At 45.9% G+C, this 109,481-nt stretch overlaps 3 protein-coding genes across 3 annotated transcripts; 2 read left to right on the top strand and 1 right to left on the bottom strand.

Annotated features, from left to right (window-relative positions):
* Positions 1–13,843: 13,843 nt before the first annotated feature.
* On the bottom strand, positions 13,844–95,166 carry LOC140420247 (uncharacterized). Its single transcript, XM_072504284.1, has 5 exons — positions 95,132–95,166; positions 89,101–89,978; positions 73,630–73,641; positions 38,436–38,791; positions 13,844–14,394 (listed from the first exon to the last, which is right to left on the bottom strand). The coding sequence occupies exons 2-5, from the start codon at positions 89,645–89,647 to the stop codon at positions 14,128–14,130; spliced, it is 1,182 nt and encodes a 393-aa protein (XP_072360385.1). The 5' UTR covers positions 89,648–89,978; positions 95,132–95,166; the 3' UTR covers positions 13,844–14,127.
* LOC140420230 (uncharacterized) lies at positions 61,386–72,562 on the top strand. Its single transcript, XM_072504262.1, has 2 exons — positions 61,386–61,465; positions 64,221–72,562. Exon 2 carries the CDS (start codon positions 64,574–64,576, stop codon positions 65,999–66,001), a length of 1,428 nt encoding a protein of 475 aa, XP_072360363.1. The 5' UTR covers positions 61,386–61,465; positions 64,221–64,573; the 3' UTR covers positions 66,002–72,562.
* A 191-nt stretch (positions 95,167–95,357) lies between the features above and the next one.
* LOC140420244 (uncharacterized) lies at positions 95,358–100,518 on the top strand. The gene is made up of 2 exons (XM_072504281.1): positions 95,358–95,477; positions 99,204–100,518. Exon 2 carries the CDS (start codon positions 99,787–99,789, stop codon positions 100,399–100,401), a length of 615 nt encoding a protein of 204 aa, XP_072360382.1. The 5' UTR covers positions 95,358–95,477; positions 99,204–99,786; the 3' UTR covers positions 100,402–100,518.
* The last annotated feature ends 8,963 nt before the right edge of the window (positions 100,519–109,481 follow it).

The raw sequence follows: 109,481 nt of genomic DNA on the forward strand, positions 1-109,481 counted from the left end.
TACATAGACAAAGGCATTGGGTGAAGCATACAGAAGTGCAGTACTACTCAGTAGAGAAAGGGAAAGGGGACGTATTAGGATCAAACATGTGTCTAAGACTGGGTGTCAGATGAAGGCTGTGTAGTATCTTCAACTGGGTCTCCTTCCTATTATTGCTGTTCAAAATTTCATCAGCCATAGTCCTATATGTTGCCCTGGATCTCCACATCAATATTGACTGCTAAGTCCCATGACTACGAAGATCTCAGCATTGAAATTCAGGTTATGGAATTTTGAGCATCATAGAACTGGCTCATCAATTGTTTAGGCTCCACAGAATTCACGGTTCTTTTCACTGGGGAAATTGAGGAATCAAGAGGCAAAGATGTCTTGTTACAGATAACGTCTCTAAGCTGTAAGTACTTAAAAAGGACAGTCTAGGGATGTCAAACTGTTGACAAAAGTATGCCCAAAGGATGACTAGGAAGCATCTCTGAACATGTCTTCCAGCCTCAAAATGCCTCTATCCAGGTATCAAATCCATGGTCAATGGGACCGGGTGAGAAGTCTGGACTGCCTTGGACAGGAGAGACAGTGGAAGTCAACTTAGATTTCCCTTCGAATTGGCGGACCAACCTCCACGCTCCTGAGAGTATTAATAATAACAGGATTATCACACTTAGCAGAACCTGTCTTAATGTCACCAGAAAACAACAAGACCTGTAAAAGGAAAACTGACTGGTCTGCTTCTATATCGAGCCAGATGGATCTTGTGTCTATCCTAACCCAACCCCTTACGAACTTAGATGAGAGGCCAATTGATATAACCTGATATTCAGGAGACCCAAACCTCCTTTAGCTCCTGGTAATTGGAGCTGCACAAACTTGAGGCAAGGCTTTTTTAAATTCCAGATAAATGTACTAATCATTCCATCAATTTCCTTAATGACTGGTTGACAGAAGTTTAGGCAGCATCTGCAGAGGGTACAACAGTCTGGGCAACACATTTCATTTTACATGAAATTGGAAGAGCCGACCACTGGGCAAGGTCCCACCTAATAGCCACCATCAGCTGTGGAACGTTGGCTGCATATAGCTGTCTGAAAGAGGGGGGGGGGGGGGGGGTCATTGACATTCCCAGATATTTAAATCCCAAGGGGGGTGCCATCTGAAGGGGAAGTTAGCAAGAGGAGGGGGCTTACCCCGCCCCACTAATTAAGGGGCAATTTAGCGTGGCCAATTCACCGACCCTGCAATCTTTGGGTTATGCGGGTGAGACCCACACAGACACAGGGAGAATGTGCAAACTCCATTCCAGACAGTGAACCTGAGCCGGGATCAAACCCAGGTCCTCAGCACCATGAGGCAGCAGTGCTAACCACAGCGCTGCCCATGTAAAATTGATCATATAACCAGAGAAGTCACTAAATCTATCCACTACTCCAATAATGGCCGGGACTGAAACACTGGGGATCGACACAAACAGCAGCCCGTCATCTGCACACAGAGTGATCCACCCTCCAGTCCTGATATCAGAGACTCCGATCTAATAGCTCCCGGCAAGGGTTCAATGACCAATGTAAACCACCAGGGGGACAGAGGGCAGCCCTGTCTAGTCCCTCTCTGAAGCTCAAAATTCAACGACCGTAAACCATTCTGGAGCACCGCTGCGGATGGTCTGTGATTTTTCACAAAAACTTAGAGTACCCAATTATTTTTTCCCCAATTAACGGGCAATTTATTGTGGCCAACCCAGTTACCCTGCACATCTTTTTGATGAGACCCACACAGACACGGGGAGAATGTGCAAACTCCACACGGACAGTGACCTGGAGCCAGGATCGAACCCGGGACCTCAACACCATGAGGCAGGACTGCTAACCACTGCGCCACCATGCCGCCAAGTGTGTGCTGTTTCAACATCAAGATTGCCACCCTGAACTTCTGCATGGTTTATATGCCACAACATTTTGTCTCGACCTAAGTTTAAAAACACAAATGCCAAATCTTCAGAAAAAGTATTTTATGGGGAATCTTGTGTGATGCAAGTTCTTCACGCAGAATGTACAGCACAGAACCAGGACATTCAGTCCCTGTCATTTATACTGTACACAGGGCTCCTCCCATTTTACTTCATCAAGCTTCAGCAACATTCGAACCGTTACTGGAAAATCTTCCCCGTATAAACCCAGTCTGGTCCTCCCGCACAATTGTCGGAAGGATGTCCTGCAGCCTTATCGCCAAAACTTTAGATAGCGGTTTCAAGTCAACGTTCAAAAGAGAGATTGGGTGATGAGAGACCCACTTCTCTGGGTCCTTGCCCACCTTCAGAATCAAAGAGATATTAGCCTCACGAAAAGTCGGTGCTGCATCACAGAGTCAAAAGAGTGACAATACATATCTACCAACGGGTCATCCAACAACAAATCCTCAAACCCCCGATAAACCTCACCCACAGCCATCTGGTCCCGGGGCTTTACCCAGCTGCAGCTCCTTCATGGCCTTTGACACCTCTTCCCTGGAAAGGGGAGCATTGAGAGCGTCACACTGGCTTTCTGAGGCCTCCGGAAGCTTCAGGGAAGAGAATAAATGCTCCACGCCCACCGACACATCACTAGAATGTCAGCACACTCGGTCTCTGGTCAATAACACGGAGAATGTCGGCAGTCATTTTCACAGCCTCCGAAAGAGCCCCGGAGAGCGCGGGGTCGGGAGACCTCCTGAGGGTCAGGCCGCCATGTTGAAAAGGCGACTCCAGCCCCGCTGAATCTGCCTGTGCTCTTTTATCGACTAATTCCTTGATGTTCTTCAGGATAATCTTAGCAAACTCAATCCCGAAGTCTTCCAGGGACGTGATAACAAATATTAATTCAAGGATTCGGTAGATGAGTGCCGGGCATTCAAGATAAATGATGCATTATGGGCGAGTGGCACCATAACCTGCAGAAAAACAGCTACTCCAGCGCCCGCACCACGTGGTTTCCACCCCCCAAACCCGGGACAGATTTATTTTTTTTAATTGTAAAGTAAATTATTTCATTTGCCCATTAAAGGGCAATTTAGCGTGGCCAATTCACGTAGCCTCACATCTTTGTGTTGTGGGGGTGAGACCCACGCAGACACGGAGAGAATGTGAAAACTCCACACAGTCAGTGACCCGGGACCGGGATCGATACCGGGTCCTCGGCACCGTGAGGCAGCAGTGCTAACCACTGCACCACTATGTCGCCCTCCACAGGACAGATTTCCGATTGACGAGGGAGTCGAGGGTTATGGGAAACCTGCAGGAAAATGGAAAGAAAGCGGAGATGAGGAGGGATTTCTTCACTCGAGGATCATAGATTATCATAGAATTTACAGTGCAGAAGGAGGCCATTCGGCCCATCGAGTCTGCACCGGCTCTTGGAAAGAGCACCCTACCCAAGGTCAACACCTCTACCCTATCCCTATAACCCAGCAACCCCACTCAACACTAAGGGCAATTTTGGACACTAAGGGCAATTTATCATGGCCAATCCACCTAACCTGCCCATCTTTGGACTGTGGGAGGAAACCGGAGCACCCGGAGGAAACCCACGCACACACTGGGAGGATGTGCAGACTCCGCACAGACAGTGACCCAAGCCGGAATCGAACCTGGGGCCCTGGAGCTGTGAAGCAATTGTGCTTTCCACAATGCTACCGTGCTGCCCCGATGTGGTGAAGCTTTAGAATTCTCTACCCTAGAGGATTGTGGGGCCTCAGTCATCAAGTATTTTCAAGTCAGTGAATGATCGGTTTCTCAATATTGAAGATATCAAGTGAGATGGGGGTAGTGTGGGGGAATGGTACTGAGGTAGATCGGTAAATGGTCTCATTGAATGGTTGAGCAGGCTCGATGGGCCCAATGGCCAACTGCAGGTTGGATAAGTGAGTGAATCCCTTCCCTATTTGTTATAATGTCTACATCCAGGACAGGAAGCAGTGAGCAGGGATCTGTCAATCAGCCTGAATCAGCACCTTCAGGAGAATTGGGAGGGTGAATAGTAGATACAGCAGAGTGAGAATGGAGGGAGAGTGTGTGGGATGGAGATTTACAGCTTTTGGGGAATGAGAGAGGAAAAGTGTACTATAGAAACTAGAATTATCTGTTCTGAGTTTCTATCCTGTGCTGACAGTGATGTCTTTTGTAAATTGTTTTTACAGGATATTAGAAGAGGAGGAATTACAGACAGAAATCTCAAAGATCACGTTGGCTTCAGAAGATTTTAACCATCCGTGTGACTGGAAAAGCACCGAGAGAGAGAGAGAGAGACATACCCGAGTGAGAGTGTTCTAGAGCAGTGACTGTGGAAAGAGCTTTAACCAGTTACGCAGTCTGTAAAAATATTGCACCTGCTGTGACACCCAGACACGAGTGATGACAGGGGTTGGATTCTGCTGTTTTTGCTGCTGTTAATCACATCCAGGACTGAATCATGTTCATTCTGACACTTGGTGAAGTGGGAGGGTCGAAGAGTTTCTTTCTGCTGGACTGGCCGGTCTCACAACTTTGCTTCCAGTGGGCTGACAGGACTTTTATCCTGCAGAGTAAATAGTCCTACCGCCTCGGGTAGAACGAAAAGAAACACATTTGTCTCTGTTCCATTGAGTCTACAACACAGGGCCAGGCCAGTCGGCTCAATTGTCTCTCTGTATTTATGCCCCACATGAGCCTACATCCAGCTCTCTTCATCTCCCCCATCAGCATATCCTTCTATTCCTTTCTCCCTCATGTATATATCTCGCTTCCCCTTCAATGTATTCAGGAGAGGCAGTGGCGTAGTGGCATCGTCCCTAGTATTCCAGAGGCCCTGTGTAATGTTCCAGGAGCCCGGTTCAAATCCCACAAGACAGATGGTGAAATTTCAATTAAATAAAAATCTGGAATTAAAAGTCTAAAGGTTAGACCATTGTTGATTGTCACATAAACCAGTGTGGTTCACCTTTAGGGCTGGAAATCTGCCGTCCTTGTCTACTTGGGCCTTGTGAAATGGCCTCAGTTCCAGGGCAATAAATGTTGGCCCAGCCAGCGACACCCACATCCCATGACTGAATTTTTAAAAATTCTGTTCACCTCAACCACTCGCTGTGGGAGTGAGTTCCACATTCTCACTCTCACTGGGTAAAGAGGTTTCTCATCAAATGCCTATTGGATTATTGAACCCCTTCATCATCTTAAAGACTTCCATCAGGTCACCCTTCAATCTTCTCTTTTCTAGAGAAAAGCAGCTCCAGCCTTTTCTGAGGGTGAAATGCCCTCAGTTCTGGTATTATTCTTGTCAATCTTTGTTGCACCTTCTCCAGTGCCTCTATTTCCTTTTTCTAAATGGAGATCACAAATGTTGACAGTGCTCCCAGTGTGCAGGCGGTGCTGATGGGGGTGGGAGGTGAGGAATATGCAGGAATAGTGATTTCGGACCACGCCCCGACTATTGAGATGTGAGAGTTCGTTCGGGATAGGCGCAGAGGTTGGGGTGGAGGCGGGATTCAGAGCTTTTGACCAACAAGGGAGTTCCGTGGGAAGGTAGCAATGGTGATTAAGAATTATGTTGCGCTTAATCAGAATGGGGAGGTATTGGCAGCCACGCTTTGGGAGGCCTTGAAGGCGGTGGTCCGGGAGGAAATTATTTTGTCCAAGGCCCATAAGGATAAGATGGGAGGGAGGAGCATCGGCGACTGTTGGACCAGATAGTCGAGGTGGATAGGAGGTATTCTGTGGCCCCCACGATGGGGTTGTTGGCGGAAAGGAGGAGGTTACAAGGGCAGTTTGATCGGTTGACAATGGGAAGGGCGGTGGGTCAGCTGCAGAGGGAGTGGGGGTGCAGAGTAGGGGGGGGGGGGGAAAGGTGAGTCGCACGCTGGCCCACCAACTGTGATGACTGACAGCGGTCAGGGAAATTCTTCAGGTGAAGCTGGAGTGGGGGGGAACATGGTGTCGGATCCGGAGAGTATAAATGAGGTGTTCCAGTCAGTTTTAGATGGGCTGGACTTCCCGGAGTTGGAGGAGGGGAAGAGGCAGGCACTGGATGAGCCGTTAGGACTAAAGGAGGTGATGGAATGCATTGGCACAATGCAGTCAGGTAAGGCGGCGGGGCTGGATGGCTTTCCGGTGGAATTTTATAAGCCGTTCCCGACGGAGAAGAGGGGGGGATTTCGGGCTATGGCGCAGGCGTCGTTTTCACTAATCTTGAAAAGGGGGAAGAATACATTGGACAGCGAGTCCTATAGACCCATCTCGCTGCTGCATACTGATGTGAAAGTCCTGGCAAAGGTATTGGTGAGAAGGTTGGAGGGGTGTGTGCCGGAGGTGGTCTCTGAGGATCAGACGGGGTTTGTGAAGGGGAGGCAGCTCCCTCCTGCAATAGTAGGAGGTTGTTAAACATAATTATGACCCTGTTGTGGCGAGGAAGTGGAGGGGGTGAGTGCCAGAGGTGGCTGTGCCAATGGACTAAGAGAAGGCCTTTGACTGGGTAGGGTGGAGGTATTTGTTTGAAATCCTGAGGAGGTTTGCGTTCGGGCCAAGGTTTGTGGCGTAGGTCGGTTGCTGTATGTGTCCCAAATGTGACCAAATTATCCTGTTACAACAGGCCCAACTCTGACGTGAGATAATGGTCACTTTGGGGATAAAAGTAGAGGTTCCGAACGTTTTTCTTGCTGGCCAAGTACTGAAGACTCCCGAGGCCGAGTTCCAAGGAAATTACTGTCAAAGAAGGAGCCAGACTCCCGAGGCTGAATTCCACAAGAATTACTGTCAAAGAAGGAGCCAGAGAGGGTTACGCTTCTACAGACTGATCACCCACATGAAGTTGGAAAAGTCAATGTCTTAAAGTTGTTCAGAAAACCTTTTTCATTTAATAAACTTATTTTAAAATTTACTATCCAGAGAATTCTGCCTTTGTCTTAATTGGTTAAAGTCTTGTCTGAACCAAAGTGAATTTATTAAATGGTAAGTTGGGGTGGCTGAAATCAATTAATTTCCAGATAATGAGATCAGATAACAAATCTTCAATTTAAAAACATGCATTACTCTAGCGCCTTCCACACCCACAGAACGTCCCAAAGTGCTTTACAGCCAATGAAGTACTTTTGAAGTGCAGTCACTGTTGTAATGTAGGAAACACAGCAAGATCCCACACACAGCAATGTGATAATGAGCAAATGTTTTTAGTGATGTTCATTGAGGGATATTGTGGAGGTGGCGATGGATATTGTGGAGGTGGCGATGGATATTGAGGAGGGTCTGATGGATATTTTGGAGGTGGTGATGGATCCTATGGAGTCTCCGTTTAAGAGCGCAGACTGATTCCCTCCTCAGTAACCAAATCGTGTTTGGTATTAAAATTGAAAAACGTTGTGAGCATTTGCTTAGGCAGCACAATGTATCGTTAAAAGATGCAATATGTTTGTGCCGAGTGAGTGAGCTTGCCGCGAGTCAGTCTGCAGATATACAGTCCTGGGAAAAAGGCGCGAAAGAAGACAACGTTGCTAATGCCATTACAGCTGTGGCGCAGTTTTAAAAATGACGCGCTGCAGCTGGCAGCCATTTTACAAATGACATCAGCAGCTTGGTGATGTGTGCACGCTGTGGCCACGCCCACCAAGGAATAAAATGCCCAGCCATTGGCAAACTTATCATTATGCTTCACAGTGCCGTTCAAGTACAAAAAAGCCTCCAATTAATACAAAAAACTTTTTTAACAAGGCCATGAAAATTCAAAGTATGCAAAACAAAGCAAAATGTTCTCATTTCGATGTTGAAGCACAACAATACGATTTAGAAGACACATTCTTTGTTGATGCAGTCAACAAGATTGATAATGCTGAAAAATGACAAAGCAGATATCATCTGTTCATATTAAGAAAGATTGGAACACATCATTGAAAGTAAATGGGTCCAAAATATTTTTCAAGTTGGATACTGGAGCTCATGCAAATTTGATCACTGTATCACACCTCTTTCCTCCAATTGAAGCTACTAAATGCCAATTGAGGGACTGCAGTGGCAACATCATCAGCACAAGAGGGTTGTGTTGTCTAACAGTAAGTAACAATGATATCCACCTGCCAGTGCGATTTGAAATAGTTGATGCCAATAAATCATCTCTACAAGGTGTTGATGCTAGGGGCTGGTTTAGCACAGTGGGCTGAACAGCTGGCTTGTAATCCAGAACAAGACCCAGCAGCGCGGGTTCAATTCCCGTACCAGCCTCCCCGAACAGGCGCCGGAATGTGGCGACTAGGGGCTTTTCACAGTAACTTCATTGAAACCTACTTGTGACAATAAGCGATTATTATTATTATTAACAACGCCAAATCTTGTGAAAAGGATTCACAGCGCCAATCAATCTGTTAGTTCACAGCAAGATAACATACAGGACATCCTAGCTACGTTTCCAAATGTGTTCACTGGTTTGGGTATGTTACCGTTTACCTATAAAATACAGCTTAAAAAAAATGCTACACCAGTAATACATCCTCCGAGAAGAGTACCAGCCCCTCTCAAAGAACGTCACAAGCAGGGACTTGACCGTATGCAGAAACTGAACATCATATAATCGAACCTACTGGTTGGGTTAGTTCCATGGTAAGCGTATGAAGGCCTAATAGAGATCTACGAAGATGTATAGACCTAAAGGATCTGAACTGGAATATCAGGCGAGAGCACTATCCAATTCCTAAGTGCGAAGAGATTACACGTAAAAAGTTGTTTAAAAGTTAGATGCCTCAAAAGGATTTTGGCAACTACAACTTGATAAGTCCAGCAGAAAGCTCTGTACTTTTAATACGCTGTACAGAAGAAATTGTGTCAATCGCATGCCCTTTGGAATCATCTCTGCATCAGAATATTTCCATAGAGCAACGGAAACCATTACAGAAGGTATTGGTGGGGTACGGGTGTACGTCGATGATATTATCTGGTCTGCAACACCAGAAGAGCACAATTCCAGACTACTACAAATGCTAAGACGCATGGATTTGAGCTTCAATCCATACAAATCAAAGTGTCAATTTGGGATTTCCAAACTGGGTTTTTGGGAGATCCCATATCTAAGGATGGTGTACAACCGGACAGTGCTAAAGTTAAAGCTATACACAAAATGCCTGTTATGACAGACAAAAAAGCAGTCTTGAGAATGCTTGGAATTGTCAACTTTCTTGGCAAATTTGTTCCGAACCATTCGTCTAGAACAACAGCTCGTCGGCAATTGACCAAGAAACATTTTTCTTGGACTTCACAACATGAAACGGAAAAGTCCAACCTCAAACCCGCACTGACCTCAGCCCCACTTCTCACATTTTACGATCCGACAAAGTAGACAAAGATCTCGACGGACGTGAGTCAAGTCAGGATGGGAGCTGTTCTTCTACAGAAGACTTCAAATGACCTGTGGAGACCGGTAGCATATGCTTCTCGAGCCATGATGCCCACTGAACAATGCCGCGCACAGATTGAGGAAGAATGTCTTGGGTCTGGTGAAGGGTGTTGAAATATTTCCCTGTGTTTATGGTCTACCTACATTTGTGATTGAGACTAATCATAGGCCGCGTGTGTAAATAATTCACAAGAGTCTTAATGATATTCGCCCAGATTACAGAGAATCCTAATGAGACCAAGAAGATATGATTTTTGTCCAGTATATACTCCAGGAAAAGTTCTGATCCTTGCAGATACATTATCACGTGCTACTGAAATGAAGATAAGATTCCAGATCTTGTGCAGGTGATAGAAGCTCAAGCTGACATGCTAGCTGACACACTACATGTTTCTGATTGCAAATTAAGATTAATTAAAGAAGAAACTGCAAAGGATGAAGTTTTGCAGTGAATGATTCATCACATGACTGATGGATGGCCAAATGCAAGCTGTTCTTGCTTCAGAAATGTTAAAAATGGCCTTTCTGTGGTAAATTGAGTTTTCCTCAAACTGGATAGAATAGTCATTCCTACAAAGTTGAGAAGACAGATTCTTACCCAGATCCATGAAGGACACCAGGGTATTGAGGAATGTAAATGACGCGCGAAGCAATCCGTATATTGCCCTGGTATAAATTCAGACATTTAAAATTATGTTTCTGATTGTGACATTTGTCAAAGAAACTAGTCTGCTTAACAAAAAGATAAATTCCCAATGATGAATATTGTACAATTCAATGTTCTAAAGTGGGAATAGATGTTTTCTACTTTCAAGGCAAAGATTACCTCGTCATTATTGACTATTACTCAAATTATCCAGAAGTGATTAAACTTACAAACTCAAGTTCAAAATCAGTCATCAAGTCAACTAAAAGATGTTTTTTCTAGACACGGGATAACATTGATCGGCAAAAGGGACAATGGACCTTGTTTCGACAGTTGGGAATGGACCCGGTCTAATGGGAATGCTGAGAAAGGTGTAGGTATCGTGAAGAAATTGTTGAAGAAAGCATACGAGGCGAGACTAGATTTTGTGCTAGCTTTATTAAGTTATAGAGCTGCTCCTTTATCGACAGGTCTTTCGTCAGTGCAACCTCTTATGAACAGACTGCTGCATACAACATTGCCAACCTAACTGTACCAAATCTTGATGATAAATCAATTGTAAACAAGATGAGACAGCAACAGCAAACTCAAAGCTTGTATTACAAGTCAGCCAAACAGCTGATTCCGCTAGTTCCAGGAGATTGTGGACGTGTACAAGATCCAACAGGTGGATCGTGTTTTAAGTCAGGCAGCTCCACATTCCTATCTTGCAAAAACATCTGAAGGTTCGATATTCAGGAGAAATCGTCGTGCATTGTTGAAGGTGAAGCAACCTCCAACTCCAATTCAACCTCAACAATTGTTTTCCAACAGTAGGTTTCCTGGACATTGGTTAAAACTCAGTACTTCATCATCTGATGCTCAACTTACTGATGCAAATATGAATCAAAAGAAGAAAAACTCTGACTCAATGACAGTTGGATTGAGAACATCAACGAGATGAAGGAAGAAACCTGATCGTCTCAATTTATGAACTATAAAACACTGATTTAACTCGTATAACTTTTACTGATGTTCATTACTGTACATTGCCATTACACTGCCTGTATGTAACTTTGAATGCAAGAATCAAATTTTTCAAAGAAAGGGGGCTATCACAATATGTGGATTTTATAAAGCACATAAAGGGTTAATGTAATGTTACTACTCTACTCACTAGATGGTGCCATAGAGCAACCATATAAATATCACTGGCCTCCTTGACTTCTGGGAGAGAGTGGAAGGGAACCAGACAGAGATAGTTTAACTGATAGAATAATTTAGTGTTGTAGAAGTGTAGTGTCATCTTGACTTGTCTAATTCCTTAGTAATATGTTTGAATCTAATTCAGTGTAGTATAATTAGCTTTGTTTGTTAAACGCTGCTTGCTGTTCTTTGTTAACACTACAACCTTCACCATCCTGAAGGACAAAAACAAAGAACACAACAATCTCTTACTCTGAGATGATGCTCTCTGGTCCTAGGCTCTCCCACAAGAGGAAACATCCTCTCAGTATCTATCGTGTCAAGCCCCCTGAGAATCCTGTCTCAATACGGTCGCCTCTCATCCTTCTAAACTCCAATTAGTACAGGCCCAACCTCTCCTCATCAGAAAATCCCTTCAAACCCTGGATCGAACTTGTGAGCATTCTCTGGACTGCCTCCAATGATAGTATATCTTTCCTTAGATAAAGGGACCAAAACTGCTCGCAGTATTTATGGTGTGGTCTAACTACTGCCTTGTATAGTTTTAGTAGAACATCCCTATTTTTATATTCCATTCCCTTTGAAATAAATGCCAACATTCAATGTATCTTGGCAATTACCTGCTGAACTTGCATGCCAACCTTGTGATTTATGCAGGAGGACCCCCAAATCCCTCTGTGCTGCAGTGTTCTGCCGTCTTTCTCCATTTAAATAATGCTCAGCCCCTTTAGTTCTCCTACCAAAATGCATAACTTTACATTTTCCTACATCTTCCATCTGCCAAACTTTTGGGCACTCACTTTAAAAAAAAACTATTTTTATTGAAAGATTTTCATTTTATGACAGACAGACTTATCATCCACACACTCCGACTGCGCAATTGTATCTGCCCAGAGAGAAAAAAACCACACAGGAGTAATAATAATAACAAAAACATAACACAGGATTCGCCATGGTAACAGAAACAAACATTTTGCATCTTTAACTCGTTCTAGACACAGTGCGGTTAGGCTGTACATTTGTGCTCTACATCTTGCCAGTGTGGTCTATGTTAGTGCATCATTAGACCACAGAATTTTCAGTGCAGAAGGAGGCCATTTGGTCCATCAAGTCTGCACCGGCCCTTGGAAAGAGCACCCTACTTAAGCCCACACCTCCACCCTATCCCCATAACCCAGTAAACCCACCTAACCCTTTGGACACTAAGGGGCAATTTAGTATGGCTAATTCACCTAACCTGCACATCTTTGGACTGTGGAGGAAACCGGAGCACCCAAAGGAAACCCACGCAGACACGGGGAGAAAGTGAAAACTCCACACAGACCAGTCACCCGAGGCTGGAATTGGACCCGGGTCCCTGGAGCTGTGAGGCAGCAGTGCTAACCACTGTGTCACCGTGCGTGCCCAGCATGGTAACTTCATGGCTTGAGAACCACCCCCCCCCCCCCCCCCCGTTGTCACCTGTGGGGGAGTGGATAGTCCCAGCGCTGTGAGGGTGGTGAGGCCTCACCAGGAGAACTTGACCTTCATTTGGTGCATGGTGCTCATGGGCCCTGCACCCTGTTGTATTATATATTTCCCCTGTGTTTTGGGTGCTGCCTCTTTCCCCCCCCCCCCTGCCCTATACCTGCACGTTTACTCTCAGCGACTGATGCATGAGGACACCAAAGTCTCACTGAGTCTCCACCTCTTTCAATTAACACCCATTGAAATAATAATCTGCCTTCCTATTTTTCTACCAAAGTGGCTAACCTAACATTTATCCAGGTTATACTGAAACTACCATTCATATGCCCACTCACTCAGCCTGTCTAAATCCTGCTGAATAATCTCTGCATCCTCCTCACAGATCATCTTCTCCCAACTTTGCATCATCTGCAAACTTATTTCCCTTGTCCAAATCATTAATATATAATGTGAATAGTTGGGGTTCCAGCACAGTACCTGTGGCACTTCACTAGTCACTGCCTGCCAATCGGAAAAAAACATTCATTCCAACTTTTTGCTTCCTGCCAGCGAACCAGCTTTCTATCCATCTCAAGACACTACCCGTAATCCTATGCCCTTTGATTTAGCAATCTGCTGTGTGAGACCCCTTGACATCCGTCTGCACAACGAATGCATCCATTTTATTTCAAATGCTCTGAGCATTCAAGTACAAAACCTTGGGTGGCACAGTGGTTAGCCCTGCTGCCTCACGGCGCTGAGGACCCGGGTTCGCTCCCAACCCTGGGTCAGCGTTCGTGTGGAGTTTGCACATTCTCCTTTGTCTGCGTGGGTTTCACCCCCACAACCCAAAGATGTGCAGGTTAGGTGGATTAACCACGCTAAATTCCCCTTTAATTGAAAAAAATAATTGGGTATCCTAAATTTATGGGGAAAAAAAGGATAGTCCTTTTAACATTCCTTGACCGGTCCCTACTATTTATTACAATGTCGTTATCTGATACAGGCCCTTGGTTTCTCTGCTTTTTTATTCTCTTTGCTGTATTTTTCTTGTGTTTCTGATTCCCCCTGCTCTTAATCCTGACATAGGTTCCCACCCCCTGACTATTTTAGTTTAAACCCCCCCCTCCTCCTCTTGATTCTGTAAAACTTCTAGACATACGCTCAAAAGAATCATTAATTCAAAGTCCCATTTCTTATGAACATATTTATTTTAGATCTACCTGTAGTGTTAGGAAAAACACTATTTATTATCCAGGATAAAATAAATGTCCTTCATCAGCTTTTGTGGATCATTTCAGTGGAAATGTGCTCTCCTCGGCTCAAAGAGCATCAGCCCACTGGAAGCAAAGTTGTGAGACCGGCCAGTCCAGCAGAAAGAAACCCTGCGACCCTCCCACTTCACCAAGTGTCAGAATGAACATGGTTCAGTCCTGGATGTGATTAACACCAGCAATAACAGCAGAATCCAGCCTGTCATCGCTTGTGAACTCGCTGGTGTCTTAGCAGACTTGACAAGTGAGTGAATCCCTTCCCACACTCAGAACAGATGAACGGCCTCTCCCCGGTGTGAACTCGCTGATGTGCCAGCAGGTTGGATAGATCAGTGAATCCCTTCTCACACCCAGAGCAACAGAATGGCCTCTCTCCAGTGTGAATTCTCTTGTGTGTTAGCAGGTTGGATAACTGAATGAATCCCTTTCCACACTCGGAGCAGGTGAATGGCCTCTCCCCAGTGTGAACCTGTCGGTGCTTCCGCAGATTGGATAACTGAGTGAATCTCTTCCTACACTCTGGACAGGTGAACGGTCTCTCCCCAGTGTGAACTCACTGGTGTGTTAGCAGGGTGGATGAATCACTGAATCCCTTCCCACATTCAGAGCAGATGAATGACCTTTCCCTGGTGTGAACCCGCTGGTGCACCAACAGGTTGGATGAATTAGTGAATCCCTTTCCACACTCTGAGCAGGTGAACGGCTTCTCTCCAGTGTGAACTCGCTGATGAGTCTGCAGGTGAGATAACTGAGTGAATCCCTTCCCACAAACAGAGCAAGTGAACGGCCTCTCTCCGGTGTGACCACGTCGATGAGTTTCCAGTGCAGATGGGGTACAAAATCCCTTCCCACAGTCCCCACATGTCCACGGTTTCCCCATGGCGTGGGTGCCCTTGTTTATCTCCACGTTGAACGATCAATTGAAGCCTCGACTTTACAGCGAACAAAGGTGCAATCTCTCCCTGCTGGGAACGTTGTGATTTTTTCAGACTGGATAACTGGTTAAAGCTCTTTCCACAGTCAGTGCACTGGAACACTCCCACTCAGGTGTGTGCGTCTCAGTGCTTTTCCAGTCACACTGAAATTTTAAATATCTTGAAGCCGACAAAAGAGACAAAAATTCACCCTTGAGATTCAGATCCTGATGAATTGAGTGAATGCCATATCTTGACATTTGGTTTGAGATTTCTGTCTGTAAATCGTCCTCTTCGAACATCCTGTAAAAGGTGTTTTCAAAAGTCATCACTGTCAGTACAGGACAGAAATTCAGAACAGACCATTTTATATTTGATTCAGTTGTTCTCCCATCTTGACTGTAATCCTCCCCATGCACCCTCACTTCCCCCGCTCCTTCTGTCGCCATTGTTTACTCCTGATAATTCTTATAACATTAGAACATGAGAAACTGGAACAGCAGGAGGCCATTCAGCCCCTCAAGACTATTCTGTCACTTCATCAGATAACGGCTGATCTTCACATCCCTGCGCTCACCCCAAGTCTGTTCATTCCTAAAATATCCAAAATTTCTCTATTCTCTGTCTTGAACAAACTCAGTGACTGAACATCCACAACACTCTGAATTTATTTATCCTTCTTAAGATAGCGGCATCACTGGCATGACCAATATTTGAATAGACATGATAAATTCGACTTTAAATAGCTGATACATCAAAAACAGGTTTCACAAAATCACAAACATTTCTCCTGTCAGTTACAGAATGGATTGCTTCGGTGACTCAATGACTCTGTGTCTGGAAATATAAAATGTAGCGACAATACAATATTACACAACTAGAAATAATAAATGTACTTTATTACAGAACCATAAATAATATATCTAATCTGCATAATATAACAATACTGGATATTTCTCTGTCTGATATTAATTTACTGTCAGCCACCTCCTCGGAAACCAGCCTTTTAACTGTGAACATCAGGAAAGAGACCATCCTTTTAGCCAGACAAATAAATGTGTCAAGCTGAGGGAGGAAAGGATGTCAATGTCTTAAGAGAGAGAGAGACCTGGGCCAAGCTTTGCAGAGTCTGCACCCTCCCTGGATTCACTTCCTTTCCCTTCAGTTGCTGCAAGTGACCAATTGAAGGTGAGAATGAGAAAAGAAATGGAAAGGGGGGAGGGCAGCACGGTAGCACAAGTGATTAGCACTGTGGCTTCACAGCGCCAGGGCCCCAGGTTCGATTCCCCGCTGGGTCACTGTCTGTGCGGAGTTTGCACGTTCTCCCCGTGTGTGCGTGGGTTTTCTCCGGGTGCTCCGGTTTCCTCCCACAGTCCAAAGACGTGCAGGTTAGGTGGATTGGCCATGCTAAATTACCCGTAGTGTCCATAAGGGTTGGGAGGGGTTATTGGGTTGCGGGGAAAAGGTGGAAGTGAGGGATTAATGTGGGTCGGTGCAGACTCGATGGGCCGAATGGCCTCCTTCTGCACTGTATGTTCTATGTAAATGAAAGTGTTTTACTCACAGATGTTGGAGACAGGAGGACATTTTAGTCTTTTACTCAATCTTCATCCTCAAGAAAGGCCGCACTCTGGCTGGAGGACCAGAGTCCTTCCGGTCCTCCAAGTTTCCCATTGGTCAACATCTCAGCCGAATTGGGGGGGGGGGGGTGAAACTTCCACACATGCGCAGTTTCCATCTCCCTTGGACATGCGCATCCCGAGATGCCTGCGCGGCGGATAGAGCAGTTTCCCGAGCGTGAGGGATTGTGGGAGTTATACCCGCCATTATTCATACGGAACCCAGTGTGGCTAACATATTGGGGAGGATAATAGGTGGGAGTGAAACTGAACCCGATAATCAGCACCTTCCGGGGATGAGAACTGGGGGCGAATAGTGGGATTAATTAGTCTTAAAATCAATAGGGAGAAAGGAGTGTGTGGCCGACAGCATTTTCTGTGACAACTGGAACTGTCAGTTTGGAATTTATATCCTGTGATCAGTCATGACTTGATGATGTCAACCCCATCACACCCATTAAAATCACTATCAGATCAGTCTTCAACCTTCTCTTTCCCAGAGAAAATATCCCCAGCCTGTTCAATCTATCCTGTAACTCAGTTCTGGTATCATCCTCGTGAATCTTTCTCTGTCAGATTTTAAGGGGTATATAATTAATATTTAGGCTCAGTTTAATTTGGTTACAGGTGCCAATTACTCAGTTCCAAATTGACCCTCTAAAATGCTTCAATTTGAAAGAAAGGCAAGACAGGACTCTGAAATAGTAAATATTTATCCGTATTTATTTTTTAAAGATAGTATGCTGATGAAAGACACAAGTGATTTTCATCTCCTGAATTTGCGACCATTCAATGTGGATCTGTGAATCTTCCTCCGATTCCTGAGCCAACAGTCATTTTGCAAAATTGCCCCAGGGACATTCAGTATCTCCAGGACTAGAATCCAACTTAGCTCAAGACCGTTCTGGAAACCCACTTTAAACACGTGAATGAGCATTACCCAATCTGGAATCAGACTTGTTTTAAGCAGACAATTGCTCATTGCTGTCACTGGGTTAATTTTATTGAATGTAAGCTTTTATGTAAATTGTTCCATGGGCAGAACAATGGGACTGTTCAGGACCTTTCTTTTAAATGAATTTGGACAAGATCATGACTGGTTTACCTCAAATAAATAAAGGAAACTGTTTCCACTGACAAAGGGATTGTTAACCAGAGGACACAGATTTAAGGTGATTGACATAAAAGCCAGAGGGGAAATGAGAAAGATAAATCTTTACACAATGAGGTGTTGTGATCCGGAATGCACTGTCTGAAAGGCTGGTGGAAGCAGATTCAGCAAAGGGAGTTGGATAAATACTGGAAGGGGATTAGTTTGCAGGGTTCATGGGGAAAGGACAGGATCATGGGACTAATTAAGTAGCTCTTTCAAAGAGCCAACAGAGGCACGATGGACCGAACTGCCTCTTTCTGTGAGGTGAGATTATGTGATCGCAGATAAATAAATATGTGGCTGCAATATAGACAGTGATGTCAATAATATCTGGAATTCCCATCGTGCCCCTGCTAGCCAAGATTTTATGGAGGTCCTTCCATTAGCTTTCGGATGAACAACCCTACAACTTTCCTTTAATACCTCAAAATTGTGGACCTCTCAGTCCAACGTGGGCTTCACTATCTTCTTACTAAAAGACTTAAACATTAGCAACACCCCTGGTTCCTCACGGCCCTCTTGACTTCTGGTCTCACAGCTCCTGGTCCCACAGCTGACTACTTCCAAGCGAACTGCAGATTGCCAGCTTTCCATGAGAAACACCCAGAATTCAAACCAAGGCTCCACCCTGAATCACTTATCCCCATGGCAACACAGACTCTTTGGGATGTCCAACAGATGTTTAAAGCGTTCAGCTTCAAAAACCATACCTTTCGACCCGGAGGTCTGCATGACGAATTCACCTCTGTGACAAAGACAGGGCAGTAATTGTCAGACCCGATGTCTCCAGGTCTCCAGGACTCCAGCAAAAAGAGCTCAGCTGCCCTTTTACAGATCTTACCCTTCCAGCTTTGACTTCTTAAGTCAACATGGGTGATTGCGAATTCCCTGAGGGCGTTCCTGTAAGATTCTCAACCCAGGTTTTCCATTTATCTTAAATTTTAAAAAATCCAATTCCCAAACTAAAAGTTATATTTCTTAAACATGAATCATGAAACTAGATCTTCACAACATCTTCCGCAGGAAGAAATGAAAATGTATCACCCTCGTAATACCCCATTTAGAATATTACAACTTACACCCTTCTGTATATTTTAACAACAGCCATGATCTTATTGAATGGTGGAGCAGGCTCGAGGGGCTGAATGGCCTACTCCTGTTCCTATGTTTTCCTGTGTTTAAATATCTGATAATCTGTTAAAGACATAATAATCCCTCCATTGTCCCCTTCACATTCACAAGTCCATCTTGCTAACAGCACACTGCTGAATTCCATGTCTAGGAATCACAGTTCACTTAAGATGGAAAACATTATTGCTCGCTATATTTTCTGAAAGTTTTCTTCTTACAATAATTATCGTCCAAAGTTCCTTTTGCGAGAGGAGAGTCCTCATTGCTGCTCAGATGTGAGTTTTCAAGTTCAGTTTCGAATAGTCTGTTCAAAGTTCAAGTTTTGAACTTTATTTTCTTCCATGTGTGTAGTTTCCCCATTGTTTCAATCCAAAGGGAATGTCCCGGTCAGTCCCACATTTAAACTCTATTCTTCTGGCTCAGTTGTAGGCGGAGCTTCATTTTTCAGTTAATTTCCCAGACTCCAACATTTTGGATTCTCTTTTGGAGACAGCAAGTTCAAAATGGTTTCGTTTTGTGTCAATAACTCGCTCATCCATTGGTCAAAATCTTCATTCGTCTGATGTTCTTTGAGCCTTGGAGCGCATCAGCACAATTGGTCTCTGTCAGTATTTATGTTCCACAAGAGCCTCCACCCACCCCTCTTCATCTCCCCCATCAGCATATCCTTCTATTCCTTTCTCCCCATGTATGTATCGAGCTTCCCCTTCAATGTATTCATGCTGCTCACCTCAACCACTCGCTGTGGTAGTGAGTTCCACATTCTCACCACTCACTGGGTAAAGAGGTTTCTCATCAAATCCCTATTGGATTATTGACCTCCTTCATCATCTGAAAGATTTCCATCACGTCATCCTTCAGTCTTCTCTTTTCTAGAGAAAAGCAGCCTCAATCTTTCCTGAGGGTGAAATGCTCTCAGTTCTGGTATTATTCTTATGAATTTTTGTTGAACTTTCTCCAGTGCCTCTAGTTCCTTTTTCTAAATGGAGATCACAAATGTTGACAGTCCTCCCAGTGTAGTCTAAGCCTGGTTCTAAACAAGTTGAACATAATCTCCCTGCTTTTCAATTCTATCCCTCTAGAATGGAACCCTATTTGTGGGCCCCACACTTTCAGAAAATATAAAGTTCTCAGAGAGAATGCAGAGGAGATTTATGAGAATGGCACCAGAGAAGAGTGATTTGGGGGGGTTAGAGAGAGTGGTACAGCTGAAATTTTTCTCTTTACATCACAATCATGGGGCTGTGAAGGAGGCTATTCAGCCCATCAAGACAATGCTGTGATAGAGATATAACTCTTCTGCAAAACCTGAAATCTGTGTCCCCTTATTTCTTGTACCATTAAGTTAAGGCAGGGTTTTTCAAACTCAGGGTCGAGACTGATGAAGAATGCCTTTGTGTTACTGTATTCTCCTATACAATTAACGAGGCAGAAATTTGCACTAGACTTCTCGGATGCAAAATGAAATTTTATTGGTATCTATTGATTATAAAGAGAGTAATCTTCTTGTGGTTACAAAATCAAAATGTTCTCAATTCAGGCCCCTGCTGAAAGCTTTACTTGGTTATACTTAGTAATTTACAAACGACTTGGAATTCAAAATACAGTAATGGTTTCTTTGCTCGAAGCAAACAGCTGTGCAGATTAGAAGTAGAATGAAAATATGAAATAAATATAGTAAATAGCTTGGCAAAAGTATAAGATGATTCTAGAATGAAATAATAGCCTAAAACTATTACCTTTAAGGAATTTGTTTTCAGCCTAAGTCAATCTATTCCTGCCCCTGTAACATGCTGATTGGTTTGGATGAGTCTTCAATACATTTGGTTCGATAATTGGGTTGTCAACCTTCAATATGCAACATTAACTTAGAATTAACAGCCATGTTGCATCTGTGAATTCTTTAGTGGGCATTGGTATGCAAAATCTGTTTTTATCATGGACTGGTATGCGCTTTATCCTGTAATTCCTTCTTTCCAACAATGGAAGGCTCATATGAACTCTAATGCCAACCTGACCTTCAGTAGAAATGTGGCATTTGCTTAGCTCGTTTGCAAACTGTTTCAAATGCTGTGCCTTCGCTTTACTTATTTCTGCAAGCTGTGTGCTTTGTAAACTGATGTTAAATTTGTACAGTTTTGCAGTGTCATGATGGAATCCATTTTAAAATGACTTTTGAACTGAGTTTTTAAAAATCTACAATCAAAGGATCATTAATTAACCTTTTTACCTATCAGAACCAGTTGGTTTCCTTCAGCGACCAACGCGACCCATGGGTGGGTCATGGGAAGGTGTCGGGAGGGTCGTGGAGCGATCGGTTGTGGCATTCCCGATCATAGGAAGATGACCCCAACAGCCGTGACCAGCTTATCGGAATGCTGCTGCGGGCAGTCTCCAATTGGTTGCAGTGTTGGGGGCATGGGGTTCGAGGCTGGGCTATGTGCTGGTCACCGCACGCAGGGGATGGGGACAGGGGCTAGCAGACATCCACATGGGTGCACAATGGTAACAGTGGTGGCCCCAGCTTGGCGCTCCGCTCTGGTGCTTGTCTTCTGCGCGCTGCTCAGTTCGTCCCCCTCCACCGATCGATAGTACACGACCTGCGGCTCTGTGGTCAAGCTGTTCAACAGCTGGCACAATGTCTGCTTGCACTCCCACAATGTGAAGTCCTGATCGGGCAGTGGTCAGCAGTCTGTGACTGGGGTGGATGCAGCTACTGGACAGTGAGAGCGAAGCCAGGCCAGATTTGTTGGCGAGGAATACCGATCAAATGAGGCCAGTCAGTACAGCCGACACATATTAACAGTCATCACTTACACAGAAACTTACACAGTCATCGCTTTGTGTCACCACTCTCTGGAAACCAGGGAGTAAGTGCTTTTGGTGAGAATGGAGAAGGAGATGACTTGGATGTTTGGATAGTGCAATGCAGTGGAAACGGTGAGAAATATTGTGACATTGTGTGTGTTTGACAAGTTATTTCATCTTGTCTAAAGTCATAATTTGGAAAGTAAAAACAAGATTGTACTTTTTTCTGTACTTGTTTAAATATCTGAATAAATGGGAATATATTTAAAACAAAGTTTGTGTGTAAATGTAAGGATGCACATGTTCAACTGAAAATGTTTTAATTTTCAGTAATTATAAAGTCATAAACTTGGAAAAATCAGGTATTGGAAATAAAGTTTAAAAAAATAAAAGAATGTCGACTGTGACTGGCCTTTAAATATGAACGATGGAGTCTTTCCGCCAGAGGGCGGTGAGAAGGTCACGCGTCCGGTACGTACACTGACGCCATGTGCCCTGTACGTTGATGCTTTGGGTGTGAAATCGTGGAGCAGAGATTCCTCCATTTTGTAGCTGCCAGCAAGCAAGCAACAGGACTGTGTGAAGAACTGAAGATGGATTATTTTGTAATAAGGAAGAGAGGGCAGAACACAAACAGACCAGGATCTCACAACTGAATCTACTGGAGAGAGCTTCGCAGGAGAGTCCATGGCAGGACAAAGCAGTGCTGGTGTGAGATAAATACAGAGCCTCAGGGCCTCATTAAGAAGAAACTGAAATTGGGAACAAAGCTGTATAAAGATGATTTCTTGAGATATGGCTTTAATTGTGTCAATGCACTTCAGGATGCAAAGCCCTTGTGCGTTATATAAAAAATAAATACAATAAAATCGCTTATTATCACAAGTAGGTTTCAAATGAAGTTACTGTGAAAAGCCCCTAGTCGCCACATTCTGGCGCCTGTTCGGGGAGGCTGTTACGGGAATTGAACTGTGCTGCTGGCCTGCCTTGGTCTGCTTGCAAAGCCAGCGATTTAGCCCTGTGCTAAACCAGCCCCTGGTTTCCCTATGCAGAGAAGTACTGGCAAATGAAAGATTAAACCGTCAAATCTTCAAATGCATGGCGAGTTCGAGGACAAACCTCTTGATTTTTTTCAAAAGATGCAGCGAGAACTTAAATCGTCAACTATCGTCCTTATCAAAATGTAACATTAAATAGCAAAGCAAGTCAGATCATGAGGACCAAACAGGCTCACCTGTCACATTAAAGGCAAGCAATAATGATCGTGAAGGTCAGCCGGCGTGTGTCCTAAAGATCAGTAATTTGGTAAAAGTGGGTTGCGGGAAAAAAAGTTTGAAATACACCGGTTTAAGCAACGGCAGTTTGAGGAGAACAAACCCAACTTCTTCAATGAAACTTGTGGTTAAAATCCCTTATCCCTGGAACCATTCTGGTAAATCTCCTCTCCCCTCTCTCAAGGCGCCTCACATCCTTCCTAAAGACCCAGAACTGGATTCAATACTCCAGTTGTGGCCTAACCAAAGCTATAGACAGCTTCAGCATAACGTCCCTGCTCTTGTTCTCAATCCTTCTATTTCTGATGCCCAAGATCCCAGTTGCTCCAAACAGGAAAATCAAACTTTGTCACTTGAACACAAAAAGCATTTGAATGACATTCTTCAAATGCCTAAAGGAGACGGATGCTCTTTGAGGCTGGGAGCAAGGTGAGACTGGGCAGTTCAGCAGAAAGAAACCATCCATCCCTCCCAATTCACCTACTGTCAGAATTAACATGGTTCAGTGTGGATGTCATTAATGGCAGCAATAACAGCAGAATCCAATCCCTGTGAAGACTTATGAAGTCGCTGGTGTTTCCGCAGGTTGTGTAATAGAGTGAATGTCTTCCCACAGTCAGAGCAGGTAAATGGCCTCTCCCCAGTGTGAACTTGCTGGTGTGTCTGCAATTTGGATAACTGAGTGAATCCCTTCCCACACAGTGAACAGCCTCTCCCAGGTGTGAACTCACTGGTGTATCAGCAGGGTAGATGACGTTTTAAACTTGTTTGCACAGTGAAAGTAGCCGAACGGCCTCTCCTCCTCAGTGTGAATGTGCTGGTGGAACATCAGTTCCACAGGTTTTTAAAACAACTGCAGCTGTTTTCACAGTCCCTATGCTTGTGTAAGATTAGCTACTTTTCCCATCATGCTTGGTAGAAGTTTAGCAGTTCGCCGTCCGGCTACAGTCCCCCTGTGATCCATGAAGCCTCAGTAAATTGGATCACAAAACGTTTCCTGATCATACCCCACCTCGCGGAAGCAGACATTCAAGTCCAGGCCATGTTACACTTTAGTTTTATCTCTCATTCATTCATGTTTTCACACATATAACTCCATTTCTATCTTCCCTTCCATCTCAACTTCCCAATGTTTAAACATGACTAAAGTAAACACCTGATACAACAAAATCAGAGTTATAACCATTAATCATGCGGTGTGAAGCAATTCTTATCCATGGGTGTATCTGTACATTTGTAACCCAGTTCCAAATATCATCCCACCAGTTGGTCACTTGAATCATTTTGGTCTGTTCCCCGGTTCCCTCAGCTTTCTGAATGACTTTGACAAATGTTTGATGAGCTATAACTTGTTGTTTTTTGATCCATTGCAAATCCTCGGGTTAAAGCTTAATGTTAGTTTCATTTATCCAAATTCTGTTTAATTTCTCCATGACATCATTGCAATATTTCTATTGGCATTTGAATGAAATGAAAATCACTTATTGTCACAAGTATCCTTCAAATGAAGTTACTGTGAAAAGCCCCTAGTCGCCACATTCTGGCGCCTGTTCGGGGAGGCTGGTACGGGAATTAAACTGTGCTGCTGGCTTGCCTTGGTCTGCTTTCAAAGCCAGCGATTTAGCCCATTGTGCTAAACCAGCCCCTATGTGCTAAACCAGCCCCTATGTGCTAAACCAGCCCCTTGATGCCCCTGAATGTAATACAAAGACAGAGCTCCACAGACAAAGAACAATACAAGAACAACGGTAATAATAGTTAATAATAAAAACAACAAAACACGAGTCCCGTGCTGTCACCATATCCGTGATTGAGGTCCCAGTGTCACATTACATTATTTAGTTATTGAGGGCGACTCCCTCCATTTTCCTGGTTTAGCCTGTGTGGGAGGGGTTTGTATTCCCTCCTGTGGGTGGCCCCCTCCCTGTTCCTTCTCTGCTATTCACAAGCTCCCATCCATCCAGTCAACATTCCCTGTCCACCTCGCCAACTCACATGCAGGAGGTGGAGTTGACCCTGTACAACGCCTCGATCCAGAGTCCTCCCCCTATCTCCATGCTGATTTCCTCCATCCATTTCCACATGGTCTCATCCAGTGGGGTCCTGACCTTTTCCATAAGTCATCAGCAGATGTCGCCACACTTGTCACCCCCTAACCCGTCCAGCCCTACCATTGTGTCCAGAAATGTATGTCTGGGTCTTTGTGGGAATGTTTTTGCCTCCTTACAGAGAAAGTCAGGCAGCTGCAGGTACCTGAGCTCATTCCCTTAAGGGAGTTGGAGCCTCTCTGTGAGTTCCCCATGGTTACCAGTCTGTTGTCCATGTCCTCTCCTGTCAGTGTCCCTCTGTCTGCCTTCCATGACCCAAATGTGGCGTCTACCTTCGCCAGTGTGAACCTGTGGTTGTTGCAGCTGGGTGTCTCTATGGACACCTCGCCCAGTTCGAAGAGGCGCCTGAACAGGTTCCATGTCCTTAGGGTGGCCACTACCACTGGGCACCTGAGGTGGGTGTGGCGGGGGTGGGGGGTGGGATGAAGGAGAGTGGTACGGTGGCCAGCGCTTGGAGAGATGTCCCCATGCAGTAGGCCTCCTCCATTCGGACCCAGCCTCCAGTTCACTTAGCCCCCTCACCTCTCCTCGTTTGCCGCCCAGTGGTAAAATAGGAGATTGGTAGGGCCAGGCCTCCCACATGCCGCCCCCGTTGTAAAATACTCTGACGCACCCTAGGATCTCTTTCCCCCCCCCCTCCCCCTTCCCCAAATTAAGATCATGATTAACTTATCGACCTGGTGAAGAAGCATTTGGGATGAAGATTGGGAGTGACCTGAACACAAAGTGGAACCTAGGCAGTACATTCATTTTGATTGTCTGTACCCTTCCCACCAGGGAAAGAGGGAGTGAGCCCCATCTTTACAGGTCCCTCTTCACCTCCTCCATGCTGGAGAGGTTCCATTTGAGGAGCCTCTTTCAGTTGTGGGTCACTTGGATCCCCAGGTACCTGAACTTGGTTTGGGCCACTTTATTAAGTAGCAATTCCTCCAGCTCTGTTCCTCCCCCTTGAGGGTTTACCAGGAAGGTTTTGCTCTTTCCCAGGTTGAGTTTGTAACCTGAGAAGACGCCGAACTCCCTGAGGAGTCCAGTTAGCTTTTGAATGCTGGCTAGGGGGTTCGACATGTAGAGGAGCAGGTCATCAACATCAAGTGAGACTCTGTGCTGTCTGCCCCCCCTCCCCCCCCCCCCACCCCCCCCCCCCCCCCCCAGCACGCTGCTATGGGGTCAACCACACGCACCTTGTGGTCCCGGCCTTGTCCGTTTGAGCCTGCCCTTGCTCACAGGCCATTCAAGATGGCCGTTGACTACGTCCCCTTTTTCACCATCTCCACGTGTTGTCTGTTGTAACCAGCCCTTTACCCGCCTCCATTCCCCCTTCTGTTTCTCCCTGTTCCCCCGCTCTTGTGCTCCCCCTCCTGGTCCCCCTCCCCCTTGGCTCTCCCTCTTCAATGCAACCCTGGAACACTGCTCTTTTTGCCCTTATTTCCCTGAATTTCTCTGTTTTCCCTTCCTCCTGCCAGACGCTCCCTCCCTCCTGGGTGGCATGCGGCAGCCTCTTCCTTCACTATGCTCCCATACACCAGCTTACTCGCTAGTGTAGTGGCAACCCCCTTAGCCAGGTTCCCCTATTTAACCCCCGTCTGCTTATCCCACTTTCTCCGCACCTTTGCTTGTGTTCGCCCCTGCCCCTCTCATCTTTTGCAGCCCGTGTTCTGGCCATTGCATTCTATCGCTGTTTGCCCAGTCCGTTCTTCTGTACTATTGTGTTGGCTTTCTCCGGGGCATCAAAATAATGTTCCTTCCCATGATATGTAACCCATAGCTTGGCAGGGTAGAGCATGCCAAACTGCACCTCATTTTTGTACAGGGCGGATATGGCGGTGTTAAATTCGGCCCGACTCTTGGCCAGGTCGGCACAATGTTTTGGTACAAGCAGATGGAATGTCCTTCCCACTTGCACCCTCTCACGCCTTTTGCCCACCTCCGCTCCTTGTCCTGGGACTTGTGCAGCCTCACGGTTATCACCTGCGGTGGCTCCCCAACTTTGGGGAGGTGGCCTGTAGGCGTGGTCTACTTCCGGGGCTTGGTGACGCCCTCCTCGCTGACCAGCTTCCCGAGCATCACCGCTACGCACTGCATTGGGTTCCTCCCCTCCGTTCCTTCCGGCGGCCCCAGAATTCTCAAGTTCTGTTGACGCGATCTGTTCTGGCCATCGACATTTCCTTTTAGCTCCTCCTGGGCCCTGATCAGGCTCGCCACCTTGGCCTCAAGTGCCACGACCCGGTCCCTTGATCCATGGCACCTTTCTTAAGGTCTCTTGCATTGTCTTCCGGACCTCAAGCTCCGTCTTGGCCATTGCTTCCCTCATGGGGGCCACAGCAGCTTCTGCTGCTGTTTCGACAGCTGGAGGTCTCTTCTCAACTCCTCCCTATGTCCCTGGAGCTCCAAGATGATGATGAATCCCATAAGCTGGTCCATCAGTGCCTGGGTCTGCACTGGGAGCTCTGTGGGATCAGCCCCACCTCATGTGGCTGCCGGCTCCCAGGCTGAGGTTACCCTCCCCTTGTCCTTGTTGGCTTTTCGACTGGGCGGCTGACTTTTTCCCATTCCTCTTGTCAGTGCGGTTGACGGGGGTCAGGCTGTGGGATTACAGTTACTTTTGGTGCCCGTTGCTGGGACTAAAGGTTCGTAGTCAAAGATTTTGTGTGAGCGCTCAGCTCATGGCCACCACTGGAAGTCCCTCCAATGACATTATTAACAGTTTCTTCCCCCTTATGTACGTCAACCAGCTCAATTTGGCTGGACCTGGCTGGTATCTGGGGTTTAAAACAGGATGATGGTCATCTATTAATATTATTTCCCAGAGTCCCTTGTATTGCGCCTAGCCACTTGACCGGCCCTCTAAGGTGTCAATTATTTGTGGGAATATCTCTCGCATTATGGGAAATAAAGTGACTCCTTTTAAACATCACAAGTTATGCAAATTCTCCCCGTGTCTGCATGGGTCTCACCCCCCCCCCCCCCCCCAACCCAAAGATGTGCAGGGTAAGTGGACTGACCACACTAAATTGTCCTGTAATTGGGGGAAAAAACACATTAGACGACACTAACTGAGGCTGGTTTAGCACAGGGCTAAAGAACTGGCTTTTAAAGCAGGCCAGCAGCGCGGGTTCAATTCCCGTACCAGCCTCCCCGAACAGGCGCCGGAATGTGGCGACGAGGGGCTTTTCACAGTAACTTCATTTGAAGCCTACTTGCCACAATAAGCGATTTTCATTCACTAATCCATTTTTAAAATTTAGAGTACCAAATTCTTGTTTTCCAGTTAAGAAGTAATTTAGTGTGGCCAATCCACCTACCCTACACATCTTTGGGTTGTGGGGGTGAGACCCACGCAGACACGGGGAGAATGTGCAAACTCCACACGGACATTGACCCAGAGCCGGGATGAATAGTAATTGTTCACCCTTTGACCTCTCACATAATGCTAAGACCAAATCATGTGATGAGCTTGTGTCCCACAATTCAGTATAAAATCCTGGAATAACTCTACTGCTCTGTTTTCTCCTATAAGTGTGGGGACCAGACTCCCGTGTACCTGACCACATTTAAGTATGATAGCTCTGTCTTTTTTTACTTCACCAGCATCACTCCTCTGGAGTGTCTCAAAAGTGTTTCTGGTTCCGAAAGGTGATCCATAAAAGAGCCGGATACAACATTCCAAATCTCACACATTCCTTATGCAGGACCGCCTTGACCCTGTTCGATCTGACTCGCCATTTGGCCAGTTCCGTGCCCCAATCAGGGGTGACTGAAAACGTTCTCACCTACCAGCTTCTGCAGCATCTGTGCGACATACTCCAAAGATAACTAGCCCTCTAACCCCTCTGGCAGACCCTCTATTCGGATATTTTGCCGAAGCTCTCGATTCTCCAACTTGTCAACCTTGTCACGTACTTTTCTGAAGCTATCAGCCACCAAGGAGAGCTCTGCTTCCACCCAGCCAGTCCTCGTGGTCGGCGACAGACTCCTCCATTTTCTGTAGAGATGCACCCTGAGCCTCTAGTCACTGCTCAACTCTCTCCACTTCCGCCTTAATTGGGTCAATGGCCCTTACTAGATCTTCAGAGATTTCAAACCTCTGTTTTTGGAAATGAGCTGTTAAAAAGTCCACCAGCTGAGCTGTGGACCATTGGGCCGGAGGTGCCGACCTAAGGGCGAGAGTCAGCGGCTCAATTGGCAGCATAAACAGGAGTGGGGATAGCGGGCACTCCCACCTCGTTCCCCTGTGCAGCCGGAAGTACTCAGAGCTGGTTGCATTCGTCTAAACACTCGCCATAGGAGTGCTGCACAGCAGCTTCACTCACAGGGTGAACCCTGCCCCAAACCCAAACTGTTCAAGCACCTCCAGGAGATACCTCCAGTCGACTCGATCAAAAGCTTTCTCAGCATCTAGGGAGACGATCACCTCTGGTGTCCTCTCCACTGATGGGGTCATTATAACGTTCAGCAGGTGTCTGATGTTTGTTGCAAGTTGTCTGCCCTGAACAACCCCTGTCTGATCTTCCGCAGGCAGCTCTCCAGTCGCCTCGCCAGTGCTTTCGCAAAGATTTTCACATCAGTATTTAAGAGAGAGATGGGTCTGTATGGTCCACACTCTATTAGGTCTTTGTCCTTCTTGGGGATTAAAGAGATCGAGGCTGGGCTAGCATGGGTGGCAGGGCCCCCTTTGACAATGAGTTATTGAACATCTCCCGCAAGTGTGGGGCCAGTGCTGCTGAGGATGTTTTTTAAAGTCTGCCGGGAACCCATCCGGTCCTGCTGCTTTCCCTGATTGCATGGTGTTGATACATTCCACGATTTTGCACAGCACTAGCAGTGCTTCCAGCACCCATTTCCCGTCCTCCCCCACCACCAGCATATCCAGTCTGTCAAGGAATTGTTCCATCCCGGAGACCCCTTCTGGGGTCTTGGAGGTGTATAGCCCTCGGTAAAAGGTTTTAAAGGATTTATTTATTAACCTTGTTTGCGTTCGCTACCGTCCGACCGTTACTGTCCCTAAGTTGAGCTATCTCTTTCCTGGCCGCCTATTTTCTCAACTGGTACATCAGCTTGCGGCTGGCTTTGTCTCCATGTTCATAAAAGGCCCACCGTGCCTGGTGGAGCTAGTGGGCTGCCTTCCGTGTGGAGAGCTGGGCCCACCGTGCCTGGTGGAGCTAGTGGGCTGCCTTCCGTGTGGAGAGCTGGGCCCACCGTGCCTGGTGGAGCTGGTGGGCTGCTTTCCGTGTGGAGAGCTGGGCCCACCGTGCCTGGCAGAGCTGGTGGGCTGCCTTCCGTGTGGAGAGCTGGGCCCACCGTGCCTGGTAGAGCTGGTGGGCTGCCTTCCGTGTGGAGAGCTGGGCCCACCGTGCCTGGTAGAGCTGGTGGGCTGCCTTCCGTGTGGAGAGCTGGGCCCACCGTGCCTGGTAGAGCTGGTGGGCTGCCTTCCGTGTGGAGAGCTGGTCAAATTCCATCTGCAGCTTATTCCTTTCTGCCAACAGTTCCACGGTTGGGGCTGTGGAGTTCTGTCGATCCACCTCCAGCATGGAGTCGATCAGCCGCTGCTCGACTTCCCTTTCGTTCCTGTCCCTAAGGGTCCTATAAGCTATGGTTTCCCCCTGATCACCACCTTCAGTGCCTCCCAGAATTTGGAGGGTGAGATCTCCCTGTTCTGGTTGCAGGAAACATAATGGTTGAGGGTTTGGGATATTTTAGTACTGAATTTCTCATTGGTGGGGAGGGCTGTGTCCAGCCTCCATGGCAGGGTGTTGGACCCATTCCTTCTCCAATCACATGTCGATGTAATGCATCGAGTGATCGGAGATTACAATCACGGAGTATTCCGCCTTTGTTACTCCTGGAAGTACTCGCTTCCCTACCACAAAAAGTCTATCCGTGAGTAGGCCTTATGCATGTGGGAGGAGAATTATTTTTTTCTCGGCTGGTGGAACCTCCACGGGTCTACCCCCAACCCATCCTCTCCCTCTCCATCTGCTCCATAAAGGTGTTCAATTTTCATGTCATGCCTGACATGTTACCTGTCCTGGGGTTTCATCTGTCCAATGTCAGGTCCTGTTAAAGTGGCCCCCATCATTAGTTGGTGTGTGTCCAAGTCCGGGATTTCGGCCATTGTTTTCTTGATGAACTCTGTGTCGTTCCAGTTCAGGGCATTTGTTTACCGGAACAACAGGGGCCCCTTCCAGGGTCCCGCTGACCATTATGTACCACCTCCTGGGTCCATCACTGTGCTTGTTGCTGTAAATGAGACTATGGCCATGCCCCCTTGTCCGAGTGTCGAAACATGAGTGTAACGTTTGTGCTGTCCAGCCCTTCCTTACCCGCTGTCGGTCCCTCTCTCCCAGGTTTGTTTCCTGTTGGAAGGCTACGCCCATCCTCAGACTCTTGAGATGGGCGAGGCATCCGGATCTATTCAACAGCCCGTTGATACACTCACGGTCTATTTAACAACCGGGTTGGAGGTGCTGGTGTGCTGCCCCCTCCTGTGGGGTTAACTGTACTCACCATGTGGGCCCGGCCCTGTCCGATCGGGCCTGCCCTCGCTCTCAGGCCGTTCAAACTGGCCGCAAACTGCTTCCTCTTTTTCGCCATCTCCACGTGTTGCCTGTTGCAGCCAGCTCTCTACCCCCTCCCCCGTCTCCTCTTACCCTTGTGCTTCCCCCTACCATTCCCTCCCTCCCCCCACAACCCCGGCACTGCCTTCTTTGCCCCTTTGTTTTCCCTGAATTTGTCTTGCCTCTCCCACCTGCCAGGCGTGCCTTCCCTCCCAGGAGATGCGCCGCAGCCTCCTGCTTCATTGTACTTCCATGCACCAGCTTATACGCTGGTGTAGTGGCTCCTCTCTTGGACAGGTTCCCTATTTAACCCCGTCTGCCTCTTCCCCGCTCCCTTGCCCCTGTCATCTCTGTCCACATTCGTTCCTGCCTCTCAGCTCTCGCATTCTAGCCCATGTGCACTCGCACTGCCTGTCCAGACCATTCTTCTGGATGTATTTGTTGGCCTCCTCCAGCGTGTCGAAATAGTACTCTTTCCCCTGGCATGTGACCCATAACTTGGCAGGGTAAAACATGCCAAACCGCACCTTGCTTTTGTATAGGGTGGTTTTAGGGCTGTTAAATTCGGCCTGGAACTTGGCCGGGTCTGCCCCAATGTCTTGATACAAGCAGATGAAATGTCCTTCCCACTTCACCCTCTCGCACATTTCGCCCACCTCAGGATCCATTCTTTGTCCTGATACTTGTGGAACTTTACAATTATCGGCTGCGGAGGTCTCCTGACTCTGGGCCACTGCCGAAGCGACCTGTGGGCGTGGTCCACCTTCGGGTGTTTGGCGAAGCCCTCCTCACCAACCGGTTTCCTGAGCTTCACCGATACATAATCCGTGGGGTTCCGCCCCTCCATACCTTCTGGTACCCCACAATTCTTAGGTTTTGGCATTGAGACCTGTTCTCCCGGTCGTCTATTTTTTCTAAGCCCTTCTGGGCCCTGATTAATCTTACCACGATCCCATTCCCTTGCTCCGTGGCAGCCTTCTCGAGGGCTCTCGCCATCGACCTTTGGGCCTCAAGCCGCCGCTCCATTTTGGACATAGCCTCCCTCATGGGGGCCGTTGCCGCCTCCACTGCTGTCTCGACGGCTGCCAAGAGGTCTGCAGCTCCTCCCTGTGGCTATGGGGCTTGGAGGTGATGAAGCCGATAAGTTTGTCCATCAGCTTGGGACTGCGCTGAGAACTCTGTGGCGTTGGTCCTTCTCGGTTCCGTTCCACCTCGTGTGGCTGCCGGCTCTGAAGCTGCGGTACCCCCCCCCCCCCTGCTCTGAAGCTGCGGTATCCCCCCCCCCCTTGCTCTGAAGCTGCGGTATCCCCCCCCCCCCCCCCCCCCACTTGCTCTGAAGCTGCGGTATCCTCCCCTTGTCCTTGCTGGCTTTTCCGCTGGGCGGTTGGCTGTCTTTTCTATTTCTCGTTGATGCGGTTTGCGGGGGTTAGGCGGTGTGTGCGAGGGATGGGAGTGGGGTCGTGAATAATTTTGGTGCCCAATTGATGGGGTTAAAATGTCATATTCAAGGTTTCACACCAGGGTCACCTTGCGTGCGACCGGTCAGCTCATGGCTGTCACCGAAGTGATCATGCAGAGTTACATCTCCGCCTTAAGGAAAGCCTTAGCCACAGGAAGAATCATGCTGCAGTCACCTTAGTTTAAACCATGTATTGCTTACTTCGTTCCAAACTTTCCCCACTCTTGTTATATTTAAAACTCACAAATTCCTTTACACCCAAGGGATTATGCTTTCCAAAATCTCAGGCAAGCCCCCAATTTGTTAAGAATCCACCTGATGTTAATGTGAGGGTATCCCAAAATCCAGAAGAGTAACTTGGAACACTGGTTCTTCACAGCATATATTTTTAATTTGGTATATTGTGAGAAAAATGTGAACCAGGGTGGAATATTCCAGACGTTGTGTGAACCATTAATAAAGAACATTTATTGAAAATAAACAACAGGAAGGTGATAATACACTACAACAGTTAAGTACACTGATGGCTATACACACACTGTGTTACAGGCAGTTACCACTTGGTTCCTAACTACCTATATCTCCTGAACTCTGAGATGCCTCCTTGTTCCCAACCAACATCCATTATATAACTCTGAGCCAAATTCAGCAGATAGTTACCATGTGCTGGTTATTTGCCAAGTTCAGGGAAACCGTACTCAGTTTCAGCAAATGCGAAATCTGCTACTTCTCTTCGGGAGACTTTTTCTGCAGCTGGGTGTGGCTGTGATGGTTTGTTTGCCTCTGTTCTTGTCACAATCATTATGTTATTGATATATCATTCTTTCCCTTTGATGTTATCCACCCTGTGGAGTCAGCTTTTAGCATATACATATCAAGTTCCTTATCTCTCTACTTTGAAGTTACCTCTTCTAAACCCCATTGTTATCCTCTAGTCACATGGGTAAACACTTGCTTTTCTCACTGATGTGCAAATCTGCATCTCAAAATCTCTTCAGATAGTTGTCCTTATCAACTCCCCGTTTATTTTATCCCCATTTCATTTTCCAAATCTTAGTTTTCCCCAATTATTAACATTTCTGACAAAAGTTTATTAATGAAACAGGACATGGTTAGAAAAACAGAAAATGACTTGAGGATCAAAGACAACCAGGGTAAAAGGATGTTCAAAATGTTCTGGACCCAAATGGTTTCTCTTTAATTCATCTGTAGCCTGTTCCCTGCCCTCTTTGTGGAAACCTCCGCTCAGTCCACAAGCATGACCCTAACCTTCCGCTTGCTGCCATTAGAATTCACCACCTTGCTCTCAGGCTCACATTTCTGTCCTCAGCCTGCTGCAATGTTCCGGAGAAGCCCAACACAAGCTGGACGAACAGCCCCTTATCTTCCCATGAGGCACTTTACAGCCTTCTGGACTCAACATCGAGTTCAGCAACTTCAGACCCAGAACTCTCTCCTCCATTTTGATTTGGGTTTTTTTTGCCAAGTGTCAATCTACATCTTGTTTTCCTGGGTTTTTTTTCCTTCCAGACGGAGCTGTCCTTTATTCTGCCATTAACACTTACTCTGGACAAATGTACAGCTCTAGTCACATAGTGTACGACCATGTCTAAATGATCTGTCTGGGCTGTCTACCCTTGGTACATGTGAACCAGGGTGGAATATTCACTGCACCTTGGTACATGTGACAATAAACAAATCCAATCCAATCCATTGCCTCCATCTGAAATGAAATGAAAATCGCTTATTGTCACAAGTAGGTTTCAAATGAAGTTACTGTGAAACGCCCCTCGTCGCAACATTCCGGCGCCTGTTCGGGGAGGCTGGTACAGGAATTGAACCGCACTGCTGGTCTGCTTTAAAAGCCGGAGATTTAGCCCAGTGTGCTAAACCAGCCTCTTTGCCTTTTGTTCCAGGACATTTTAGTCTTTTAATCTCACCCACCCTCCAACCAATCCCTGACTTTCTCTTTTGTTCTACCTGACCCTCCCCCTTTCTCACCAGCATCAAACCCATCACATTTCTCCCTCTCTTTAGTTCTGAAGCAGAGTTACATTGGACGTGGAACGTTAACTTTGCTTCTCTCTCCACAGATGCTGCCAGACCTGCTGTGTTTTTCCAGCCCTATCTGTATTTATTTTAGATTTGCCTGTACTGGGCTGATATCACACCCTGGGCGAGTGCACGGTCAATTCCAGCCCCACTTGACCCAGAGTCGCAACACAATTGAAATTAACAAATTAATTCAAAGAAAACATCCAAAATCTTTGATCTTTGGCTACCCAATAACTGCAGTCACCAAGTTTGTAAATTTAAACATGATTAATTTTGTTAATAACAATAACTATAATTAAATACAGTAAGAAGTCTTACAACACCAGGTTAAAGTCCAACAGGTTTGTTTCAAATCACTAGCTTTCAGAGCACTGCTCCTTCCTCAGGTGAATGAAGCGGTAGGTTCCAGAAACATATATATATATATATATATATATATATATATATATAGACAAAGTCAAAGATACAAGACAATGCTTGGAATACGAGCATTAGCAGGTGATTAAATCTTTACAGATCCGGACGGCGGGCGGGAGGCGGCCGCACAATGGAGGGCTCCCGGTCGGCAACGGCATTGTCGGGCTTTAAGCCCGGTCCCAGGGTCCGCGGAGGCGGCAGAAGAAGGGAGAAGGCACAGTGAAGACACAGGAGGAAAAAAGGAACAAAGAAAAAAGTCGAGGGTGAGCAAGAAAACGGACGGAAAAAAAACAGCTGGAGGTCCGTCGGGGAGTGGAAAGGTCACCGCGGGGTCACCAGGAAAAATGGAGGCTGGAGCACCAGGGAAGGCCGCACTGCTTACGGCTGAAGAAATAACTAAGGTGATGGCTGCGGAATTTGAAAAGCAGTTGGCGCAGGTTGCGAAATGCATGGAGACGGTGAGGAAGGAGATGAGGGAGGTTTTGAGTGTGCTGGTGGAGGAGGCGGTTTCCCCGGTGAGGACGGAGGTGGCGAGCGCAGTGGCGGAGGTGCGAGAGCAAGGGGAGGTGCTGAAGGAAGTGGAGGAGATGTTATTGCAGCATGGTGATCAACTTGCCTCGATGGGGAAAGAGATGTGGAAGGTGATGGATACTAACAAGGATCTGCGAGGAAAAATGGAAGACCTGGAAAACAGATCCAGGCGACAAAATTTGAGGATTGTGGGGCTGCCCGAAGGAGTTGAAGGACCGAAGCCGACGGAGTACTTTGCCACGATGCTGGCAAAACTATTGGGGGAGGGGAAGATCCCTCCCGATATGAACTGGATCGGGCTCATCGGTCGTGGAGGCCTATACCAAAGGCGAGTGAGCCGCCAAGGGCAGTGACTCTGTGCTTCCGTAGGTACAGTGTGAAGGAGAAGGTCCTGAGCTGGGCCAAGCAGAAGTGGGTGGTGCAGTGGGCTGGAATACGTGTATACCAGGACTTTACGGTGGAGCTGGTAAGGAAGCGGGCTGCCTTCAACCGGGTGAAGAGGGCACTGTACATTAGCAAGGTGCAGTGCGGCATTGTATATCCAGCGAAGCGGAGGGTGACTTACAAGCTGAGGGACTTTTATTTTGGAACGGCGGAAGCAGCGGAGGAGTTTGCGAAAGCAGAAGGACTGTGGCAGAACTGACAAATTGAGGAATGGCCAGGTGCCGATGTAACCTCATGACTGTATTTTCTTCTTTTTTGTATCACTGCGCGTGGGTGTAGAGATTAAAATGAGCCAATGTGGTATATATTTGGACAAGGGGACGGGACTTTCACTCGAAATGAGAGTTCTTTGGGGTGTAGGTGGATATGCGGTGTTTGTGTGCTAAAAGGGGATCTTTGGGCTTTCCTAGGGCCGGGCAAGTGGGAAAGGGACCCGGGCGGGGGCCTCCACGCTGGCCGGTTTAAGCCGGCCAGTGAACGGGAGTGAGGTGAGGGGAGGGGCTGCGGCCATCGGAGCCTGGCAGAATAGGGTCCGAGTGGTCTAGCCGGGGTGGAAAGTTGGGGGGAAGGAACCGAGGTTGGGAGGCGGAGTTTTACAAGAGGCAGTGGACGGGAGGAGCTGGAGACCTGGGGTGGGGGTGGGGGGGGGGGGGGGGGGAGGAGCTGTGTAAGATTAAGGGTGACAATGGGTAATCCCTGATTCCTTTTTGCCATTTGTTTATGTAAACATGCGGGTTGAGGTTTAGGGGTTGGTGGGTAGATGGGATCATTGTTATTATGGGGACGCATATTTTGCTGATTATTGTTTATTGTTGATGGATGTAAATGTGGGAGAAAATGTGAAAAAGGAGAATTAAAAAAATAAAAATAAAAAAATCTTTACAGATCCAGAGATGGGGGTAACCCCAGGTTAAAGAAGTGTGAATTGTGTCAAGCCAGGACAGTTGGTAGGATTTCGCAGGCCAGATGGTGGGGGGGTGAATGTAATGCGACATGAATCCAAGGTCCTGGTTGAGGCCATACTCATGTGTGCAGAACTTGGCTGTAAGTTTCTGCTCGGCGATTCTGCGCTGACGCGCGTCCTGAAGGCCGCCTTGGAGAATGCTTACCCGGAGATCAGAGGCTGAATGCCCTTGACTGCTGAAGTGTTCCCCGACTGGAAGGGAACATTCCTGCCTGGTGATTGTCGCGCGACGTCCGTACATCCGCTGTCGCAGCGTCTGCATGGTCTCGCCAATGTACCACGCTTCGGGACATCCTTTCCTGCAGCGTATGAGGTAGACAACGTTGGCCGAGTCGCACGAGTATGTACCATGTTTCTGGAACTGAGGAAGGGGCAGTGCTCTGAAAGCTAGTGTTTGAAACAAACCTGTTGGACTTTAACCTGGTGCTGTAAGACTTCTTACTGTGCTCAGCCCAGTCCAACACCGGTGTCTCCACATTATAATTGAATAGGCAGCAAATACAACTGGTTAATTATCATCTAATTCCTAACCCTCCCTCGTTAACTCGCCGCACTCTCAAATCACTGTCTGTTGCCGGACAGAATACGGTCTTTGGCCAATCCATTGGCCACCTGTCAATCAATCAAAACCAAATCCCTCCGATGTCTCAGGTCCCAGAAAATCTGAGTTCTTCTGTTAAAAGGCTAAACCTTCAGAGTACAGTGAAGTATTTTGCCACTTCGGAGTTCCTCACTTCCTCTGCTCAACTTCAAGGTTTATTTTCATTTAATATTCATGGATCAAAATGACAATGGCAAAGTAATAGAAATGGGAAATCAAGAGGAAGAGTCCTTACAGGGTGAAAACATTATTTAAAATAAACATACTTCATCAGCTTTTGTGGATCATTTCAGGGAAATGTGCTCTCCCAGGCTCAAAGAGCATGAGTCTACTGGGAACAAAGTTGTGAGACCGGCCAGTCCAGCAGAAAGAAACCCTCCGACCCTCCCACTTCACCAAGTGTCAGAATGGTTCAGTCCTGGATGTGATTAACAGCAGCAATAACAGCAGAATCCAACCCCTGTCATCACTTGTGAACTCGTTGGTGTCTCAGCAGGTGGGATGACTGAATGAAGCCCTTATCACACACGGAACAGATGAAGGGTCTCTCCCCAGTGTGAACACGCTGGTGTTTCTGCAGATGGGATGACTGACTGAATCCCTTCCCACACGCGGAGCACGTGAACGGCTTCTCCCCAGTGTGAATCCGCTTGTGCTTCCGCAGGCTTGAAGAATGACTGAATCCCATCCCACATTCCGTGCAGGTGAACGGTCTCTCCCCGGTGTGAACTCGCTGGTGTGCCCGCAGGTTGGATGACTTCCGAAACCGCTTTGAGCAGTGAGAGCAGCTGTATGGTCTCTCCTCAGTGTGAATGCGTTGGTGGATCATTAGATCTGCAGCACATTTGAAGCCAGTCCCGCAGTCAGAGCATTTAAAGGGTCTCTCATTGGTGTGAGTGACATTGTGTCTCAGCAGGCTGGAAAACTGAGCGAATCCCTTCCCACACATGGAGCAAGTGAACAACCTCTCCCCAGTGTGAACTGGCTGGTGTCGCTGCAGGCTTGATGAATAATTGAATCCCTTCCCACACACAGAGCAGATGAATGGTCTCTCCTCAGTGTGAATGCGCTGGTGGGACATCAGTTCCACAGCACTTTTGAAGCCACTCTCGCAGTCAGAGCATTTAAAAGGTCTCTCATTGGTATGAGTGACATTGTGTCTCAGCAGGCTGAATGACTGAGTGAATCCCTTCCCACACACAGAGCAGGTGAATGGTTTCTCTCCAGTGTGAATGCGTTGATGAATATCCAGTGCAGATGGAGATTTGAATGCTTTCCCACAGTCCCCACATATCCACGGTTTCTCCATGCTGTGGGTGTCCTTGTGATTCTCCAGGTTTGTTGTTCAGTTGAAGTCTTGTCCACACAGAACACGTGTACAGTCTCTCCCCGCTGTGAATGATGTGATGTTTTTTACAGGCTGTGTAACTGGTTGAAGCTCTTTCCACAGTCAGTGCTCTGGAACACTCTCACTCGGGTGTGTGTGTCTCAGTGCTTTTCCAGTCACATTAAGTTTAAAATCTTTTGAAGCAAACAGAACAGATAAATATTTCTCTGAGATTCAAAGGGTGATGATATTCTGATGCTGATTAATCGATTGACTCTGTCAGATCTTGACATGACGTTTGGTTTGAGATTTCTCTCTGTAAATCCTCACCTTCTAATAACCTGTAATTTACAAAAATCATCAGTCAGTGCAGTATAGAAATTCAGAACATACAATTCTAGTTTCTCTGTGAGGCACAATCAATTGGACAAAGACGAGAGTTGAATCCAACTGAGGCTTTATTGCTCTAAGATGTGTGGCCTCCCACAGCAGCTGGCTAAATGGCTGCAGCATGGAGGACACACATATTTATACTCCGCCTATTGGGCAGAGCCAGCAGGCAGGGACTAGCAACGAACCTGTAGTACAGGTCGTACCATACATCACCTAATAAAGGTACCAACGACATAGGTAGGAAAAGGGATAGGGATGTAAGGCAGGAATTCAGAGAGTTAGGGTGGAAACTTAGATCTAGGACAAACAGAATTATTATCTCTGGGTTGTTACCGTGCCACGTGATAACGAGACGAGGAATAGGGAGAGAGAGGAGTTGAACACGTGGCTACAGGGATGGTGCAGGAGGGAGGGTTTCAGATTTCTGGATAATTGGGGCTCATTCTGGGGTCGGTGGGACCTCTACAAACAGGATGGTCTACACCTGGACCAGAGGGGTACCAATATCCTGGGGGGGAAATTTGCTAATGCTCTTCGGGAGGGTTTAAACTAGTTCAGCAGGGGCTTGGGACCTGAATTGTAGCTCCAGTATGCAGGAGGTTGAGAGTAGTGAGGTCATGAGTAAGGTTTCAAAGTTGCAGGAGTGTACCGGCAGGCAGGAAGGTGGTTTAAAGTGTGTCTTCTTCAATGCCAGGAGCATCCGGAATGAGGTGGGTGAACTTGCGGCATGGGTTGGTACCTGGGACTTCGATGTTGTGGCCATTTCGGAGACATGGATAGAGCAGGGACAGGAATAGTTGTTGCAGGTGCCGGGGTTTAGATATTTCAGTAAGCTCAGGGAAGGTGGTAAAAAGTGGGAAGGGTGGCATTGTTAGTCAAGGACAGTATTACGGTGGCAGAAAGGACGTTTGATGAGGACTCATCTACTGAGGTAGTATGGGCTGAGGTTAAAAACAGGAAAGGAGAGGTCACCCTGTTAGGGGTTTTCTATAGGCCTCCAAAAAGTTCCAGAGATGTAGAGGAAAGGATTGCAAAGATGATTCTGGATAGGAGCGAAAGCAACAGGGTAGTTGTTATGGGGGACTTTAACTTTCCAAATATTGACTGGAAACGCTATAGTTCGAGTACTTTAGATGGGTCTGTTTTTGTCCAATGTGTGCAGGAGGGTTTCCTGACACAGTATGTAGATAGGCCAACGAGAGGCGAGGCCATATTGGATTTGGTACTGGGTAATGAACCAGGACAGGAGTTAGATTTGGAGGTAGGTGAGCACTTTGGTGATAGTGACCACAATTCCATTGCGTTTATTTTAGTGATGGAAAGGGATAGGTATATACTGCAGGGCAAGAGTTATATCTGGGGGAAAGGCAATTATGATGCGATGAGGCAAGACCTAGGATGCATCGGATGGAGAGGAAAACTGCAGGGGATGGGCTCAATGGAAATGTGGAGCTTGTTCAAGGAACAGCTACTGCGTGTCCTTGATAAGTATGTACCTGTCTGGCAGGGAGGAAGTGGTCGAGCAAGGGAACCATGATTTACTAAAGCAGTCGAAACACTTGTCAAGAGGAAGAAGGAGGCTTATGTAAAGATGAGACATGAAGGTTCAGTTAAGGCGCTCGAGAGTTACAAGTTAGCTAGGAAGGACCTAATGAGAGAGCTAAGAAAAGCCAGGAGGGGACATGAGAAGTCTTTGGCAGGTAGGATCAAGGATAACCCTAAAGCTTTCTATAGATATGTCAGGAATAAATGAATGACTAGGGTAAGACGAGGGCCAGTCAAGGACAGTAGCGGGAAGTTGTGCTTGGAGTCCGAGGAGATAGGAGAGGTGCTAAATGAATATTTTGTCAGTTTTCACACAGGAAAAATACAATGTTGTCGAGGAGAATACTGAGATTCAGGCTACTAGACTAGAAGGGCTTGAGGTTCATAAGGAGGAGGTGTTAGCAATTCTGGAAAGTGTGAAAATAGATAAGTCCCCTGGGCCGGATGGGATTTATCCTAGGATTCTCTGGGAAGCTAGGGAGGAAATTGCTGAGCCTTTGGCTTTGATCTTTAAGTCATCTTTGTCTACTATGTTACATGTACTGTTAAATTTTCTTTTTTTTTTATGTTTGATGTGTAAGGGGAAAAAAATTGTGATCGAAAAATTTTCAATAAAATATATTTTTTTAAAAAGTCATCTTTGTCTACTGGAATAGTGCCAGAAGACTGGAGGATAGCAAATGTTGTCCCCTTGTTGAAGAAGGGGAGTAGAGACAATCCAGGTAACTATAGGCCAGTGAGCCTTACTTCTGTTGTGGGCAAAATCTTGGAAAGGTTTATAAGAGATAGGATGTATAATCATCTGGAAAGGACTAATTTGATTAGAGATAGTCAACACGGTTTTGTGAAGGGTAGGTCGTGCCTCACAAACCTTATAGAGTTCTTTGAGAAGGTGACCAAACAGGTGGATGAGGGTAAAGCAGTTGATGTGGTGTATATGGATTTCAGTAAAGCATTTGATAAGGTTCCCCGTGGTAGGCTACTGCAGAAAATACAGAGGCATGGGATTCAGGGTCATTTAGCAGTTTGGATCAGAAATTGGCTAGCTGGAAGAAGACAAAGGGTGGTGGTTGATGGGAAATGTTCAGACTGGAGTCCAGTTACTAGTGGTGTACCACAAGGATCTGTTTTGGGGCCACTGCTGTTTGTCATTTTCATAAATGACCTGGAGGAGCGTGTAGAAAAATGGGTGAGTAAATTTGCAGATGACACTAAAGTTGGTGGAGTTGTGGACAGTGCAGAAGGATGTTACAAGTTACAGAGGGACATAGATAAGCTGCAGAGCTGGGCTGAGAGGTGGCAAATGGAGTTTAATGCAGAAAAGTGTGAGGTGATTCATTTTGGAAGGAATAACAGGAAGACAGAGTACTGGGCTAATGGTAAGATTCTTGGTAGTGTGGATGAGCAGAGAGATCTCGGTGTCCATGTACATAGATCCCTGAAAGTTGCCACCCAGGTTGAGAGGGTTGTTCAGAAGGTGTACGGTGTGTTCGCTTTCATTGGTAAAGGGATTGAGTTTCGGAGCCATGAGGTCATGTTGCAGCTGTACAAAACTCTGGTGCGGCTGCATTTGGAGCATTGCGTGCAATTCTGGTCGCTGCATCATAGGAAGGATGTGGAAGCATTGGAAAGGGTGCAGAGGAGATTTACCAGAATATTGCCTGGTATGGAGGGAAGATCTTGAGAGGAAAGGCTGAGGGACTTGAGGCTGTTTTCGTTAGAGAGAAGAAGGTTAAGAGGTGACTTAATTGAGGCACACAAGATGATCAGAGGATTGGATAGGGTGGACAGTGAGAGGCTTTTTCCTCGGATGGTGATGTCTAGCACGAGGGGACGCAGCTTTAAATTGAGGGGAGATAGATATAGGACAGATGTCAGAGGTAGGTTCTTTACTCAGAGTAGTAAGGGCTTGGAATGCCCTGCCTGCAACAGTAGTGGACTCGCCAACACTAAGGGCATTCAAATGGTCATTGGATAGACATATAGAAGTTTACAGCATGGAAACAGGCCCTTCAGCCCAACCAGTCCATGCCGCCCAGTTTTTACCATTAAGCTAGTCCCAGTTGCCCGCACTTGGCCCATAACCCTCTAAACCCATCTTACCCATGTAACTATCTAAATGCTTTTTAAAAGACACAATTGTACCCGCCTCTACTACTACCTCTGGCAGCACATTCCAGACACTCACTGCCCTCTGAGTGAAGAAATTGCCCCTCTGGGCCCTTCTGAATCTCTCCCCTCTCACCTTAAACCTATGCCCTCTAGTTTTAGACTCCCCTACCTTTGGGAAAAGATGTTGACTATCTACCTTATCTATGCCCCTCATTATTTTATAGACTATATGGATAAAGGAATAGTGTAGATGGGCTTTAGAGTGGTTTCACAGGTCGGCGCAACAGCAAGGGCCGAAGGGCCTGTATTGCGCTGTAACGTTCTATGTTCTAAAGGTGTAACAGTGGTTTACCACACTCTGGAACATTCTTTCCTCTGTCCTCAAAGAATCAGAGTTTTGGGCAGCACGGTGGCACAGTGGTTAGCCCTGCTGCCTCACAGTGCCGAGGTCCCAGGTTCAATCCCTCTTCACTATTTACCACACCACCAATTATTGTGTCATCATAAACTTACTTATCATACCTCCTACATTCACGTCCAGATCATTAATGTACACTTCAGATAGCAAGGGACCTAGCTCCAATCCCTTTGGAACACCAATGGACACAGGCTTCCGTCACAAAGACAACCTTTGACCATTACCCTCTGCCTCCTGCCATGCAGCAATTTTTTCATCCAATTTGCCAAATTTCCCTGGATCCCAATACTTTTACCGTCTTGAGGTCCATGTAGACTACATTAACTACACAACCTTCATCTACACACCCAGTCACCCCCTCAAAAAATTAAAATCAAATATGTAAGACATTATTAACCCTTGACAAAAGCAAATTACTGCAGATGCTGGAATCTGAAACGAAAGAGAAAATGCTGGAAAATCTCAGCAGGTCTGGCAGCATCTGTAGAGAGAGAAAAGAGCTAACGTTTTGAGTTTCACAAAGAGTCATCGGACTCAAAACGTTAGCTCTTTTCTCTCCCTACAGATGCTGCCAGACTTGCTGAGATTTTCCAGCATGTTCTCTTTCGTTTCAGATTCCAGCATCCGCAGTAATTTGTTTATATCCAGTGTTTAACTCACTGTTACCTCGCTACCCAGGAATGCCAGCTTTGACAAAGAGTCATTGGACTCGAAACGTTAGCTCTTTTCTCTCCCTGCAGATGCTGCCAGACCTGCTATGATTTTCCAGCACTTTCTCTTTCGTCCCCTTGACAAAGCTATGCTGACTATCCTTTATTAATCCTTGCCTCCCCAAATGGATTAATTTCCAAATAGTTTCCATACTACTGAGGTTAGACTCACTGGCTTGGGTGGCATGGTGGCGCAGTGGTTAGCATTGCTGCCTCACGGCACCGAGTACCCGGGTTCGATCCCGGTCCCAGGTCACTGTTCGTGTGGAGGTTGCATAATCTCCCCGTGTCTGCTTACGTTTCTCCCTCAGAAACTAAAGATGTGCATGGTAGGTAGATTGGCCAAGCTAAATTGCCCCTTAATTAGAAAAAAATAATTGGGTACTCCAAATCTCCTCCCTTGCCTCCCACTGCAGCCTGGGATACATCTCATCTGGGCATGGGGATTTAAACAAATCAAAAATTGCAGCCCAGAATGAGAAAAGAAATGGGAAGAGGAGGAAAAAGAGTGTTTTACTCACAAGTGTTGGCGACAGCAGGATGTTTCAGTCTGTGTGAAGCTTTGCCGGGCAGGACCAAGCTCTTTGCAACCAGGGCCTCAAAGGCCAGACTCGGATTGCTGGAGGACAAGCTCCCTTCCGGTCCTCCGCGCGTTCCCATTGGTCAACCTCCCTCATGGAGACAATGAGGGGGCGGACTTCCGTCTACGTAAGGGTCGGCGGGGATTTGACCTTCCGACTCTGAGCTGTTGTCCAATCCGAAGTGTTTTGTTTCTGTGACCAGGGGTATTGCCCCAATGGGAGACTGTGTGCTGGAAACGTCAGTCTGAGTCATTGTGACGTCATAACGGAGCCTTGTCTGAATTAACTAATACCACTCTGCTCTGCGGTGACGTCACCGGAATCCAGTGTACAGAGCTGACGCCCGGACACGAGTGCCCCGCCCCACCCATTGTTCCCCTCCCCCTACACATCCTCGACACAAGGTTTCCGGGCAACCGGCTGACTGCTCTGGCGAGAACGAGAAGCCGCTAGGTGACCTTCCCTTCTTCTCTGGACCGGGACTGCGCATGTCCAAGGGGAGGGGGGAGCAGAGCATGTGCAGAGGTGCCGCCCATCTCCAACACCGCCTGCTGACGTGTTGACCAATGGGAAGAGTTGGACGACCGGAAGGACTCTGCTCCTTCAGCCAATTAGAGCGCGAGGTTTGTGTGAATGAAGATTGAGTTTTACACAGACTGGAACGTTCTCCTGTCTCCAACATCTAATTTGATTTGATTTATTATTGTCACATGTATTAGTATACAGTAAAAAGTATTGTTTCTTGCATGCTGTACAAACAATGCATACCCTACATAGGGAAGGAAGGAGAGACTGCAGAATATAATGTTACAGTTATAGCAAGATGTAGAGAAAAGATCAACTTAATACAAGGCAGGGTCCATTCAAAAGTCTGATGGCAGTCGGCAAGAAGCTGTTCTTGAGTCGGTTGGTACGTGACCTCAAACTTTGGTATCTTTTTCCTGACGGAAGAAGGTGGAAGAGAGAATGTCCGGGGTGCTTGGGGTCATTAATTATGTTGGCTGCCTTTCCGAGGTAGCGGGAATTGTAGACAGAGTCAATGGATGGGAGGCTGGTTTGCGTGACGGATTGGGCTGCATTCATGACCTTTTGTAGTTTCCTGCGGTCTTGGGCAGAGCAGGATCCATACCAAGCTGTGATACAACCAGAAAGAATGCGTTCTATGGTACATCTGTAGAAGTTGGTGAGAGTCGTAGGTGACATGCCACATTTCCTTAATCTTCTGAGAAAGTAGAGACGGTGGGCTTTCTTAACTGTAGTGTCAGCATGGGGGGGACCAGGACAGGTTGTTGGTGATCTGGACACCTAAAAACTTGAAGCTCTCGACCCTTTCTATTTCGTTCCCATTGATGTAGACAGGGGCATGTTCTCCACTATGCTTCCTGAAGTCGATGACAATCTCCTTAATTTTGTTGACATTGAGGGAGAGATTATTGTTGTCGCACCAGTTCACCAGATTCTCTATCTCATTCCTGTATTCTATCTCGTCATTGTTTGAAAACTGACCCACTACTGTGGTGTCATCAGCAAATTTGAAAATCGAGTTGTAGCGGATTTGGACACCCAGTCATAGGTGAATAAGGAGTATAGTAGGGGGCTGAGGACACAGCCTTGTGGGGCACCGGTGTTGAGGATGATCATGGAGGAGGTGCTGTTGTCTATCCTTACTGATTGTGGCCTGTGGGTTAGAAAGTTCAGGATCCAGTCGCAGAGGGAGGAGCCGAGGCCAATGCCACGGAGTTTGGAGATGGTTTTCGTAGGAATAACAGTGTTGAAGGCTGAGCTGTAGTCGATACATAGGTGCAATGTTATCTAGGTGTTACAGGGTAGAGTGCAGGGCCATGGAGATGGTGTCTGCTGTGGACCTGTTGCAGTGGTAGGCGAACTGTAGTGGATCAAGGCAATCCGGGAGGCTGGAGTTGATTTGTGCCGTGACTAACCTTTCGAAGCACTTCATGATGATGGATGTCAGAGCCACTGGACGATAGTCATTAAGGCACGATGCTTGGCTTTTCACTTTCTTTTCTTCCCCTTTCCATTTCTTTTCTCGTTCTGGCCTTCATTGTTGACTTGCAGAAACAGAAGGTGTTGAATCCACGATGAGCAGAATGCATAGATGATGGTAGAAATTAAAGAATGAGGTTTATTCCAATACAATTACAATACTCCTCCAGTCCTCTAAGGGTCTCCTTCCCTGACTTGCACCTAGGCCGGCGTTGTGAACAGCTGGGGCTTTCCTTGTGGAAGGGAAGCCTGCCTCCCTTAAAGAGGAAGTTCATATTCCGGGGAGGTCATGGGAGATCATATTGTGCTGATCCCGGGACCTCAATTGGCGTTACAACACTCATAGAACATACAGTGTAGAAGGTGGCTATTTGGCCCAGCGAGTGTGCACCGACCCACTTAAGCACTCACTTCCACCCTATCCCCGTAACCCAATTACCCCTCCTAACCTTTTTTTGGTCACTAAGGGCAATTTATAATGGCCAATCCACAGAACCTGCACGTCTTTGGACTGTGGGAGGAAACCGGAGCACCCGGAGGAAACCCACGCAGACACAGGGAGAACGTGCAAACTCCGCACAGACAGTGACCCAGCAGGGAATCGAACCTGGCACCCTGGCACTGTGAAGCCACAATGCTAATCACTTGTGCGACTGTGTTGCCCACTCCTCTCCACCCAAGTCTGGAGCAACGTCCACATGCATGTGTGCTGGGCTTTTGACTGTTTTGCCTGTGGACAGCGTTCAGGCACAGACCTTGCAGCGTCAGGAGGTTTATATCGAACCAGGGAGTGGTGCTTATGTAACGAGTGTCTGGGGAGTGGTGGCATTGCTGGTGCAGTCACGAGAGCTGGCTCGGGCACCTCTGATGGTGGCAGATTGTCCATCTCGGTTTCTGAATCAGGGTTAGGTGGTTCTTCATCTGGCATTTCGGTGTCCTTAAAAATAGCCTCTCGATCCTCAACAACTGGGGGAGCCAGGGGTGGCAGCGGTAACAGGAGTGGCAGGGGTAACAGGCCCGCTGTGAAGACAGCAGAGCCAGGACATCCAAATCAATGGCTGGCTGGCGTATCCGGCAAGTGGCTTCGGAGATTAGACTCGCAGCTCTGTGTCCCTACTTGGTCAGACACCGGACCTGTTTTCGCCAACATGATGCCTGGGATCCAAGCGGTCTCGCTGCTGAAGTTCGGGACCTGTATCGTGTCCCCCGGTGCAAACCCGCACAGTGATCTGCGGTGGCCTGTGTCCACCTCGGTTTAGTCCTGAACGCAGATTTTCCTGCCAATATCCGGAAAGACCAGACGTAAACGGATGTGGCGCGCGCGACTCGTCAACATCTCGGATGGCACGGTGCCCGTCGTGACATGTGGTCTTGTCCGTGGCAGAATAAGAACCTTGCCAAGCAGGTCTCCCAAGATCTCAATGTTTTTTTTAATTCCAAGCTGAAACGTTTGTACTGCTCATTCGGCCAATCCATTCGATATGGGACGGTCCTCACATGACGGATCCCGTTGGGCGGACATGAATGCCGCAAGTTCCGCACTTGTAAACACTGTCTGATACCAGCACCTCAGGTACGCCCTGCATGCTGAAAATGTGCCCAAGTTTCTCTATGGTGGCCTGGGCTGTCGCCACCTGTATCTTGAGGACCTTCGTCCACTTGGAGTGGGCATCAACGATAATGAGAAACATTGTCTCCTGAAAGGGGTTTGCAAAGTCTATATGGAGGCGAGACCATGGACGACCGGGGCATTCCCACAGGTGGATCAAGGCTGGAAGAGGCAACGTCTGGAGGGCCTGACACTGGACACAGCCCTGGACCACCCACTTGATGTCTGCACGATGCCAGGCCACCAAATGTAGTTTTGAGCTGACATTTTAATTTTAGACACACCTGGATGTTCATTGTGGAGATCCTTCTGGAGCGGGCTGCGTCCACGTTTGGGGACCACCATACGGGTCCCCCAAAGGAGCTCGCTATCCTTTATGCTGAGCTCCTGCATCTTTGTGGTGTTGGCCTTCAGGTCCTGCGATAAAGCCCTGTGCAGAGCTCCATACTGCATCATGTGGCGAACGCAGGATAGCTGAGGGTCAGTCTGGGCCCACCCATGGATACGGAACGTGTGACCAGCAGTGAGTCCACAAAATGGAGGGTGACAATGACCTCTCCGGCCACCGCTGGTGTAGGTGGCCTGGTCGGCAGGGGCAGACGGCTTAACGCATCGGCATGGGGAATCTTGGTCCCACAGCGGTGTTCAAAACATAGTCAAATGCTGCAAGCAGCAGTGCCTATTGCTGGATGTGGGCGGAAGCAATGGAGGGCAATCGCTCGATCTTCCTTGAAGAGCCCTAGGAGGGGCTTGTGATCTGTGAGAACAGTGAAGCGATGCCTGTAGACATATTGATGGAATTGATTGACCCTGAATATGACAGCCAAACTTCCTTCTCGATGTGGGCATATCACATCTCTACGTCGACCGATGTTCTTGAGGCAAAGGCGATGGTTGTTCAGATCCGTCATCCATGGTGTGGGCCAGAACGGCCCGACGCCGGAAGGAGCAGCATCGCAGGTCAATAGTAGTGGTCAGATGGAGCAAAGTGGGTCAGTAGTCTTGATGAGGAGAGCTGTTGCTTCACCTTGGCGAAAGTTGGCTGCTGTTCCTGAGCCCAATACTGCCCCTTCTTTAACAGACTGTGGAGGGGGGCTAAAGTGGTGGCCAGGTTTGGGAGGAACTTACCATGGTAGATTACCAAGCCAACGAATGAATGGAGTTCCATTGGACAAGCTGGTACAGGATCCTGCCAAATTGTTTGCACCTTCACTTCCACAGGATGCAAGCCATGGTGGTCTATGTGGTCGGCGAGGCATTGAATACACATTTGGCCCACCGGGGGCGGATGCCGGCTTCCTCAATACGCCTCGGCACTTAGGCCAGGTTTTGTAAGTGCTCCTGGACAGATGAGCCCGTGATCAGAACGTCATTGAGTTAGACTGCCACGCGAGGTAAGCCTCGCAGGATATTCTCCATTACCACCTGGAATATTGCACACACGAGGGAACTCCAAAGGGCAGGCGGGTGTATTCATATAGCCCCCTGTGTGTGTTCACTTTTACAAAGCATCTGGACTCGGGAGCCAGGAGGTAAGCATGGTTGTAAACATGTTGTAAACATGCTCCCTCCACTGAGATTCACGTAAAGATCCTCGATCCTAGGAACCGGATAATGGTCCAGTCGAGACACGCGGTTGACCGTCATTTTATACTCGCCACACAAGCATACTGATCCATCAGGTTTTATGACCGGGATGATTGCCGCTGCCCAGTCAGAGAACTGTACCGGGCATATGTGGATAAATTCTCCATCTGGCCCAACTCAGCGTTCACCTTAGGTTGTCAGGTGTATGGGACAGGTCAGGCACGGTTCGGGCCAGGGCCCCTTTATGGTGCCCAATCCATCCTGGAACACCGGTGGGAACCTTGTCAGAACTCCTTCAGGGGCACAGGGGTACATTCGGCACACTCGTTGCCAATCTAACCGCAACAAGCGTAACCAGCCACACCCCAACAAGCTGGGACGCTCCCGTAGACCACCACCAGAGGAAGTTTTGCAGATTGTTGACCATACTCAACCGGAGCCATTGAAGTGCCCACTATTGCCAGTGGTTCCCCTGTATAAGTGGCCAGCCTCGCATTGGTGTCCAATACGGTCACGATAGGACGCCAGATCGGATGTGGCCGAACGTACGGTGACTGATTACTGACACTGCTGCCCCAGTGTCGAGTTCCATGCAGATTGGGTGTCCATGGATTTTCAGGGAGATTCGGATGGGCACCACTCTTGGCACAAGTGCTGTCGTCGTCTTCCACACAGTAAGCCCTGCCACATCGGGAGCGGTCCTGCCATGTGGGTTGGCGGGCATGTGGATCCGTGCGAGGCCTTCTGTTTCCCTGGTTTCTGCGGCCTGTTGTGGCCCCCGCTGGCTGGTGGTGGTATTCCGGTTCCTCCTGGTCGGGAGAGAACATCCGCGGCGTTCTTGGCCTCTAACACGGCAATCCATATTCCTCCAGTAGCTGTCCCATTGTCGGGGCCGGCCTCCTCAATTCTAGCCGAGTGTGATTGGTGCTTATTTTGGCCTCTCCAAATGAGCAGTGCCAGTTCCTGGAGCTCCTGGACTCCTTGTTGGCGCTTTCTCTGGCGATAGCTATCTCCACTGCGGATTGCAGGTCCAGGTGGGCCTCAGCTGGTCCACAAACCAAATGGTCCCTGAGCATCCCATTCAATGTCACTCTGAATTCACAAATCTCAGCCAGTTTCCAGGGGCGGGCCAGGAGGTCGCTCACTGACTCGGTTTGAACCTGAGCAGCCGTGTGGAACCGGAAACGGCGGATGTTGAGCGCTGGTTTTGGGTTTCAATACTCCCCCAACAGGGCGGCGAACAACCAGGAGTCTGGGGCGTCTGGGTGAGTCAGGTTCTTTATCACACTGTATGTGGGCCCTCCGCAAGCCGTCTTTCATCGGCAGTAATCACATTTGTTCGGAAAAATATAGTTCATGCGTTCCACACGTTGTCCAATTGCCTGCACCTGCACTAAAAGATTCCAGTCTTCCTATGAGCAGCATTTTGGTGGTTAGTAGTGGGGTCTGTCGAAGCCTAAAGTATTTGTTATTATTTCCAGTTGTGTAATTTTGTATGTTATATATTTCCAGTCATCTCTTCCCTCAGAGGGTTGTTAGTCTCTGGATTTCTCTTCCACAGGGACCAGTGGAGTCTGGGAGTCACTGAATATATTCACCGCTGAGTTGGACAGATTTCTGATTGACCAGGGAGTCGAGGGTTATGGGGATCCAGCAGGAAAATGGAGAGAAAGCTGAGATGAGGGGGATTTCTTCGTGGTGAAGCTTTGGAATTCTCTACCCCAGAGTGGATCCTCAGTCATCAAGTATTTTCAAGACAGAGATTGATAGGTTCCTCAATATTGAAGATATCAAGGGATGAGGGGGCATTGTGGGAAAATGGTGCTGAGGTAGATTGGCCAATTATCTAATTGAATGGTTGAGCAGGCTTGATGGCCGAATGGCTGATGGCAGATCCTATTTGTTATGGTCCCTGTGTCCAGGGACAGGAAGCAGTGAGCATGGATCTGTCAATCAGCCTGAATCAGCACCTTCAGGAGAATTTGCGGGGGTGAATATTCGATACAGCAGAGCGAGTATACATGAATAGACAGGAAATAGAGGAATACGGACCGAGTAAGGGAAGAAGGTTTGTTTTTTAGTTTGGGCATCATGATGGGCACAGGCTTGGAGGTCTGAATGGCCTGTTCCTGTGCTGTACTTTTTTTTGTTCTTTGAGAACACACACAAGACAGGCGCACACAGAAAAAGGGAAAGGGGTAAAATGGAAAAAATGGAATGAGTACCCTTGTTCCAGATGCTGAAGTTGTTGCAGCAGTTGACTGTCCTTCCAGGTCATGGGGTGATTGAAAACAGCTGTTGGATTTCTAATGAGGATCTTCTGGCACATTCAGTCAGAACTCCCAGGCTGTAGGATTCCCTCCAGGGAGTCACTTTAATGTTTTAACCTGGGCCTACACTCCAAAAGAACAACCTCAGGCCTGTGTAGCTGCTATTTGTGTCCAACTCCACCAGAATGTCTAACAGCCTTTCTGAGGTAAGTACAGAGTTTCCCACACGAGATTTCAACTCCCTGCAGCTGGTGCTGGACTGGATTTTCTTTGCAGCTCAAACTGGCTGTGCAGAGAGAAAAGGCTTTACTCCAGAACTTCACAAAGAATCCGCCAGATGAGAGACATTTCAGAGCCTCCAGCTTCTGTTCAAAACAAAACTGTAAGCAAAACACAGTCCCACAGGGAAAGGAACAATCCAGAATGGTCAGCATCGAATATCAGCCGATGAAGGGCATTTATTTAACCTGGACAGTAAATAGTGTTTTTTCCCCACGACAGATAGATCTAAAATAAATACATTTTAGTCTCTGATCCATTGAGTCTACAGCACAGGGCCAGGCCAGTCGGCTCAATTGGTCTCTGTCAGTATTTATGCTCCACATGAGCCTCCACCCAGCCCTCTTCATCTACCCCATCAGCATCTCCTTCTATTCCTTTCTCCCCATGTATGTATCTAGCTTCCCCTTCAATGTATTCATGCTGTTCACCTCAACCACTCGCTGTGGTAGTGAGTTCCACATTCTCACTCTCGCTGGGTAAAGAGGTTTCTCATCAAATCCCTATTGGATTATTGAACCTCTTCATAATTTTGAAGACTTCCATCCGGTCACCCTTCAGTCTTCTCTTTTCTAGTGAAAAGCAGCCCCAGCCTTTCTTGAGGGTTAAATGCTCTCAGTTCTGGTATTATTCTTGTGAATCTTTGTTGCACCTTCTCCAGTGCCTCTGTTTCCTTTTTCTAAATGGAGAATGCAAATGTTGACAGAGACTCCCAGTGTAGTCTAACCCTGGCTCTAAATAAGTTGAACATAACCTCCCTGCTTTTCAATTCTGTCCCTCTAGAATGGAGCCCTATATGTGGGCCCCACACTTTAGGAAAGATGTGAAGTTCTCAGAGACGGTACAGAGGAGATTTACGAGAATGGCACCAGGGATGAGGAACTTCACTTATTCAGAGAGACTGGAGCAGCTGAAATTTCTCTCTTTGGGTCAGACAGGAATTAGGGTCAGGAATGGGGCCATTTGGCCCATTGAGACCATTGCCGCTAAACCATTGCCCAGTTCCATTCCCGTATCTCTGTCAGTTTATTTCCCTCAAGTGCCCATCCAATTTCCTTTGGGAGACATCCCATCATCTCTGCTTTTAGTCCCCTTGTAGGAAGGGGGTTCCAGCTATTTCCCACTTGCTTTAAAGGTAAACGAAACTCAGAGAGCACAGAAGGAGGCCATTTCACCCATCGTCCCCATGCTGGCTCTTGGAACGAACAATTCATCACTCTTCAAATTTATATTCTTTTTCAGAATCTGTCCATGTCACTTTTGACAGTATAGTTTAATTTGAATCCTGCACCATTTTCAAGCTGCTGGGATGAGTCGAGGGGCAGCAAGGTGGCACAGTGGTTAGCTCTGCTACCTCACAAAGCCAGGGATCCCAGTTCAATTCCGGCCTTGGGTCACTGTCTGTGTGCAGTTTGTGCGTTCTCTCTGTGTCTGCATGGGTTTCCTCCGGGTGCTCTGGTTTCCTCCCACAGTCCAAAGCTGTGCGGTTCGGCGGATTGGCCATGATAAATTGCCACTTAGTGTCCAGGGATGTGTAGGTTAGGTTATGGAGTTACGGAGACAGAGCAAGGTGGACGGGTGAGTGGAACTAGGCAGGGTGCTCTTTCAAAGGGTCGGTGCAGACTCAATGGGCTGAATGGCTTCCTTCTGCACTGTCGGAATTCTATAATCCCAATATTATAGCACTTGGAAAACAGTGGTAGAATCGGACAGAGTCAGCATGGATTTATGAAAAGGAAATCATGCTTGACAAATCGACTGGAATTCTTCAAGGATGTAACTAGTAGAGTTAAAGAGGGGAAGCCAGTGGATGTGGTTTATTTGGACTTTCAGAAGGATTTTGAAAAAGTGTCACTTAAGAGATTAATAATAACAATATAATAATAGTAATGTGTAATATTAAAGTGAATGGGATAAGGGGTAGTTACTGAGATGGATAGAAAACTGATTGGCAGACAGGAAACAGAGAGTAGGAATTAACGGGTCTTTTTCTGAACTGTGGGCAGTGACTAATGGGGTACTGCAGGGATTGCTGCTGGGACCCTGTTGGAATCTGTAATTTGAAGGGATCTTAACTTGCCGAACTACGCCAAGTTGGGGGAAGCTTAGTTGATGAATCAAAGTCCTGGCGCAATACGACAAGTTGTAAGATTTGTAATATTTCTGGACTATGCCAAGTTGTTGGATTCCTAGTATTATTCGACTGTGTAAAGTTGAAGGAATTTATATTATTTCTGCTATTCGGTTACCAGTCGCACTTTGCGAATACTGGGACTCAGCAGAAACTTCAGTTAAAACTTCTCAGGTGCCAAAAAGAATTGTTTTATTTGTAGTTGCTTGATTACAATTTGAAAGTAATTTAAAAGGCAATTCGTAGACAATTCGAAGCTTTCAGAGAATTACAGACATCATCTTTCTTTGCTGAGGCAGACAGCTCGAAAGTAACTTTTAAAAGGTCAAAGTCTGGCAATGAAACATGAAGAGAGAGAGAGCTAATCTTCAGCTAAACTCAAACTCAAAGTACAAAACAGACTAACAGACTGACACAGACTAACACCCCGGAAAAGATATCTCTAATTAACAAACAGAAAGACTATTAAGGACAAAACTGACTAAACTAACAGAAAGACAACACAACACTAACAGAACACAACACAAAGACACTACAGAAAGACTAAGAGAATTAAAGACAGCAATTAAGGACAGACAACACTAAAATGGCGGGCGGAAACTTTTCAGTTATACACTTTCATATCTGTTTTAAGTCATCTAATCACACCCCAATATAATCCTAATTGGTTTGGGTTAGACTCAAACACATTTGATTTGATGGCAAGCCATCAATCTTCAATGTGCAACATCAGCTTTTAATTGTTTCATGTCTACATGTTATGGAATGTGATATTCTGCTAATCTTTACCAGCAATAGACTGGTTTTAAGCTAGCTTGGCTAATGTAACAATGGAGACGTCATATTGACAAAGATTGAGTAAAATATATATATGATTCAATGCTCTTACAAACTGCATTGGACTCCTGCCACCTCGTTGCCATGGAACTCAGTCCTTGTCCTTGACAATTAGCACAAGCAGTGTCAAATTGTCTTGCAACTGTGCTGTTATAATCTATGATGGAATTTTATGCTGTTTCATGTATCTATTGAAGACCTGAATTTATGTGTGCTAAAATTCTCATTTTTAAATGAGTATTTAAAACTGGGGCTTAATATTTATGCTTAAACAGCTATCTTTTACCTATACTAGTTGTATTCGAAATACCTGGCTTCTACAGACCCCCATCTATTTACAATGTATATTAAACATTTAGATGAGGAAACTAAATTCAACAGCTCTAAATTTGCAGATGACACAATGCTAGGTGGGAGGGTGAGCTGTGAGGAGGTTACAGAGATGCTTCATGTGTGATTTGGACAAGCTGAGTGAGTGGGAAAATGCATGGCAGATACAGTATAATTTGGATAAATGTTATGTTATCCGCTTTGATAGCAAAAATAGGAAGGAAGATTATTTATTTATTTATTGAAAAATTGAGAGTACCCAATTCATTTTTTAATTTTCCAATTAAGGGGCAATTTACCGTGGCAAATTCACCTATGCTGCACATCTTTGGGTTGTGGGGGGGAAACCCACGCAAACACGGGGAGAATGTGCAAACTCCACATGGACAGTGACCCAGAGCCGGGATCGAATCTGGGACCTCAGCGCCATGAGACAGCAGTGCTAACCATTGTGCCACCGTGCTGCCCTGGGCAGGAAGATGATTAAATGAATGGTTATAAATTGAGAGACGGAATGTGGAGCGGGACCTGTGTCCTCATACACCAGTCACTGAAGGTAAGCATGCAGGTGCAGCAGGCGGTAAAGAAGGCAATTGGAGAGAAGATTCGAGTACAGAAGCAGTTTTGTCTTGCTGCAATTGTACAGGGCCTTGGTGAGGATAAATCTGGAATATTGTGTGCAGTTTTGATCTCTTTATCTGAGGACGAATGTTCTTGCTATAGAGTAAATGCAGAGAAGGTGAACCACCTAATTCCTGAGATGGCGGGACTGATGTATAAGAGTTGTGTCGGTTACAATTGTATTTGCTGCAGTTCAGAAGAATGAGGGGGATCTCATAGATATCTATAGAATTCTAACAGGACTAGACAGGGTAGATGCAGGAAGGATATCCCCGATGGTGAGAGTGACCACACCCAGGGTCATAGTCTAAGGATACGGGGTAAACCTTTCAGGACTAAACTAAGATGAAGAGAAATTTCTTCATCCAGCAAGTGGTGGGATGAAGCTATTGGGTTGGATGATCAGCCATGTTCACAGAGCAGGCTTGAAGGGCCGAATGGCCTACACCTGCTTCTACTTCCTATGTTTCTATAAATCACAACAGCTCATTTTGAAATGCATAATTTCTCGATATACTGTGTTTGGATTTTCACAGGGGACTTGGAAATGGAATGAAACACATTGTTGTTACACAAAATCACAAAGGCACCGTCTTTATTCCTGATATTCATCAGCATATGGGGGATCTTATAGAAACATATAAAATTATGAAGGGAATAGATAGGATAGATGCAGGCAGGTTGTTTCCACTGGCGGGTGAAAGCAGAACTAGGGGGCATAGCCTCAAAATAAGGGGAAGTAGATTTAGCAGTGAGTTTAGGAGGAACTTCTTCATCCAAAGGGTTGTGACTCTGGAATTCCTTGCCCAGTGAAGCAGTTGAGGCTCCTTCTTTAAATGTTTTTAAGATAAAGATAGATAGTTTTTTGAAGAATAAAGGGATTAAGGATTATGGTGTTCGGGTCGGAAAGTGGAGCTGAGTCCACAAAAGATCAGCCATGATCTCATTGAATGGTGGAGCAGGCTCGAGGGGCCAGATGGCCTACTCCTTTGGGGACTTTTCTAAAAATAAATTACATTTCTGTAGCACCTTTCATGACCACAGGATCTCCTGAAGCATTTTACATTCAGTGAAGTACTTTTGAAATGTAGTCACTGTTGTAATGTGAGAAACTCTGGATGTGCTTCTGTCATAAGATTTAGTTTTTAAAATCAATCACTTGTCGATCTTCACTGTTGGAAGTAAGAAGGTCAAAGAAGCCATGTTAAACTCTAACACGTGACTCGATCTTTATTTCAGAAATTAATACCGTATAAACGTGAATCTTCAACACTGCTGCGTGAGCATTAATTGTTGAAACAAAGAAATTCTTCAAGAATTTTGACAAGAAAGAGAACATTAAATTGTGTCAAGGTCTGGCTCAACCACAAGGCTGATTGTTCAATCCAAACAAGATGAGTAAGAAATAAAGCTATTGTCTTGCACAAACTATCTTTTTGAACCAGTGTACCTTGGAGGAACCAAATATATTAATTAAAGATTACTGTTTTACTTAGTCACCAATCAGTAACAGATGATTGATCCTTAATTCAGTTACAATGAATGAATCAATAATGAATCCGTAGTTCTCGTAAAAGACTGATTTTTATTTGCTGTAAAAATGTAAAAGCAGGGCAGCAGAGTGGCGCAGTGGTTAGCACTGAAATGAAAATCGTTTATTGTCACAAGTAGGCTTCAATGAAGTTACTGTGAAAAGCCCCTAGTCGCCACATTCCGGCGCCTGTTCGGGGAGGCTGTTACAGGAATTGAACCGTGCTGCTGCCCTGCATTGGTCTGCTTTCAAAGTCAGCGATTTAGCCCTGTGCTAAACAGCCCCTGCTGCCTCATTGTGCCGAGGTCCCAGGTTCAATCCCAGTTCTGGGTCACTGTCCGTGTGGTGTTTGCATATTCTCCCCGTGTTTGCGTGGGTTTCGCCCCCACAACCCAAAGATGTGCAGGGTAGGTGGATTGGCCATGCTAAATTGTCCCTTAATTGGAAAAAAATAATTGCGTACTCTAAATTTCTTAAAAAGCTTAATTGCTGTATATGTAAACAATGTTTTGGGCAGCACGGTGGTGCAGTGGTTACCACTGCTGCCTCACAGCACAGAGAACCCGAGTTAGATCCCGGCCCAGGGTCACTGTCCGTGTGGAATTTACACATTCTTCCCGTGTCTGTGTGGGACACACCCCCACAATCCAAAAAGATTGTGCAGGATAGGTGGATTGGCCATGAAAAATTGCCCCTTAATTGGAGAAAAATAGTTGGGTAGTCTAAATTTATAAATTTTTAAAAAAGGAATGTGTAATGAAGATAAATGTACTGACAAGAGAGACCTTCAATGTCAGATTAACCTCATCATTTGAAGTTGTAAAATAAGGGATTCTATAGCAGCAGATAAAAGGATAGTATGAAATAGTTCTATTGTATTCCTGCCTAAGTGTCAGTAATTGGGGATCCAATTCAATTAATCTAGTGACCAAATTGACCAATTGTCATGTTATGAGATAATGGTCACTTTGGGGATAAAAGTAGAGGTTCCGACCGTCTTCATTGCTGGCCAAGTACTGAAGACTCCTGAGGCCGAGTTCTAAGGAAATTACTGTCAAAGAAGGAGCCACACTCCCGAGGCTTATTCCACACAAATTACTGTCAAAATAGAATCCAGAGAGGGTTACGCTTCTACAGACTGATCACCCACATGAAGTTGTAAAAGTCAATGTCTTAAAGTTCAGTAAACCTTTTTCTTTTCAGAAACCTATTTTTGAATTTACTATCCAGAGAATTCTGCCTTTGTCTTAATTGATTCAAGGGCTGTCCAAACTAAAGTGAATTTGTTAAATGGTAAGTTAGGGGTAGCTGAAATCAATTACATTCTAGATAACAAGATCAGTATCTTCAATTAAGAACCTTGCATTTCTATAGCACCTTTCACAACAATAGGGCGTCCCAAAGTGCTTCACAGCCAATTAAGTACTTTTGAAGTGTCATCACTTTTTTAATGTAGGAAACACAGCAATCAATTTACACACAGCAAGATCCCACACACAGCAATGTGATAATGAGCAGATGATCTGTTTTTAGTGATGTTGATTGAGGGATAAATATTGACCAGGACACTGGGGTAACTCCCCTGCTCTTCTTCAAAATAGTGGCTGTGGGATCTCTAACATCCACCTGATAGGGACAGACAGGGCCTCAGTTTAACATCTTCTTTGAAAGAAGGCTGTTCTGACAGTGCAGCACTCCCTCAGTGCTGCGAGGAGGAATGTTGGATGTAATTTTTGTCCTCCAGTCCCTGGACTGGAACTTGAACCGACAACCTTCTGACTCAAGAGAACTGCCCACTGAGCCAGGGCTGACACTATAGACATTACAAAGTTAGAAAGTGAAAGTTACCCTTTAAAACCCCCCATCCTTTGCCTCCAGTGCCGAAATGTAATAATAAAAACCCCAGTATAAATAACATGGATTTGACTGACAAATATTGAGGTGTTGGTTTTGAGTCACAAGGTTTGACTTCCCATTTGAGCCTCTGGCACCTTTCTGTCTCTCTATTGGGCAGCACGGTAGCATTGTGGATAGCACAATTGCTTCACAGCTCCAGGGTCCCAGGTTTGATTCCGGCTTGGGTCACTGTCTGTGCGGAGTCTGCACATCCTCCCCGTGTGTGCGTGGGTTTCCTCCGGGTGCTCCGGTTTCCTCCCACAGTCCAAAGATGTGCAGGTTAGGTGGTTTGGCCATGATAAATTGCCCTTAGTGTCCAAAATTGCCCTTGGTGTTGGGTGGGGTTACTGGGTTATGGGGATAGAGTGGAGGTGTTGACTTTGGGTAGGGTGCTCTTTCCAAGAGCCGGTGCAGACTCGCTGGGCCGAATGGCCTCCTTCTGCACTGTAAATTCAATGATTCTATTGCTCATGTCAATGACAGGCAGCGACGGAGCTGAGGGCTGAATTTAACTGAGAATAACACCCCAGTTGGCAAACTTCCATGAATGTCACACAATTTATATAAAGGGCTAAATACAGATTTAGAGAAGACAGTTTTTTAATGGGTTGAAGGGTAATGGGGAACTGGCAGTATGATGGAATTAAAGCCTCCATGAGAACAGCCATGATGGAATGGCAGAGCAGACTCGATGGGCCAAATGGCCTAATTCTGCTCCAAAATGTTATGACCTTATGAAAGGGGGAGACATTGATTTGCTCCCAGATGTTGCCCAGAGGAGGAAGTTTTAGTCTAAAACGCATTGTCCAACCTCCGCATTGTGACATCACAAAGGAGCTCATCCCCTAAATCAGCCAATAGGAATAAATCCGTTCCGCAGTGACGTCACTGCTTTTGAGCGCACCCGTCCGGCGCGAGGACACGGGAGCCCCGCCCCCACCCTTTGTTACCCCTCCCCCAGCACATCGTCAAGACGGTTCCCAGGCAACCGGCTGACAGCTTCGACCCGAGCGAGAAGCCACTCCGCCCAACTCAGAACTGCGCATGTCTCAGGGAGAGGGGAATCTGCGCATGTCTCAGGGAGAGGGGAATCTGCGCATGTCTCAGGGAGAGGGGAATCTGCGCATGTGCAGGGTGAGCTCAATACCGCTGCCTTGTGCTCAATGAGAAGATAGGAGGACCGGAAGGACTCTGTTTCTCCGCCAATCAGAGCTCCCCCATTGTATCAATGCGGAAGCTGGACATGGAGATTTCTGGCGAGCAAAGCTGTTGTTCCTCCAACCCTGAATGAGCTTGAGATACACACAGACTCCTGATTCCAACATCTGTGAGTTAAACACTTTCTTTTCTCCCCCTTTCCATTTCTTTTCTCATTCTCACCTTCAATTGGTCACTTGCAGCAACTGAAGGGAAAGGAAGTGAATCCAGGGAGGGTGCAGACTCTGCAAAGCTTGGCCCAGGTCTCTCTCTCTCTCTCTCTCTCAAAGACATTGACATCCTTTGCTCCCTCAGGTTGACACATTTATTTGTCTGGCTAAAAAGACAGTCTTTTTCCGAATGTTCACAATTAAAGGGCTGGTTTACCCAGGAGATGACTGACATTTAAGGGGACAGTAAACAGAGCATATCCAACTCAGCCAATTACTTCTCTGTAGGTCTACTGTCCATCATCAGTAAAGTGATGGAAGGAGTCATCAAAGTTGCTATTAAGTGGCACTTATTTTGCAATAACCTGCTCCCGGACGCTCAGTTTGGGTTCCGCCAGGGTCACTCAGCTCCTGACCTCATTACAGCCTTAGTTGAAACTTGGACGAAAGAGCTGAATGCCAGAAGTGAGGTGAGAGTAACTGCCCTTGACATCAAGGCAGCATTTGACCGAGTATGGCATCAATGAGCCCTAGCTAAACTGGAGTCAATGAGAATCGGGGGATAAATCTCCACTGGCTGGAGTCATACCTGGCACAAAGGAAGATGGTTGTGGTGATTGGAGGTCAATCATCTCAGCTCCAGGACATCACTGCAGGAGTTCCTCAGGACAGTTTCCTCAGCCCAACCATCTTCAGTTGCTTCATCAATGATCTCCCTTCCATCATAAGGTGAGAAGTGGTGATGTTTGTGGATGACTGCACAATGTTCAGCACCATTCTCAACTCCTCAGATAACGAAGCAGTCCATGTCCAAACTCAGTAAGACCTGGACAATATCCAGGCTTGGCCTAATAAGTGGCAAGTTCCATTTGTGCTACACAAGTGCCAGGCATTGACCATCTCCTACAAGAGAGGATCTAACCAACACCCCTTGACATTCAGTGGCATTTCCATCGGTGAATCCCCCAGAACCAATATCCTGGGGGTTACCATTGATCAGAAACTGATCTGGATTAGCCATAGTAATACTGTAGCTCCAAGGGCAGGTCAAAGGCTGGGAATCCAAGGTGTGTAACACACCACCTGATGCCCTAAAGCTTGTCTACCAGACATCTACAAGCACAAGTCAGGTGTGTAATGGAATATGCTCCACTTTGCTGGATGAGTGCAGCTCCAACAACACTCAAGAAGCTCAACACTATTCAGGACAAAGTATTCAAACCTTCCATCACCGAAAAACAGTAGCAGCTGTGTATACCATTTACAAGATACACTGCAGTAACTCATAAAGGTTCCTCAGACAGCACCTTCCAAACCTACAACCACTACCATCTAGAAGGACAAGAGCAGCAGATAACTGGGAACCTCACCACCTGGAGGTTCGCTTCCAAGTTACACACCACCCTGACTTGGAAATACATTGCCGTTCCTTCACTGTCCCTGGGGCAACATCCTAGAATTCCCTCCCTAACAGCACAGGGAATGTAGGGCAGCATGGTGGAGCAGTGGTTAGAGCTGCTGCCTCACGGCGCCGAGGTCCCAGGTTCGATCCCGGCTCTGGGTCACTGTCCGTGTGTAGTTTGCACACTCTCCCTGTGTTTATGTGGGTTTCGCCCCCACAACCCAAAGATGTGCAGGGCAGGTGGATTGGCCTCACTAAATTGCCCCTCAATTGGAAAAAATAAATTGGGTACTTTAAATATATAAAAAGCAATTTTTTATAAAAAACAGCACAGGGGATGTACCTACACCTCAAGGACTGCAGCAGTTCAAGAAGGCAGCTCACCACTACTTCGGAAGGGCAACTGGGGATGGGCAATAAATGTTAGCCTAACCAGCATTGTCCACATCCCGTAAATTAATTTTTAAAAATGTAATATCGGACAGAAATATGTCTAGCGTTATATGGTATGTATTATATATATTATTGGTGGTTCTGTCATAAAATACATGTATTATTATTTCTAGTTTTGTAATATAGTACTGTACCTACATTATATATTTCCAGTCATACAGTCATTGCAGCACTGACAGAATCCTTTTGGGAACGCAAGTCAATGCTGACGCTCTGTACAGCAATCCAGTCAGTCCCATTCCCCCTCGATATCCCTGTTCCCCTGCAAGTTTATTTTCTTCAAGTGACCATCCTATTTTATTTTAAATAATTGATCATCTGGACTTCCACAACCCTTGTGGGCAGTGAGTTCCCTGTCATGACCACTCCATGGACGAATAAAATTCTTCCTCAGAATTTCCCTATCTCTAATCAATAAATGTACTTGTATGGAGATTCTCTACTCTTGTACAGGTTTTAGTGAGTTTAGCTTTGTTGATTAGCACCTTCAGGAAACTTGGAAGGGTAAGTAAGTGAATCCAGTCTGTATATTACACACATTTCTCATCCAGTAATATAGACATATATCTGTCTGGCTGCCTGCATGAAGATTTTCAGGTCTCTGTGTCCAGGACAGGAAGCAGTGAGCAGGGATCTGTCAATCAGCCTGAATCACACCTTCAGGAGAATTGGGGGGTGGGGGGAGGTGGTGGTGAATATTCGATACAGCAGAGTGAGAATGGAGGGAGAGTGTGTGGGATTGAGATTTAGAGCATTTCAGGGAAAGAGAGTGGAAAGAATGTTCGATAGACACTAGAATTGTCTGTTCTGAGTTTCTATCCTGTACTGACAATGATTACTATTGTAAAATCTGTTTGCAGGAAGTTCGAACGAGAGGAGTTTGAGGCCGAGATCTCAAACTAAATATCATATCAAGAATTGACTGATTCCCTCAATTCTTGGGATCATCGGCCTTTGAATCTATAAGGAGAAATGTTTGTCTATTCTGTCTGCTTCAAGAGATTTTAAACAGTGTGTCTGGAAAAGCACTGAGACACACACACACTCTGTGTGAGACTGTTACAGAGCACTGACTGGAAAGAGCTTTAACCAGTGACACAGCCTGAAAAAATACAACACTATTCACAGCAGGGAGAGACTGTATAGGTGTTCTGTGTGTGTACGAGACTTCAACTGATTGTCCAACGTGGTGAGACGCAAGATCACCCGGACCATGGAGAAACCATGGAAATGTGAGGATTGTGGGAAGGGATTCAAAGGCCCGTACGGGCTGGAAAGGCATCAACGCAGTCACACTGCAGAGAGGCTGTTCTCCTGCTCTGTGTGTGGGATGGGATTCACAGCCCCACAGGAGCTGGCAAGGCATCAACGCAGTCACACTGGAGAGAGGCCTTTCACCTGCTCTCAGTGTGAAAAGGGATTCACTGACATTGGCAACCTGCGGAGACACGAACGAGTTCACACTGGGTTGAGGCCGTTCACCTGCTCTGACTGTGGGAAGGGATTCACTCGGTTATCCCATCTGCAGACACACCAGCGGGTTCACACTGGAGAGAGGCCTTTCACCTGCATTCAGTGTGAAAAGGGATTCACTGACATTGGCACCCTGCGGAGACATGAACGGGTTCACACTGGAGAGAGGCCTTTCACCTGCTCTCAGTGTGAAAAGGGATTCACTGACATTGGCAGCCTGCGGAGACACGAACGAGTTCACACCGGGGAGAGGCCATTCATCTGCACTGTGTGTGATAAGGGATTCACTCAGTTACACCACCTGCAGAACCACCAGCGAGTTCACACCGGGGAGAAGCCGTTCATCTGCACTGTGTGTGATATGGGATTCACTCGGTTATCCCGCATGCAGACACACCAACGAGTTCACACTGGAGAGAGGCCTTTCACCTGCTCTCAGTGTGAAAAGGGATTCACTGACATTGGCAACCTCCGGAAACACGAACGAGTTCACACTGGGGAGAGGCCTTTCACCTGCTCTCAGTGTGAAAAGGGATTCACTGACATTGGCACCCTGCGGAAACACGAACGAGTTCACACTGGGGAGAGGCCTTTCACCTGCTCTCAGTGTGAAAAGGGATTCACTGACATTGGCAACCTGCGGAGACACGAACGAGTTCACACCGGAGAGAGGCCATTTACCTGCACTGTGTGTGATAAGGGATTCACTCAGTTACACCACCTGCAGAACCACCAGCGAGTTCACACCGGGGAGAGGCCATTCATCTGCACTGGGTGTGATAAGGGATTCACTCAGTTACACCACCTGCAGAGACACCAGCGAGTTCACACCGGGGAGAAGCCGTTTATCTGCACTGTGTGTGATATGGGATTCACTCAATTATCCAAACTGCTGAGCCACTATGTCACTCACACCAAGAGCAGGCCCTTTAAATGCTCTGACTGCAGGAGGGGTTTCAAAAGCTCTCAGCTACTGATGTCCCACCAGCGCGTTCACTCTGAGGAGAGACCGTTCAGCTGCTCTCACTGCACAAAGAGCTTTCGAACCTCATCCAACCTGATGAAACACGAGCGAGGTCACACCGGGGAGAGCCCGTTCACCTCTCCGACTGGGAAAGGATTCACTCGGTCATCACTTGCTGAGCCACAATGTCACTCACAGCAATGAGAGACCCTTTAAATGCTCCGACTGTGGGAGTGGGTTTAAAAGCTCTCGGGTACTGATGTCCCACCAGCGCATTCACACTGAGGAGAAACTGTTCAACTGTTCTCACTGCACAAAGAGGTTTCAAACATCATCCACATTGTGGAGACACCAGCGAGTTTACACTGGAAAGAAGCCATTCACCTGCTCTCCCTGTGGGGAGGGATTCACTCAGTTGTCCAACATGCTGAGACACCAAAGGGTACCCACAAGTTAGATTCTGCTGTAATTCCTGCTGTTAATCACATCCAGTACTGAATCTGGAGTGGGTGGAGGGGCTTGTCTCCTCGTCAACTCTTAGTGCTCGGACGTGGCGACCCTGGCGAACTACTGTTCCCCGGGACCTGGAATACCCGACTGTGAAGTACCGTCCATACTACCTTCCATGGAGTTCACTTCTGCCATCATCACGGCGATCTACATCCCACCCCAGGCGGAAGTGAAGAAGGCGCTTGATGAATTGTACACCACTATAAATAATAATGATGCAGAATACCCGGAGGCCTTGCTCATCGTGGCCGGGGACTTTAACCAGGCCAACCTCAAGAGTGTACTGCCAAAATTCCACCAACACATCTCCTGTCCCAACAGGGGCTGCAACATCCTTGGCCACTGCTACACAAACATCAAGGACGCTTCTCGATCCATCCCCTGACTGCACTTCAGAAAATCGGACCACACGATGGCGCTCCTTCTCCCGGCATACAAGCAGAAACTTAAGCAGAGAATCCGGTTAAGAAGGTCGTGCAGTGCTGGTCCGAGGCAACCGAAGAGCTCCTGTGCGACTGCTTGGAGTCAGTGTGAAGAAATTGAGTTCTTTCTGTCCAGTCTGGTCTCAATCAAAAGCTGAGTTCGGATTTAGAAATTCCTTTAGTTTATTTCAAATAGCTTGCAAGCTTCCACTCCCTCTGATGAAGCAGGAGACCCATGTCTCTTGAAACTCTCAGAGCGAGTGAGACAAAGGGAGGCAACACTTTGTGGTCTTTAGTTTACATTCATGCAGTATCAAGTTCCACATACACGAATACAAGATTCCGATGGGCCCTTTCCTTGACCTGGTCATATAATCTAACTGCCACTGATTCTGATAGGCTCATTATAGAACATAGAACATAGAACATACAATGCAGAAGGAGGCCATTCGGCCCATCGAGTCTGCACCGACCCACTTAAGCCCTCACTTCCACCCTATCCCCGTAACCCAATAACCCCTCCTAACCTTTTTGGTCATTAAGGGCAATTTATCATGGCCAACCCACCTAACCTGCACATCTTTGGACTGTGGGAGGAAACCGGAGCACCCGGAGGAAACCCACGCACACACGGGGAGGATGTGCAGACTCCGCACAGACAGTGACCCAGCGGGGAATCGAACCTGGGACCCTGGAGCTGTGAAGCCACAGTGCTATCCACTTGGCTACCGTGCTGCCCCTTTCCTTTCCTTCCTCTGGGCCTCTGCCTCCCAGCATCCTTTGTGCAAAGAACCAGTCCCAATAGCCACCCCTCCTCCTCTCGCCATGCTTTGCCCATCTCTTTGTTCACTCCCTGCAACCCGAATTAATGTCCATAATGCACTATTCTAACTGGTCATCCCAGTCTAATGCTCTTTTCTTCAGTTCAATTCCTCATTATCTTCTTTTATCATTCTATGATAACAACTATGCCGCTCCCTAACCAACATTCCCTTCCGCTACCCGCCGACAACGGGACACCGGTGGCGTTGTGGCAGGTGCATTGGCCTGACGTCTGGGTTACGCTACACCTACGTTCCGTGCAGATGGAGAACAGACATGTTATATTTTCTGTCATCTCTGCCACGAGGGTCTCTATCGCTAGAGAAATGTGTGGGTAGGTATTCCCCCTAATGGTCAAAAAGTGTGCTAACAATTCGCCAGACCAACAATAGTCCTGTTGCTGTCTCGGTCCAAATTTGGAGTTTGGTTCGGCATACAATTCCCCGTGTCCATTATAAACATCCCCGGGTTAATAACCTGCATCAATGTCTGGTCTGAAAGACCATCCCGCAATTCATTACATTCCGTACAGAAACACCTCATCACATTTTTACAGCCACTGGCTCTCCGTCCGGGTTCCTTCTGGTTTGATGGTCGCCAGTAACGGGATGTCATCTTGGTGAGTGGTGATGGGCCGAGTCTATCGGCATCATCTGAGCCATAGCCATCTTACAACACATATTAAGGCATCCAATGATTGTACAATTATAATAAGCAGTATTATCAATCCATGCATCAGGTAAAACCCCATGTCGAGCTATGAGAGCTGACTCTGAGCTGTATCCTACTGTAGGGTTTATATCCCCCTTCTAGTCGTACTGACTAGCAGCTATCCCCGATCCTTATCATGTGTGTGTATACATGTCGTGATTTGTAAACTGTGCACGGAAATCAACTGTAAATTCATCCATCCCGCAGACCAGTGGCGATAGACTCTTTGTATTGTTCTTGCTTCAAGTCCAATCACCGTGAACCATAGCTGTCGCTACTCAGGAAGATAACACAATAGCTATATCCGTGTGTTCCACTACCTCCAAGGCATCTGATTACCTTGGGATAGCAGCACCGTAAAAGCTTCCTCATGTCCCTTAGAAACAGCACACAACTCAGTCCATCAGCGACCAAAAAGGTTTTTGTCCCTCACTGGTATTATTTATGATCTCATGTACTATCCACTGATTATCTTACTTTATGAATTGCAGAAGCTTCAATTAATCCTGTTTTGATTCCTGACTTCCTCACACTAACGTCTAACATTGTCCTGAACCATGTAGTCTGCCAGCCCCGGTTTACATGAGACAATACTTAGTTTTCTTCAAATCCCTTTTGTCCGTTATCATTTTGCTTACAGCATGGAGTGTATACTTGCCATTATTTGTTTGTTTGTTTTTCTACTTTGCAATCACACCACTTGCACATTCAATACAGTCAACCTTTGGGGTTACAACCCAATTGAATCCATACATAACAGTCCCTAACAACTTACAGGACATTTTGTCCGTAATAACTATTACACTCTCCAATGCAATATTGTTTGCTGCATTGGTTACAAATTTCCCGCCGTGGCATCAAGCTGCCAAAATTCCTAAACTATTGTCATTTAAAATGCAGGGGTTCCTCGTCAGTCGCTGCCGTCTGCCAAGACCCTGAATAACTCCACCGCGTAGTACATACCCTGTGGAGACCACAGATCATCCATCAGCTAACGTGCAGTTCGAGATGTCTGATCGGAGGTTTCACTATTGAGGAATAATTTGATATTTTGATTTGTTTCTAACCTGTAAGGTTTTCCTTCCGGGCTCTGTCATTTAATTCCCTCAAATATGTAGCCAATTGTATCATTAGTTTTCACCCCCATACTGTCTAAAACATTCTTCTCTGGAGTGTAGTAGTCGTTCTTCGTCTGTGTTATTTTTGCTTCACCTGAAAACCAAATGAACAGGTCAAAGGCGGAGAGGGCCCTATTTCTTAATTTGTATCTTTCTATTCTTGTTTGGATGTTCCAGAAGTGCCCTCTCCAGGACTTCCAGATTTCTATTTAATTCCCTTTTCATCCTTGACATACATCATACGATTAAGGCCTGTTAAGCCTCCTTCTCCTATCGTTGCACCCCTGAGTGAGACTCAAAGAATCTCAAACTCCTCTTTTACTAACTCAGTGATCTAAGCGGGTCGAAACTGTCCTTGATACATGTCGGATATTGCTACTGCATGTACTTTAATTCCTTTAATTTTGATTACGACCAGATTTTTATGAAAGAAATTTCCAATCATGACATTTTCACTTCATCATCTGTCCTATCGATGCTGCTAACAGGTTTCAATTCCCTGGCATCCCGCTCCACTGATTACATTATACTAGTAAGTGCAGTTATCCCATGCCACTCACAACCAAACGTTCCTTTTCCCTTGTCCGAGCGGTTTGGGGATATGATCTATCCTGTGGCACGGCATCATTGCAGTGATACAGTCTCGAAACACTGTCAGGCTAATTTTACGTTCCCGGGTCATCCCAACATCTCTTAAACTACGTACTCCCTCACTAATTGGTAGCACAAGTTTATCACTTATTCACAATCCTGCACATCCTTTCCCAATCACTCCATCGTCAGCTTGGTTTTCTCTGCAGTAATTACAATTCATCATTATCACACCACCCCATGGTCAAAAGCTATCATGTGGTCCCAAACGTCGATCATCAGTGTTGCCTGATGTTTCACAAAACAATCATGACAACTGAATTCCCCAAATTTCCCTGGGAGCCAAAGCATTCCCCCATTTCTGTCCTTCTAAATACAATATCAACTCACCTGAATGCTATATCTGCCATTCTCCTAGGTTTCATATGATTACTCCCTGTCCAAACTACTGGGCTACAGAACGTGCCAAATCCTTGACACGATGTTTCATTATGTTCACGGTGAATCATTTTAACTGGGGTCCATTAATAACAGCCCTTGATCTATCATCCCATATTCTCAATTCCTTAATAATTATGTTCCTTCATTTGCTGCTGATAGGTTGCCCATGGATTATAATAATCCCTCATTTATCATTTAATTGGGTCGGATGTTTTGGTTCTGATACAATTCCTTTGCTCCAGATGCCACTGATTCTCTAATTCAACGACCCCCATGCTGCTATCAGCTTTGATTAAATTACTTTTGCTGCTCCTAGGAAAAAGAGGGCCTGCATTCTCTAGTGACCATTCTTCCATCGGTGTCTCAGTTTTTTTCTCTGCCACTCCCTGTTTCTTTACTCCCTGTTTCTCCACCATTTTCTTTTCTGAATTTTTAAAAAAATGGATGCCCCCTGGCTTGTCCCTCGTCCTCCTTAACTTTACTACCATCCGTACATATCACCCAAACATTTACCAACTCTGTTCTGCTAACTGATTTATCAAGTTTCTGTCCCTTTTTAATGTTATGAATAAACATTAAGGCAGGGTTTAAAAGAATGGTTTCCCATCTTTCCCATCGAGCTGTATTCGCACCTTGCTGGCAACCCTGCCTCTTGGTCAACTCTGTCAATTTTTAAAATTCATTTGTGACATAAATGTTCTTTCCGGCTGATAAAGTTTCAGTCTCTGCTGTCCTTTTTGTTATGGCTGCCAGACATTTTGCAATGTCCGAAAACCTTTGTTCAGCCCTTGACCAATTTCCTGTCAATGTTTGATAGGTGTCTGAGTATTATGATTAACAAGCACCATACCATATCCATTTGCGTACAGATCAAATTTAAAGCTCAAATCGTCCTCTTCTAATGGCCCGGATATTGCTACAGCTGTTTTTAACTGGTCCAACCTCCTCTTCAGCAGAAGCTAGGGAATGTGGATTGGGAGCAGCTGTTTAAGGGTAAATCCACATTTGAAATGTGGGAGTCTTTTAAGAAAAGGTTGATTAGAGTGCCCCTGAGAAAATCAGGGATAGAAATGGCAAGATTAGGGAACCATGGATGACGGGTGGAATTGTGAGACTAGCTAAGATGAATAAGGAAGCATACATAAGATCTAGGCGACTTAAAACTGATGAAGCTTTGGAGCAATATCGGGAAAGTAGGACAAATCTCAAGAGATATGGACAGGGTGGATAGCAACAAACTTTTTCCAGGAGTGGGGGTGTCAATTACAAGGGGTCACGATTTCAAGGTGAGAGGGGGAAAGTTTAAGGGAGATGTGCGTGGAAAGTTTTTACGCAGAGGGTGGTGGGTGCCTGGAACACTTTGCCAGCGGAGATGGTAGAGGCGGGCACGATAGTATCATTTAAGATGCATCTAGACAGATATATAAACAGCGGGGAACAGAGGGAAGTAGATCCTTGGAAAATAGGTGACAGGTTTAGATAAAGGATCTGGATCGGCGCAGGCTGTGAGGGCCAAAGGGCCTGTTCCTGTGCTGTAATTTTCTTTGTTCTTCACTGGTCCACCTAAAATCCCCCTTTAAAGTTTCATAAATGGGTCTAGCATAAAGACCAAAGTCTTCCACTACTGGTCTCAAATACCCCAAAATTCCCATGATTTTCTTACCCCCGTTTCGTGAAATGGGCACTGCAATTCGAGCAGCTTTCTCTCTCATCCCAACACTGGTTTCCCCACCTGCCCTTGACATTGACTACCTTAGATAGTCGACTTCGCTCCTGCCAATCTGGCATTTCTTTAACCCTATCTTAAACCCTGTTTCATTAAGTGTTTTAATAATTTTGGTCACTCTTTCAACATGCGTCCCCCTGATCATCTCCAATTAACACATCATCAATATATACTAAAGCCAAATCATCTTTAATCAACTTCCGTACTATTGCCTGAAAGTGGTTCGGGGAATTAACATATCTTTGTGGTAATTTACAGTATACGTAATGTTTAGTGCCAAAGGTAAATGCTGTCTTTTCCCTGCTGTCTGGGTCTAACGGAACACTCCAGAATCCGTTGGCTAAATCTATACTAATTAAGTAAGGTTTGCCTGCCACCTTCTCCAATGTAGTTTGTGGATTTATTAAATACCGTTTATCCTTTTTTTGTTTGACCTTTGTAATTCGTTACCATTCTAAATGTACCATCAGGCTTGCTAACTGCCTGAAATGGGCAATTCGTCGATGCATTTGTGACTTCTTGAATGATTCCCTGCTGTTCTAACTCTTTGATCATTATCTTCAGCTCGCATTTGGCACCTCGGGTCAAGGGATATTGCTTTTACGGCCTGTGTCGGTCTCCCTGGATTGTGTGCTGGAATTGTGTGCTGATTAACCCTGTGTCATTCTTTCTATTGCTAGGTTTGCTTTCCTTATTTCCTCTACGTTATCAATTGGTTTTAATATCTTAATTTTGTTATTTCTGCATCTATTTTTATTAATCTTTCCCTGCCATTAGATTCTCATTTCCTGTTACTGTAAGTAACACTCCTAATCTAAGCTCCGGTCCCATATCATTATTCCTTAAAGCTCCGTCTGCAATGTAGTTCACATTCTAAACTTCATTTCTTCTGCTCGTGACTTTCTTGCAGGTCAGCGGGCACTAGGACCCGGTGGAGCTGTGCCGTATCACTTCCACCGACTACCTCCTAATACTGGTCTCATTGGTCCCTGTGTTTCTTGCACCTTACTGCCACGATGCCCCTCTCCACTATCCCAATATAACGCGAGGGCATGTTTTAATTAATTTTTTCATGAAAGCGGTATCCTGCTACAGTCCCCATTCTACCTGCTCTCAGGACTGCCTACCCCTCTGGGGTCAGTGCTTGCAGTGTCCCCTCAAGTTCTGAGTGCTTATACACCAAGGCCCTACAGTAGTCGAATAGTCCCCAGTACTTGCCTAACCCCTCTTACGGTCTGTGGTTTGGGCATCTCTAAAATGGCCTTCTCCTTTCTACTGGGATCTTCCTTTCCCCCTGTGTAATCTTAAAATAAAGTTAAAAATCCATAGTCTTTGCAATATGAAAATCCCCAAATCTTAAATTTGATGTGTAGTGAGTTTACAGAGAAGATACTGAAATCTCTACAAATTTGGAACACACAGAACAACATTTTTAAATGTAGGTACATCATGGCTGCCTCTAACAAAGGAGCACATGGACTCAGTCCACACCAAATGCCTGGTCTTCGCATTTCAATTTAGGTACCTTTGTTCTCTCCTTTTTTTAAGAGCAGCCAAGACTATGCCGAGTTCAAACTAACCATTTACAAATCCCAATTTATACATTTTGATTTTGCTTTTTGTTTACTTCCCGTGACTTGTGTTCTAAATAACTTCCACAATGTTAACCATGATTACTGATTTTCTAGACCTTTCAAATACTTACCCCATTTTAAATCGCACTTTAACTGCCGTGTATACCTCCTAATTGATGTGCAACTTTGTTTTGCAAAACACAACATTTTAAAAACTAGGAATACCAGAGGAAGTGCACAAATTCTTATTAAACACACACAGTCATTCATCCACCGAGATCTCCACTCAAACAAAAGGAATTCAAAGCATTATACTTTCATTCATCTCAACCAACTGGACAATAAAAGTTTGAATTTGCACAGAAACACAATGTGTTTTTTCCCTTTTCCCTTCTTCAAAACTGTTAAGTAAATTTAAACAATCCTGAAGCCTCTTCTTTTTTTTTCCAATCGGGTTCTGAATTTTCCAAGTCTCTGGTTCCCCCAAGTGGCCATTCATCTGCCAACTCTTTTTCACTCATAAGACATATCTCCCAAGAACAAAATCCAACTTAGCCAATTCTGATTTTACGTAATTGAATTGTCTCCAGAACATTCCATCAGCAGTCCTAACTGAATTGTCTCGGTGACATTCCCTGAACCCGTTAAAGACCTTAATCAAATTAAAGTGTAATTTAATACAACCAATTTTAATTTTCAACCCACATGCACGGAACTGAACTATCACTGCAATATTCCCTCAGTTGCTAACTGAATTATCGCCCGATATTCCCTCAATTCTCGTTTAACCCTCAGCCGTACCTACATCGACTGAAATTAAGTTTTCTAATCCGCCAGACTGAGCTTTGATTTCGTCGAACGATCTTACCCAACCATAGGCGAGTGACCAAACCCTCTTCGGACTGCGAGGCAGAGGAAAACTGACGTGGTCCTTTATAATCTACTCACAACGTGGGCCCATTTCCCCTCCATCCAAGGCTGGTTTAATTCTGATTTTGCGAATAGTTGGGAATTCGCTCTTGTAATCCCACTCCCGACACCAAATGACGATATTGAGTTCTTTCTGCCCTCAGTCTGGTCTCAGTCAAACCCTGAGTCGGATTGTAGGTATTGATTTATTTTATTTCAAATAGCTTGCAAGCTTCACTCACTCTGATAAAAAGGCAGGAGGCTACATGTCTCTTGAAACTTCCAGAGCGAGTGAGACAAAGGGAGCACAGCATCTGGTTTCACACACATGGATTCAGCATCAAGTTTAACATACCCACGCCCAAATAAGGCAAGATGGCAAATGCAAAGCTCCCATTGGCTTTCCCCACATTCCTTAACCTGGCCTGAGGTCCCTTTTCCCAGTATCCCCTGCAACAAAGAAATGATCCTAGTGGCTGCCCATCCCCCTCTTCATGCTTTGCAAAATCCCAATTACAGGCAATTACAGACTGCTACCCATTTTTTCCAGCCTAAGCTAGAGATGTTTAAAAGTCCGCTAACCTAACTCCTTATTCTACTGTAGTAAGATTTTACTCCTAACTTGGCCTAACTACCCATCATGCCTTTCTGTTAATTTCCTCACTGGCATACTCACTTAGGTTGGCCACTGAGTTCTTGAATATGGACCAGTCCAGTGATTCCAAGCAGTCACGTAGGAATTCTTCCTTTGCCGTGGATCTGCATTGTACGACCTTCTTAACTGGATTATCCCGCTTAAGTTTCTGCTTGTATGCTGGGAGAAGGAGCACCGTCTTGTGGCCCGATCTTCCGAAGTACGATCAGGGGATGGATCAGTAGGCTCCTTTGATGTTTGTGTAGAAATGGTTAAGGATGTCGGGGCCCCTGTTGGGACAGGAGATGTGTTGCTGGACTTTTGGCAGTACACTCTTGAGGTTGGCCTGGTTGAAGCTCCCGGCGACGATGAACAGGCCTCCGGGTATTCTGTTTCATTGTTATTTATTGCTGTGTTCAATTCATCTAGCACCTTCTTCACTTCCACCTGGGGTGGGATGTAGACTGCCGTGATGATGGCAGAAGAGAATTCCCATGGAAGACGGTAAGGGCGGCACCACACAGTCAGGTATTCCAGGTCTGGGAGCAGTAGTTTGCCACGGCCGCCACATCCGAGCACCAGGAGAAGTTGAGGCAACAAGCTCCTCCAGACCCAGAGTCCTCAACCGCTCCTCATATGGCAAACGCTTCATTCCATGACTTATTCCTTTGAACCTCTTCTGGACCCCCTCCAAAGCCATCCTTCCTTAGGTACGGAGCCCAAAACTGCTCACAATATTCCAAATGGGGTCTGACCAGAGCCATAAATATGTCTCAGAAGTACATCCCCAATTTTGAATTCTGGCCCTCTCGACATAGATGCCAACATTGCATTTGCCTTCCTAACTGCAGACTGAACCTGCACGTTAAAATTAAGAGATCCCTCTGTAACACTGAGTATTGCAATCTCTTCATTTAAATAGGATACTGCTTCTCTATTCCTCCTGCCAAAGTGACCATGTTCATATTTTCCCACATTACACTCCATTTGCAACTTTTTACCCACTCACTTAACATGTCTGTGCCTTTTTGGAGACTCCCTACAACCTATTGACAATTTACAAAATACCACAAACAGCAATGTGACGATGACCAGATGAAGACATGGAATATTTTGTATTCACTGAAGCAACAAATGGGATTCCGGTATCACACCTCAGTTGGAATTCTGCCACCACTGCAATTCACTTTTCCCACTAGCCACCCACCCCTGCCCATAGCTTTCCCAGGGCCTGCTGTGACTTCAATGGGAAATCCCATTGACAAGCAGCGGGAGTATGAGATCGCACTGCCAGCAAATGGGGAGCCATCGAGAAGCGCACGGATGGGGAACCGGAGAATACTGCCCCTCATTAAAAATGGCACCTCCAACAGAGCAGCACTCCCTCAGCACTGCACAAGAGAGCTGCCATGCATTTTGTTCTCCAGTCCTGAATGAGGACATGAGCCCAGAACCTTTCAATTCAGAGGCAAGAGTGTTACCCACTGAGCCCTGACTGACAGTGAGGTTGAAGAGGACTGGGAGGAGGATGTGAGGAGCTTCAAAAGCATGACAAACCAGGTGGGCCGAATGGCATGTTTCTTCCATGTGCATTCTTATGTAATTTCAATCAGTGGATTGTTATAGACCGGATTTGTTGATTTCACACCAAGGATTTGTTTGGCTGCAATGCTGAAAGTGAACTATTTTATTGCAAAATAATTTCAGCTGAGAGACCCTGAATAACTGAGGAGAGATCACAAAAAACGCATCATAGAATTTACAGTGCAGAAGGAGGCCATTCGGCCCATCGAGTCTGCACCGGCCCTTACAAGAGCAACCCACTCAAGCCCATGTAGCTACCATTTCCCCGCAACCCAGCAACCCCCACTTAACCTTTTTGGACACTAAGGGCAATTTAGCTTGGCCAATCCACCTAACCTGCATATCTTTGGACTGTGGGAGGAAACCGGAGCACCCGGTGGAACCCCACGCACACACGGGGAGAACATGCAGACTCCGCACAGACAGTGACCCAGCCGGGAATCGAACCTGGGACCCTGGAGCTGTGAAGCAACTGTGCTAACCACTATGCTACCGTGCTGCCCAAAGATACACTGATAACCCAGCAAATCAGCAGCCCAACTGATCCCACATCAAGGACATGACAGAGGTTGTTCAATCCAAATCTGGTTCATTTGACCTAAATCCAGAACATTGAATTCCAGCCCAGTTACAGGGGGCTCTAACATCAGCGACAATATGCTCCAATCTTCAGAATAAATATGGTTTGGTCCTGAACAGCAGCAATATCAGCAGAATCGTTGTCCCTCTCAAACGATAAGTCTCTGTTCCCTGCACACTCCCTCCTCCCTCTTGATGGTAACACTAATTCATCCCACTATACTGCTCCCGCTTTCCCCCAAGTTATCCTCCCCTGAAGGGGCTGATTCTCGAGTTCAGTTTCACACTCACCTATTGCCCTCCCCAATATGTCACCTGAAGTTAACACACTGTTTTGCTAAGGGGGAGATCCCAATCAAATCCTGTGACTATGCACATGTACTATGTGTCAGGTGGAGTTACCACGCCCCCACTCCTCCACTTTTCATCCCAGTCCCAGGAGTTTGGTGACGGCTCCGGATGATTAATGGCGGCCGGGGCACCCACAACCCCCCGCGCTGGGGAAACCGTTCTGTCCGCCGCACGGGCGGGTGGCCTGGGTGTGCGCATGTCCAACGGCAGGGGAGGATGCGCATGTGCAGTACAAAGCCCATCCCCTGACCTTCCTGCTGGGGTGTTAACCAATGGGAAGAGTTACAAACCCGGAAGGATTCTGCCCCTCCAATCAGAGCGCGGGCTTTGTGTGACTAAAGAATGAGTTTCACACAGACTGAAACTTCGTCCCGTCCCCAACATCTGTGAGTAAAACACTTTTTCAATTGGTGACTTGCAGCAACTGAAGAGAACAGAAGTCTATATAGTAACACATTTTTCGTCCAGTAATATAGACGTATATCTGTCTGGCAGCTGCATGAAGATTTTCAGGTCTCTGTCCAGGATAGGAAGCAGTGGGCAGGGATCTGTCAATTCAGGAGAATTGGGAGGGTGAATATTAGATACAGCAGAGGGAGAGTGTGTGGGATGGAGATTTAGAGCTTTGAGGACTGAGAGAGAAAAGGATGTTCTATGGAAACTAGAATGGTCTGTTCTGAATTTCTATTCACAATTGATAGTGATAGCTTTGTAAACTTATTTTACAGGATATCAGAAGGGGAGAATTTGCAGACAGAAGAATTGTCACTTCAAGAGTCTCTCCATTAATCGGGGTCTGAATATCATTGGCCTTTGAATCTAGAAGGAGAAATGTTTCTCTATCTTGTCTGCTTCAAAAGATTTAAAACATCAGTGTGACTGGAAAAGCACCAAGACACACACATACCCAAATGAGAGTGTTCCAGTGCACGGACTGTGGAAAGAGCTTTAACCGGTTACACAGATTGAAAACACCTTGCATCATTTACAGCGGGGAGAGAATGTACCAGTGCTCTGTGTGCACATGATCGTCAAACTTGGAGAAATACAAGAACACCGCATCATGGAAAAACCATGGAAATGTGGGGACTGTGGAAAGGGATTCAGAGCGCAGTACGAGCTGGAAAGGCATAGACTCAGTCACACTGGAGAGAGGCCATTCATCTGTTGTGAGTGTGGGAATGGATTCACTCGGTTAGCCCACCTGCAGACACATCAGAGAGTACACACCAGGGAGAGCCATTCACCTACTCTCAATGTGGGATGGGATTCGCTCAGTTATCTCACCTGCTGCAGCACCATGTAACTCACACCAATGAGAGACCCTTTAAATGCTCTGACTGTGGGAGTAGTTTCAAAAGCTCTCGTGTACTGATGATCCACCAGCGCATTCACACTGAGGAGAGACCGTTCAGCTGCTCTCACTGCACAAAGAGGTTCAGAACATCATCCGACTTGATGAGACACCAGCGAGTTCACACCGGGGAGAGGCCGTGCACATGTCCTGACTGTGGGAAGAGATTCAGTGATTCATCTGCCCTGTTAATACACCAGCGAGTCCACACTGGAAAGAGGCCATTCACCTGCTCGGAGTGTGGGAAAGGATTCACTCAGTCATGCAACCTGCTGAGACACCAACAAATTCACAAGTGATGGCAGGGGTTAGATTCTGCTGTTAATCACATCCAGGACTGAATCATGTTCTTTCTGACACTTGGTGAAGTGGGAGGGTTGGAGGGTTTCTTTCTGTTGGACTTGCCGGTCTCACGACTCTGCTTCTAGTGGGCTGATGCTCTTTGAGCCTGGGAGAGCACATTTCCACTGAAATGATCCACAAAAGTTGATGAAGGACTTTTATTTTATCCTGGATAGCAAATAATGTTTTTCCCCCACTACAGGTAGATCTAAAATAAATACATTTGTCTCTGCTCCATTGAGTCTACAGCACAGGGCCAGGCCAGTTGGCTCAATTGGTCTCTGTCAGTATTTATGCTCCAAATGAGCCTCCACCCACCCCTCTTCATCTCCCTCCATCAGCATCGCCTTCTATTCCTTTCTCCCTCATGTATGTATCTACCTTCCCCGTCAATGTATTAATACTGTTCACCTCAACCACTCACTGTGGGAGTGAGTTCCACATTCTCACCACTCGCTGGGTAAAGAGGTTTCTCATGAAATCCCTATTGGATTATTGAACCCCTTCATAATCTTAAAGACTTCCATCCCGTCACCCTTTAGTCTTCTCTTTTCTAGAGAAAAGCAGCCCCAGCCTTTCCTGAGGGTGAAATGCTCTCAGTTCTGGTATTAATCTTGTGAATCTTTGTTGCACCTTCTCCAGTGCTTCTATTTCCTTTTACTAAATGGAGATCACAAATGTTGACAGTGCTCCCAGTGTAGTCTAACCCTGGTTCTAAACAAGTTGGCATAACCTCCCTGCTTTTCAATTCTATCCCTCCAGAATGGAAGCCTATATATGGGCTCCACACCTTAGGAAAGATGTGACATTCTCAGAGAGGATGCAGAGGAGATTTATGAGAATGGACCAGGGATGAGGGACTTCAGTTAGTTAGAGAGACTGGAGCAGCTGAAATTGTTAGTTGAGAGTCATGAGGGCACAGAAGGAGACCATACAGCCCATCGATTCCCTGTTGGCTCTGGCGCAATCCAGTCAGTCCCAGTGCCCTGTTCTAACCTTGTAGCCCTGCAATTTAGTTCCCTTAAATATCAATCCAATTTCTGTTTAAAATCCTCCATTGTCTTCATTTCCACCCACCTCACAGGCATCGAGTTCCAGATCATTACCATTCGCTGTATTACAATATTCTCCCTCACGTGTCTCCCCCCCCACATCTCTTAACCAAATCCTGAAATATGTTATCCCCTTCATCCTTGTCCCACCAGCTAATGGGAACAACTTTTCTTTATCCATCTTACCTAAACCTGTCATAGTCTTGACCACCTCTATCAAATCTCCCCTCGACCTCCTTTGCTCCAAGGTGAACAATCCCAAGCTGACACGAACAAACAAACAGAATATGTTAATACCTGGGATCAGATGGGAATGTATAATTTCTGTTTGAAAGATACTGGGAATATTATCCTGGACAATAAATGATTGGAATACTTTACCTTGAGTGTGGTTGAATGGAATATATCAATCTGGTATCCTCCGACGTTCTAGTGAAAGAATGTTCTAATGTGGAGACGAGATGAATAAATTGATCACTTTCTCTTGGAAATATTTACATCCTGGCCCATGAAATTTGTTTTAAAGAAATCCACATTTGAAAGCCTGGCCATAACATGAAATATCAGGATCATAACAGGGGAGATAAGAAAGACAGACATTCACTTTGATATTTTCATCAGCGCATCTGAGAGTTAAGAATATGTGGCATGATTTTGGGATACCGGTGTGGGTGTGCAGATGTGATTTGTTAGATGCGAAAAATAACAAGCCTAAATTCATGGTGAAATGGACTGAAGACCGGGACCCAAACACACAGCTACTGGAGACACAGCAGGAGATGAAATGGTTAATGTGGCCAGGGGATTGAGACACCATTGCGACATCATCAAGACATTGATACACTCCAGAGAGAAACTGACTTTAAAACAATCAGGATAGAATTAAACACACTGGACATGGTCAAAGTGGGAGTGAAATTAAAGCGATAATGGGATAATGAAGGGCTTGGGAGAAATAATACTGAGTAAGATCTGTCCACAAAGAGAGAGCTGGAGAATCTTTCACATCCATGATTGATCTGTTCCTTGAAGCATCTGTCCTAATGTACCAGGAACCGAGAACTCACGGCGCTCCTTCAGGAGAAGAAAAGATGGAGTAGATGCTACCCCAGGCGGAGCCAGAGCAGAAATGAGAAATAATGAAGTGACATTGAGTGGAGGGTCAGAAAGACCCCCCCCCCCCACCCCACCCTCTAGGTGTGGACTGTAAGATTCCTGGGGGACTCCCTACTTCAGGTTTTCTTGCTAATTAGTGAACATTAAATTAAATTCTATGACTGGCTGTGGATTTATTTTGAATTTGATTGTTCCACTTCTGCTGTTTTTATTCCTGTTGCGATTACGCTCTGGGTAAGGATGGTTGACAGGTGACAGGATGGGAAATTGTGGTTTGGGTCTTCACTGACCAAATGTTTTATTGATCCGAAAGGTGTAAAAGAGACCAAACTCCAGCAGAAATCGAGCAGAGCTGAGAACAAACGACTTGCTGTGTGGGAGCAGGGAGATAAACAGTTCCCAGAGGATAGAGAAAACAAGAGTGCCTGGAATCCTAGACAACACCTGGGTGTCAAGGCCACCATGTTTTCACTGCTTGGCATGGGAATGCTGACTCCCCGTACCGGGGACGGAGCGTGGGGAAGACAATTGTTTGAGAGTTTGATGTGGCTTGAGTGGGGACAGATGGTTCAATGACAGGTTTTGTAATTGGTCCATGTGTAAGGAATCTTTTTTCCATCCTTGTCTGCTCCATGTGTCCCTTTTTATTACCGTCTTGCTCGCTGCTGCACCATTGCAGATTCTGGGTTTGAACTACAGACTTTGGAAACCCCCAGCTGCAAGTTGTTAGTTGAACTGGCCAAAGGGAGTCCCCTCTGTGATGTGTGGTAGGGTCCCGTGATGTCATTTTGATGGACTTGGCTAGCAGTCAATCAGTTCAGATTTACCCCATTCTTCATTGTGATTGGTGGAACCCTTCAGAAACTTCTGAAGGGAAGGCTAGAAGAAGCAATCTCGATTTTAATTCACTTCTATTTCGACCTATAAGGCAGCACACAGCAAGTCTGGACTCTCTCTATTATCTCTCTGCCTGGCGATTTAAAATGCTTCCAGCCAGCCTGTTAAAGTTCCACTGGAAGCTGAAGCACATCTCTCTCAGCTGAGGGCTTGTGACCAAATACCTTCCTCTTTCTGCACAACCTGGGAGCTGTTGCCAAATTGTCATCTTGTTCTGATTAGGCAACTGTGAGGCCAGAGCTCTGAGCTTTCTCTCAGCTGTTGGACTCCTCCTGAGGGTTCAGGATAAAGAGAGGAGCCATTGAAAATCCATTTAAAACTCTCATGTTGAGAACTTCAGTGAGGCTGGTCGTCCATCTGGTCGTCCATCACTGACCCTGAATCCACCACTCCCTGGGGAAGAGAGATTCACAGACTCATAGACCTCAGGGGAAAGAAATATCTTCATCTGCGTCTTCAATGGGAAATCCTTTTTAAATGTAGTTCTAGTCTCTGCCACAAGGGGAAACATCCTCTCCACATTCTCTCTGTCAATTCCACTCAGGATTTCACGTGTTTCAATAAGATCATCTCTCATTCTTCTAAACTGCAATGGATACAGTCCCAACCTGTGAAACCTTTCCTCAGAGGATAACCCCCTCATTCCAGGAATCCGGGGAGTCAACCTCCTCTGAACTGCTTCTACTGCAATTACCTCATTTGAAATAAGGAGACCCAAACTGTACACAGTGCTCCAAACATGGTCTCACCAAGGCCCTGTAAAACTGCAGCAAAACACACCAACATTTATATTCCAGTCCCTTTGCAACAAACAACAATATTTCATTGGCCTTCCTTATCACCTGCTTTACCTGCAAACTAAATTCTTACGGTTCCTGTATCAGGACACCCAGATCCCTCTGTACCTCAGAGTTCTGCAATCTCGCTCCAATTAAATAATGTTCTGTTTTATTTCACCCTTTCTGCCAAAGTGGACACGTTCACATTTTCCCAAGTTATGCTCCGTCTGTCAATTTGTTCCCACTCACTTAACCTATTTGTTGTCCTTTGCAGACTCCTTAAGTCCACTTCACAAATTGCTTTCCTACATGTCTTTGAGTCATCAGAAAATATAGCTGCCATACATTCAATCCCATCATCCAACTCATTAATGTAGATTGTAAATAGTTGAGGGCCCAGCACTGATCCTTGTGACTCTCCACTTGTCACATCTTAGCAACCCAAACGTAACCCATTTATACCCCCTCTCTGCTTCCTGTTCCCAGCCCTCTATCCATGCTATGTTGCTCCGCACATCCCCGCTCACCACCATGAGCTCTTATTATGTGTAATAAACTTTGATGTGGCACCCTGGGGAATTCCTTCTGGAAACCTAGATAAACCACATCTACAGGTTCCCCTTTATTGACATCCCTTGTAATTTCCTGAAAAAGACTCGATAAATTAGTCAATCCCGATTAACTCTCTGAACCACATTTTCAAACATTGTGTCAAAAGAAAAAGAAAATCTCCTCTTCCCCCTCTGGCTCCTTTACCAATTAGCTTAAGAGAGACTCACGAGCCTGTCAAACTCTTTCGCCCACGTTCCCTAAAGTGAATGAATTTGAGCAGAAAAATACCACCAAAAATCAAATATTTTCAAATAAACAAGTTTATTCATGAAATCGAACATGATTTTAAAAAATATCGGAACATTACTTGCGGATCAAAGACAACCAGAGTAAAAGAGTAACCATGAAAGGATGTTCACAATATTCGGGACCCAAATGTTTCTCTTTGGTTCCTCTGTAGCCTGTTCCTGTGGCTCCCCACTTTGGACACACACACTGAACCCTGGGTTCAAGACACCATCAGCCCTGATCATCCCCATCCCTTGATTTCCCAGTCAGTCCTCTATTCGTGTGACACCCATGGCAGATTCCCAACTGGGGCACAGGCCCCGTTATTCTCAGCTAAATTCAGCCCTCAGCTCAGTTGCCTCGCTGTCATTGACACGATCAATAATGAGGCGGAAAAGTGACCGAGGTTCAAAGAGCAAGACAAAACTTGTGGATTGGGATCTCTGTAAAGATCAGTAACTTCAAAGAAAAAAATCAATTCCCCAGTCAACAAATTGAAGGATCACGTGACAGGACGTACATTTTACTGCAACAAACAAACCAGAAGCAACATTAACTAAATATTATTTTTGTAGGAAACTTACACCTTAAAAGTATCAGTCCAAAGTGATTATTCATTCCCAAGGGTTCCGTTCCTTTCTTTTCCCAATCTGGCAGCCTTTAACTGCAGAACTGTCTTTCACAGTGAAAGATTGGCGAGCTACCAGAAAACTGAGACTAAGCAAAAATAGGTAATTTTCTGGTTGGCAAGATGTAACGAGCGGTGTGTCACAGGGATCAGTGCTGGGGCGTCAATCTTCTACAATTTATATCAATGACTTGGATGATGGGTCTGAAGGTATGATTGTTGAGTTTGCTGATGATGCAGGCAAAAAGGAAAAGGAGGCGGTGTTGCACTGATAATAAGGAATGGCATCAGTACATTAATAAGGGAGGATCTCAGGTCAGGAATACAAAATGTGGAAACTGTTTGGGTGGAGCTAAAAAAACAGCATAGGACGGGTTTGGTGCCAGAGGCACAGTGCTGCCTACTCACCTGAGGAGGTTGTACAGTTTTTTACAGCACTGTTGGCCTGTCCGGACGGTGTTTCTCACGGAGATTACTGCCTCTGCCACCTGTGCCCAGGCACGATGAACGGTGGCAGCTGGCTGCCTCCTTCCCGGGCCGCGGTACAGGGTTGCCCGCCTCTCCTCCATGGCGTCCAGCAGGGTCTCAAGCTCATTGTCCGTAAAGCGGGGTGCCACTCTCCTCACTGCCATCTTGTTGGCTGGGATGGTGTGTGGGGAGTGAAGTGTGTTTATGCAGCTTGTCAGCCTCCTGAGTGTCAATCGTGAATCCGGCAAATCCGGTACCGTTTCTCATTGGAATGGATTGAGTTCCATGTTGTGCCGGTCCTGGCCCCTCAACAGTCGTTGAATCAGATGAGGTGCGGCACCAGTTTGCTATCGTAGAACTCGCGAATCCTGCCCCGGCATCAACATTTAGTCTCAGGAATGGAGAATTCAAGCAAAGAAATCTCCCAACATCAGAAAGCCAAGGGACAAGGGAGAATGAGGAATAAAGGATCACTAAGAGGCTGCATTGGAGAAATTAATGGATTGAATATTGATAAGTCCCCGAGATTGGATATTCTACATCCCAGAGAGTTGAAAGAGGTTGCTATCGAGATCGCGGATACATTGGTGATCAACTATAGATTCTGGAATGGTTCCTGCAGATTGAAAGGCAGCAAATGTCACCCGACTGTTCAGGAAGGGAGGGAGAGAGAAAACGGTGAACTACAGGCCTGTTAGCCTGACATCAGTACCGGGAAAATACCAGAATCTATTATAAAGGATGTGATAAATGGAAACCTGGATAATAATAATTAACATGGATTTATGATATGGAGATGCCGTCGTTGAACTTGGGTGGGCACAGTAAGAAGTCTTATAACACCAGGTTAAAGTCCAACAGGTTTGTTTTGAATCAATAGCTTTCGGAGCGCAGCTCCTTCCTCAGGAGAAGGAGCTTCTTCCTCACCTGATGAAGGAGCTGCGTTCCAAAAGCTAGTGATACAAAACAAACCTGTTGGACTATAACCTGGTGTTGTAAGACTTCTAACATGGATTTAGGAATAGGAAATCATGTTTGACGAACCTTTTGGAATTTTTGAGGATGTTATAAACAGAATTGATAAAGGGGAGTCCGTGGCTGTGGCACACTTAGATTTTCAGAAGGTTTATGATAAACACCCCACAGGAGGTTAGTCAGCAAAATGAAAACACGTGGGATGGGAGGTAATATACTGGCATGGATTGAGGATTGGCTAACAGGCAGAATACAGAGAGGAGGAATAAATGGGTCATTCTCACCTTAGCAGTTGGGACGAATGGGTTACTGCAAGGTTCAGTACTTGGACCCCAGCTGTTCATAGTTTATACAATGATTTGGATGTGGGGACCAAATGTAATATTTCCAAGTTCGTAGCTGACACAAAGCTGGATGGGAATGTGCGTTGTGAGGAAGATGTAAAACGGCTACAGGAGGATTTGGACAGACTTAGTGAGTGGGCAAGGACATGGCAGATGGAATATAATGTGGAAAAATGTAAGATTATCACATTGGTAGGAGGAACCGATGAGCAGAGTATTTCTGAAATGGTCAGAGATTAGAAAGTGTAGATGTACAAAGGGACCTGGGTGTCCTCATCAATAAGTCACCGAAGGCTAACATACAGGCGCAGCAAGTTATTAGGAAGGCCAATGGGATGTTGGTCTTCATCACAAGAGGATTTGAGTACAGGAGTAGTGAAGACTTGCTTCAATAGTGTAGAACCTTGGTTAGACCACAGCTGGAGTACTGTGTGCAGTTTTACTCCCTTTACCTTAGGAAAGGTATTATTGCCACAGAGGGAGGGCAATGAAGGTTCACCAGACTTGTTCCGGGGATGGGAGGTGTTGTGTCTACAAAACCTCAGACACTTCGACCAGTTTATTAATCAAATGTTTTACCCAGGTATCTTTATTGACCAGATAAACAAAGGACAACAGAGTGTATAAATCACATAACTTTATTCCACAAGCAGTAAAACAGTTACTCTTAAATTATCCCACTAATTACAGTCCCAAGATTCTGAATAGTACCCGAGCCGATGGACACATTCGAGCTGTGGGTTTGATTATGTACCTCAATCTCCTCGGGGTCTTCTTCCGAGAAGATGGGTCTCGCCGCTGCTTCTTTCCGTCTCTGGTCAGCCGGCTCGATTACCTCTGCGTGGAGTCTTCACTGATGGGCGGTCCGAGGGTTCAATCGTTATACCCTTTCTGTGTCCTTCCAGAATGTTCTCTGACCCCAGCCGATGAGGTCACAGGGTGGGTGTGGCACCACCCAGTAGAATTACTAATGGCCATCAGCTGGACACCGGAAAGCTGTCCGCGGGAGTCCATTTCCTGGTGTATTGTTTGTTATGTAACTTTGTCTATTCAAAACAATCAATCGATGAATAGAGCCAATTATCTCTTGATTGGTGATTGATGGAGCAGAGCAGCTCCAGACATGTGCTGGCAGCTTGTCGGAGTTCAGTGTATTCAGGCTGGTTGCTGGAGCTGGCTGTGGCTCCATTTAAAATGTCCAATTTTTAATTTAAAGTTTCTGATTTTATCGAGTCTAAACTACAGGCTACTGCACATTTTACCAGAGACATTTTACCTATGAAGAGACATTGGGGAAACTGGGCCAGTATTCACAGTTGTCTGTGCTAGATTGGGAAATTACAATAAAAGCTATGACGATACACAGGCAATCACAAGTATTTGAGGAATTGTTACATATTTACATAAAATATAGACTCCCTTAATAATCAAAAATCCAACAGAGGATTTGCAACCGTGGCTAATAAGCAAAGTTAAAGATTGCATTAGATCAAAGGAAGAGGTTCATGAAGTGGCCAAAATCATAGTAAACCTGAGGATTGGGAACTTGGTCTTCCTTTGCTGAAAACCAAACCAAAAGACTGATAAAGGAAGAGAAAATAGAATATGAGAGCAAACAGGCGAGAAACGTAAAAACGACAGGAAAAGCTCCTGTAGGAATGTGAAAAGGAAAAGATTAGCAAAGACCAATGTGGGTCCATTCCAGGCAGAGACAGGAGAGTTTATAATGGGGAATAAGGAAATGACAGAGAAATTAAACAATGTTTGTCTGTCTTCACGGAGGAAGGTACAGAAATTGTCCTAAAAATACTCCAAGGGACTAGTGAGCAGGAGGAACTGAAAGAAATTAGTATTAGTGAAAATGTAGTATTGGTTGAAAGTTAATAAATCCCCAAAAGCTGATGCTCTACATCCCAGAGTGTTGAAAGAGGCGGCTGTAGAGATAGTGGATACGTTGGTCGTCATCTTTCAAAATTCTATAGATTCTGGAATGGTTCCTGCAGATTGGAAGGTGGTAAATGTAATCCCAGTATTTAAGGAGGGAGAGAGAAAATGGGGAACCACAGACCCATTGGCTAATCTTTACCTTTTCACATTTCTATCGGAGCTTTTCCAGTCGTTTTTTATGTTTCTCGCCAGTTTGCTCTCATATTCTATTTTCTCTTTATCAGTTTCTTGGTCCTCCTTTGCTGAATTCTAAAACAAGTTCCCAGTCCTCAGGCTCACTACTATTTGGGCCACTTTATGAGCCTCTTCCTTTGATCTAATGGAATCTTTAGCTTTTCATGTTCGCCACGGTTGCATCACTTTTCCTGTCTCAGAATCCCTGAGAGAGAAAGAGAAGAGAGAACGAAATGCAGCCCTGGATGTAATTGAAGCAGAAACAATAACAGCAGAATCCATCACTGTAATTCATTGTGAACTTGTTGGTGTCTCAGCAGGGACGAGGAAACACAGAATCCCTTCCCACACAGAGAGGTGAATGGTCTCTCCCTAGTGTGAACTTGCTGGTGTGCCCGCAGGTTGGATGAATCACTGAATCTCTTCCCACACTGAGAGCAGGTGAATGGTCTCTCCCCAGTGTGAACTCGCTGATGTGTCTGCAGGCTGTTGGACTGAGTAAATCCCTTCCCACACTGGGAGCAGGTGAATGGTCTCTCCCCAGTGTGAACTCGCTGATGTGTCTGCAGGTTGGATGAATCACTGAATCCCTTCCCACACTGAGAGCAGGTGAATGGTCTCTCCCCAGTGTGAATTCGCTGGTGTGACTTCAGGCTGGATAACTGATTGAATCCCTTCTCACACTGAGAGCAAGTGAATGGCCACTCCCCAGTGTGAACTCGCTGGTGTTTCCTCAGATTGGATAACTCAGTGAATCCCTTCCCACACTGGGAGCAGGTGAACGGCCTCTCCCCAGTGTGAACTCGCTGGTGTGTCCTCAGTTTGGATAACTCAGTGAATCCCTTCCCACACGGAGAGCAGGTGAACGGTCTCTCTCCACTGTGACTGCGTCGGTGAACTTCCAGCAAAGATGGGGCTCTGTATCCCTTCCCACAGTCCCCACATTTCCACGGTTTCTCCATGTTTTAGGTCTCCTCGTGTCTCTCCAGTCGGACAATCAGTTGAAGCCTCGTCCACACACAGAATACGTGTACGGACTCTCCCCGCTGTAAATGGTGTGATGAATTTTCAGGCTGTGTAACTGGTTAAAGCTCTTTCCACAGTCAGTGCTCTTGAACACTCTCACTCGGGTGTGTGTGTCTCGGTGCTTTTCCAGTCACACTGATGGTTAAACTTTCTTGAAGCCAACAGGTCGGGCAAACATTTCTCCTTCTAGATTTAATGGCCGATGAACCGAGTGACTCTGTCAGATCCAGACGTGATGGTTTGAGATTTCTGTCTGTAAGTCCTCTCCTTTGGAGTTTACAAAAGATATCAGTCAGTCCAGGATAGAAATTCAGAACAGATTATTTTAATTTCTATGAAACAGTCTTTCCTCTCTCATTCCCCCAAAGCTGTAAATCTCCATCCCACACACTCTCCCTCCATTCTCACTCTGCTGTATCTAATATTCACCCTCCCAATTCTCCTGAAGGTGCTGATTCAGGCTGATTGACAGATCCATGCTCACTGCTTCCTGTCCTGGACACAGAGACCACAACTAATAGGAGCTGCAGTCAGCCATTCAGCCCACCAAGCCTACTCGACCATTCAATGGGATCATTGGCCGATCTACCTCAGCACCATTTTTCCACACTATCCCCCATATCCCTCAATATCTTCAATATTGAGAAACCTATCACTCTCGGTCTAAAAATACTTGAAGACTGAGGCTCCACAGTCCTCTGGGATAGAGAATCCCAAAGCTTCACCACATTGTCTTTGAATTCATTGCCGGGGGCAGCACGATGGCATAGTGGTTAGCGCTGCTGCCCCTCAGTGCCGAGGACCTGGGTTCGATCCTGGCCCCAGGTCACTGTCCCTGTGGAGTCTGCACATTCTCCCTGTGCCAGCGTGGGTCTCACCCCCACAATGTAAAATGATGTGCAGGGTCGGTGAATTGGCCACGCTAAATTGCCCCTTAATTGGAAAAAAAAGAATTGGGTACTCTAAATTTATTTTTTTTGAAGGACAACTAAGTTTTGGAGCCAGAGGTGTAATGAAAGCATCGTAAAAAGTGTGGGCTAATGGAATGTTGTTTGGATGATGGGGATTCCCTGTGGAGTTAATTAGATTTCAGCTTGGTAAGATGATGTCAGTACTGGGAGGAGCCACGGTTTCAGGCTTTTTGCAGCAAAGCAGTGTTTTAGTTGAGAATTGGTTCAAGATGTGAGCAGAGGTCAAGCATCTCAGTTCAGTTGAAAATATATGTCTGTAGCTAGATTAGCAGTTTCGTTCCAAGCAGTTCAGAAGAGTGTCATTCGAAGGTGAGCTGAAACAAGCTGAAACAGCTTCCCAAGTTTCTTCATGGTTCTGACAGGATCGAGATCTTGTCTTTGAAGCGGTGACACAAGATCTCTCTTTCTCAAAGAACATCTGTGTAAAACAGGTATTGCTGAGGGCTAACTGTGTTTAACGGTGGATTGAGAGCTGAGATGGTGTTTTTGTTGTTTGAGTGGGAATAAAGGTAGCAGTTAAGGGTTACTGTATTCACTGTATTGATTAGCATTGTTTAAGGGCTAATTGTCAGCTCTTTCTGGTGCGATATTAAATTTATTTTAATATTGTGTTAGTAATAAAGTTTATTTTCATACAGCACAGCCTATTTTTTGTGAAATCACTCCTGGAGTGAGGTATCCTTTCCTCACAGTCTGACAAAACACAAATAAAATATTGGGGTTTGTGTCCAGTATCCGAGCCACTGTTGGGGTCTGGTCCGGGATCATAACAGTGAGGAGGTGGGTTATGTGGATGTTTAGCGAACTTTGTACTCGAGGAGCAGAGATTTTACCTTCTTTCCAGCCCCACAGCCATGTCATACTAGAATCGACAACTTTTTTGTGCCGAGGACGATCCTACACCTGGTGTCCTCTTGCACCACAGGGAGCATCGTAATCACAGACCTTCCCCCGTTTGTCTGCAGTTTCTGCTCGAGGGCTCACCCCCAGGTCGAGAATGTGGAGGTTTGGAGCCACCCCGAGTTCATTTATTATGCACTTTCGGGAAGAGTTTGAGTTCTTCCTTTTGGTTAACTCGGCTCCTGGTATTTCCACCTCCATTTTGTTGGAGACGTGTAAAGTTTATGCTCGGGGCTGATCATTTCTTCCACTACTAACAAAAGGTGCAGGATGCTTGAGAACCAGCGGCGTCTGGAGTTTGGTTTGGCGAAGATGAGGAGAATTATAAGAAGCCTCCTAGTAAGCTATTGCTGAAGGAGGTTAACGCAGCAAGAGTGGCTTTGAACTCCCCGTTTACTCAGCAGGCCGAGAATAGTTGAACGTTTGTCAGGCAGAAGTTGTATGAGTTTGGGAATAAGCGGAGCAAATACGTGGCCTGTTTGACAAAGAAAAAGGCCGACTTTAGAGCAAATTGCTCGATGCAGCTTGGGGATGGAAAAGGGTCATGTAGATGGAGGAGATTAACAGGGATTTGGGGAATTCTATGCAGGATTACACAAGTCTGAGCAGTCTGGTGATGTGTTGGTGGGTGTGGAACATTCTTTCTCTTCCCTGAAGCTTCTGGAGGCCTCAGAAAATCTTAATGAGGCAGCTGGTTTGTAATGCAGAACAAGGCCAGCAGCGCGGGTTCAATTCCTGTACCGGCTGAGAATTCTGAATTCTCCCTGTGACCCGAACAGGCGCCGGAATGTGGCGACTGGCGGATTTTCACAGTAACTTCATTGCAGTGTTAATGTAAGCCTACTTGTGACAATAAAAGATTATTATATTATTTCTAGGGAACAGGTGTCAAAGGCCAAGAAGTAGCTGCAGCTGGGTAAAGCCTCGGGACCGGATGGCTGTGGGTGTGAGTTTTATCGGGGGTTTGAGGATTTGTTGTTGGACCCATTGGTAGATATGTGTTGTCACTCTTTTGACTCTGGGATGCTGCCACCGACTCTTTGTGAGGCGAATATCTCTTTGATTCTGAAGGTGGGCAAGGACCCAGAGGAGTGGGCCTCTCATCACCCAATCTCTCTTTTGAATGTTGACTTGAAACTGCGATCTTATGTTTTGGCGATAAGGCTGGAGGACATCCTTCCGACAACCGTGTGGGAGAACCAGACTGGGTTTATAAGGAGAAGGTTTTCCAGTAACAATGTTGGAAGGTTGCTGAATGTGATTCAGGCTTTTCAGAAATGTGCATTGGATGGGCTGGTGATCTCCTTCGATGCAGAGAAAGCTTTTGCTCGAGTTGAGTGGAATTATCTGGTGTATCCGCTGTGAGGCTTCGGGTTGGGTGAGGATTATATTGAGTGGATTCAATTGTTACATCACAGACCAGCAGCGGCGGTGCTCACCAATGGTTTCAGGGTGTCGAAGTTTGAGCTTCAGAGAGGGACGAGACAGGGCTGCCCTCTGTCCCCCTTGCTGTTTGTGTTGGCCATTGAGCCCTTGCTGGAGGATATTAGATCAGAAACTCTGATGTCGAGACTGGAGGGTGGGGTGAGGCAGCACAAGATCACTCTGAGTGTCGATGACGGGCAGCTGTTTGTGTCGAACCCAGTGTTTCAGACCCGGACATTATTGGAATGGGGGAGGGGGTGTGAGGAGTTGAGGGGTCAGCCCTCTTTTCTTACTAAGTTACACTTCAGATGGTTCCCCTTGGGATTTAAATATCTGGGAATGTCAATGTCTCCCCTTTTTTAGACAGCTATATGGGGACAACCTTCCACAGCTGATGGTGACTATTAGGTGGGACCTTGCCCGGTGGTCGGCTCTTCCGATTTCATGGTGAGGGAGAATCACCTTCATTAAAATGAATGTGTTGCCCAGACTGTTGTACCCTCTGCAGATGCTGCCTGTACTGCTGTCGAACAGAGTTGTTAAGGAAATTAATGGAACGATTAGTACATTTATCTGGTCTCAAGTTTGTTCTGCTCCAGTCACCAGGAGCTAAGGGAGGGTTGGATCTCCCGAATATCAGACTATGTCAATTGGCCTCTCGTCTCAGGTTCATAAGGGATTGAGTTAGGATGGACCCAACATTCATCTGGCTCAATACAGAAGCAGACCTGTCAGGTCTCCCTCGATCCAAAACTGGCATAGGCTGATTATAGAATGCATCTCCATGCAATTTTTAATGTCTGTAATTCATTCTGAGTCTGGTGCATTGGGTGAAGTATGGAACTCCTATCTCAAATACATAGGCTCCAATTTGACTGACTTGCTCCTCCTGGGCATTCCATGAGTGAATTAAATTCAACTTCGGCCAGGAATAGGGCACAGTGGGTTGCACTGCTGCCTCACAGCACCAGGGGCCCAGGTTTGATTCCTTGAGTGGCTGTCTGCGTGAAGATAGACATTCTCCCTGTGTCTGCGTGTGTTTCCTCTGAGTGCTACGTTTTCCTCCCACAGTCCAAAGATGTGCAGTTAAAGTGGATTGGTCATGCTAAATTGACCCTTAGTGTCCAAAGAGGTATAATAATAATTGATTATTGTCACAAGTAGGCTTCAATGAAGTTACTGTGAAAAGCCCCTAGTCACCACATTCCGGCGCCTGTTCAGGGAGGCCGGTACGGGAATTGAAGCCGCGCTGCTGGCATTGTTGCGCATTACAAGCCAGCTGTTTAGCCCACTGTGCTGGTGTAGTTTAGGTGGGTTGTCTATAATCAATGCACAAGGTTATGGGGATAGGGCAGAGAGTGGGCCTCAGTGAACGCTCTTTCTGCGGGTCAGTGCAGATTTAATAATAATAATAAATGTACTTTATATATATTATTTATGGTTCTGTAATAATCTGTACCATTTAACAACACTGGACATTTCTCTGTCTGATATTAATTTACGGTCCCCTTAAATGTCAATCATCTCCTGGGGAAACCAGCCATTTAATTGTGAATATTAGAAAACTGACCATCCTTTCAGCCAGACAAACAAATGTATCAAGGGAGGCACAGTGGTTAGCACTGCTGCCTCACAGTTCCAGGGACCTGGGTTCAATTCTGGCCTTGTGAGACTGTCTGTGTGGAGTTTGCACATTCTCCTCGTGTCTGTGTGGGTTTCCTCTGGGTGCTGTGGTTTCTTCCCACAGTCCAAAGATGTGCAGGTTAGATGGGTTGATCATGCTAAATTGTCCTTAATGTCCAAGAGGTTAAGTTGGTTTACTGGATTACAGGGATCGGGTGGAGGCGTGGGATTAGGTAGGGTGCTCTTTCTAAGGGCCGTGCAGACTCGATGGGCTGAATGGGCTCCGTCTACACTGTAAATTCATTGGTTCTATGAAGCCGAGTGAGGAAAGGATGTCAATGTCTTTAAGAGAGCGAGAGAAGAGAGATCTGGGCCAAGCTTTCCAGAGTCTGCACTCTCCTTGAATTCACTTGCTTTCCCTTCAGTTGCTGCAAGTCACCAATTGAAGGTGAGAAGGAGAAAAGAAATGGAAAGGGGGAGAAAAGAAAGTGTTTTACTCACAGATGTTGGAGACAGGAGGACATTTCAGTCTGTGTGAAGTTAAATCTCCGGCACGGAGGGAGGGAAAATCACCTTCTCGCTCTGGCCGGAGCTGTCAGCCGGTTGCCTGGAAACCTTGTCTGGAGGAGGGGGATTAATGAGTGGCGTGGAGCTGCCGTGTCCGCACGCCGGGCTTGAGCACTGGACCCTGAGACGTCACCGCGGATTCCTGTGCATGCGCCGGACAGTTGTTGACCAATGGGAAGAGTTGGTGAACCGGAAGGACCCTCTTCCTCCATCCAATCAGCTCCCCCGTTGCCTGAATGCGGAAGCTGGACGATGAGGCTTCCTCCTGTCTCCAACATCTGTGAGTAAAACACTTTCTTTTCTCCCCCTTTCCATTTCTTTTATCATTCTGAAGGGAAAGGAAGTGAATCCAGAGAGAGTGCAGACTCTGGAAAGCTTTTCTCTCTCGTAAAGACATTGTCATCCTTTGCTCACTCAGCTTGATACATTTATTTGTCTGGCTAAAAGGATGATCTCTTTCCCAATGTTCACAATTAAAGGGCTGGTTTCTCCAGGAGATGGCTGACATTTAAGGGGACAGTAAATTAATATCAGACAGAGATATGTCTCGTGTTGCTATATGGTACAAATTAGACATATTATTTATATATAATCTCCACATCATATTATTTATGGTTCTGTAATAAAGTACATTTATTATTATTTCTAGCCTTGTAATATTGTGCTGTAGCTATGTTATATATTTCCTGTCATCTCTTCTCTCAGAGGGTTATTAGCCTCTGGATTTCTCTTCCACAGGGACCAGTGGGGTGTGGGGGTCATTGAATATATTCACGGATGAGGTGGACAGATTTTTAATAAGTTATTTTTTAAATCATGTTTTAAACAATGAATGCAACAGAGTAACAGGAAGAATGGTGGGAAATGGGCACAGTGCGGAACAAGAGATATTGCCAACATAAATCCAAGCAACACATTGCAGAATTAATTTGGAACAGGATATTTGAGGGACCAGAGCCTCGAGATGAAATGCCAGATCAATTGAACAACCAGTTAACAGGTTAAAATAGTGAGTGGGGAAAGAGGGTAAGATTATATAATAACAGAGGATAACAATTCAGTTTGTAAAATATTACAAACAGACTAACAGCATATACAAATTAAAATGAATAACACAACATAGATGGCAGATAACTCCTATAGTGCAGAAGGCCATTCACCCCTCAAGTCTGCAGTGAGTCTCAGAAAGAACACCTCACTGAAGCCCACTCCCCATCCTATTCTCGTAAACCGGTGCATTGATCATGGTCAAGCTATCTAACCTAAACATCTTGGACACTAAAGGGCAATTTAGTGTGACCAATCCACTTTCGCTGCACATCTTTGGACAGTGGGAGGAAACTGGAGCAACCAGAGGAAACCACAAAGAAACAAGGAGAATGTGCAAACTCCACACAGCCACCCACCCAAGGCTGGAATTGAACCTGGGTCCCTGGCACTGAGGTAGCAGTACTAACCACTGTGCCCTATTCCAGGCCTAAGTTAAATTAACTTCACTCATGGAAAGCTCAGGAGGCGCAAGTCAGTCAAATTGGAGGCTATGTATTTGAGGTAGAAGTCCCATACTTTACCCAATGCATCAGACTCAGAATGAATTACAGACATTAAAAATTGCATGGAGATGCATTCCATAATCAGCCTGTGCCAGTTTTGGATACAGGGAGACCTGACTGGTCTGCTTCTGTATTGAGCCAGATGAATGTTGGGTCCATCCCAACCCAATCCCTTATGAACCTAAGACGAGAGGCCAATTGATGAAGTATGATTTTCGGGAGACCATACCCTCCCTTAGCTCCTGGTAATTGGAGCTCAACAGACTTCAGGCGAGGTTTCTTTGTGTTCCAGATAGAGTCATAAATTGTTTTCAGCATGGAAACATGCCCTTCGGCCCAGCTTGTCCATGCCGCCCAGTTTCTATCACTAAGCTAGTCCTACTTGCCAGGATTTATCCCATATCCCTCTATACCCACCCTGCCCATGTAACTGGGGTTTAAATACAAAATTATACCCGCCTCTACCACTGCCTCTGGCAGCCGTTCCAGATGCTCACCACCTTCTATCTGAAGAAATTTCCCCTCTGGTCTCTTTTGTATCTCTCTCCTCTCACCTTAAACCTATGTCCTCTAGTTCTAGACTCCTCTACCTTAGGGAAAAGATGTTGACTGTATACCTTATCTATGCTTCTCATTATTTTATAGACCTCTAAAAGATTACATCTCAGCCTCCTACGCTCCAGGGAAAAAAGTCCCAGCCAATCCAGCTTCTCCTTATAACTCAGACCATCAGGTCCTGGCAGCATCCTCCTAAATCTCTTCTGCACCCTTTCTAGTTTAACAATATCCTTCCTATAATAGGCTGACCAGAACTGTTCCCCATCATCCAGATGAGTTTTCTGTACTAATGTTATGTCGACTTTCTCCTTAAGAAAGGAGAGAATCTTTTTCCTTCTGATAGGGTGATGGATGCCCCGTACATTCCCTGAGAAAATTTGCAGATTAACTGCCGCCATTAGTTAGGCGACAGAGAGAACAGGAACAGATTTTCACACCACAATCGGGATTGCGCCATTACCCCTTCCTCCAACTCACTTTACACCAGAGGCACCAAAGTTTCCCCAAACTGCTCCTTTCAAGGATAAAAGCCCCGTCTGTACCAGAGTGGGATAAAGTCAACAACACATAAACCCCCGCATAATAACAAAAATACAAAAGAATCACCACCACAATAGATCCAAGGGCACATTCCTCAATAAGACTGAGGACCCGGAGGATTAACCCCACGGCCAGACTGTCGTTACCCTCAGGACACCTTCTCCAAAATGAGGAGAAGAAAAAAAGCACCAACAAGGGAATGGGGATCGAATGCCCCTCCCGCATTTTAGACCCACCCGGAAAGACCAGTGTCCACTACCACCCACCCTTCAGCAATGGCACCACTCGGTTCTGCCATGATTAATGCTCGGATAATAGAAGAAAGACGATAACTGAGATAATATAATACAAGTCCCTGGAACACTCGAGGAGAAGAAGAAGACATTCAATCGGCTCTCACAGAATAACAACTCCCTTCAACAGGATAAAAGATAACAAATTCAGACAACACCATGATAGGGAAAGAGTTTAGATTAGAGTCGGAGTTAGTCCGAGCTGCAAATCATCGCTCCAATCCTTGCTCTTCAAGGATTTAGCGAAGACCAAGGCAGTAGTAGGATTATTGAAAGACTTGACGGTGTTGTCGGATACAATTTTCAGGGTCACAGGATAAAGCGACATAATTCACTGTCAGGTGAGGTGGGAGCCAGGACCTCAGAGACATGATCCGATGCCCTTTCTAATTTGAAACGCCCAGGCTTCACATCCAGCTTGAGAAAACGTGGCAGCTGGTCATCGAAGAACTTAATGGGAACCTTACCCTCCACACCTTCTGGCAGGCCGACGACTCGGATGTTCTTTCTCTGACCCTCGGTTCTCCAAGTTCTCCAGGAGTCCACCACACCACTCAGGTGGTTTTCCAAGGATTGAATTCTTGCCTCCGCTGAGGAGGCATCTTGTTCAACGTTCAGGATTTTCTCCTCCGGATCATCGAGCCTCTTCATGGTGTTCTACAGCTCGGCCTCATGAGTTCACAGATATTGAGTCAGCACACTCAGCCTCTGGTCAATAACACGGAGAATGTTGCTGACATAGATCGGCCAATGATCCCACAGAATAGACTATGAGGCTCGATGGGCCGTATGGCCAACTGCAGCTCGTATTGGTTATGATCTCTGGGCCTAGGACAGGAAGCAGTGAGCATGGATCAATCAGCCTGAATCAGCACCTTCAGGAGAATTGGGAGGGTGAATATTAGATACAGCAGAGTGAGAATGGAGGGAGAGTGTGTGGGACGGAGATTTACAGCTTTTGGGGAATGAAAGAGGAAAGAATGTTCTCTAGGAACTAGAATTGTCTGTTTTGAATTTCTATCCTGTACTAACAGTGATGTCTTTTGTAAATTGTTTTTACAGGATATTAGACGAAGAGGAGGAATTACAGAGAGAAATCTCAAAATTTACGTATCGATCTGACTGAGTCTCTCAATTCCTTGGATCTGAGTATCATCGGCCTTTGAATCTAGAAGGAGAAATGTTTGTCTGTTCTGTCGGCTTCAAAAAATTTTAACCATCAGTGTGACTGGAAAAGCACCGAGACAAACACACCCGAGTGAGAGTGTTCCAGAGCACTGACTGTGGAAAGAGCTTTAAGCAGTTACACAGCCTGAAAAAACATCACACCATTTACAGCAGGGAAAATGAAATGAAATGAAATGAAATGAAAATGAATGAAATGAAATGAAAATCGCTTATTGTCACAAGTAGGCTTCAATGAAGTTACTGTGAAAAGCCCCAAGTCGCCACATTCCGGCACCTGTTCGGGGAGGCTGGTATGGAAATTGAACCGTGCTGCTGGCCTGCCTTGGTCTGCTTTCAAAGCCAGCAATTTAGCCCAGTGAGCTAAACCAGCCCCTTAGAGAGACCGTACACGCGTTCTGTGTGTGGACGAGGCTTGAACTGAGAATAAAACCTGGAGAGACAAGAGGAGACCCAAAACATGGAGAAACCGTGGAAATGTGGGGATTGTGGGAAGGGATTCAGGGCTCCATCTCAGCTGGAAGTTCATCGGTGCAGTCACACTGGGGAGAGGCCGTTCACCTGCTCTCAGTGTGGGAAGGGATTCACTGAGTTATCCAGCCTGCGGAAACACCAGCGAGTTCACACTGGGGAGAGGCCATTCACCTGCTCTCAGTGTGAGAAGGGATTCACTGAGTTATCCAGCCTGCGGGTACACCAGCGCATTCACACTGGGGAGAGGCCGTTCACCTGTTCTGTGTGTGAGAAGGGATTCATTGCTTCATCGAACCTGCAGAAACACCAGCGCGTTCACACGGGGGAGAGGCCGTTCACCTGCTCTCAGTGTGAGAAGGGATTCACTCAGTTATCCAGCCTGCAGACACACCAGCGAGTTCACACTGGGGAGAGGCCGTTCACCTGCTCTCAGTGTGAGAAGAGATTCACTACTTTATCGAGCCTGCTGACACACCAGCGAGTTCACACTGGGGAGAGGCCGTTCACCTGCTCTCAGTGTGAGAAGAGATTCACTACTTTATCGAGCCTGCAGAGACACCAGCGAATTCACACTGCGGAGAAGGCGTTAACCTGCTCTTAGTGAGAGAAGGGATTCAGATATCCGTACACCCTGCAGGAACACTAGTGAGTTCACACCTGGAAGAAGCCATTCACCTGCTCTGAGCAGGGGAGACATTCAATGATCCGTCCCAACTACAGAGACACTGGCGTGTTAATTCTGGGGAGAGACCATTCATCTGCTCTCAATGTGGGGAGGGGCTTTGTGATTCATCACACCTGTTGTGACTCCAACAAGTTCACAATAAATTACAGATGTTGGCTCCGTTGTTATTGTTTCTGCTCTCACTGACATCCAGGACTACATTTTGTTCATTCTGACATCTGGTGAATGGTGATGATTGGAGGGTTTCTTTCTGCTGGACTGGCCGGTCTAACACCTCTGCCTCCGGTGGGCTGACCATTTTTGAGCCTCGTTGCGATTACCTGGTTCCAAGTTTGACGAGGAGCACAGAATGAAAAGGTGTTTGCACGTTGGAAGATATTTAGTTCCCAAAGCAGCCATGTTGCCATGAAGATGGGCTATGGTGGTTACAGGGTTCTTTTGCCTAATTTATCTGGGTGTTTCTCACAGAAGGAAACTGTCAGGGTATGAGGGGCAAGTTGTCTGTGGTAGATTGGGAAATTGCAGTAAACATATCACTGAAAGTGGCAACGCAGGTGGATAAGGAGCTAAGAAGGCAGACGGCATGCTTGTCTTCATTGGTCGGGGCATTGAGTATAAAAATTGGCAAGTCATCTGTACAGAACCTTATTCAGACTACACATGGAATATTGCCTACAATTGTGGTCACCACATTACCTAAAGGATATGGAGGCTTTGGAGAGAGTACAGAGGAGGTTTACCAGGATGTTGTCTGGCCTGGAGGGTATTAGCTGTGAAATGAAAATGAAAATCGCTTATTGTCACAAGTAGGCTTCAATGAAGTTACTGTGAAAAGCCCCTAGCCGCCACATTCCGGCGCCTGTTCAGGAGGTTGGTACGGGAATTGAACCATGCTGCTGGCCTGCCTTGTTCTGCTTTCAAAGCCAGTGATTTAGCTCAGTGTGCTAAACCAGCCCCTCGGAGGAGAGGTTGGATAAACTCGGATTGTTTTCACTAGAGTGACGGAGTTGAGGGACGACCTGATAAAAAGTTACAAAATTTTGACTGGCGTGGACAGAGTGGATAGTCAGAAGCTTTTCCCAGGTTGGAAAAGTCAATTACCAGGTGACATAGGTTTAAGGTGCAAGGGGCAAAGTTCAGAGGAGATGTGCGAGGTAAGTTTGTTTACACAGAGGGTGGTGAGTGCCTGGAACTCGCTGCCGGAGGAGGTGGTGGAAGCAGGTACGATAGTGACGTTTAAGAGGCATCTTGACAAATACATGAATAGGATGGGAATAGACGGATACAGACCCTGGAAGCACAGGAGGTTTTAGTTTATACAGACATCATGAACCGAGCAGTCTTGGTGGGCCGAGAGCCTATTCCTGTGATGTACTGACCTTTGTTCTTTGTTGTTCTTTGTATGACGATCGACAATAGACAGGCAACCACTCGCATTTTATTTACATAAAATATAGATTCCTTTAAGAAGCAAAAGTGAAGCTATCGTGGCTAACAAGAAAAGTTAAAGATTCCATTAGATCAATGGAGGACACAATATAGTAGTGAGCCTGAGGATTGGGAACTTGTTTTAGAATTCAGCAAAGGAGGACCAAGAAACTGATAAAGAGAAAATAGAATATGAGAGCAAACTGGGGAGAACTGGAAAAGCTCCTATAGGAATGTGAAAAGGAAAAGATTAGCAAAGACCAATGTGGGTCCATTCCAGGCAGAGACAGGAGAGTTTATAATGGGGAATAAGGAAATGGCAGAGAAACTAAACAATGTGTGTCTGGCTTCACGGAGGAAGATACAGAAATCATCCCCAAAACACTGGAGAACCAAGGGACCAGTGAGCACGAGGAACTGAAAGAGATTAGTATTAGTGAAAAAGCAGCACTGGAGAAATTAACGTGGTTCAAAGTTAATAAATCCTCAAAAGCTAATGCTCTACATCCCAGAGTGTTGAAAGAGGTGGCTGGAGAGATAGTGGATACATTGGTGACCATCTTTCAAAATTCTGGAATGATTCCTGCAGATTGGAAGGTGGTAAATGTAACCCCACTATTTAAGGAGGGAGAGAGAAAACAGGGAACCACAGACCCATTAGCCTGACATCAGTAGGAGGGAAAATGCTACAATCTATTATAAAGGATGTGATAACATACGAATTAGGAGCAGGAGTAGGCCACTCGACTCCTCGAGCCTGCTCCACCATTCAATAAGTTCCCGGCTGAACTGATTGTAACCTCAGAGGCCCATTAGAAAATAAATCTTGGGAGATCGTAATAATATTCTTTATTATAATAATCTTTATTATTGTCACAAGTAGGCTTACATTAACACTGCAACGAAGTTACTGTGAAAATCCCCTAGTCACCACACTCCGGCACCTGTTCGGGTACACAGAGGGAGAATTCAGAATGTCCAATTCACCTAACAAGCATGTCTTTTGGGACTTGTGGGCGAAACTGGAGCACCCGGACAAAACCCACGCAGTTTTGGGGAGAAGGTGGCGACTCTGCACAGCCAGTGACCCAAGCCGGGAATTGAACCGGGTCCCTGGAGCTGTGATGCAACAGTACTAACCACTGTGCCTCCATGCCGCTGTGTCAGTTATAAGAACATAACATAAGAACTAGGAGCAGGAGTAGGCCACCTGGCCCCTCAAGCCTGCTCCACCATTCAATGAGATCATGGCTGATCTTTTGTGGACTCAGCTCCATTTTCCGGCCCGAACACCATAACTCTTAATCCCTTTATTCTTCAAAAAACTATCTATCTTTATCTTAAAAACATTTAATGAAGGAGCCTCTACTGCTTCACTGGGCAAGGAATTCCATAGATACACAACCCTTTGGGTGAAGAAGCTCCTCCTAAACTCAGTCCTAAATCTACTTCCCCTTATTTTGAGGCTATGCCCTCTAGTTCTGCTTTCACCCGCCAATGGAAACAACCTGCCCACATCTATCCTATCTATTCCCTTCATAATTTTATATGTTTCTATAAGATCCCCCCTCATCCTTCTAAATTCCAACGAGTACAGTCCCAGTCCACTCAAGCTCTCCTCGTAATCCAACCCCTTCAGCTCTGAGATTAACCTAGTGAATCTCCTCTGCACACCCTCCAGTGCCAGGACGTCCTTTCTCAAGTAAGGAGACCAAAACTGAACACAATACTCCAGGTGTGGCCTCACTAACCTCCCTAGTCTTAAACTCCATCCCTCTAGCAATGAAGGACAAAATTCCATTTGCCTTCTTAATCACCTGTTGCACCTGTAAACCAACTTTTTGCGACTCATGCACTAGCACACCCAGGTCTCTCTGCACAGCAGCATGTTTTAATATTTTATCATTTAAATAATAATCCCTTTTGCTGTTATTCCTACCAAAATGGATAACTTCACATTTGTCAACATTGTATTCCATCTGCCAGACCCTAGCCCATTCACTTAGCCTATCCAAATCCCTCTGCAGACTTCCAGTATCCTCTGCACTTTTTGCTTTACCACTTATCTTAGTGTCGACTGCAAACTTGGACACATTGCCCTTGGTCCCCAACTCCAAATCATCTATGTAAATTGTGAACAGTTGTGGGCCCAACACTGATCCCTGAGGGACACTACGAGCTACTGATTGCCAACCAGAGAAACACCCATTAATCCCCACTCTTTGCTTTCTATTAATTTACCAATCCTCCATCCATGCTACTACTTTCCCCTTAATGCCATGCATCTTTATCTTGTGCAGTAACCTTTTGTGTGGCACCTTGTCAAAGGCTTTCTGGAAATCCAGATATACCACATCCATTGGCTCCCCGTTATCTACCGCACTGTTAATGTCCTCAAAAAATTCCACTAGTCAGGCACGACCTGCCCTTTATGAACCCATGCTGCGTCTGCCCAATGGGACAATTTCCATCCAGATCCCTCGCTATTTCTTCCTTGATGATCGATTCCAGCATCTTCCCTACTACCGAAGTTAAGCTCACTGGCCTATAATTGCCCGCTTTCTGCCTACCTCCTTTTTTAAACAGTGGTGTCACGTTTGCTAATTTCCAATCTGCCGGGACCACCCCAGAGTCTAGTGAATTTTGGCAAATTATCACTAGTGCATTTGCAATTTCCCTAGCCATCTCTTTGAGCACTCTGGGATGCATTCCATCAGGTCCGGGAGACTTGTCTACCTTTAGCCCCATTAGCTTGCCCATCACTATCTCCTTGGTGATAACAATCCTCGCAAGGTCCTCACTGTCATAGCCTCATTTCCATCAGTCACTGACATGTTATTTGTGTCTTCCACTGTGAAGACCGACCCCAAAAAACCTGTTCAGTTCCTCAGCCATTTCCTCATCTCCCACTATTAAATCTGCCTTCTCATCCTCTAAAGGACCAATATTTACCTTAGCCACTCTTTTTTGTTTTATATATTTGTAGAAACTTTTACTATCTGTTTTTATATTCTGAGCAAGTTTACTCTCATAATCTATCTTACTCTTCTTTATAGCTTTTTTAGTAGCTTTCTGTTGCCCCCTAAAGATTTCCCAGTCCTCTAGTCTCCCACTGATCTTTGCTACTTTGTATGTTTTTTCCTTCAATTTGATACTCTCCCTTATTTCCTTAGATATCCACGGTCGATTTTCCCTATTTTTACCGTCCTTCCTTTTTGTTGGTATAAACCTTTGCTGAGCACTGTGAAAAATCACTTGGAAGGTTCTCCACTGGTCCTCAACTGTTTCACCATAAAGTCTTTGCGCCCAGTCTACCTTAGCTAGTTCTTCTCTCATCCCATTGTAATCTCCTTTGTTTAAGCACAAAACACTAGTGCTTGATTTTACCTTCTCACCCTCCATCTGTATTTTAAATTCCACCATATTATGATCGCTCCTTCCGAGAGTATCCCTAACTATGAGATCCTGAATCAATCCTGTCTCATTACACAGGACCAGATCTAGGACCGCTTGTTCCCTCGTAGGTTCCATTACATACTGTTCTAGGAAACTATCGTGGATACATTCTATAAACTCCTCCTCAAGGCTGCCTTGACCGACCTTGTTAAGCCAATCGACATGTAGATTAAAATCCCCTATGATAACTGCTGTACCATTTCTACATGCATCAGTTATTTCTTTGTTTATTGCCTGCCCCACCATAATGTTACTATTTGGTGGCCGATAGACTACTCCTATCAGTGACTTTTTCGCCTTACTATTCCTGTTTTCCACCCAAATGGATTCAGCCTTATCCTCCATAGCACCAATGTCATCCCTTACTGTTGCCCGGATGTCATCCTTAAATAACAGAGCTACACCACCTCCCTTACCATCCACTCTGTCCTTCCGAAAAGTTTGATACCCTCGGATATTTAACTCCCAGTCGTGACCATCCTTTAACCATGTTTCAGTAATGGCCACTAAATCATAGTCATTCACGATGATTTGCGCCATCAACTCATTTACCTTATTCCGAATACTACGCGCATTCGGGTAAAGTACACTTATGTTGGCTTTTTTACCTCTGTTCTGAACCTTAACACCTCGATCAGTAACCTCTCCTAAGTTATATTTCCTCTTAACCTTTCTCCTAATTTTCCTTGTCGTTGAACCCATATCTTCATGTAACAACCTGCCGCGTCGCTTACCATTAATGTTTTCACTTCCCGTTTTATTCCTTTTAGTATTCTTTGTCCTATTCACTGAGCTCCCCTCACTCACTGTACCTTGTACTGTCGCCCTTTTTGATTTTTGACTATGGCTTCTCTGCCTTACACTTTCCCCCTTACTGCCTTTTGTTTCTGTTCCTGTTTTACTACCTTCCAACTTCCTGCATCGGTTCCCATCCCCCTGCCACATTAAAACGTTAAAAAATACAAGATGGAGAAATGTGTGCGGAAATTTCCATATTTGGGTGAGCTGAAGAATATAGAATGGTTGTTTTTAGTGATGCCTCTCACTGGCAGGAGCCTGTCTCAGTGCCTGTACACTGAGTGATGTTTAAAAATCTCTTTCAACAGAAGAACAGACAAACATTTCTCATTCCAAATTCAAAGGTCGATGATATTCAGCTCCCATGAATCGAGTGACTCTGTCAGATCTTGACGTGATGTTTGGTGTGAAATTTCTGTCTGTAACTCCTCCCCTTCTAATATCCTGTAAAAGGAGTTTACAAAAGCCATCACTGTTAGTGCAGGATACCCAAACAGAATGTGAAATTCGATCCTATTGTAAGATCCGGGTTTGGCTCCAATCTCAATTGTAACACTCAAATCAATTACACGTCAGAATGTGTTGTGAAAGTTACCTGCAGCTCCTGACTAGTTACAGACCATTCCAGGTACAAGAATGTTGTCACAGAATTTATTAAATTAATTATACAAAATCACAATAATTAACAAAAGCAGTGGATCAGTCCATTCACTCTGGATCACCAGCTCTCGACTTCCGGGTGACTGGTGATGTCTCGTTCTGTTGACTGAAATCTATATTCTTACTTCATGTGTTGTGCACCGAGCTCCAGAGAATTGTAGCTCATTAACCCTTTCTAGTACCTACCTCTACGCATGATCGGGAGTATCCTGTGGTTTGATTGGCCCAAGAAGCCCATGATCAGTCCCTGATTGGTTAAATGAGTCACGATTGATGTGTGATGTCACTTTCTCATTGTGGTGTCACTTCCTCATGATTATTGTTCATCAGACTCATCGTCCTAACTGATACCATAGAACCACTGAATCCTTACAGTGCAGAAAGAGGCCATTCAGCCTATCAAGTCTGCACCGACCCTCTGAAAGAGCACCCTTCCTAGGCCCACTCTCCCACCCTATCCCCATAACCCCACCTAACCTGCACATCTTTGGACTGTGAGAGGAAACTGGAGCACCCAGAAGAAACCCACGCAGACACAGGGACAATGTGCAAACTCCACACAGACAGTGACACAAGCCAGAATTGAACCCGGGTCCCTGGTGCTGTGAAGAGGCTGTGCTAGCCATTGTGCCACCAGAGCACTGACTGAGAAAACATCGCACCATTCACAATGGAGAAAGACTATACCCATGTTCTGTGTGTTATGGGCCAGGGTTTCGAGAACACCAAAGTATATCATGGAGTTTACCTGACCTACAACGTTTATTAGATTTTGGTTATGAGGAGCACAAGGACCCACTTTCCAGGTGTTATGCAACAAAGATCTTAAGTATTTTTAAACAAAACAATGTTTATTCTATGAATTCAGTTAACATTTTATAAACACAGAGTAAACATCTTATCAACTACCAACACAAATACTCCCCCAAAGGTAGAGTATTCTATAGGTAACCCTTAATAACTTTCCTAACAACATTCCTAAGCCAAACACCCTTTTTTCCTACAAAACTGTAGGTTTGAATTACTTACAGAAAACAGGTATTACTTTGAAGTTATCAAGTGGTCTGGAGACCTTCTTTAGCATGCAGAGAGAGCGACCAAAAATACACTTTGTTTGTTTGAATGCAGCTCCCAACTGAAAATGAAACCAAAAATCTCAGAGGCACAAAGCAGCTTCCAGCTCAAAACGAAAGTAAAAGTCAGAATCACAGCCCAGCTCCACCCACACAGTGACATCACTGCAGCCATTTGATAAAACACACTTTTCTTAAAGGGACCCTCACATGACAGTGTGGACGAGGCTTCAATGAATTGTCTGACCTTGAGAGATACAAGGAGCCACAACATGAAGAAACCATGGAAATGTTGGGACTGTGGGAAGGGATTCAGATTCCCACCTGTGTTGGAAATTCATCAACGCGTTCACACTAAGGAGAGGTTGTTCACCCGCTCTCAATGTGGAAAGGGATTCACTGAAGATCTATCTGGGTGTTTCTCACAGAAGGAACTGTTAAGTTATGAGGGGCAAGTTGTCTGTTCTGGACTGGGAACTTTCAATAAAGGTATTATGATGGACAGGCAATCGCTACCATTTAAGGAATCATTACATATTATCATCAAATATAGATTCCTTTAAGGGACGAAATTCCAACAGGAAAAGTGATGCAACCATGACTAACAAGAAAAATTAAAGATTCTATTAGATCAAAGGAAGAAGTTCATAAAATGACCAAAATAGTAGTAATCCCCAGCGTGAACACGTTGGTGCATCAGCAGGATGGATGACAGAGTGAATATTTTCCCATACACACCACGCATATAAATGGCCTCTCCCCACTGTGAACACTTCAGAATTATGAATTTTGTCACCGTTTAGAAAATAGTCCATGCCACTATTCTTTTTTCCAAAGTGCAAGACCTCGCACTTGCCCACGTTGAATTTCATCAGCCATTTCTTGGACCACTCTCCTAAACTGTCTAAATCTTTCTGCAGCCTCCCCACCTCCTCCTACCACACAGAACAAACGCTGTGAATGGTGTTTTTTTTTTGAGGCTGTGTAACTGGTTAAAGCTCTTTCCACAGTCATTGCTCTGGAACACTCTCACTCGGGTATGTGTGTCTCAATGCTTTTCCAGTCACTTTGATGTTTAAAATCTTTTGAAGCCAACAGATCGGACAAACACTCTCCTTCCAGATTCAAAGAATTGAGTGTCAGATAGAGATGTGACATTTGGGATTTCTGTCTGTAATTCCTCACCGTCTAATATCCTGGAACAACTTACAAAAGTCATCCAGTCAGTACATGATAGAAATTCAGCACAGACAATTCTAGTTTCTATAGTACATTTTTTTCTCACTCATTCCCCAAAAGCTGTAAATCTCCACCCCACACACTCTCCCTCCATTCTCACGCTGCTGTATCTAATATTCACCCTCTCAATTCTCCTGAAGGTGCCGATTCAGGCTGATTGACAGATCCATGCTCACTGCTTCCTGTCCCGGACACAGAGATCATAACAAATAGGAGCTGCAGCCAGCCGTTTAGTCCATCGAACCTGCTCAACCATTCAATGAGATCATTGGCCAATCTCCCTCAGAACTACTTTTCCACACTATCCCCCATATCCCTACCTATCTTCACAACCTATCAATC

Source organism: Scyliorhinus torazame, chromosome 5 (genome assembly GCF_047496885.1).
Source record: "Scyliorhinus torazame isolate Kashiwa2021f chromosome 5, sScyTor2.1, whole genome shotgun sequence".
NCBI lineage: Eukaryota > Metazoa > Chordata > Chondrichthyes > Carcharhiniformes > Scyliorhinidae > Scyliorhinus > Scyliorhinus torazame.

Excerpts from the sequence above, each read along its gene's own strand:
- LOC140420244 (XM_072504281.1), top strand. The coding sequence starts at position 99,787 with ATGGAGAAACCGTGGAAATGTGGGGATTGTGGGAAGGGATTCAGGGCT.
- LOC140420230 (XM_072504262.1), top strand. The coding sequence starts at position 64,574 with ATGGAGAAACCATGGAAATGTGAGGATTGTGGGAAGGGATTCAAAGGC.
- LOC140420247 (XM_072504284.1), bottom strand. The coding sequence starts at position 89,647 with ATGGAGAAACCGTGGAAATGTGGGGACTGTGGGAAGGGATACAGAGCC. Across the intron at positions 14,395-38,435 it reads ACCTGCTGAGACACCAACGA|GTTCACACTGGGGAGAGGCC; the intron begins GTTCACAAGTGA and ends AAGCACCGACAG.